Source organism: Bos taurus, chromosome 9 (genome assembly GCF_002263795.3).
Source record: "Bos taurus isolate L1 Dominette 01449 registration number 42190680 breed Hereford chromosome 9, ARS-UCD2.0, whole genome shotgun sequence".
NCBI lineage: Eukaryota > Metazoa > Chordata > Mammalia > Artiodactyla > Bovidae > Bos > Bos taurus.
This window is the reverse complement of record NC_037336.1, coordinates 6,000,439-6,144,617: the sequence shown is the minus strand read 5'-3', so window position 1 is coordinate 6,144,617 and position 144,179 is coordinate 6,000,439. Positions and strand designations below refer to the sequence as shown.

At 36.6% G+C, this 144,179-nt stretch overlaps 1 pseudogene; it reads right to left on the bottom strand.

Annotated features, from left to right (window-relative positions):
* Positions 1 to 85,415: 85,415 nt before the first annotated feature.
* On the bottom strand, positions 85,416 to 128,313 carry LOC787979 (heterogeneous nuclear ribonucleoprotein U-like protein 1; annotated as a pseudogene).
* Positions 128,314 to 144,179: the final 15,866 nt, after the last annotated feature.

Below are 144,179 nucleotides of genomic sequence, written 5' to 3'. Positions count from 1 at the left end.
CTTCTGTAATACAGTGTGTCCTAGCAAAGCCCTGCTGAGCGATCAAAAGGCCAACTTTGCTGTTTTGCTGAGGGTCATTGTGGTGGGTTCATGGTGCAAGCTTGACATGCCTACAGTGGCCTCATTCAAATCAGAGCTCAGTGTCACTTGTGAGACAGTTCAACACCAGCTATGCTTCCTCTCAGGCACGTACTTCCAGGGCTGCAGTGTAAACATCTAAAAACTCCCAGGTGACTCTTTCAAAATCTGCACCTGAGTTGTACTTTCTGGATGAGCACACGTTCATCTTCATGGAAGGACTCAGACTCCTTTGGGTTTCAGCTATGCTTGTTTGGTGGGAGAACCATGAATGAGAGGAGAAATTAAGATAACTCTCAGCACCTTTAATCTGAACAGATGCCAAAATCCCTTCAAATAGGGCAGAGCTAAAAGGCTCTGGTTTCTGACCTGAGAAGGGGCCACATTGCCAACTCTGTTCTCACATTTGTTTTGAGCATCTTTTATGTTTGAGGATTTGTTGGTGCTACTGCTATGTCACTTACTTCACATGTGAGAGTGAGTAGCAGGTAAATGGTTGGTGTGTCACCAGCTCTGCCTTTCAAACTGCAGTTTTGTTTTGTTTTTGTAGATACTGACATTTTTAAGGATTATTGCTACTATCTGCCAGCACACCTGTACACTTTTTATCCTGTCTGACTTTTTAATCTCTTTCTTTAGTAAGTACAAGCTTTCCAGAAAAGCTAGATATAAGGGACATCATATGTTCTCACTGGATCCTATTATATAATCAGAGGCATATTTGTAACAAATACAATGAAATGGTATCTTTTAGAAAGAGGCAATTAAGACCATGCCTGTAACTCTTGACCTGGGCATTACAATCTGCAGGCAGCATTATATGAATTGGAGTTTAAAATATAGATATTTTCTCTTTTTTTCCCATTTTTATTATTTTTGTTAGAACTTTCTAACTCTGAAATTTTATTTTGAAATTGGCTCTCTGCAACAGGGATTTCTATAGCCTGTGAAGTATAAGCTTTTTTAAATTTTTTTTAAACTTTAATATGGCTTATTTTAAACACAAAATTAAATTTTCTTCTCACAATTTTTGGAGTGCACAATTCTGCTTTATTTGAGTTGATATATCTTTTACCATATCTAGAGTTTATTGAACTCAAGATTTCTTGTTTTTCATATTTCACCATATTTAAAATAAATTTTCATGACATAGCTGTGTCTATAATGAGCCCTTATGGATTATATTTACCAGTTATTTCTCATGAGTTTCAAGTGTGATAAGATAAATAGTATACAAGCCCAAATTAAGATGTATCCACATATACATATTTTTGTTTGTTTGTTTGTTTGTTTGTTTTTTACTTATGCTGAAAACTTCCAAGTTGCTTGAGAGATAACATGTTTTGAAAAGTTGAGAAAGCAATACCATCCATTAATGACCCATGATATCAAGAACACTATTTTAATGAGTATCTCAACTTCATTTTCTGAAATCCCAAAGCTATTCCTCTTTTCACACTTACCTTGAAACTACTCAAAAAAAGCCATGTGTGAGGAAAGGCTCAGCCATGGGACTTTATCAGTAATTGACTAAATATACAGATTTGTGCAGAAAATTCTAGGAAAGTGGATATCTCACAGTTTTAGAAATAAAGGACGAACTCTCTGAAGTAAAATAACGAATAAGTGTGTTAGGAAATCAAAGTTTCTCTGAGTGGTAAAATAGTCCTAACCAAAGGACATGATCATTCCAATATAGACAGTTTGTGGATATGGAGCATAGCAGCATGCAGGCAAGAGTCAGAGAAGAGGGCACAACCAAACTGATGGAATTGGATGGTCTAGAAAAGTCCAATTTAGAGATTATTTTGAATCACTGAATTTATTAATGAACAGTGATTGTATCAGCATAAAGAATTTATCCACTTGGATGTTAACATATGCTCCATATTCAATTATATACTTGAAAAAGCATTATTACATAATACATTTTAAAAGCCTCTTTGATCATTCAAAAGTGTTAATTACAAGTTTTTTTCATAAATATTTAAACTGAATTGTCCAAAGAACAGAAAATATAAATCATTACAATTTTATAACATAACTGTTTAAACAAGACGTTGTTTGGTTCTGTATTTTACTTTACAAAAGCATCTGGTTACTATAATATAAAAATTAATTTAAGAAATTTACTTAAAAGGCCATCTGTATTACTCTTATTATAAATATAAGATATGATTGCAAATATATGTCATCCAAAATATATGACCGGTTCTACTGACATGTTCTGATAATTGATACTTGAACATAAGAACACTTTCCAGCATATGAAAATGTAATTGTTGTAGCATACATGGCAATATTAGAATTCAAATTTTATATGACAGAACAATTGAGCATAATTAGTTGTTAACTTATACCTAAGTATTATTTAACCCTTTTGTTAAATGAAAATTAAAATAATAGAGTTTTAACTCCCTAAACTCAGCCTTGAAAATAAAATGTTTTGTAAATATCCCACACAGTCAAATATTAAAAGGAAAACTGATATTCAGCTTTTAGAAGTGGAAAATTTATCAAGCAGAAAAGAATCTTTTTATCCAACCAAAGTATATGAATTATTCCAGAGTAAGGACACACCAAGCTCCTTGATTTGCAATGATAAACATGCCAAATGTTGCCATTTGTCTTGAGTAATTTATATTAAAGTTAATGGGAACCAAGCATGTGAAAACCAACATTTGTCATTTTATACAAATGTCTGGGAAATTTTCATTATACTTAATCTTCATGCTGTTCAGTTATAGGATTTTTTTTTTCATTCCAATTTACTAGTCAGATAAATGAGAGAGGATTACCTCTACTGGAAATTTAACTGAGAATGATTTGGCTCTCTGATATTACTGAATAACACTCTGCGAGAAGTTAATGTTCTTCTGAAACCCACAGTGGTGAGAAATTACACCTATGAATTCATTATAAAAAATCATAGAAAAGGAATGAGTCTGATTATGAAACTATGTGTATATATGCAATGTAATTCAAATTGAGGGGTAAAAAAAGAAGCACATCCATTTAAGAATAGTTTCTGCTCTATCACTATTCACTTATATGGTGCTTGCATGAGTGGTCAGTTGCTTCAGTCATGTCCAACTCTTTGCTACCCCGCAAACTGTAGTTCACAAGGATCCTCTGTCCATGGGGTTCTGAGGTAAGAATACTGGAGTGGGTTGCCATTTCCTTCACCAGAGGATCTTCCTGACCCAGGAATCAAACCTGGGTCTCTTGAATTGCAGGTGAATTATTTACCGAGCCACCTAGAAAGCCCCCATATACATGGTTTATGAACCTTAATTTTGAAAATAAGAAACCTGAAATACACTATTTCAATATGAATTGCCCCAGTATGATTATCACTACCGGGCTTTAATCTACATTAGCTTTTACCAAAAGGAGCAATTTAATTTTAGTGTTGAGACCATTCTATCAGGAGTTCATCACCACTGAAGCTATCACAGCTTGAGAAGGAAATCCAAAACGGTAGACTAGCCATTACTCTTTTTTTTTTTTTTCTAAAGTAAGTTAAATATCACCCTACCATACTCCATGAAAGGTTAGGATTAATTTCTATAGCATGATTATATAATGATTTTTCTCAACAACAACTACGAAGCTGTAGGTCTAGGTTCTAGTTCAGGTGTTTTGTGTTAGGGAATCAGGGAGTGTATCCCAGGGGTTTATATGTTAAAAGCACTGTTAGATTATGGAAGATTAGGTTGCCCTCAACAAGTCTACTTCTTTTCTTCGAGAGTTGCTGCTGCAGTTTAGCTGCAGCTAATGCAGCTTCCATTTCTTGCATGATCATAAGCCAAATGTTGGTCAAGGAACTACAGCCACCTGAGATCTTGGTGAAACAGACATCCAAGAGTCAGCAGAATTCTGACAGCCTTCAAAGTTGCTTGCTAATCTTCAGAGGTCTTATAGTCTCTGAGGCTTTTGTTACCCAGGTCCTTGGCTCTCAGTGGTCATCCTGGTGTCCTTAACTTTCTGTCACCTTCCACTCCATCAGGCCAATTCAACCTCATCCAGTATTACACTCACACAGAATGTGCATGAATTCAGCTCCGTATGCAGAGAGGACTGAGAACCCTGGGACTTTCTTACATTTGATGCACGTCTACATCCACTGGTATCTGTCTCCTTTCTCTTGTCTCTCCTGTAACTGCTACCCAAACCCCTGACATTCTTCTGTAGATTTGGTACATTTTAATACATATTCTGAAAAGAAAGGAGATAGTAAATTGTATCTTCTGAAACAACTTCCTTTCAAAATGTGGTTTCATGAAATATAATTCTTCCTGAGGACACTTGGTGCTAGATATTAAGATGATTTCATTTTCTTGTTGCTGTTAGCAAGTTAAACCACCATTACTAGACTTTTTGCCTAGAGTATGCTCATATTGCTAACAGAAATATCAAGGATTCCTTAACAATTACAACAGAAACATAATAGTTAAATCTTAATTATTTCAGTGTATATTATTACTACCGTGAATACAAACAATTTTAGTCTTTCTAGCTAGAAAGCCATTGTTTTCAAATGACTCCAGCCTCCACTAATTCACTGAACAAGGGTTTCAGAATACCTCATACATGCCTGATGTTGTTTTAGCCCTTGGAGATTTGGCAACAAAAATAAAGAGACACAAATGTGGGAGTGAAAAATGAAAAGCAATATAACAAACTATATGTTATGTTCATTGTAAAACATGGGAGAAAAATACACCTAGAAATACACAGATTGGAATAAAATTAGAGTAGGTTTGTAATTTTAAATAAGGTGGTCTTGAAATGTCTCAATCAACATTAGATGAGGATAGAGGAAAAATTTCCTCTTCCTACCACAGGTCTACTCAAGCAACACAAGCCTGCTACTGGAGGATGAGAAGATTGTGCAGACTCCCCCCACCCCATGATTCAGCAAGCAGAAATCACTGAAAGCTAAGGATGTAGGTCTAAGAAAGGCTAAGAAAAATCCTCTGATGCCTCAAAACCATCCTAATTAAAATGCAGCAGTTTTCCACTACTAGAAGAAATTGAAGACCGTGGTGTCCTAAAGGTAAAAAGATCAGCAATAAATAAATAAATAAAACCAGCTCAACTACTTACTGACACAAACCTGAATGATAAAAGAAACCTAGTTCTTTCTAGACATAAATTTCTTGATTTCAGTGTCTACTGTTCATCCTACAATGCTACTTTTAATTTTTAAAAGCCCATGCAAAAGACTACCTTAAATCAGACTCCGAGATATTTAGATTTGGAGCTAACAAAGAGAAAATGTAAAACACTACAAGGAATATACTCAATTATTTATAATAACTATAAGTGGAAGGGAACATTTAAAAATTATTGTTTAAAATATTATATGTTTAGAAATTTAATGCTAAGTGTAAAAAATATGCCTGAAGAATTGGAGGATTTTATTAAAAACGATGAAACTATAAAGAAGCACATGAAAATTCTAGAAGCAAAAATAAAATATAAAGTAATTAAAATTTCCTCAGTAAGTCCAACAGTAAAGGAATGAACAAAATGGTAAGCTAGGAGATAGGTCAATAGAAATTGCTGGAAACTGGAACATACATGATGGAAGAGTGAAAGTGCAACAAACAAATTATTGAAACAGTGATACCTGGCCAGAGCACTCCAAAATCCCATAACCTAACAGCAGGGAAAATTTGAAACTGTGTACAAAAGAGAAAGAGAATGGTAGACCTAATATTAGGACAGAAAATGGTGGAAATTTTGCAAAAATAATAAAAGATACCAAACTACAGATTCAAAAAACTGAAGGTTCATCTAGCCTGTGTTGTTAACACAGGCAAGATGAATATTCCCTTAAATTATAACTTGACATGTTACAAACTGCTAAAAATCAAAGTTTAAAAAAAAAAAAAAAACTTTAAAGGCAAGAGAAAAATAAAGAGAAGAGACATTCTACACACACAAAAATAAAGACAAGGATCATAACAGATTTCTCTTTAGAAAGTATATAAGACAAGATAATAGTGTGATATATTTAAAGTATCAAAAGCAGGGGAAAAGGGTCAATCCAGAAAAATGTATATTTTAAACACAATGACCAAATGAATGCAGTTTCAAACAATAAATTTAAGAGAATATATATCCAGGATTCTTGTGTCACACAAACTGTAAACCAGCTTCTTCAGAGAGAAGTGCTGTGATAAAGAAAATCATTTGTATCTACACAAAGACACAGGGAACACTGGAAATAAAAGAAAAATAGACTTTATCTCCTTTTTTTTTTTAAATTCACTCAATTATGATTAGCTATCTAAAACAAAAATGGTTGAAATAAACCATATGGGGTTTATAAAATGTGAAAATATAAGAAAGGGCAAAAATAACACAAGTGTAGGGAGGAAAGAATTGGAAATATGATTCTAATGAAACAATGTCATTTGCAACTACATGGATTGACCTAGAGATTTTCTTAAAAGTGCTGTCAGTAAGAGAAAAACATAATATATGATATAACTAAAATGTAGAATCTAAAATATGACACAAATGAGTGTGTTAGGCGTTCAGTTATATCTGATTCTTTGTAGCCCTTCAGGGATTACAGAGAGTTGCTGCTGCTGCTGCTAAGTCGCTTCAGTCGTGTCCGACTCTGTGTGACCCCATAGACGGCAGCCCACCAGGCTCCCCCGTCCCTGGGATTCTCCAGGCAAGAATACTGGAGTGGGTTGCCATTTCCTTTTCCAATTCATGAAAGTGAAAAGTGAAAGTGAAGTCGCTCAGTCGTGTCCGACTCTTAGCGACCTCATGGACTGCAGCCTACCAGGCTCCTCCGTCCATGGGATTTTCCAGGCAAGTGTACTGGAGTGGGGTGCCGACAGAGTTACAGCCCTCCAAACCATAGCCCTCTGGCTCTTCTGTCCATGGGATTCTCCAGGTAAAAATCCTGGAGTGGGTTGCCATTTCCTTCTTCAAGGGATCTTCTCAAACCAGGGATTGAACCAGGGTCTCCTACACTACAGGCAGATTCTTTATCAACTGAGCCACCAGGTAAGCCTGAAATGAACTTATCTACAAAAGAGAAGGGCAAAATGGTTTTCTGAGGAGGCCTTACAAATAGCTGAGAAAAGAAGAGAACGTAAAGGCAAAGAAGAGAAGGAAAGATATACCCATCTGAATTCAGAGTCCCAAGGAATAGCAAGGAGAGCTAAGAAAGCCTTCCTCAGAGATCAGTGCAAAGAAATAGAGGGAAACAATAGAATGGGAAAGACTAGAGATCTCTTCATGAAAATTAGAGATATCAAGGGAACATTTCATGCAAAGATGGGCACAATAAATGACAGAAATGGTATGAACCTAACAGAAGCAGAAGATATTAACAAGAGGTGGCAAGAATATACAAAAGAGCTATACAAAAACGATCTTCAAAAATGAGATAACCATGATGGTGTGATCACTCACCTAGAGCCAGACATCCTGGAAAGCTAAGTCAAATGAGCCTTAGGAAGCATCACTACAAACAAAGCTAGTGGAAGTGATGGAATTCTGGCTGACTCATTTCAAGTTCAAAAATGATGCTGTTAAATTTCTGCACTGAATACGCCAGCAAATTTGGAAACTCAGCAGTGGCCACAGGACTGGAAAAGGTCAGTTTTCATCCCAATCCCAAAGAAAGGCAATGCCAAAGAATGCTCAAACCACCACACAATTGCACTCAAATCACATGCTAGCAAAGAAATGCTCAAAATTCTCCAAGTCAGGCTTCAACAGTATGTGAACTGAGAACTTCAAGATGTTCAAGCTGGATTTAAAAAAGGCAGAGGAACCAGAGATCAAATTGCCAACATCTGTTGAATCATAGAAATAGCAAGAGAGTTCCAGATAAACATCTACTTTTGCTTTATTGACTATGCCAAAGCTTTTGACTGTGCAGATCACAACAAACCGTGATAAATTCTTCAAAAGATGGGAATATCAAACCACTTTTCCCGCCTCCTGAGAAATCTGTCTGCGGATCAAGAAGCAACAGTTGGAACCAGACATGGAACAACAGACTGATTCCAAACTGGGAAAGGAGTATGTCAAAGCTGTGTATTGTCACTCTGCTTATTTAACTTCTATGCAGAGTACATCATGTGAAATGCCAGGCTGGATGAAGCACAAACTGGAATTAGGCTTGCTGGGAGAAATATCAGTAAACTCACATATGTCAATGACACCATCCTTATATCAGAAAACAAAGAGAAACTGAAGAGCCTCTTCATGAAAGTGAAAGAGGTGAGTGAAAAAACCGGCTTAAAACTCAACATTTAAAAAATGAAGATTATGGCTTCCTGTCCCCTCACTTCATGGCAAATGGATTGTGAAACAATGGAAACCATGACAGACTTTATTTCCTTGGGCTCCAAAATCACTGCAGATGGTGACGACAGCCATGAAATTAAAAGACACTTGCTCCTTGGCAGAAAAACTATGACAAACCTAAATAGCATTAAGAAGAGACATTACTTTGCCTACAAAGTCCATCTAATAAAAGCTACGATTTTTCCAGTAGTTAAGTATGGATGTGGGAGGTGGATCATAAAGAAAGTTGAGAGTCAAAGAACTAATGCTTTAGAACTGTGGCATTGTAAAAGACTCTTGAGAGTCCCTTGGACTGTAAGGAGATCAAACCAGTCCATCCTAAAGGAAATCAGTCCTGAATATTCTATTGGAAGGACTGATGCTGGAGTGAAACTCCAACACTCTGGCCACCTGATGCCAATAACTGATTCATTGAAAAATACCCTGATGATGGGAAAGATTGAAGGCAGGAGGAGATGGGGACAACAGAGGACGAGATTAGTTGGATGGCCTCACCAACTCAATGCACATGAATTTTAGCAGGCTTCTGAAGTTATTCATAGACAGGGAAGCCTGGTATGCTGCAGTCCATGGGATCACAAAGAGTCAGACACAACTGAGTGACTGAACTTAACTGAACCTAAAAAAACAGAAACAGATTCACAGTCATAGAAAACAGACTTGTGGTTGACAAGAGGTGGTCGGGATGGATTGGAAGTTTGGCATTAGCAGATGCTAATTATTTTATATCAAATGGATAAATAATAAGCTCCTTCTGGATAGCACAGAGAACTATACTCAGTATCTTGTGATAAATCATAACTGAAAAGAATATGAAAATGAATTCATTTGTATGTGTGTGTGTGTTGGTGTGTGTTAGTTGCTCAGTCGTGTCCAACTCTTTGAAACCCCATGGACTGTTGCCCACCCAGCTCCTCTGCCCATGGAATTCTCCAGGCAAGAATACTGGAGTGGGTTGCCTTTTCCTTCGCCAGTGGATCTTTCCAAGCCAGGGACTGAACCCGGGTCTCCCACATTCCTGGCAGATTCTTTACTGTCTGAGCCACCAGGGAAATTCCCATATGTATATATTTATATGAATCATTTTGCTATATAGTAGAAATTTAAACAAATTATAAATGAAATATATTTCAATAAAATTAAGTAAAACATATGATTCCAGAATAAAATGTGCTTCATTATATTTTTACTCTACTTTTTTGGAACTACAGGTAAATTTATAGGGGAAAAAAATGACTCTACTATTTTAAATAAAGGGCTGTATTGAAGTAACTTAGAAACCCTTAAACTTTTATGAAATGGTAACACAGAGTTGTTTCTTTTCAGATGAAAATAGGAAAGTTCTTCAGGGCTGCTTACTTTTCATGCAGTGACTCAGTGACCTATAGGTTTCTTTTCATCTCATTGCATGGCCAGAAAAGCAATTTACTTTTCCTTCTCTTATGGGGTCACACAGAGTCAGACATGACTGAAGTGACTTAGCAGCAGCAGCAAAAATAAGTAAAGCTGTATGTAACATTAAGGACAAATATTTAGATATTTTTATCCTCTGCCTTTAGAAGACATTGCGTTTTTTATACTTATCCATCATAAACTAGGTCTGTCTCTTATGCTTTTTGTTCTTAGAACATAATTACTCTTCAATTATTTTTTTCCTATCCTACATATCACAGATGATTGTGGTTATGTGTGTGTAAGTGGATATTTATTATATTCCAAGGCCATACCCACAAGAATGAGATGTGGTCAACCTGTTCTTTTTATATCTTTATTTATTTATTGTTAATCAAAAGCTGAGCAGGATTTACTGAGGTTTACATAATGGAACATTTCTAAGAATTTTAATAACTGGGTTCACTACATTGGAGACTGCTTAATATATACTAACCATTAAGTTATTATGGAAAGTTAGTTTAGTTTTAAACTTTGCAGGTGCTTTTGAGGAAATATATTAAATTTAAACTTTTTTAAAAAATGAAAGACTTCCTTTTTGTCATGTAGTATTCAGAAAGAATGGAGGAAAATGTAAAAGAAAAGTTGCATTGCCAAAGTTAGAAGATCATGGCATCTGGTCCCATCACTTCATGGGAAATAGAAGGGGAAACAGTGGAAGCAGTGCCAGACTTTATTTTGGGGGGCTCCAAATTCACTGCAGATGGTGACTGCAGCCATGAAATTAAAAGACGCTTACTCCTTGGAAGGAAAGTTATGACCAACCTAGATAGCATATTCAAAAGCAGAGATATTATTTTGGCAACAAAGGTCCATCTAGTCAAGGCTATGGTTTTTCCAGTAGTCATGTACGGATGTGAGAGTTGGACTGTGAAGAAAGCTGAGCGCCGAAGAATTGATGCCTTTGAACTGTGGTGTTGGAGAAGACTCTTGAGAGTCCTTTGGACTGCAAGGAGATCCAACCAGTCGATTCTAAAGGAGATCAGCCCTGAGTGTTCTTTGGAAGGAATGATGCTAAAGCTGAAACTCCAATATTTTGGCAACCTCCTGTGAAGAGTTGACTCATTGGAAAAGACTCTGATACTGGGAGGGATTGGATACAGGAGGAAAAGGGGAAGACAGAGGATGAGATGGTTGGATGGCATCACCAACTCAATGGACATGGGTTTGGGTGAACTCCAGGAGTTGGTGATAGACAGGGAGGCCTGGCATGCTGCAATTCATGGGGTCGCAAAGAGTCAGACATGACTGAGTGACTGAACTGAACTGAGCATAGAATGTTTCAAAAGATGACTGAGGGAAGAATAATAAAAATGTGGTGACTTTAAGTATCATGGTATAGATTTAGTTTATATTTCTCTCATTAATTGTTTTTAACCAACTCAAATATTCCTAAAGATTTGCAATTCTTTTTATTACAGTAGAAAGTAATCCCCAGACTTTTAGATGATCTTGGAACATATTGACTGTTTTTTAATTTAAAGATCCCTTCTCATGAGGTTGTCATTTGCCACCATGTGGATATCTGGCAGAACAAGTAACTTTCATGAATTTATAATAACAGGGTAAAAGTCAGAAATCATTTCAATGGCAAAAATGGGTGTTTCACACTTAGAAATTCACCCTCTATCAAGTATACTATAATTTACAGTAATTTAGCAATCAGTATTACCTTTTGTTGACATAGATTTCTTCACTAATTGTGCAGTCATACTTTTTAAGTGTCAGAACCTAGCTCCACATTTTTCAGGCAAGCACTATGATATTCTTTCCTATTCCACGAATGAATCTGAAGGGGGAAAAATAATTTATATCAGGCTTCTCAAAAAATATAATAATAACAATTACTATAGGATATTTACTGATGGTCACATGAGTAAAGCAGTATAAGAACTGCCATTGCTTTAACTCTCACTATTTAAAGATTATTAACCATTCATATGCTCATGGATAAAGTAAGCGTCATATGGTGAAAGATCACTGTCTACAGTATGACGTTTTCCTTGATGGAAAATTGTATAAGTTAGAGTAAAATTTGGTTTATGAAATGAAATGAAAATATGAGAACAGTCATGTGCCTAGTACTTGAATTTTTAATATCACTTAAAATATTCCTATATTTTATTCCCTTCAATTTCCATGATTGGGGGAGCATCTCATGATTCCATTTTTACCAAGACAAAGGTTCAAACAGGTACCATGATCCAAGGGTGCTGGATAAGTAAATGAGAATTTCCACATTAAACCAGAGACAATTCCACATTTAGATTCAGAGCAACTTTTCCTTGATTATATCCCATATCCCCAATTTATGTTAGATAAATATATGACAGGTAAAATATACATCTAGTTAAATTTGGAATTCATATTAACAAGTCATTTTTTAGTATAAGTATGTTTTGAAGACTGCATGGAGTATGCGTGTGTGTATGTGTTTTCCTTTTCTGGAATGAAAATTTAATTGAGCATTCTGTTTTTTCCCTTTGCTTGGTTAATTTGGGCTACACCTGGTAACCTAACTAGGTGGAAATTAATACAAGATTGAATGTTAATAAGCTAAGAAAGGGGCAACATATTTTAAAGGTTAACTGTGGATGCAAAATAACAACGTTTCTAAGCGTGGTATAGACATACTATATACATCTTGTATACCCAAAGCACTCTAAACCTGATTAAGAACCAATAAAATTAATAACAAAGTAGATGAAGCCACCTCCATCAAACAATGAACCTTAAAATCAATGGTCCATTTTTACTTTATTGATTTCCACTTTTCTTCAAGTAACATTAGTTCATTAGTGTTTTTTGTTGTTTTGCTCTGCAGCAACTCAGCACTAGGCATATTAAGGTCATGTTGTGACTCTGCAGTGCTCTGGACATTGGAGACTCAAAGCTGGGCACAAAGGTAGGTGGCTTAATTGTCAGCAGTGAGGGCAAGGGCAAGGTGAAGATTTAGATTACATTTATGGTTACAAGTTTAAGAGACCAGACCTTGAAACTAGATGAATGAGTTTATATCATGATTTTGCCACTTATAACTGTGTTCCCTTAGATAAGTTATTAGTTTCCTTTTTAGGATTAGTTATTTGTCAATTTTGATTAATATTATAATAATCTTCACAAAATTTTTGTAAAGAAGAGTGACTTAAAGTATATAGTGCTTGTAATGGTAAGCATTATATATGCATTTGCTGTTGTTTTTTTAATTACTATAATTATTTATTTAGTATTTTAAGTGGCATTTTCTGTGGAGACAAAGCTGGCATTTAGTAAAATAATTTTATTATAAAACTAATATAACTGTAGCACTAGCCATAATGTGTACTCATGAAGATATCTACTCTTAATCAATGAAAATACATAGAAGGATTGTGTATGTATTAATTTTTAGAATTCAGTAATTTTTGTAATTTTCTATAAAAGAAGAGTTCCAAATAACTGCTTCAAAATAGAGACAAAGAAGAATGATATAACTAATATATGAACTGAATCAAATAACCCCATACTAAAATACTGTTGCTTTTTCCTATTCTGAGCATTTCACATGAAGGCTTCTACATGAGACCTACTAGCTACTTTTGTCTGATATATCACCCTCTGATTCAGCCTATTCCTTCTTAAAGTATGTTTTGATCTTGCAGAAGAAGAGAATTAATACATTGTTCAGGTGATGTAATTGCTGATCAATTACTGCTTTGATTGATTGATCAATTGATCAATCAATTGATTGATCAATCAATCAAATATTGCTGCTGTGACACAACACAAATAGTCCTCACTGGCCTAATTCAGATATGCATGGACTTATGTTACTATGGCTTAAGTTCAGTAAAAGTTCTCTAACAATTAAGTTCACATTTTACTAATCATTGTATACTAATTGTGAGGAATTGCATAAAGCACAAACTTGCCTGATTCAGTCCACTAAACACTAGGTCAATAACAGATGCATTCATGATCAGTGGCCATTTCTTGCTAAATATATCAGTGACTGGCCACTGATTATTAGTTTTTCAGTTCACAGATAGACAGAAAATATTGTGGTTGTGTTCCTTTTTTGTTGCCCATTGACAAAGTCACATAATATTTTACAAAAATAGATTATTGAAAGGTGGATTTGACCAAGAAAGATGAAAGTACAGCAGAGAAACAAAAAGTAATAACACTTGAAGTGAAATTCATATCAAACATAAATAAAGTTTTTATGAGAAAGAGAAAGAGCTGAGAATGGAAATGTTGACGCTGTCTCCATTTGTAGACACTCTGGATATGCAAGGAATAAACTTGGAGAAGGTGAATTTACAGACATAAGAAAGCAGTCATGATGAAAAAAGATGAAAATGTCCAGAAAAAGTGACACTGGCCAAAATATCACATAAAAGGACAACTTGGAGTAATTTCACAACATTGAAAGCTCAAAAGATAAATTCTTAGAAACTAATCTAAACAAGAAAAAACATGCATGACAACTTCCCAAGTCATAAAAGCAATGGTTTCTCCATATGGTATAATAAAAGAGGAAGGCAAGTGTAATGGCATTGGCTTCACTTTCATTAAATTACAGTAAACTAAATAAAGAGGATTTTCACTATTTTTTCAATCATCTACATACTTTTAATTAACAGTAAGCATTGTGAATATACTGACAAAACTTTTTTAAAGGTCATGGAACAATAATACATTTTTACATTGATTATTAAGAGTTTTGCAAGATCTTAGCATGTCTGGTCATTTTTGTAGTCTTACACTATACCTCGTATATGAATCCTGTACCCCTTCTGCTATATTAAATTATGATGAAAATCATAACTTAAATTTAAATTTGCCATGTTAAATTATGTCTTCTTGGGAAGACATCTCAACATCTATCAAGCTTTTAATCTAGAACTCTAACAAAAATAATCCCAGCAATGCTTATAAAAGCATGGCTATATTTTACAAGATATTACAAGTGATAATCCAGATATATTATAAGAAGTATATGGAAAAACTGAAGAATAATCAAATATTAACTGACTGGGTAAAAAGTGGTTCATGAGCCAAAGCAACTACCACACATTTCTTTTTCACAGAAGAAACATATATGTGTGTGTTTAATACAAGGCGGATGAAGTTTCTGTTGATCATATTATGTCCTTAGGCTTTATTTTGTTAAATAAAATTTTTTGACATATCCTTTTTATTAATAGTTTTTATTTGGTACTTATTTGCTTGTCTTTAGACTTCTTGAGAACTTCCCTGGTAGCTCAGAAGGTAAAGAATCTGTCTGCAATGCAGAGATTTGGGTTCAACCCCTGGGTCAGGAAGATACCTTGGAAAAGGGAATGGTAACCCACTCCAGTATTCTTGCCTGGAGAATTCCATGGACAAAGGAGCCTGGTGAGTTAAAGTCCATGGAGTCACAAAGAGTCCGACATGACTAAGCAACTAAAACACGCAGATTACTTGATGCAGGCTTCCCAGATGGCGCTAGTGGTAAAGAACCTGCCTGCCAATGCAGGTTATGTGTAAGAGACGTGTGGCCCGAAGGAAATGGCAACCCACTCCAGTGTTCTTGCCTGGAGAATCCCATGGACGGGGGAGCCTGGTGGGCTGCCGTCTATGGGGTCACACAGAGTCAGACACGACTGAAGCGACTTAGCAGCAGCAGCAGTGGTTAAGAAGCCTCCTTATTGTGCAGAGGAGGTGGGTTGACTCTCTGGTCAGGAAACTAATATCCCACATGATGTAGAGGAACTAAGCCCTTGTGCTCCAACTACTGAACCTGTGAACCACAACCAGAGAGTCTATGTACCATAAGAAAAGATCCCACATGATGCAGTGGAGATCTCAAATGTTGCTGTGAAGACCTGATACAGCCAAATAATTTTTTTTTTTTTCAAAAAGAGAGAAGAGATGCAATTGAAGAATAAACATAACAAAACTATAAAACAAACAATTTGGTTAAAAAAGTTCTTTAAACTTCTTCACCTTTAGAGTCTGACTCTTGATTCTCTTTTTGGCACAGAGTAGTTGAAATTCATGTTTTATGTAAAATATGTTTTTTTTTTTGATCCATTAAAAGCATTGGTGGTGCAATATTTCTTGGGAAAAAAAAGAATCTCTAAAAGAACTAAAACCCAACCTTGGAACTCTGTAGATCTAGCCCACCCCCGATTCCTGCTGGGGAAATGTTGGGAAGCACATTTAATTGACTGCCACCTCCACCTCCCATAGCATTTGACTCCTCAGAATTAAAATATTACTGTCTTCCTTTGGTTTTTCTTCCAAATTATCACTACTTTTGTTTTTACTTTTTTGATAATAATCATGTTCTTATCTTCTATCCTATTACATTTAATATAAACTTTTTTTTTTTTTTGAGTGCTTGGATAATTCATTTGAAAAATGCTACTACGAACTCAGACTTTGGATCATTTAGCCAATTTGATCTTTTGTGACAATGAAATATTCTTTGAACATTTATTTGAACATGTTTTCCAATCTCAGCTTTTAAGGAAAAGGTATAATTGCTATTATTATGAACATTTCACTAATATTTCTTTGGTTTTATTATTTTTGAAGTGAAAAAAATATGCCTAACAAACTACTAATTTTTAAAGCTTAGAGATTTAAAATTATTAAGTTCTACACAAAATAAAATACTATGGAAAAACATATTTAATTGCAAATTGTGTGACATTTGGGGCATAGATTTCTTTAAAGCAAATTTACAATCTGATATAAAATCCAGGCCTTCCATGGTAACTTTTATTTATTATTTAGGTAGAAAACTCATCCACAGAATTATGGTTTAAGCTCATGTTTGTCAGGTAGAATTTCACAATAGCCCCTACTTAGCACGAGTGGTTTCAGTGGTGCTAAGTAGGGGCTATTGTGAAATTCCTCTATTTCCAGTATTCTCTGAACCCCAGTAGTCAAACCCAATGAAACTGGCACCAGTCCCTCTGTAAAGTGACCTGGAAGGTTCTAATCTTATGAACCCTCTAGCAATCTTTCCAAATTGGGAAAACAATGCAAATAATGCTCAAGAGGAAAAAAAAATTATTGCAATTTGTTTAGAAATAATGCAATTGTTTTGGAGCAGAGAAAATTATTATTCTGATAATTTTCAGACTGCTGAATACAAAGGGATTTGTTTGTGCTTAAAAGTACTTTATCCACAGAAGAAAATTATAAAAAGAGTTATAGCAACACTCATGATAGAAAAAGAAATAAACAAGTGTATCAATGCGGAAAAAAAATATTGAAAAATGGATAAAAAAATGTAGGGCAGCATAGTCACAAAAGAGGAAATGAAAAGGAAGTGAAAATAATTTCACTAATGTATTTTATTTTATGTAGTATATGTCCAGTTCAGTTCAGTCACTCAGTCGTGTCTGATTCTTTGTGACCCCATGGACTGCAGCATGCAGGCCTCCCTGTCCATCACCAACTCCCAGAGTTTACTCAAAGTCATGCCCATTGAGTTGATGATGCCATCCAACCATCTCATCCTCTGTCACCCCCTTCTCTTCCAAACTTGAGTCTTTCCCAACATCAGGGTCTTTTCAAATGAGTCAGTTCTTCACATCAGATGGCCAAAGTATTGGCATTTCAGCTTCAAATCAGCCCTTCAAATGAATATCCTGGACTGATTTCCTTTATGATGAATTGGTTGGATCTCCTTTCAGTCCAAGACATTCTCAAGAGTCTTCTCCAGCATCACAGTTCAACAGCATCAGTTCTTCAGCACTCAGCTTTCTGTATAGCCCAACGTTCACATCCATACATGACTACTGGAAAAACCATAGCTTTGTCTAGACCGAACTTTGTTGGCAAAGTAATATCTATGCATTTTAATATGCTCTCGAGGTTGGTCATAACTTTTCATTCAAGGAGAAAGCTTTTAATTTCATGGCTGCGGTCATCATCTGCAGTGATTTTGGAGCCCCCCAAAATAAGGTCTGTCACTATTTCCACTGTTTCACAATCTATTTGCCCTGAAGTGTTGGGACCAGATGTCATGATCTTAAGTTTTCTGAATGTTGAGCTTTAAGCCAATTTTTTTATTCTCCTCTTCCACTTTCATCAAGAGGTCCTTTAGTTCTTCACATTCTGCCATAAGGGTGGTGTCATCTGCATATCAGAGGTCATCGATATCTTCCCCAACAATCTTGATTAAGCTTGTGCTTCATCCATTTGAGCATTTCTAATAATATACTCTGCATATAAGTTAAATAAGCAGGGTGACAATATACAGCTTTAACATACTCGTTTCCTAATTTGAAACCAGTCTGTTGTTCCATGTCCAGTTCTAACTGTTGCTTCCAGAACAGCATACAGATTTCTCAGGAGGCAGGTCAGGTAGCCTGGTATACCCACATCTTGAAGAATTTTCCTTAGTTTGTTATGATTCACATAGTCAAAGGCATTGGCATATTCAGTAAAGCAGTAGGTGTTTTTCTGGAACTCTCTTGCTATTTTGATGATCAAACAGATGTTGGCAATTTGATCTCTGATTCTTCTGCCTTTTCTAAATCCATCTGGAAGTTCACAGTTCATGTACTGTTGAAGCCTGGCTTGGACAATATTGAGCATTACTTTGCTAGCATGTAAGGTGAGTGCCATTGTGCAGTAGTTTGATCATTCTTTGGCATGGCCTTTCTTTGGGATTGGAATGAACAGTTATCTTTTCCAGTCCTGTGGCCACTGTGGAGTTTTCCAAATTTGCTGGCATATTGAGTGCAGTACTTTCACAGCATCATCTTTTAGGATTTGAAATAGCTCAACTGGATTCCATCACCTCCACTAGCTTTGTTTGTAATGATTTTTCCTAAGGCCCACTTGACTTCACATTCCAAAATGTCTGGCTCTAAGTGAGTGGACTCACCATCGTGATTATTTGGGTCGTGAAGATTTTTTTTGTATAGTTCTTCTGTGTATTCTTGCCAACTCTTCTTAATACCTTCTGCTTCTATTAAGTCCATACCATTTCTGTCCTTTACCATGCCCATCTCTGCACGAAATGTTCCCTTGATATCTCTAATTTTCTCGACGAGATCTCTAGCCTTTATCATTCTATTGTTTTCCTCTATTGCTTTACATTGATTGCTGAAGAAGGCTTTCTTATCTCTCCTTGCTATTCTTTGGAACTCTGCATTCAAATGGGTATATCTTTCTTTTTCTCCTTTGCCTTTGGATTGTCTTCTTTCACAGCTTTTTTAAGGCCTCCTCAGACAACCATTTTTCCTTTTTCGTTTCTTTTTCTTGGGGATGGTCTTGATTGCTGCCTCCTGTACAATGTCAGGAACCTCTGTCCATAGTTCTTCAGGCACTCTGTCTATCAGATCTAATCTCTTGAACTTATTTTTCACTTCTACTGTATAATCATAAGGGATTTGATTTAGGTCATACCTGAATGGTATACTGGTTTTCCCTACTTTCTTCAATTTCAGTCTTAATTTGGCAACAAGAATTCATGATGTAGGCCACAGTCAGATCCTGGTCTTGTTTTTGCTAACTGTGTAGAGCTTCTCCATCTTTGGCTACAAAGAATATAATCAATCTGATTTCAGGATTGATCATCTGGAGTTGTCCATGTGTATGGTCTTCTCTTGTGTTGTTGGAAGAGGGTGTTTGCTATGACCAGTGTGTTCTCTTGGCAAAACTCTATTAGCCTTTGCCATGCTTCATTGTGTACTTCAGGGTCAAATTTGCCTGTTATTCTAGGTATTTCTTGACTTCCTACTTTTAAATTCCAGTCCCCTATAATGAAAAGGACATCTTTTTGAGTGTTAGTTCTAGAAGGTCTTGTAGGTCTTCATAGAGCCATCTTCATAGAAGACCTTCTTGTAGGTCTTCATAGTTCAGCTTCTTCAACATATGGACACCTTATCTTTGACAAAGGAGGCAAGAATATGCAATGGATTAAAGACAATCTCTTTAACAAGTGGTGCTGGGAAATCTGGTCAACCACTTGTAAAAGAATGAAACTGGACCACTTTCTAACACCATACACAAAAATAAACTCAAAATGGATTAAAGATCTAAACGTAAGACCAGAAACTATAAAACTCCTAGAGGAGAACATAGGCAAAACACTCTCCGACATACATCACAGCAGGATCCTCTATGACCCACCTCCCAGAATATTGGGAATAAAAGCAAAAATAAACAAATGGGACCTAAGTAACCTTAAAAGTTTCTGCACATCAAAGGAAGCTATTAGCAAGGTGAAAAGACAGCCTTCAGAATGGGAGAAAATAATAGCAAATGAAGCAACCGACAAACAACTAATCTCAAAAATATACAAGCAACTCCTACAGCTCAACTCCAGAAAAATAAACGACCCAATCAAAAAATGGGCCAAAGAACTAAATAGACATTTTTCCAAAGAAGACATACAGATGGCTAACAAACACATGAAAAGATGCTCAACATCACTCATTATCAGAGAAATGCAAATCAAAACCACTATGAGGTACCATTTCACACCAGTCAGAATGGCTGCGATCCAAAAGTCTACAAATAATAAATGCTGGAGAGGGTGTGGAGAAAAGGGAACCCTCTTACACTGTTGGTGGGAATGCAAACTAGTACAGCCACTATGGAGAACAGTGTGGAGATTCCTTAAAAAACTGGAAATAGAACTGCCTTATGATCCAGCAATCCCACTGCTGGGCATACACACTGAGGAAACCAGAAGGGAAAGAGACACGTGTACCCCAATGTTCATCGCAGCACTGTTTATAATAGCCAGGACATGGAAGCAACCTAGATGTCCATCAGCAGATGAATGGATAAGAAAGCTATGGTATATATACACAATGGAGTATTACTCAGCCATTAAAAAGAATACATTTGAATCAGTTCTAATGAGGTGGATGAAACTGGAGCCTGTTATACAGAGTGAAGTAAGCCAGAAGGAAAAACATAAATACAGTATACTAACGCATATATATGGAATTTAGAAAGATGGTAACAATAACCCGGTGTACGAGACAGCAAAAGAGACACTGATGTACAGAACAGTCTTATGGACTCTGTGGGAGAGGGAGAGGGTGGGAAGATTTGGGAGAATGGCATTGAAACATGTAAAATATCATGTAAGAAATGAGTTGCCAGTCCAGGTTCGATGCACGATACTGGATGCTTGGGGCTAGTGCACTGGGAAGACCCAGAGGGATGGTATGGGGAGGGAGGAGGGAGGAGGGTTCAGGATGGGGAACACATGTATACCTGTGGCGGATTCATTTTGATATTTGGCAAAACTAATACAATTATGTAAAGTTTAAAAATAAAATAAAATTAGAAAAAAATAAAATAAAAAAATTAAAAAATAAATAAATAAATAAAAACATTACCGGTCAGGACATAGACTTGGATTTATCTGATATTGAATTGTTTGCCTTGGAAATGAACAGAGATCATTGTGTCATTTTTGAGATTGCATCCAAGTACTGCATTTCCAACTCTTTGACTGACTATGATGGTTATTCCATTTCCTCTAAGGGAGTCTTTCCCACAGTAGTACATAAAATGGTCCTCTGAGTTAAATTCACCCACTCCAGTCCATTTTAGTTTGCTGATTCCTAAAATGTCGACGTTCACTCTTGCCATCTACTGTTTGACCACTTCCAATTTGCCTTGATTCATGGACCTAAAATTCTAGGTTCCTATGCAATATTGTTGTTTATAGCATCGGACTTTACTTCTATCATCAGTTATATCCAAAGCAGGGTGTTGCTTTTGCTTTGGCTCCATCTCTCCATTCTTTCTGGAGTTATATCTCCACTGATCTCCAGTTAACATATTGTGCTTCTACCAACCTGGGGAGTTCATCATTCATTTCCTATCTTTTTGCCTTTTCATACTGTTCCTGAGGTTTCAAGGCAAGAATACTGAAGTCGTTTGCCATTCCCTTCTCCAGTGGATCACATTTTGTCAGAACTTTCCAACATGACCTGTCTGTCTTGGGTGGCCCTACATGGCATGGCTCATAATTTCATTGAGTTAGAAAAGGATGTGGTCCATTTGATCAGATTGGTTAGTTTTCTGTGATCGTTATTTTCTGTCTGTCTGCCCTCTGATGGAGAAGGATAAGAGGCTCATGGAAGCATCCCAATGGGAGAGACTGACTGAGGGGGAAACTGGGTCTTGCTCTGATGGGGAGGGCCATGTTCAGTAAATCTTTAATCCAATTTTGTGCTGATGGGTGGGGTTGTGTTCCCTCTCTGTTTTCTGACCTGACGTCAAACTATGTTGGAGGTAATGAAGATAATAGCAGCCTCCTTCAATACTATAATTTCTATACATAATCAACATTTTAAAAATATTAATCATTATATATATTATTTTCTTTTAAGTCTTTTAAATATGGTGTGTAAAATATTAATATGTTTCAATTCAGCTAATTGCTCAAGACTGCATGTGGCTAGGGGTTGCTGTATTCAAAAGCACAAACTTAAGGTTTTGTTCTCCTCTCAGTATAAATAAATATATATGGAGATAATTTCCTCTTTATATGGAAAAAAGCCATACTATTTTCTTATTTCTTTAATTCATTCATACATGTCCCTAACTGATAGGATGAATAATACTTCGTGCAATATCTGACCATGCATCTATCTTCACACTGCACCTCAAATAAATTTCTTTCCTTCTACATTTGTAACAATGGTAAAGCAATCCTATGTGTGAAACATTTCTGACCATGCATTTTTAGAAGTTTCTTTGATAAAAAATAATTTGTTTCTAAGAAATTTACACTAATTAAAATACAAATTATCACATTTAAATTCCATCTTACTTATTTAAAGGAAATAATATATTTGAAATGCTTCTGCCTGAGGCACAAACAGACATGTGTTTGAATCTCAGCAAGGAAAACTATGTGTCCATGACTGTGTCACTAAGTGTTTTTATCCTAGGTCTCAATCACCTAATTCTTAAAATTTTATATGACTCATAGAAAATCATATCAGTTCAGTTGCTCAGTCATGTCCGACTCTTTGTGACCCCATGAATTGCAGCACACCAGGCCTTCCTGTCCATCACCAACTCCCGGAGTACACCCAAACTCCAGCCCATCGAGTCGGTGATGCCATCGGCCATTTCGTCCTCTGCCGTCCCCTTCTCCTCCTGCCCCTAATCCCTCCCAGCATCAGAGTCTTTTCCAATGAGTTAACTCTTTGAATGAAGTGGCCAAAGTATTGGAGTTTCAGCTTTAGCATCAGTCCTTCTAAAGAACACCCAAGACTGATCTCCTTTAGAATGGACTGGTTGGATCTCCTTGCAGTACAAGGGACTCGCAAGAGTCTTCTCCAACACCACGGTTCAAAAGCATCAATTCTTCAGCGCTCAGCTTTTTTCACAGTCCAACTCTCACATCCATACATGACCACTGGAAAAACCATAGCCTTGACTAGATGGACCCTTGTTGGCAAAGTAATGTCTCTGCTTTTTCATATGCTATCTAGGTTGGTCAAAACTTTCCTTCCAAGGAGTGAGTGTCTTTTAATTTCATGGCTGCAGTCACCATCTGCAGTGATTTTGGAGCCCAGAAAAATGAAGTCTGACATTGTTTCCACTGTTTCCCCATCTATTTCCCATGAAGTGATGGGACCAGATGCCATGATCTTAGTTTTCTGAATGTTGAGCTTTAAGCCAACTTTTTAACTCTCCTCTTTCACTTTCATCAGGAGGCTTTTTAGTTCCTCTTCACTTTCTGCCTTAGTAATTGGTTAAATTTACCTTTGAATCTGTAAAAATAAGTTATACAAATGAATAGTTTAAGAATAAACCAACCAGTCATATAAACAAGCATTTCATTAGGTATCACCTGTCAGGATATGGTTGAGTAGCAAATGAGAACATAATGCTTTGTTTTCACAAGACAACAATGACAAGATTAACAGGAATATTCAGAAAGATATTATAGGAAAGGTCATATGTTTGCCTTGGAGAACAGCAGTGAAGATAGTGTGTTATCCAAATCATGAAAGGATTTGAATAAATGCATTCAGTTGGAAAATCACATGATTTCTTTAGGGAAAAAAAAAAATAACTAAACTTTTAGGCAGCAGTATTAACTCTTCTTTCTGGAAAGAAAATGAAGCCATATTGTGGACTCAAATAACAGATTACCTATTTTAAATTAGTGGCAAAACTACGAATCATGCAAGAGTTCCTTAGGGAATAGATTCTAGAAGGGATGTCTATTTAGTTTTAAAATACTTACTTTTGTGTGTGTCTTAATTTCCCATGTTGAACATGATTGTTGCTTAGCATATGAGAGAATATTGATTTTCTATCCCTGCTAGAATCAGAATCTAAAAATCATCACTAGAATCACTGAAACCAAAGGAGTGTATAGTAGTAGGTATAATTCTACCAATGATATTGTAGGTTAGTGTTATCTCATTAGGTATACCAGGAAAACAAGGCATGAATGGGTTTGCAAATTCTCACAAATTCACACACTTCATGTTTGATGAAGCTAGAAGGGGAACCTGATGGCAGAACAAGTGTCTGCTGTATTATCTTGCCAGATGTGTCTGTATATTTTGGGCACATATCATGATTAGCTTTTCTTGATAAAACTGATCTATTTCTACTCTTAATAACTGTAACACATCAACTAAAAAGAAAACAGCATGAATCAATGACTTATCCCATCTTACCCACTATTCCTCCAGGACAGGAATTCTTCCAAAAGGAGCCCCCTATCCATATACCCACTTCAGGTAAAATGTTCATGTTTTAATTATTTACTTGATACTAGCTTATTACCTTTAAAAAACAGTTATGTTAAAATAGAGGCTTTCAATTATGTAATCTTCAATTATTTCTTCCAGCGGTAATATTCTTATATTCATATTTGTAAAGCAGCATAATAGTCTATCTGAATTTTAAATAAAATGATAACAAGATGGTAAAATTGCACATATTGTGTAAAAGACAATTGCATACTGGTTCCTTTTATCAGGCCTCTTTGTGCAGACAGGTTGCCAAAAGATGAGTGGGATATGAGTAAAAAGTGAAAGATAGAGTATTCTCAGAAAATTATTGCAATTTTCTTTCCAGGTTCCAAAGGGAAAGATAAAGAAAGCTTTGGTTATTTATTTTGGCTAAATTGTTCACTGCATTTGCTGTTTTATAAGATGAAATAAAATGGTCTTCATTATAAATGCACATTTTCAGTTCAGTTCAGTCGCTCAGTCGTGTCCAACTCTTTGGGACGCCATGAATCGCAGCACGCCAGGCCTCCCTGTCCATCATCAACTCCCGGAGTTCACCGGAGTGCATCAAGTCCATGATGCCATCCAGCCATATCATCCTCTGTCGTCCCCTTCTCCTCCTGCCCCCAATCCCTCCCAGCATCAGGGTCTTTTCAAATGAGTCAACTCTTCGCATGAGGTGGCCAAAGTATTGGAGTTTCAGCCTTAACATCAGTCCTTCCAATGAACACCCAGGAATGGTCTCCTTTAGGATGGACTGGTTGGATCTCCTTGGAGTCCAAGGGACTCTCAAGAGTCTTCTCCAACACCACAGTTCAAAAGCATCAATTCTTCAGCACTCAGCTTTTTTCACAGTGTAACTCTCACATCCATACATTATCACTGGAAAAACCACAGCATTGACTAGATGGACCTTCGTTGGCAAAGTAATGTCTCTGCTTTTGAACATATTATCTAGGTTGGTCATAACTTTCCTTCCAAGGAGTAAGTGTCTTTTAATTTCATGGCTATAATCACCATCTGCAATGATTTTGGAGACCAACAAAATAAAGTCTGACACTGTTTCCACTGTTTCCCCATCTATTTCCCATGAAGTGATGGGACCGGATGCCATGATCTTAGTTTTCTGAATGTTGAACTTTAAGCCATTTTTTTTTTTCACTCTTTATCTTTTTCACTTTCATCAAAAGGCTTTTTAGTTCCTCTTCACTTTTTGCCATAAGGGTGTGTCATCTGCATATTTTAGGTTATTGATATTTCTCCTGGCAATCTTGATTCCAGCTTGTGCTTCTTCCAGCCCAGTGTTTCTCATGATGTACTCTGCATATAAGTTAAATAAGCAGGGTGACAATACACAGCCTTGATGTACTCCTTTTCCTATTTGGAACCAGTCTGTTGTTCCATGTCCAGTTCTAACTGTTGCTTCCTGACTTTCATATAGGTTTCTCAAGAGGCAGATCAGGTGGTCTGGTATACCCATCTCTTGAATAATTTTCCACAGTTTATTGTGATCCCCACAGTCAAAGGCTTTGCATAGTCAATAAAGCAGAAATAGATGGTTTTCTGGAACTCTCTTGGTTTTTCTATGTTCCAGAAGATGTTGACAATTTGATCTTTGGTTCCTCTATCTTTTCTAACACCAGCTTGAACATCTGGAAGTTCATGGTTAACATATTGCTGAGACCTGGCTTGGATAATTTTGAGCATTACTTTACTAGCATGTGAGATGAATGCAATTGTGTGGTAGTCTGAGCCTTCTTTGGCATTGCCTCTCTTTGGGACTGGAATGAAAACTGACATTTTTCCAGTCGTGTGGCCACTGTGGAGTTTTCCAAATTTACTGGCATATTGAGTGCAGCACTTTCACAGCATCATCTTTCAGGATTTGAAATAGCTCAACTGGAATTCCAACACCACCACTAGCTTTGTTCGTAATGATGCTTTCTAAGGCCCACTTGACTTCACATTCCAAGATGTCTGGCTCTAGGTGGGTGATCACATCATCATGATTATCTGGGTCATGAAGATCTTTTTTGTACAGTTCTGCTGTGTATTCTTGCCATCTCGTCTTAATATCTTCTGCTTCTGTTAGGTCCATACCATTTCTGTCCTTTATTGAGTGCATCTTTTCATGAAATGTTCCCTTGGTATCTCTAATTTTCTTGAAGAGATTTCTAGCCTTTATCGTTCTGTTGTTTTCCTCTATTTCTTTGCACTGATCGCTGAGGAAGGCTTTCTTATCTCTCCTTGCTATTCTTTGGAGCTCTGCATTCAAATGGGAATATCTTTCCTTTTCTCCTTTGCTTTTGGCTTCTTTTTTTTCACAGCTATTTGTAAGGCCTCCTCAAACAGCCATTTTGCTTTTTTGCATTTCTTTTCTATGGGAATGGTCTTGATCCCTGTCTCCTGTACAATGTCATGAACCTCATTCCATAGTTCATCAGGCACTGTATCTATCAGATCTAGGCCCTTAAATCTATTTCTCACTTCCACTGTATAATCATAAGCGACTACCTGAATGGTCTAGTGGTTTTCCCTGCTTTCTTCAATTTAAGTCTGAATTTGGCAATAAGGAGTTCATGATCTGACCCACAATCAGCTCCCGTTCTTGTTTTTGCTGACTGTATAGAGCTTCTCCATCTTTGGCTGCAAATAATATAATCAGTCTGATTTTTGTGTTGACCATCTGGTGATGTCCATGTGTAGAGTTGTCTCTTGTGTTGCTGGAAGAGGGTGTTTGCTATGACCAATGCCTTCTTTTGGCAAAATCTATGAGCCTCTGCCCTGCTTCATTCTGTATTCCAAGGCCAAATTAGCCTGTTACTCCAGGTGTTTCTTGACTTCCTACTTTTGCATTCCAGTCCCCTATAATGAAAAAGACATCTTTTTGGGTGTTAGTCCTAAAATATCTTATAGGTCTTCATAGAACCATTCAGCTTCATCTTCTTCAGCATTACTGGTTGAGGCATAGGCTTGGATCACCATGATATTGAATAATTTGCCTTGGAAATGAACCGAGATCATATGTCATTTTTAAGATTGTATCCAAGTACTGCATTTCGGAGTCTTTTTGTTGACCATTATGGCTACTCCATTTCTTCTAAGGGATTCCTGCCCACAGCCGTAGATATAATGGTCATCTGAGTTAATTTCACCCATTCCAGTCCATTTTAGTTCACTGATTCCTAGAATGTCAACGTTCACTCTTTCCATCTCCTATTTGACCACTTCCAATTTGCCTTGATTCATGGACCTACCATTCCAGATTCCTATGCAATATTGCTCTTTACAGCATTGGACCTTGCTACTATCACCAGTCACATCCACAACTGGATATTGTTTTGCTTTGGCTCCATCCCTTCATTCTTTCTGGAGTTATTTCTCCACTGATCTCCTGTAGCATATTAGGCACCTACTGATCTGGGGAGTTCCTCTTTCAGTGTCCTATCATTTTGCCTTTTCATACTGTTCATGGGGTTCTCAAGACAAGAATACTGAAATGGTTTGCCATTCCCTTCTCCAGTGGACCACATTCTGTCAGACCTCTCCACCATGACCTGTCCATCTTGTGTGGCTCCACACAGCATGGCTTGTCTGTTTGTGCATACAGGTTGCCAAACGATGAGTGGGATATGAGTAAAAAGTGAAAGATACAGTATTCTCAGCTAATGATTGCAATTTTCTTTCCAGGTTCCAAAGGGAAAGATAAAGAAAGCTTTGGTTATTTATTTTGGCTAAATTGTTCACTGCATTTGTTGTTTTGTAAGATAAAATAAAATGGTCTTTATCATAAATGCACATTTTATATACAGTCATATAGTCATGTGTATGTGCAAAAATTGACTGAGTCTGAAGAGAAAATACAGATCAGTACCATATTCAACATAATGGAAAATGTGTGTCATTCTTTTCCTCCCAGCTTTGCTTTCCTCCTTTGTCACCTATTTTAATTAACTGCAAGATCCTTGACCTAGACTTTCAACTTAGAAAATATAGAATTATCATATCATTATACTCCTATAGCCTTCAGACTGTATCTTACATGGTTTCATGACTTCATAGATTTTCATATTTTAGAGCTGTTTTTCTTTTTTGCTATTTTCTCAGTCACGATTTTTTTTTAAAATTTTCCTCAATTCAACATAACTGTGTTCTCTATCCTCTGCAAGGGATCAATCAGAAGATTCTTTCTCATACATCTTCCCTCCCAATCTGTAAGGCAATAACCTCTTCCTTCTTTGCATTTTGCAGATCTATATCTGTTTCTTTAAAGACATGTAATATTTTCTAGTCTGTTTTATGTAGTAAGTGAGTATGTTTCTCTTCTTCCTTTCTATAGTTTCAGATACTTCAGAAAGGAGAACATACAGCTTAACAACTCAGTAACTGTTCAGGGACTCATTGGCTATTTGAGTGTGTTCTTTCACAGTAGAAACAGGTGGAGTAAATTTGACAGATTTGGAGACTGCATTGACTTCTTTTAAAAATTGTTTCTTTGAAATAAAACTTACTATAACATCTTTAGCTTCTGCACCACACATGATAATAAATATTCAGTGAGATTAAAATAAAGGCATATTTCTCAGTATGCTTCTGTTATATTTAATATTGCATGCATGTGTGCTCATCATGTCTGACTTTTTGTGACTCCAGGAACTGTAGTCTGCCAGGCTTCTCTGTCCATGGAATTTTCAAGGCGAGAATACTGAAGTTGCCATTTTCTACTCCGGGGGATCTTCTGCACCCGGAGATTGAACCCACGTTTCCTGTGTCTTTTGCATTGGCATGCAGATTCCTTAACACTGAGCCACCTGGGAAATCCATATTTAATATTATGTACAAGGGAAATCAGTAATTTATAAGACTGTATTTTAAGCGATACTTGTGGAGTCTAACCAAAGTCATATTTTGTAGTATGTCTTTAATCTTTCATTTTTTTCCCCTAAAGTTAAGAACTCCAATTAGAGAATAATCAAGGAGTGGCTTAGTTGTTCTTATGCTCAAAATTTTTTCAAAAGAAGAAAATTTGACAGCCTAAAATGCCAATAACCCATAAAATGGAAAATAACTGACAATTTAAAGAAGTAGAAAAAAAAAGAAAAAAAATAAAGAAGTAGAATATAAAGCTGTAAAGTAAAATATAATTCATAGAAGAGAAGCATTAAATGACAAATATGAAAAAAACATTAGCTTTTACATACAAGTGGAAGTTGAAGAAAATCTTCTATTCTGTTAAAAAAAGAAAACTGAAATATAAATTTCACAATATCTAACATAAATTTGAGCCTTCAATTGCTAAAAATGCAAAAATTAGAAGAATGCAATAGTTTTACTGTTTTTCCTTCCTTGAATGTAGCCTCAGCTTCCCATTAGGTGTGCTGTTCTGGACAAGGCTCTAGGAGAGGATGCTTATCCTTGTTAGGCTTTTGTACTGTCACTTGGGAACAGTAACACAGCCCAAAGGCTGTGACCTCACAGTCCAGGTAGGTGTTATTTGCTGATATTCTTGAATTCTTTAAGGTGGCAATAAAATATGATAGAATAGTTTTCTTTTTTGTTTTACAAATATAGCTATTGAAAATGTTATATGTATAGCACAACAAAGTGAGTGGGGTATAATCCCTAAGATAATTTAAAAAAATAATTTTTTTAAAAGCCATGACTTTGAGCTATAAGACAAAAAAGACATGAGGACCTAGTGTATAATGGGTGATATCATCAATAACACTATCATATAAGTGACATATGATAAAATAATAAAGCTTCAATAATATAAAAAAATGATAAACATGTGAGATGAGAGATATGTTAATTAACAACACGATAATATTTTTAGGTGTTATATATATATCAAAACATTATCATGTACATTTCAAATATCTTACAATTTTATTTTGTAGTGATAATAAGAAGTGTCGTCTCCTAAAGCCTTCTCCAGAACAGCACACCTGCTGGGAAGCTGAGGCTATACTCAAGGAAGAAAAATAGTAGAGCCATAGCATTCTTCTATGGAGAAGGCAATAGCACCCCATTCCAGTACTCTTGCCTGGAAAATCCCATGGACGGAGGGGCCTGCTGAGCTGCAGTCCGTGGGGTCGCTAGGAGTCAGACACGACTGAGCGACTTCACTTGGACTTTTCGCTTTCATGCATTGGAGAAGGAAATGGCAACCCACTCCAGTGTTCTTGCCTGGAGAATCCCAAGGACAGGGAAGCCTGGTGGGCTGCCGTCTACCGGGTCGCACAGAGTCGGACACGACTGAAGCGACTTAGCAGCAGCAACAGCAGCAGCATTCTTCTATTTTTTTTTTTTTTTTTTGAAATTGGAAGCTCAAATTTGTGTTAGGCCTTGATGAGGGCTTCCCTGGTAGCACAGCTGGTAAAGAATCCGCCTGCAATGTGGGAGACCTGAGTTGGCTTCCTGGGTTGGGAAGATTCCCTGGAGAAGGGAAAGGCTACCCACTCCAGTATTCTTACCTAGAGAATTCCATGGACTAGTCCATGGGGTCGCAAAGAGTCAGACACAACTGAGCAACTTTCACTTTCATTTTCATACCTTGATGAAGCTGAAAAAAAAGCACTTTATTTCAGAAATAAAATTTTTTGAAGTTTTTTTTTTTGTTTTTGTTTTTAAATTTTAGTTACTGAATACACACAATTCTTTAAGTCATTTGAGTGTTTTCATATGAAACATTGCAGTAAGATGGGTTTGGCCAAAAAAGTTCATTTGAGTTTTTCCATAAGATGTTACTGAAAAACCTGAATGAAATTTTTGGCCATCTCAACACATGATCTGGCATTTGGAAAAATAAAAAATAGTGTTACAAAACACACACTCATCCTTGCAGAGTGAAAAGTATTGGGAAAAAAAGCTAAGTTCTGATAATTTGAAATATTTTTCTGCCACAGTAGTGTGCCTAATTTCTCCCAATTGGGCAAACATAGTATCAGTCCAGGATGTAGTATGTCCACTTTTGTGACTAAAAAGGGGGTCTGTGGACCAAGACCATTGACATCACTGTGGAACCTGTGAGAAATTCTGATTCTCAGATCTCTTTCCAGACCATGTGAATGAGTTTCTGCCTGTTTGGAAGATTCCACTGGTTCATATGTTCATTAAAATTTGAGGAATTCTGGACAAGTGAAAGTGGATATAAAGGACAAAAAAATTACAAAAATTCCTTGATGACCAATTGAAAGGAGTTAAAGTGCCCTGGGTCCTGTGGCAAACAAACAAAAAGATGAAGTAGGGGTAGAAATTTGCTGAACACAAAGAATCAGTTCAGTTCAGTTCAGTCACTCAGTCTTGTCCAACTCTTTGTGACCCCATGAATCGCAGCACGCCAGGCCTCCTTGTCCATCACCAACTCCCGAAGTTCACTCAGACTCAGGTCCATCGAGTTAGTGATGCCATACAGCCATCTCATCCTCTGTCTTACCCTTCTCCTCCTGTCCCCAGTCCCTCCCAGCATCAGAGTCTTTTCCAATGAGTCAACTCTTTGCATGAAGTGGCCAAAGTACTGGAGTTTCAGTTTTAGGATCATTCCTTCCGAAGAAATCCCAGGACTGATCTCCTTCAGAATGGACTGGCTGGATCTCCTTGCAGTCCAAAGAAATCTCAAGAGTCTTCCTCAACACCACAGTTCTAAATTATCAATTCTTCTCCATTCAGCTTTCTTCACAGTCCAACTCTCACATCCATACATGACCACTGGAAAAACCACAGCCTTGACTAGATGGACCTATGTTGGCAAAGTAATATCTCTGCTTTTCAATATGCTATCTAGGTTGGTCATAACTTTCCTTCCAAGGAGTAAGTGTCTTTTAATTTCATGGCTGCAGTCACCATCTGTAGTGATTTTGGAGCCCCAAAAAATAAAGTCTGACAGTTTCCCCATCTATTTCCCATGAAGTGATGGGACCAGATGCCATAATCTTCGTTTTCTGAATGTTGAGTTTTAAGCCAACTTTTTCACTCTTCTCTTTCACCTTCATCAAGAGGCTTTTTAATTCCTCTTCAATTTCTTCCATAAGGGTGGTGTCATCTGCATATCTGAGGTTATTGATATTTCTCCCAGCAATCTTGATTCCAGCTTGTGTTTCTTCCAGCCCAGCGTTTCTCATGATGTACTCTGCATAGAAGTTAAATAAGCAGGATGACAATATACAGCCTTGATGCACTCTTTTTCCTATTTGGAACCAGTCTCTTGTTCCACGGCCAGTTCTAACTATTGATTCCTGACCTGCATACTGGTTTCTTAAGAGGCAGGTCAGGTGGTCTGGTATTCCCATCTCTTTCAGAATTTTCCACAGTTTATTGTGATCCACAGAGTCAAAAGCTTTGGCATAGTCAATACAGCAGAAATAGATGTTTTTCTGGAACTCTTGCTTTTTTGATGATCCAGTGGATGTTGGCAATTTGGTCTCTGGTTCCTCTGCCTATTCTAAAACCAGCTTGAACAACTGGAATTTCACGGTTCACATATTACTGAAGCCTGGCTTGGATAATTTTGAGCATTACTTTACTAGCGTGTGAGATGAGTGCAATTTTGCCATAGTTTGAGCATTTTTTGGCATTGCCTTTCTTTGGGATTGGAATAAAAACTGACCTTTTCCAGTCCTGTGGCCACTGCTGAGTTTTCCAAATTTGCTGGCATATTGAGTGCAGCACTTTCATAGCATCATCTTTCAGGATTTGAAAGAGCTTAACTGGAATTCCATCACCTCCACTAGCTTTGTTTATAATCATGCTTTCCAAGGCCCACTTGACTTCACATTCCAGGATGTCTGGCTCTAGGTCAGTGATCACACCATTGTGATTATCTGGGTCATGAAGATCTCTTTTGTATAGTTCTTCTGTGTATTCTTGCCACCTCTTCTTAATATCTTCTGCTTCTGTTAGGTCCATACCATTTCTGTCCTTTATCAAGCCCATCTTTGCATGAAATGTTCCTTTGGTATCTCTAATTTTCTTGAGGAGATCTCTAGTCTTTTCCATTCTGTTGTCTTCCTCTATTTCTTTGCATTGATCGCTGAGGAAGGCTTTCTTATCTCGTCTTGGTATTCTTTGGATCTCTGCATTCAAATGGGAATATCTTTCCTTTTCTCCTTTGCTTTTCACTTGTCTTCTTTTCACAGCTATTTGTAAGGCCTCCCCAGACAGCCATTTTGCCTTTTTGCATTTCTTTTCCATGGGGATGGTCTTGATCCCTGTCTCCTGTACAATGTCACGAACCTCATTCCATAGTTTATCAGGCACTCTTAGAGACATCCTAAAGTGTATCAATAAAGCACACCAGAGGAACTAGCTATTGTTCCTTGCTATTAAATCTTTTCCAAAGGCAGTGATTGACCAGCTACTGCATTTTAAATTTTCCAACATTTTAGTCAAGAAGATAAACTGTTGGGCATTCTTATCATCTGAGAGACACCTCATTGGACCCCAAATTATACATTATGATTTCCTTTGCTCAGTGATCAACAACAACAAAAAAATAATAATAACAACTGGGTTTTGGGCTCAATTTAGAGGAGAAAACTTGGCATTTCATTTATTTATTTTACTTCAGAAAATATAAAAAGTTAGAATTTTTCTGTAATAATGACTCACTCTTTGAGCATTATATCCTAAAGAGATTGTCACAGTGTTCCTTGGCATCTGGCATTAGCTGAGTTAACATTCAATGAAAGAACAAATGAATTAAACAAAGGAAAACAGCAAAAAAAAAAAAAAAAAAAGCAAATTAGGGAAGTTTAATTCAAGAAATTTCTTGTAGGGAAAGTTATTAAATTTTGCAAGGAATTAGATAGAATCCATTTTTATATTTTTTGAAAAGCCAAAACTGTGAAAACCATGGTTCTGGGAAAAGTCTGGGGATGACAAAAGAAAGCCAAAGCCTCAGACACATCAGTTCTAGTGCACATGTCCTGGCATCTCTTTCACCAAACTCACACACATTTGAAATATGTGCTACCAGTCAAGGCCTGATTTACCTATACTTGCACTAGAAGGAACCATACGGCAGTTGTAGTCAGAAAACTTGGAATCAATATCCAGCTCTCAATGGACTACCAGACATAAGCAAACGATTGGGAACACTTCACTTTCTTTTATAAATGACAACATATTTCTAGTTTAAAAATATTTTATCTAGAAAATCATAGAATATATTTCCTTAATGATGGAATATAGAGAATGCTTTCATTAAGAAATTTTGTCAGAAATATTAATAACCATCTATTATAAACAAGCTTACTGGAACTTCCCTGATGGTCTAGTGGTTAAGACTTCACCTTTCAATGTAGAAGGTGTGAGTTTGATCCCTGATTGGGAGCCAAGATCCCACATGCCTCAAAGTCAAAAACCAAACATAAAACGGAAACAATATTGTAACACATTCAACAAAAGACTTTAAAAATTGTCCACATCTTAAAAAATGTAAAAAAGAAAGCAAGGTGTATATATATATATATATATATATATTCTTTATTTTGGAGAAGGAAATGGCAACCCACTTCAGTGTTCTTGCCTGGAGAATCCCAGGGATGGGGGAGCCTGGTGGGCTGCTGTCTATGGGGTCTCACAGAGACAGACACGACTGAAACGACTTAGCAGCATCCTTTATTTAGAACATACCTCAAATTGCACTTTTTTTATACATGGAAAACATAGACACTATTTGTATTCTTTGGTATTTAAGTGATACTTAAATTTTATCATTCCTATCATGCGCCAAGGATATCCATAATAATAATAACTTATCAGATTCCTTAACTGTGTTCTTCTAATGTTTTACCCCAGAACCTTTAACATTGACCTGTATGTTCAGCACCAAAGCCTCAACAAACACTTGAACAACATGTATGTGCATGTATGTGCACACACACACACACACACATATAGGCAAAAAGGTATATTTATTTATCAGTAGTTTGGTATGGTAAATCTTGATGCTCTGATTTTATCATCCTCATAATTATAGCATTTGATTCCTTCCTCCTAAACTGTCAATCTGCAATTTATTGCTTTTCTTCCTTGTTCTGTACCTTAGGTACTAAGTTTCTCCTTCCATGTACTTGGCTTTAAGTCCTTTTGGATCTCCTTCTGTAATTTTTTTTCTTTTTTTTTTTTACTAAGTCTTATATACCTTCACTAGATCTTCTTGATACAAAGGAGAAATAACAAAAACAATAAAAAATATATCAAAAATGTTTATATTTGTATATATATATGCTTACATAAATATATGTGCCATGCACACACACATATGTTTTATAGTATGTTTTTGTATAGTACACATAGCAACACAATGCTCTATATGTTGTTACTTCCATTTTATACACTGTGTAGTGAAGAATCTGTGTCTTAAAAGGCTGAGCTAAATTCTCCTTTACCAATTGATAAAGGAAGTTTCCAGCCACTTTTAAAATATAGCTCTGTTAAGTTCTAAGACTTGTGCCATCAACGTCATGTACACTAATTCTCAATTTCCCTGCCCTCCTCTGTTTGAGTTGTTTCTACTATGAGATTTGTAATAGCAAAGATGTTTCACCTTTCACACCATCTATAGTCAATTGGCAGAAAGTAACTAGAATTTGTGATCACAACTATTTTAATTTTTTGTATTTTTAAATCAATTTTTGAAAAAAAATATTGATTTACATATAGTTGTAAAAAAATACAGAGAAACTTAATGTACTCTTTACCTATTTTACTCCAATGGTGATATCTTATACAACTGAAGAGTAAAGTTTCCAGGTTTTTTCCTTTTACTTTTCCTTCTTTTTTCCTTATGCAACAGATGCAAATAAATAAGAAATTATAATTAGAATCAAAACTATTTCTGTTAAAATTAAATGTGCAGAAAGCATACATTAAATATTATTAAGAGCTATTCTTCTCATCAATATGCAGTGCATAGCACTTTGATTTTAAGTTATTTATTTCATTAATATTTAGATTTCATGGAAACTTTAAAAATAGTTTTCAATTAGACATTAAGGTAAAAGTTGAAAAAGATGGGCATGTATTACATATGTTTTGCAGACAATGAAAAGGACAAGTTGATGTGGAACATTTCCAAGAAGATTTAATCTATAGGTAATTCTTAAAATATATTTGCCTTTAAGGGTAGATTCATGTTAGAGGATTTAATCATCTCCAAGATAAATTATAAGACAAGAATATTACTCCTAAGAGATGTTTTATTCATTTTAAATTGAAGGAGAGGAAGTTAATGAAATTGTTATCTTTTGCTAGTTTACTAGCAGATTCCAGGCAAAATTATTCACTTTATAATGTTCAGAATAATAATTATCAATATAACTCATACACAGTATTTTTACAAATGCTTGATATAACTTCAGACACATTGCATAAAAGATATTTTAAATATGCTCTATATGACTAACAGTTAGATTTCCATCATTCTAAACACTCTGGAAGACAGTGAATCACACGGAAGCACATAAGCCATCTGAAAAATGCAGAAGGAACTGTAGAACTCCTGAAATTACGGCAGGCCTTTGAGTCTATTTGGCCTTAAAATCTTTAAAAGTAAGACTATGTATTTTTCTAGTTTAATGCAGATCAGAAGTTGCAGTGAGATTAGAAGCAGCAAACTAGATGTGGGAGTGTTGGTTAAAGGCATTTGACAGTAGTGAGGAGTTACAGCTGACAGTCTGACATTGAGGAATGCAGAGTCTCCCAGGCATATGCAGAAAAGTGCTGTGTGTTTAGTACAGAACAAGAATGGAGATACATAATGATGGTGATGAGTCATCAGGAACAAACTGCATTATGTACTGTGTCCTCTGCTGAGGAAGGAAGTGAAGTATATTCTGCCTTTTGGAAGAACTTCTACTGAAAAAAAAAAAAAAATTAAAATCTTTGGCACCTGATGGGACAGACTTTGTTCACTTACATAAAATATGGCTTCATCATAAAAATTCCACCCAGCCTTCTTGCTTTTCATAAGATTTTATTTGAAAACAAATTGTTGGGATTACAAAAATACAAAGGACCTGATGTACTATATGAATTCAAATTACATGACTTACAGTGACTGACTTTGGGCAACAGTGTCTCTTTGAGGTTATGTTCATGTCTGTAAACTCGAACTTTACTTCCATCTTTATGTTTTGGTACTGATCAAGAGTTAAGTGACAGTGAAGTCAGAGTGACTGATACTGTGATGCAGTTGTTACATCAAAACCAGTTGTCTTCCTTTGGTAATTAAAAAACATTAGAGATACTGGAGTAATATTTTTAAAAGACTGAAGTTCCAGAAGCTTACTGACTTTAAGGAGTCTTTTGGGACACTTGTTTGACTAACATGAATGTAAAGCATGGATTGGGTTTCAGGTCAGATATCTATTATCTCAAACCTTCTGGAAGATGGTAGAATATGTGAAAGAGCACAAAGCATCTGTGTAACTTAGAATCACAGAACCCTGCAATTAAGATAATTTTGCACTGTAAATCTTAAAATTCAATTTGTCTATTTTTCTACTTTATTGCAGATTAGAAGCAACAAACTCGATGTGAGAGGAGTTAGGGGAGGTGGCAGTTAAATGTATTCTGAACATTAAGAAGTTAAATCTGATAGCTTGACACTGAGCAGTACAGAAACTCCCCCAAAGTCATTCTTTATCATTTGGTGAAGATGAAGAAGGATTAGGACATGAAATAATTTCCAAGGATATCTCTGTTCTTCTTGATTTTTAGCGTGACTTCATAGGGATGTCTTCCAGTGTTTGACCTTGAGGCACTTTTATGGGGATAGGGCAGCGGGTGAGAAGTGGCTCTTCTCTCTCTCTACTTCATGCAGAAGCGAGCTGACACAAGTAGAAACAGAAACTATGTTTGCAGATCACGCGAGAAAATAACTCTGTGACTAACCCACAAAGGTGGGTCATGCAAGCTTTGGGTAAACAAGTTGCAAGACTGGCAAGATGTCTAAAATTACTCTGGAAGAATACACGCATTTAAACAAAGGTTTCGTAAGTAACGAGGAAAAGGCACTTCAATAAGTGATTTCCATGGCACCTGGGAGCTTGTTATTATTCTTACCATTTATTTTGCTTTTCCCATTTTAGGAAGGATATTTGACATACATACATATACATATATATATATGTGTGTGTGTGTGTGTGTATAATATATATATATATATATATATATATATACACACACACATACAATTTACTAAAAAGGATGGCAAATTCAGTCTGAGAATATCAGTGTATTAGGGGCTTCTCAGGTGATGCTAGTGGTAAAGAATCTGTCTGCCAAAGCAGGAGATGCAAGAGACGTGAGTTCGATCCTTGGGTCTGGAAGATCCCCTGGAGTAGGAAATGGCAACTCACTTCAGAATTCTTGCCTGGAAAATTTGATGGACAGAGAAGCCTGGAACACTACAGTTCATGGGCTGCAGAGAGTCGGACCTGACTGAGTGACTACACATAAGCATAAGCACAGTATCAGTGTACTGCGATGTCGAAAAGTGGGTGTTCCCTCCACATTCCCATTTAACCAGTATCTACTCTGTTCTACAGAACAGTGACGGAGATGCTTTGTAATCTGATGGCCCTACTGGTAGCTGTTAGCCTCATGTAGTTACTAAGCATTTCAGATGTGGTTAGTGTGATCTAGAAACCAGTCTTAAAATTTTATTTCATTTTCTTGGATTTAAATTTATGTTACCAAATGTCCCTTGTGTTTATGGCATTGGGCAATACAGACAACTGAGTGATTTTTTTTTTTTTAATATAAAAAATGTTGAAGTTAATGAAAAGGTTTTAACCCAAAATGTTTATTTATTTATTTTTACTTTACAATATTGTATTTGTTTTGCCATACATTGACATGAATCCACCATGGGTGTACATGTGTTCTCCATCCTGAACCCCCTCCCACCTCCCTCCCAATCCCATCCCTCTGGGTCATCCCAGTGCACCAGACCCGAGCACCCTATATCATTCATCAAACCTGGACTGGCGATTAGTCTCACATATGATAATTTATATGTTTCAATGTCTTTCTCCCAAATCATCCCACCATTGCCTTCTCCCACTGAGTCCAAAAGACTGTTCTATGTACATCTGTGTCTCTTTTTCTGTCTTGCATACAGGGTTATCGTTACCATCTTTCTAAATTCCATATATATGCATTAGTACACTGTATTGGTGTTTTTCTTTCTGGCTTACTTCACTCTGTATAATAGGCTCCAGTTTCATCCACCTCATAAGAACTGATTCAAATGTATTCTTCTTAATGTCTGAGTAATATTCCATTGTGTATATGTACCACAACTTTCTTATCCATTCATCTGCTGATGGACATTGAGGTTGCTTCCATGTCTTGGCTATTATAAACAGTGCTGTGATGAACATTGGGGTACAGGTGTCTTTTTCAATTCTGGTTTCCTTGGTGTGTATGGCCAGCAGTGGGATTGCTGGGTCATATGGCATTTCTATTTCCAGTTTTTTAAGGAATCTCCACACTGTTCTCCATAGTGGCTGTACTAGTTTGCATTCCCACCAACAGTGTAAGAGGATTCCCTTTTCTCCACACCCTCTCCAGCATTTATTGCTTGTAGACTTTTGGATAACAGCCATTATGACTGGTGTGAAATGGTACCTCATTGTGGTTTTGATTTGCATTTCACTGATAATGAGTGATGTTGAGCATCTTTTCATGTGTTTGTTAGCCATCTGTATGTCTTCTTTGGAGAAATGTCTGGATAAATTTTACAATTTGTTAAAATTGTAAATGTTTAGTTCTTTGGCCCATTTTTTTTTAATTGGGTCGTTTATTTTTCTGTAATTGAGCTGCAGAGTTGCTTGTATATTTTTGAGATTAATTCTTGGTCTGTTGCTTTGTTTGCTATTATTTTCTCCAATTCTGTAGGCTGTATTTTTACCTTGATTATAGTTTCCTTTGTAGTGCAGAATCTTTTAATTTTAATTAGGTCCCATTTGTTTGCTTTTGCTTTTATTTCCAATATTCTGGGAGATGGGTCATAGAGGATCCTGCTGTAGTTTATGTCGGAGAGTGTTCTGCTTATGTTTTCCTTTGGATTTTTATAGTTTCTGGTCTTATATTTAGATTTTTAATCCATTTTGAGTTTATTTTTGTGTATGGTGTAAGAAAGTGTTCTAGTTTCATTCTTTTACAAGTGGTTGACCAGTTTTCTCAGCACCACTTGTTAAAGAGATTGTCTTTTCTCCATTGTATATTCTTGCCTCCTTTGTCAAAGATAAGGTGTCCATAGGTGTGCGGATTTATCTCTGGCTTGCTATTTTATTCCATTGAATTATATTTCTGTCTTTGTGCCAGTACCATACTGTCTTGATGACTGTGGCTTTGTAGTAGAGCCTGAAGTCAGGCAGGTTGATTCTTCTAGTTCCATTCTTCTTTCTCAAGACTGCTTTGGCTATTCATGCTATTTTGTATTTCCATAAAAATTGCAAAATTATTTGTTCTAGCTCTGTGAAACATACCCTTGGTAGCTTGATAGGGATTGCATTGAATCTTTAGATTGCTTTGGGTAGTATACTCTTTTTCACTATATTGATTCTTCCAATCCATGAACATGGTATATTTCTCTGTCTATTAGTATCCTCTTTGATTTCTTTCACTAGTGTTTTATAGTTTTCTATATATAGGTCTTTTGTTTCTTTAGGTAGATATATTCCTAAATGTTTTATTCTTTTCATTGCAATGGTGAATGGAATTGTTTCTTTAATTTCTCTTTCTGTTTTCTCACTGTTAGTGTATAGGAATGCGAGGGATTTCATTGTGTTGGCTTTATATCCTGCAACTTTACTATATTCATTCATTAACTCTAGTAATTTTCTGGTGGAGTCTTTAGGGTTTTCTATGTAGAGTATCGGGTCATCTGCAAACAGTGAGAGTTTTACTTCATCTTTTCCAATCTGGATTCCTTTTATTTCTTTTTTCTGCTCTGATTGCTGTGGCCAAAACTATGTTGAATAGTAGTGGTGAGAGTGGTCACCCTTGTCTTATTTCTGACTTCAGGGGAAATGCTTTCAATTTTTCACCATTGAGGATAATGTTTGCTGTGGGTTTGTCATATATAGCTTTTATTATGCTGGGGTATGTTCCTTCTATTCCTGGTTTCATGGAAGGTTTTTATCATAAATGAATGTTGAATTTTCTTAAAGGTTTTCTCTGCATCTATTGAGATAATCATATGGTTTTTATTTTTTGATTTGTTAATGTGATATATTACATTGATTGATTTGTGGATATTGAAGAATCCTTGCATCCCTGGGATAAAGCCCACTTGGTCATGATATATGATCTTTTTAATATGTTGTTGGATTCTGTTTGCTAGAATTTTGTTAAGGATTTTTGCACCTATGTTCATCAGTGATATTGACCTGTAGTTTTCTTTTTTTTGTGGCATCTTTGTCAGGCTTTGGTATTAGGGTGATGGTGACCTCATAGGATGAGTTTGGAAGTTTACCTTCCTCTGCAATTTTCTGGAAGAGTTTGAATAGGATAGATGTTAATTCTTCTCTAAATTTGTGGTAGAATTCAGCTGTGAAGCCGTCTGGACCTGGGCTTTTGTTTGCTGGAAAATTTCTGATTACCATTTCAATTTTCATGCTTGTGATAGGTCTTTTAAGATTTTCTATTTCTTCTTGGTTCAGTTTTGGAAAGTTGTACTTTTGTATGAATTTGTCCATTTCTTCCAAGTTGTGCATTTTTTTTTTTTTGGCATATAATTGCTGATCGTAGTCTCTTATGTTCCTTTGTATTTTTGTGTTGTCTGTTGTGATCTCTCCATTTTCATTTCTAATTTTGTTGATTTGTCTTTTCTCACTTTTTTATTGATGAGTCTGGCTAAAGGTTTGTCAATTTTATTTATCTTCTCAAAGAACCAGCTTTTCGTTTTGTTGATGTTTGCTATGATCTCTTTTGTTTCTTTTGCATTTATTTTTGCTCTAATTTTTAAGATTTCTTTCCTTCTATTAACCCTGGGGCTCTTCATTATTTCCTTTTCTAGTTGCTTTAGGTGTAGAGTTAGTTTATGTATTTGACTTTTTTCTTGTTTCTTGAGGTAAGCCTGTATTGCTATGAACCTTCCCTTTAGCACTGCTTTTACAGTGTCCCATAGGTTTTGGGTTGTTGTGTTTTCATTTTCATTCATTTCTATGCATATTTTTTATTTCTTTTTTGATTTTTTCTATGATTTGTTGGATATTCAGCAGAGTGTTGTTCAGCCTCCATATTTTGGAATTTTTAATAGTTTTTCTCCTGTAATTGAGATCTAATTTTACTGCATTGTGGTCAGAAAAGATGCTTGGAATGATTTCAATTTTTTTGAATTTACCAAGGCTAGATTTATGGCCCAGGATGTGATCTATCCTGGAGAAGGTCCGTGTGCACTTGAGAAGAAGATGAAATTCATTGTTTTGGGGTGAAATGTCCTGTATATATCAATTAGGTCTAACTGGTCTATTGTATCATTTAAAGTTTGTGTTTCCTTGTTAATTTTCTGTTTAGTTTATCTATCCATAGGTGTGAATAGGGTATTAAAGTCTCCCACTATTATTGTGTTATTGTTAATTTCCCCTTTCATATTTGTTAGCATTTGTCTTACATATTGCAATGGTCCTATGTTGGGTGCATATATATATTTATAATTGTTATATCTTCTTCTTGTATTGATCCTTGATCATTATGTAGTGTCCATCTTTTTCTCTTTTCACAGGCTTTGTTTTAAAGTCTATTTTATTTGATATGAATGTTGCTACTCCTGCTTTCTTTTGGTCTCTATTTGCATAGAATACCTTTTTCCAGCCCTTCACTTTCAGTCTGTATGTGTCTATTGTTTCAAGGTGAATGTCTTGTAGACAACATATATAGGGGTCTTGTTTTTATATCCATTCAGCCAGTCTTTGTCTTTTGGTTGGGACATTCAACCCATTTACATTTAAGGTAATTATTGACAAGTATGATCCCATTGCCATTTACTTTATTTTTTGGGGTTCGAGTTTATACCTCTTTTCTGTGTTTCCTGTCTAGAGAAGATCCTTCAGCATTTGTTGCAGAGTTGTTTTGGTAGTGTTGAATTTGCTCAGCTTTTGCTTGTGTGTAAAGCTTTTGATTTCTCCTTCATATTTGAATGAGATCCTTACTGGGTACAGTAATCAGGACTGTAGGTTATTTTCTTTCAGCATTTTAAGTTTGTCCTGCCATTCCCTTCTGGCCTGCAGAGTATCTATTTAAAGATCAGCTGTTATCCTTATGGGAATCCCCTTGTGTGTTATTTGTTGTTTTTCCCTTGCTGCTTTTAATATTTGTTCTTTGTGTTTGATCTTTGTTAATTTGATTAATATGTGTCTTGGGGTAACCATGAACTTCCAGATATTCAAGCTGGTTTTAGAAAAGTCAGAGGAATCAGAGATCAAATTGTCAAAATCCGCTGGATCATCAAAAAAGCAAGAGAGTTCCAGAAAAACATTGATTTCTGCTTTATTGACTATGCCAAAGCCTTTGACTGTGTGGATCACAATAAACTGTGGAAAATTCTGACTAAGATGGGAATACCAGACCACCTGACCTGCCTCTTGAGAAACCTATATGCAGATCAGGAAGCAACAGTTAGAACTGGACTTGAAACAACAGACTGGTTCCAAATAGGAAAAGGATTGCATCAAGGCTGTATATTGTCACCCTGATTATTTAACTTCTATGCAGAGTACATCATAAGAAATGCTGGGCTAGAAGAAGCACAAGCTGGAATCAAGATTGCCAGGAGAATTATCAGTAACCTCAGATATGCAGATGACACCACCCTTATGGAAGAAATTGAAGAGGAACTAAAAAGCCTCTTGATTAAAGTGAAAGAGGAGAGTTAAAAAGTTGGCTTAAAGCTGAACATTCAGAAAACGAAGATTATGGCATCTGGTCCCATCACTTCATGAGAAATAGATGGGGAAACTGTCAGAATTTATTTTATTGGGCTCCAAAATCACTGCAGATGGTGATTGCAGCCATGAAATTAAAAGACACTTACTCCTTGGATGGAAAATGATGACCAACCTAGATAGTGTATTGAAAAGCAGAGACATTGCCAAAAAAGGTCCGTCTAGTCAAGGCTATGGTTTTTCCAGTGGTCATGTATGGATGTGAAAGTTGGACTGTGAAGAAAGCTGGGCACTGAAGAATTGATGCTTTTGAACTGTGATGTTGGAGAAGATTCTTGAGAGTCCCTTGGACTGCAAGGAGATCCAACCAGTCCATTCTAAAGGACATCAGTCCCATGTGTACTTTGGAAGGAATGATGCTAAAGCTGAAACTCCAATACTTTGGCCACCTCATGCAAAGAGTTGACTCATTGGAAAAGACTCTGATGCTGGGAGGGATTGGGGGCAGGAGGAGAAGGGGACGACAGAGGATGAGATGGCTGGATAGCATCACTGACTCGATGGACGTGAGTCTGAGTGAACTCCGGGAATTGGTAATGGACAGGGAGGCCTGGCATGCTGCAATTCATGGGGTCGCAAAGAGTCGGACACGACTGAGCAACTGAACTGAACTGAACTGAACTGAACTGAATATTTCATTGTGTATATGTACCACAACTTCTTTTTCCATTCATCTGTTAATGGACATTTAGGTTGCTTCCATGTTCTAGCTGTTGTAAATAGTGCTGCAGCGAACATTGGGGTACATGTGTCTTTTTCAATTTTGGTTTCCTAAGGGTATATGCCTAGGAGTGGGATTGCTGGGTTATATGGTGGTTTTATTCCTAGTTTTTAGCATAATACAAATTAATAGTTATAACATGAGCCCATTTTATATAATTACATATATGCATAGAAACCCTGAAGATTTTACAAAAAAATATAATGGTGACCTATGGTCAACAGGAATATGATGGATTAAATTATTTTTTTCTTTTTTTTTTTGGTGCCATGACTGAGATGATGGATTAAATTTTTTAAAATTTATCTGTATGTTCTATGCCTATACTACCAAATGTAATCTATGGATTCAATGTGATCCCTATCAAATTGTCAATGACATTTTTCACAGAACTAGAACAAAAAATTTCACAATTCATATGGAAACACAAGACTCCAAATAGCCAAAGCAGCCTTGAGAAAGAAGAATGGAGCTGGAGGAATCAGCCTTCCTGACTTCAGACTATACTACAAAGCTATAGTCATCAAGACAGTATGGAACTGGCACAAAACAGAAATATAGACTAATGGAACAAAATAGAGAACCCAGAGATAAACCCATGCACCTGTGGATACCTTATTTTTGACAAAAGAGGCACAAATATATCATGGGGCAAAGATAGCCTCTTCAATAAGTGGTGCTGGGAAAACTGGACAGCTATGTGCAAAAGAATGAAATTAGAACACTACCTAATGCCATACACAAAGATAAACTCAAAATGGATTAAAGACCTAAATGTAAGAAACTACAAAACTCTTAGAGGAAAACATAGGCAGAACACTCAATGACATAAATCAAAGCAAGATCTTCTATGACCCACCTCCTAGAGTAATGGAAATAAAAACAAAAATAAACAAGTGGGACCTAATTAAACTTAAAAGCTTTTGCACAGCAAAGGAAACTACAAATAAGGTGAAAAGACAACCGTCAGAATTGGAGAAAATACAGGTAAAGGAAACAACTGACAAATAATTTCCAAAATATACAAGCAGCATATACAACTCAATACCAGAAAAACAAACAACCCAATTAAAAAGTAGGAAAGGGACCTGAAGAGACATTCCTCCAAAGAAGACATACAGATGGCTAACAGGCACATGAAAAGATGCTCAGCATCACTCATTATTAGAGAAATGCAAATCAAAACTACAGTGAGATATGCCTCACACCAGTCAGAATGGCCATCATCAAAAAGTCTACAAATGATAAATGCTGGAGAGGGTGTGGAGAAAAGGGAACACTCTGGCATTGCTGGCAAACTGATGGGTGTAAACTGGTAAACTGGAACGTAAACTGATATAGCCACTATGGAAGACGGTATGGAGATTCCTTAAAAATCTAGGAATAAAACCACTGTTGTTCTTGTTACAAGAGTGATATGGTAAAAGCTCCAACACAGTCATGATTCCCGAGGTTGTGAATTGAGCAACCGATTAAATAGCTGCTTCCATTTACCGAGTTATGATACAATTACATGTGAGCTCATATGAGGACAGAAATAAATGCTTCTGTCTTGATAATGTAAATTTTGAAACACCTTTTATATATTCAAGTGGAGAGGATCAGTGAGCAATTTGACATATCAATCTTGTTCATTTTTAAATGTAACAATTGTGTCCAACATATCCCAGATTTCATTCTCATGGCAACATACAGTATTCCAGACAGATTTGATTTAAAGATATTAAAATATAACAAAAAACATTAAAATAGTTCCATGTCCTCCAAATAATAATGTTTTCAAAAAGTTTATATAACATATAATATAAATCTACTATATGGAAATTTTGTTACATTCTTATTGAAAATTAGTCATGAATATTTCTTTATTAAATATTGATTTACAGCTTCATAGAACTTTTTCATTTCTCTGAAATAGATGTACTAACACATAGATTCAATAGTGGTTTTTAATAAGTGGTTAAGCCATTTTGAAAATTTTCCATGAAAAAGTATTGCTATAACATCTGAGATCAGGATATATTTAGTTGTTCGGTTATACCTCCCTAGTATACCCTCTTTCACTCAACACAAAATATGGATCTGTAATGACATTTAGTTACCTTAGGCATGTATTTATTTTCTGACATGACATTAGTTCAGACTGTTTACATTCCATACATGTTAGAAAGTGAATCTATTAAATAAATTCACATGCTTTTATTTTTTATCATGTAGTTATATGTACTGGCTTCCCTGGGGACTCAGATGGTAAAGAATCTGCCTGCAGTGCTGGGCACCTCTGTTTTATCCCTGGGTTGGGAAGATCCCTGGAGGAGAGAATGGCAACCCACTCCAGTATTCTTTCCTGGAGAATTCCCTTGGGCATAGGTGCCTGGTGGGCTACAGTCCATGGGTTGGCAAAGAGTCAGACACTACTGAGTGACTAAGCACACAGCACAGTTACATATTCATTGTACTTTTTCTGTGGAGAACATCAGGGAGATTAAGTAAAAAGGGGAATTCCAAGTATTGCATTCTTATTTGCCTGCATTACCTCCTATAAAAATTCCAATTCTAAGGCAACTACTTTCGTATGTATATATTTGTGAAAAATTCACCTAAGTTAAAATGTTAACAAGTTATCAATTTTTACAAAATTTTAAGTGATATATTAAAGTTTTATAAGGGAAAAAAGACCACATTTAGATAGCTAAGACAAGGTATGACAAGTAGGGAGAATCAGAGTCTGACTGCCATTCTAAAAAACATTAAAAGTAATTGAAAGTGACACATATAATTTATATATAATTTTTAATAAGCCTAACTAGGGTTTTGTTATCCTATTTTCCATTAACTAGTCTTAAAGTTTAGAAAACAAATCTTTTAAGAAATATATATAATTTTTAAACATCTCAAAAATCCGTTATCTCTTTTTCATTCACACTTCTAAAGTTTCTCCCACACTAGTATAATAGCTGCCCATATGTATAATAAGTTTCTCTTCCAGTTGCTTTCTTAATTCATCACTCATATTAGATATTATGATACAACTATAAGTGGTCATATAAATTAGTTACTTATTATATTATACATTATATATATATATATGTGTGTGTGTGTGTGTGTATTATATGTAATATATGAAGCATGCATATAATACATGCAATAAAATACACATACACAAACGTTCTGAGTGCTAGCAAGGCCAACTGAAAGCATCAAAGAAGGATAAAAGCAGCAGCTGTCAGAAGTTAAACTATATAAGAATCTTATGAAGAATTTCTTTAATTACAAATTGATGGACCTTACATTTAGTTTTTTATTTAGTTCATCTGATGTGCTTCCCAAGAAGGTGTATTTCTAAAAACTTTTCAGGTGATTCTAGTGGTTTTGATCTATGGACTACACACAAAAAAACAATGCTCTTGAGTATGTGTAAAAATGTATTTATTTTAAACCTCTTAAGCATTCAGTTTTCCCTTGGCTAGCTTTTTATTTCAAAGAAGTTAGCGAGAATCTATTCTTGAATGTTATGCTATAATTTACAATGTTTTACTTGTTCACTTTAAAATAAAAACAACAGAATGATGAGATTACTTAAAAACTGAAAATATTCAGTTTAATATTTTAACACTTTCACATGAAGAAATGTGCTATTAATAGAATTTTTTTCTTCTAACTTTACTAGGAGAAGTAAAGACTGAGATAACAATAATGCACACTGAATATGGTGAACAATTTACTTTTCCTTTTTAAAAGGATTTATTGCTGAAACAATTTGAATTTTTGATGAAGCATTTTATTTCTTTCCCTTTGAAATGTCAAGGTAGCATAAACAATCTGAAGTTTGGGGGAGTTTGTTGAATGAAAGACAAATGTGTGTATATTATGTTAGGTTTATCATAAATATATGACCAATTCACCAAATCGGGTTGCCTCTGTATTTATTAGACATTATGGATAGAAAAAAAAATGCTCAATGTATTTTAACATTTTTTTATGGATGTGATCCCATACCTACTTCAAGGAAAAAGAGCTAATAATTTTAAAAAAGATAAAGTGCTTAAAAGGCATATCTATTTGCCAATCTTCTGAAAATTGTTTTTTAATTTATTTATTTTAATTGGAGGCTAATTACTTTACAGTACTCTAGTGGTTTTGCCATACATTGACATGAATCAGCCATGGGTGTACATGTGTTCCCCATCCTGAACCCCGCCTCCCACCTCCCTCTCCATCCCATCCCTCTGGATCATCCCAGTGTACCAGCCTTGAGCACCCTGTCTCATGCATGGAACATGTACTGGCGATCTATTTCACATATGATAATATACATTTTCAATGCTATTCTCTCAAATCATCCCACCCTTGCCTTCTTCCACTGAGTCCAAAAGACTGTTCTTTACATCTGTGTCTCTTTCACTGTCTCGCATATTGGGTCATTGTTACCATCTTTCTAAATTCCATATATATGCATCAATATACTGTATTTGTGTTTTTCTTTCTGACTTACTTCACTCTGTTTAATAGGCTCCAGTTTCATCCACCTCATTAGAACTCATTCAAATGTATTCTTTTTAATGGCTGAGTAATACTCCATTGTGTATATGTACCACTGCTTTCTTATCCATTCATCTGCCAGTGGACATCTAGGTTTACATGTCCTGGCTGTTTTAAACAGTGCTGTGATGAACATTGGGATACATGTGTCTCTTTCAATTCTGGTTTCCTCGGTGTGTATGCCCAGCAGTGGGATTGCTGGGTCATATGGCAGTTCTATTTCCAGTTTTTTAAGGAATCTCCACACTGTTCTCCATAGTGGCTGGATTACTTTGTATTCCCACCAACAGTGTAAGAGGGTTCCCTTTTCTCCACACCCTCTCCAGCATTTATTGTTTGTAGATTTTTGGATATAAAAACTTTAATATCACTATGATGAAATGTTACTATTAAAAAAAGATAACATAATGAAGACAAGAATATAAAGGAAAAAAATGAGCAAAGTTTATGGATAAGGTAGCCAAAAGAAGGAATACACATAAATGGTCAATAAACACGTGAATTTACATATTCCCACACATATTATTTTTGAAAGAGAAATAACTGACTTTCAATGTGTAAAGTACAATAGGAGAACATTTCCCTGTCTTTCGAGTGGTCAATAATTGGAAACAGACAAAAATCTTAATTATTTCAAGCTCTGATTATGATAGGAAAAATAATATGTTAAAAAAAATAATCTGGCAAGATTGATTCAAATTATATTTTAAATGCCTCTGTATCATTTTATGGAGAAGGCAATGGCACCCCACTCCAGTACTCTTGCCTGGAGAACCCCATGGATGGAGGAGCCTGGTAGGCTACAGTCCATGGGGTCGCTAAGAGTCGGACACGACTGAGCAACTTCACTTTCACTTTTCACTTTCATGCATTGGAGAAGGAAATGGAAACCCAGTCCAGTATTCTTGCCTGGAGAATCCCAGGGATAGAGGAGCCTGTTGGGCTGCCATCTATAGGGTCACAAAGAGTCGTACATGACTGACGCGATGCAGCAGCAGCAGCAGTGTCATTTTATTCCTAGTTTAAACGTTTACAAATTTATCTAACAGCAATGCAAACACCAGAAAAATCAATATTTTTGCAAGGACATTCAATAACAGATTAATCTACAAAGGCATAAACATAACAAAAAGAACTAGAAACAACCTGAATGCCCATCAAATTGGAAAGATTGACTGTATTAAACTATAGACACTATGTACCCACAGAAAATAACTCTGTATCCAACATATATAAATATATATATATATATATGATACAAATATATGCCTATGCTTGTGTGCACATCCATACATAAATCATGCTAGAGGGTGGGAGACAGAAAGAATGAAAGACTATTTTAGTTTTAATACTCCAAACTCCAATATTCTATTATTGGTTAGAATAGTATTGTATTTACTGTGTATGTTTTCTAAGACTCTACAAACTGAGAGCTGTTCTAGAGCTTGTATTCAAGACATCATTTTGTTGTAAGACTTATGTTCTTTCTCATATTTATCTTATTCTGTCAGCTCATTTCTGGGTGATTTATCTTATCATGTTATTACTTTACATAAAATGAATTTCTCCTTACATTACAGATATCAAATCTGGATCTTCCTTTACATTTTTCAGTTTCTTAAAAGGTCCAGTATTTCTTGGTTGTTTCTTCATAATACAAATAAAACATATCCCAATGGGTTTAAGTAGCTGCAGGAGACTTTTTTCCTCCATAGCATATGCCATGAGTGGGCCATGACTCAGTGAGATGTGGATAAAGAGGACCAGGCTTGCCAATGAGCCACTTCAACAGAGTGTAGATGGAACTCTGGAAAGTCTGTATTGTCAACAGAAATTTTCTCTAGAAATCATGAAATACAGTGTATTTGCTGCTGAACACAGTTGCATTATTTTGTCTTATTTTTTTAACTCCATTTTTTTTTTTTTTTTTGAGAATCATGTTGTCATCAGATTGAAAGTCAGTTCCATGATGAGTTAATGTGATGATTCCTTAATGTCCAATTTTGTCTTTATAGTAAATTATCCTTCATTTAGTACACCCCTGGTGCTCCCTTAAAAAAAAAAAAATCTTACTTATCTCTGGAAAACGTTCCCCCTTACCTATTTTTCTTTGTCAATGTGGTCTCTCAAGACCTTGATATATGAAATTTCTTAAAAGAGTGTGTGCACTTATGGCTGTCCTTCCAGTTTTTTCGCATTTTGACTGGATATTCTGTGTGTTTGTTTGAGGCTGCCAACGACACCCCAGGGCCACTTATCAGGCACTGTAGTTTGCTCTACAAGTCATGATCTTCATTCTGAAGAGCTCTTCTTTACCTGGTTATCAGATAGCACTTAGGCTAATTCTCACTATTCTAGCTCTGACTTTGCTCCTCTGCCTCGCTTCTATACTCCGATTTTATATTTTTATCACATTAACCTTAATTCTGTCTCTTTCTACAGTCTGCCTACGTCAGACGTACTGATTGTCATTGACCACAGGATCTTAGTGCCAACCCTTTATAGCTGATGCTTCGTTCAAGTTAATCCCTGCCCTGCAAGCTGGAATTGTTCAGTGGTGTTGACCACACACTCTGGGGAGATCTGTCCTGTATCAATACAATTAGTCTTTGTTTAGTAATGTCCTGAGATACGATATTTGCTAAAACAATATTTATCCAGGGGAACTTCATTTTAGTGACAAGATTGAGAAATATATTCTTCACACTATTTTCATAAGTGCTTATTTAGCTTTGTAAATCTTCAAGACATGATTTGATGTTTATTGGATTTTAGTTACCAGTACACAATTATAAACTTCGGTGGCAATGTTGAAAACCATTCCTGATCTTACATGGAAGTCAAAAGTCGTTGAGCACTTCAATTTCATTGGAGAAGGTAAAGATTTAGAAGAGCTTACTGGTGGGGAGATGGTATCAGAGAACCCTTCCAAAACATTTCAGGTATTGACAGCTTCTGGAACTCCTGAAGGAGAGTAGTATCTTAGAATGGGAAAGTTTGCTAAGGGAATTGACAAAATAAATATTTGATTTATGAAATGAAGAAAAATATTCCTACCAAAGGAAAATGTATATGAGTGGGAATAAAGAATTGAACAGTCTCTATAACTACCAAGTTACTCAATATATTATGAATGCAACTGACCTTATTGTATCCATGTACATTCAAAGACAGACTTAACCTAATTTTTCTATGATTTATATCTTGCAGTTTGAAATTTGTGCTACTTTTGAAGCATTTTTTTTAATAATCAAATTAGATAGTAACTGTCTATGAGTCTAGTCAACTGGACTTCAGTATGTACTACACTTAAGGATGACTAACTTTCACCCTATAATTTCATTTCTTAACATTTGCCAGTTAGTTCCCACACACTTACTAGAAACCAAGCCTATCTGATTTTAAATCCTCGTCCTTTAACTTTTTGCCTCCTTTTTGTAGTGTGCTTTCAGACACAAGGAGACAGGGGGTCATGCTCCATAAGAATTTGCAAATATCTTAGAGCTGGCCCTGAATCACAATGATCTACCCATGCAGGGAGTGGCAGAATGATCTTTCTGGTGGTGATAAAAGTGCAGTGGCTGTATATTCAACTGTATGCATAAGGTTTTAATCAATTCATAATGTATCTGAATTATCTTCCAAGATAAATGACTTTTTTTTCCTTCTGTAGAAAATGATGGCTTCAGGTAAAAAGCTTTAGTTTGGCAAAAAGTCACTTTGAAGTACTTTGGACTGCTTCCCAGATCTTCTGTGCTTTTTTTTTTTTTTTTTTGCAATATAATGACATCAGCATTTCACACTTCAATATTTATTCTAAGGAAAAAAGTAAGTTTCCAACTTAAACAATGATATCATTAAATTGGCAACATTGAGGAAATAACAAAACTTCTATATATACTTTATGTTCTTTTAAAATTATGGGATGTAGAAACAAAAGAAGATGGCTTTATTAATCAAAATTAGGTTATACAACTGATAACATAAAAAGCTTTTCTTAAGCTGGAAAATATGCACATTCTTGCCTCTCATGTTTCAAAAGTGACTTATCATTGAATATAATAAAATAAATCTACTTTATATTTAAAGGAAAATGCTTCACACTTAGTATTTGAAGAAATGTCTTCTGTTAATGGTTTATATAATAAATGTTGCTCAAGGGGACAAGAAATATCACACTGTTTAGTTCAAACATGTTAACGTAGAAAACTACCAAGCTTTTTCATATGAGATGTTAGATTCATTACAAGTGACTGGACTTTTAAGTTACTTTTTTATATGACTTAGCTATGTAAATAAAGCCCAGAAATACGAATGCATTTTTAAACTTTATATATTTTAAGTCCATTTCTCGGTGGTAAATCAAGCAAGTGAGAAAAATATTTATTGCATTCAATGTTGCTGTGGGCTATAATAATAAAACATAGAATTGATTCCTTAATAAGGAGTCAGTGATATTGATAGAAAAGAAAAAAATGTAAAAAGTAAATAACAGTTTATATGAATAATTCATGGGGGTTGTTACATGAGACGTACACATACAGGCCTTAAGACTCTGATCAGAAGCTGGGTTTCATCAATCACATTGACTCAAAGCCAACCATTTCTAATTAATAAGGTTTCAGCTTGAATAAGATCCCTTCAAATAGGTCTTCCCTGACCACAAATTATTGACAGTGGCGATCTTTTTCACTTCTGAATTCTTAAAGCACCTAGTTATCTAAGTATGTGTGTATACATATGTTCATTTGGCCAAAAGTTTGCTTGGATTTTTTCCATAATATCTTATAGGAAAATCCAAGCAAACTTTTTGGCCAGCCAAATATACACAAACACACATATATATGCGATTTAAATTTAATATTTTGTGCTATTATCTATGACTTTATGAGTACATTCAATTGGTCTTCCCAATTTCACTATAATCTCACACTAGAGATTTTTATATTTCACCCCTTGTTTACCCATCTCTCAGCAGAGTGTTATATGTAATAGGCACTCAGTACATGCTTTCTGATCAAACAAAACAAAATTGTAAGAGATGCAGTTTTTGGCATGTACTCTGCCCAAAGAAACTTTAAGAGGCAGTCCTAATATACTAAAGGAACACTCCAGACATAGATTATTAGATTTATGCACCTGCTAAATGCCCTTTAGATAGTCAAAAAATCAGTGACACATAATATGGTAATCATCAGATTTTGTCTATCGATTATCTAAAACAAGAGACACAGAGAGACTTGCCACCAATAGTGAGCTGTGTGTGGGCTAACTCATTCATAATGAAGAATCAGAGATGGGATGTAATTGGGCCCAGAAAGAACTGTTTAAGAGAAACTTGCTTTTTTAAAAGACAGATGTGAAAGAGCAAAAAGTCCCAGAGAAATGCCATGTTAGGTCCTGAAGGATTTCTAGAGAACAGTTTTACTTTGCAAAGATGAACCTCTGTTTCATTTTCTACCTAAGGGAAAAGATAGATCAGAATATTCTATGTATAATCTGAAGAAAAAAAAATCCTCAAATTATTTTGATGAGTGCATCTCAGATAAGTTCTCGTATTATTTGAGAATCACTGCTGAAATACATAAAAACTAATGTGATTTTCTAGATCTCATTACTTAATTCACCAGAGCAGATAAATAAGGTAAAATAGCGTCTTTCCTTATTGCAAACATAGTACAAAAATTAAGGATAGATATATTCAAATACTGTCTTTGCTTGTGTATTTAGGTTCATAAATGTTATTTTAAATCTTTATTTAAATATTTTAATATTTAAAAAATTTTAGAATTTCATTTGGCATAAAATTTATATATGCCAAATCAAATTCTAAAAAAATATATTTTTATAAATAAAAATAAAATAAATCTAAATGTACAGAATCACACATTGTAATGTTATTGCCATTGGCTAGATTCTATCTGAATAAGCAAATCATCCCATTTGCTTTATGTATCTCTTGAAGAGCAGTTTGAATTCTGAATATTTAAAATTAAAATAATAACATCCATTAACTTTCTAAGTGTTGGGAGTATGTCTGTTTGTTTTTTAAGAATGTGTTCATTTTATCTGGCTTTATAGCATTCTAGCAACTGCTCAATTATTCTATGAAAGAGTCTAATGCCAAACCAGGGTATGCTTGATTCAATAGCATTTAGAAAACGGATGTTAAAAGTCATTAAATGAATTACTTATAAAAAGTTAAAATTCTAAAGAGTATCTGAATATGTTGAACTCTGTTTGAAATGTCATTTCCAACATTTATGTTGCAAGTAATGTTCAGTTTATTAAACTTGCTCCTGGCCAGAATGTGTCAAAGAACTATTTGAAGTGATAAAATTTTCAATTTAATTCTGCAAATATTTATTGGGTAATTACAATGTGCAAACCATGGCACTAGACTAAGTTTAGAAGACAAGATGAAAAAGACAAACTCTCTGCCTTACATTCTGTCAAGAAAATGTAAGCAACTATACAAGCATGCAGTTGTTATCTATGGAATTAGCTATATACATCTTTCCTGAATTGCTATTACAGTTCTCAAAGTGTAAGCCACATTTTCCCAAGCTGTGATTATCTATTGCTTCTCCAAAAAGTATATCGTAGGAACTGATTCAATCAGCTCGTTTTATTTTTTTGTTAAAGGAAATGAATCTGTTAGAGAGTTGTAATAAAAAAGCCAACTCTTGAAGCCAGGGATTCTTATTAGAGTTTTTATATTGTCAACATCATATTTTCCTTTTCTCTAAATCACTAGTTTGAGGAATGAAAAGTCATTGTCTTAGAAGAATGGAGACAATGTAAAGAAGAATGACCACCTGAGAAGAGGATTCAAACTGGGGTGTAGGAAGATCCTATGGTCACCTCCTTCCTCAGACACAGCAAATAGAGAGCTACATATAGGACAAATCACTCTAAAAGAACCCTGAGAACTAGCTAAACATCTCCTCTATAAAAAAGGATAAAAGAATCACATCCAAATAGTAGAATAGAAACATACTCTTGGCAAAAATCTCATCGCTGATGTGGCAGCCCATAAGAAGAAAGAATCTCAAAATTAAATATATAACATGAAAATAACTGGAGTTTCTCCCTGAGAAGCAATGGGTTTGTACCCCACACTAGGTACTGCAGCCATCAGGTCTTGTACCATACAAACAATATCCAAATTGTCTAGCTTTGAAAATCAATGATGTTTGTGCTCAGGGAAAACACTGGCATGTAAGGAAAAAAGATTTTGCCCCTACAGGACTACTGAAGACCTACTTGGCCCAGGACTCAGTACAAAAAGGAGCAATTTGTAAAGAGCCTACAGTGTATATGAAGGAGATTCTGTGGCTAATATTAAAGCATCTGCCAGAGGGGCAGAAGTCTGCTGGGACTCTCTCCACGACTGTGATCCTACTAATTTTTACAGGTTTCTGCTACTTTGCTAGTGCTGATGGGCAGCATTGGTGGAATATTACTTTAACCTGATAACAGTGGTGATTTAGCAGACAGAGATTGAGTACCTCTACAAACCTGCAATATTAGCAGAGCTAGTCATCCCACTAGTGTTAATTACACACAGTCCACAAAGGGAAGTGCTAGGTTCAGATCAGGGCAAGAAAGAAAAAATGTAATGCTTTTATAAAATGTCAAATGTAAGTGATTATTAACTTAAATTAGACTGATGTAAATTGGTAACCAAAAGCCTATAATAGATACACCAGAAAAAAGGATAAAGGAGCAGAAATATACAACTGAAGTAGGCCATCAGATAATAAGAGAAGTGAATAAGTTAGACAGGAAGGAAAAAGCAGGGAAAAACAAACAAATAAAAACATGGAAAAGCTACCAAAGCAATCAGAAAGTAATTAGCAAATGGTGATAAGTCCATAACCATCAATAATTACTTTAAATGTAAATAGACAAAAATCTCCAATCAAAAGACAGGGTGACTTGAGGACTATGAAAAAAGACCCGTGTATATGCTGTCTGAAGTGAAGTGAAGTGAAAGTCACTCAGTCGTGTCTAACTCTTTGCAACCCCATGGACTATACAGTCCATGCAATTCTCCAGGCCAAAACAGTGGAGAGGGTAGCCTATCCCTTCTCCATAGGATCTTCCCAACCCAGGAATCAAACCAGGGTCTCCTGCATTGCAGGCAGATTTTTTTAACAACTGAGCTATCAGGGAAGTTACACATACTGTCTAGAAGAGACTGATTTCAGATCACACACAGGCTGAGAGTAAAAGAGAGGAAAAAATTTATTCTATGCCCACTCCCCCCAAAATGTTGGGTAGTGATACTTATATTAAACAAAGTAGACTTTAAAGCAAAAACTGTAACAAAAAACAAAGAAAGGCATTACATAATAACCAGGGGTCATTCCAACAAGAAGGTATAACATTGGTGGATATTTGTGCACCTAGTAGAGAAGCACCTTAAACATAAAGTGAATGCTAACTTTCATAAAATTAAAAAAAAAAAAATCTTTGCAGTAATACAATAATAGTAGGGACTCTTACACCCCAATTATATTAATAAAAAGACTATCCAAATGGAAAATCAGAGAACATCACCCTTAAATAATACACTAAATCAGATGGATTGCAGAATCTTTTATTCAAAAGTACCAGAATATACATTTTTTTCTGAAGTGGACATGGAGCATTCTCCAGGAGATATCATATTTTGGGCAATAAAACAAGTCCAGTAAACTTAAGAAAATTGAAATTATATCAATATTCTCTGACTTCAATGGTACAAAAGTAGAAATCAGTTATAAGAAATAATGAAAAAAAAAATAGACACACACAGAGACTAAACTACTAAACTACTAAAAAACAATGGGTCAATAAATAAATCAAAAGTACTTTTAAACAACGAAGATGGAAGCACACTACATAATCTATGAGATGAAGCAAGAGCACTTCCAGAGGTAATTTCATAGAGATACAAGCCATTCTCAGGAAAGAAGAAAAATCTCAAATAAAAAACCTAAACTTACATCTAAAAAAAGTAGAAAAGACGAATTTTTTAAAAAGCACAAAGCTGTAAGGAAGGAGATAATAAATGTCAGAGGAGGTATAAATAAAATAAATACTAAAAAGATGATAGAAAAGATTAATGAAACTAAAAACTGGCTCTTTGATGGAGTAGAGTAAATTAAGAAGCCTTTAACCAGGCACATCAAGAAAAAAAAAATATATATATATATATGTAGTGGCCACAATAAAGAAAATTAAATATGCAGGAGGATAAGGTTAAAACTGAAACCACAGAAATACAAGTAATCATAGGAGACTATAAACAATTCAGTTCAGATCAGTTCAGTCGCTCAGTAGTGTCCGACTTTGTGACCCCATGAATAGCAGCACACCAGGCCTCCCTGTCCGTTGCCAAATCCCGGAGTTTACCCAAACTCGTGTTCATTTAGTCAGTGATGCCATCCAATCATCTCATTCTCTGATGTCCCCTTCTCCTCCTGCCCTCAATCTTTCCCAGTGTCAGGATCTTTTCAAATGAGTCAGCTCTTCACATCAGGTAGCCAAAATATTGGAGTTTCAACTTCAGTATCAGTCCTTTCAGTGAACACCCAGGACTGATCTCCTTTGGGATGGACTGGTTGGATCTCCTTGAAGTCCAAGGGATTCTCAAGAGTATTCACTAGCACCACAGTTTAAAGCATCAATTCTTCAGCACTCAGCTGTCTTTATAGTCCAACTCTCACATCCATACATGACCACTGGAAAAAAACATAGCCTTGACTAGACGGACCTTTGTTGACAAAGTAATGTCTCTGTTTTTTAATATGCTGTCTAGGTTGGTCATAACTTTCCCTTCAAGGAGTAAGTGTCTTTTATTTATTTATTTTAGTGTCTTTTAATTTCATGGCTGCAGTCACCATCTGCAGTGATTTTAGAGCCCAGAAAAATAAAGTCAACCACTTTTTCTACTGTTTCCCCATCTATTTGCCATGAAGTGATGAGACCGGATGCCATGATCTTAGTTGTCTGAATGCTGAGCTTTAACCCAACTTTTCACTCTCCGCTTTCACTTTCACAAGAGACTCTTTAGTTCTTCCTCAGTTTCTGCCAAAAGGGTGCTGTCATCTGCAATGTGATATTATTGATATTTCTCCCAGCAATCTTGATTACAGCATTTCACCTGATGTACACTTCATATAAGTTAAAGAAGCAAGGTGACAATATATAGCCTTGACATACTCCTTTTCCAATTTGGAATCAGTCTGTCGTTCCATGTCTGGTTCTAACTATTGCTTCTTGACCTGCATATAGATTTCTCAAAACGCAGGTAAGGTGGAATGGTATTCCTGTCTCTTGAAGAATTTTCCATAGTCTGTTGTGATCCACAGTCAAAAGCTTTGGCGTGGTCAATAAAACCGAAGTAGATGTTTGGTCCTGGAATTCTCTTGCCTTTTTTATGATCCAATGAATGTTGGCAATTTGATCTCTGGTTCCTCTACTTTTTCCACAGGGTTATATTGCCTCTATAAGTAACTCTAAAGTGCCTAATATGAAGTGAAAATTCAGTGTCATGAATCTCTGTCCATAGTTCTTCAGGCTCTCTGTCTAACAGATCTGATCCCTTGAATCTATTTGTCAGTTCCAATGTACTATCGTAAGATCATAAGGGATTTAATTTAGGTCATAAATGAATGCTATGGTGCTTTTCCCTACTTTCTTCAATATAAGTCTGAATTTTGCAGTTAAGGAGTTCATGATCTGGGCCACAGTCAGCTCCCAGTTTTGTGTTTGTTGACTGCATAGAGCTTCCCCATCTTTGACTGCAAAGAATATAATCAATCTGATTTCAATATTGACCATCTTGTGATCATGTGTAGAGTCATCTCTTGGGTTGCTGGAAGAGGGTATTTGCTATGACCAGTGTTTTCTCTTGTAAAAACTCTGTTAACCTTTGTGCTGCTTCATTTTGTAATTTAAGGCCAAATTTGCCTGTTACTCTAGGTATCTCTTGACTTCTTACTTTTGCATTCCAGTCCCCTATAATGAAAAGGACATCTTTTTTGGGTGCTGGTGCTAGAAGATCTTGTAGGTCTTCATAGAACCATTCAATTCCAGTTTCTTCAACATTACTGGTTGAGGCATAGACGTGGATTACTGTGATAGTGAACTGTTTGCCTTGGAAACAAACAGAGATCATTCTGTCGTTTTTGAGACTGCATCCAAGTACTGCATTTCAGACTCTTCTGTTGAGTATCATGGCTACTCGATTTCTTCTAAGGGATTCTTCCTCACAGTAGTAGATATAATGGTCATCTAAATTAAATTCACCCATTTCAGTTCATTTTAGTTCACTGATTCCTAAAATGTCAGTATTCACTCTTGCCATCTGCTGTTTGACCACTTCCAATTTACCTGATTCATGGACCTAACATTCCATGTCCCTGTGCTTTATTGTTGTTCTTTACAGCATAGGACTTTACTTCCATCACCAGTCACAAACACAACTGGTCATTGTTTTCACTTTGGCTCTGTCTCTTCATTCTTTCTCATGTTATTTCTCCACTGATCTCTAGTAGCATATTGGACACCTACCAACATGGGGAATTCATCTTTCAGTGTCATATCTTTTTGCCTTTGCATACTGTTCATGTGATTCTCAATGTGGTTTGCCATTTCCTTCTCCAGTGAACCATATTTTATCAGAACTCTCCACCATGACCTACATGTCTTGGATGACCCTTTGAAGCATGGATTAGTTTCATTGAGTTAGACAAGGCTGTGATCTACATGATGAATTTGATTAGTTTTCTCTGATTGTGATTTTCATTCTGTCTGCTCTCTGAAGGATAAGGGTAAGAGGCTTATGGAAGCTTCCTGATGGGAGAGACTGACTGTGGGGGAAGCTGGGTATTGTTCTAATTGTGGGTGGGGTAGGGGGATGCTCAGTAAATCTTTAAACCAATTTTCTGTTGATGGGTGAGACTGTGTTCCCTCTCTGTTATTTGACCTGAGGCCAAACTATGGTGGAGGTAATGAAGATAGTGGTGACCTCCTTCAAAAGGTCCCATGCACACACTGCCAAACTCAGTGCCTTTGATCCTGCATCAGGCCACTTCTGATCCACACCTCCACTGGACACTCCTGGACACTCACAGGCAAGTCTGGCTCAGTCTCTTGTGGGGCCACTGCTCTTTTCTCCTGGGTCCTGGTGAGCACAAAGTTTTGTTTGTGCCTTCCAAGATTCTGTTTCCCCAGTCCTGTGTAAGTTCTATAATCAAATCCCACTGGCCTCCAAAGTAAAATTCCCTGGGGGTTCTCAGTCCCTTTACCAGATCCTCAGGTTTTGGGTCCTAGAACTTTTTTAATAATGTGAGAATTTCTTTGGTATAATTGCTCTGCAGTTTGTGGGTCGTCTGCTCGGTGGCTCTACAGATGGGTTAATAGCGACCTCCACCAAGAAGGCTTATGCCACATGCTGTGTGACCCAGGTAGCTATCCTTGATATCTGCTGCTATCCTTGCAGCAGACCACTGATGACCTGTACCTCCACAGGAGACACTTAAACACTCAAAGGCAGGTCTGGCTCAGTCTCAGTGGGGTCTCTGGGTCCTAGTGTGCATATGGTTTTGTTTGAGTCCGCCAATCATCTCTGGTGGGTATGGGGTATGATTCTAAATGTGATTTTGCTTCTCCTACCATCTTGCTGGGGCTTCTCCTTTACCCATGGACATGGAGTATTTTATTTTGGTGAAATCCAATATTCTCCTGTTGATTGGTGTTCAGCAGCAAGTTGTAATTTTGGAGTTCTCACAGTAGAAGATGACCACACGTCCTTCTGCTCCACCATTTTGTTACAGAGTACAGATAAACCTATAGCTAACATCATACCCAAGTGTGAAAAATCTGAAAACATCATTTCCTCTAAGATAAAGAAAAAGGCAAGATTGTTTACTGTCTCCATAGTTATTCAGCCTAGTATTGGAAGTGCTACCCATAGCAATCAGACAAGAAAAATAAATAAAATTCATCCCAACTGGAAAAGAAAAAAAAAAAGAAAAGATAATCACCATTTGCAGTTGAAATTATACTAAAATTTCCACCATAAAGACTGCAAGAACTAATAAATAAATGTTTCAGAATACAAATTTAATATGTTTCAGGATGCAAAATTAATACAAAGAAATCTGTTGTGTTTTTATAGAATAATGAACTATCAGAAAATAATTTTTTTTCAGAAAATAATTTAAAAAAGAATCTCGTTCATAATTGAATTGAAAAAAAAAAGGAAAAAAATATCTAGGAACGTATTTAAAATGAAGCAACTGAAAAATTTGTTATCTGAAAACTATAAGCCAACAATAAAAAAAAATTGAAGACTACACAAATAACTAAAAAGTGATAATGTGCTCATGGATTGGCATAATTTGTATTGTTAAAATGTCCATAATAACTAAAACTATACAGATTCAAGGCAATTAATCTCAATATACCCTTGGAAATTTGCATGGGATCAGAACAAATAGTCCACAATTTCTATGGAAGCACAAAGACCTTGAATAGCCAAAACAATCTTGAGAGAGAAGAATAAAGTCGAAGCTTTCACACTCTTTGATTTAAACCTACACTGCAAAGCTATAGTGATCAAAATGGCATAATACTGCCACAAAAACAGATACACCAATCAATGAGACAGAATAGAGAGCACAGACATACATGGACAACTAATCTACAGTAAAGGATTAAAGAATAAAGTGGAAATGAATCTATTTACATAACAGACTCACAGACATAGATGATAAATAGACAATAAATTTTATAGTTACAAAATAGGAGAGGGAGGAAAGGAGGAAAAGATTGAGTGTATGGAAATAAGAGATAGAAACCACTATACATAAAATAGATAAGTAATAAGAATTTACTGTATAACACAGAGGACAATATTCAATATCTTGTAGTAACCTGTAGTGAAAATAATCTGATATATATATATATAAAATGTTAATTTTGTACATTATTTTATTTTTATATTTACTTTATAAAATCAAAGACATGAGAAAAGCAAATTGTTGTACACTTTAAACTATACAAATCCTGTAATAAAACACAGACAGTAATATCCTTGACATCATTCTTAGTGGTATTTTTTTAATATATGGATTTGACTCCACAAGCAAGGAAAATAAAAGCAAAGATAAGCAGCATGATTATATCACACTAAAAATTCCTTCACACTGAAGGAAACTATCATCTGTTTTGATTCAGTCCACTGAATGAGAGAAAACATTTGCAAAACATATATCCAGTAACAGTATAATAGCATAAAATATATACCATATAGTTCAATATTTTTAAAAATCCAATTAGAAAGTAGGCAGATGACATGAATAGACATTCCACCTAAGAAGATATAAAAATGACAAATAGGCATATCACTATGAGCACTGAAAAACTGCTCATCACTAATCATTAGGTAGTTACAAATCAAAATCTCCGAGATATCACCTTACACATATCAGAATGGCTACTATTAAAAAGTTAAATACAAAAGCTGGCAAGGCTACAGAGAAAAGGTAACCTTCCTTCACTATTGAAGGAATTGTAAATTGGTGCAGTTATATGGAAAATAGTGTGGATGTTTTCCCCAAAATTAAAAATAGAACCATATAATGCAGCATCACTTTGTTTTTATCCAAGGAAAACACTTATTAAAATATATGCACCTCTGTGTTCATTTCTTCAAGGTTTTTCAATAGCCAAGAAATAAAGCAACCATCACTGACTCAATGGACATGAGTTTGGGTAAACTCCAGGAGTTGGTCATGGAGAGGGAGGTCTGGTGTGCTGCAGTCCATGGGGTTGCAGAGTCGGACATGACTGAGTGACTGAATTGAATTGAGATATATGGAAAAGAAATGGAGTGTTTCATATATATATATATATATATATATATGATATATATCAATTATTGACTATGCAAAGCCTTTGACTGTGTGGATCACAATAAACTGTGGAAAATTCTGAAAGAGATGGGAATACCAGACCACCTGACCCGCCTCTTGAGAAATTTGTATGCAGGTCAGGAAGCAACAATTAGAACTGGACAGGGAACCACAGACTGGTTCCAAATAGGAAAAGGAGTTCGTCAAGGCTGTATATTGTCACCCTGTTTATTTAACTTCTATGCAGAGTACATCATGAGAAATGCTGGACTGGAAGAAACACAAGCTGGAATCAAGATTGCTGGGAGAAATATCAATAACCTCAGATAAGCAGATGACACCACCCTTATGGCAGAAGGTGAAGAGGAACTCAAAAGCCTCTTGATGAAAGTGAAAGTGGAGAGTGAAAAAGTAGGCTTAAAGCTCAATATTCAGAAAACGAAGATCATGGCATCCGGTCACATCACTTCATGGGAAATAGATGGGGAAACAGTGGAAACAGTGTCAGACTTTATTTTTCTGGGCTCCAAAATCACTACAGATGGTGACTGTAGCCATGAAATTAAAAGACACTTACTCCTTGGAAGGAAAGTTATGACCAACCTAGATAGCATATTGAAAAGCAGAGACATTACTTTGCCAACAAAGATTCGTCTAGTCAAGGCTATGGTTTTTCCTGTGGTCATGTATGGATGTGAGAGTTGGACTGTAATGAAGGTTGAGTGCCGAAGAATTGATGCTTTTGAACTGTGGTGTTGGAGAAGACTCTTGAGAGTCCCTTGGACTGCAAGGAGATCCAACCAGCCCATTCTGAAGGAGATCAGCCCTGGGATTTCTTTGGAAGGAATGATGCTAAAGCTGAAACTCGAGTACTTTGGCCACCTCATGCGAAGAGTTGACTCATTGGAAAAGACTCTGATGCTGGGAAGGATTGAAGGCGAGAGGAGAAGGGGACGACAGAGGATGAGATGGCTGGATGGCATCACTGACTCGATGGACGTGAGTCTCAGTGAACTCTGGGAGTTGATGATGGACAGGGAGGCCTGGCGTGCTGCGATTCATGGGGTCACAAAGAGTTGGACATGACTGAGCGACTGATCTGATCTGATATGCCTATCATTACACGAGTGGATAAATCAGTTGTGTATGTGTATACAATGGGATACTTCTTAGCCATTAAAAAAAGAATGAAACTTTGCCATTTGTGACAACATGAGTGGACTCTGAGGTCATTTTGCTAAGTGAAATAAGTCTGAAGGAGAAAGACAAATATTTTGTTATTTCATTTATATGTGAAATCTAAAATATGAAACAAAAAATAAAATAAAACAACACCAGACAATAGATAGCAAACAGACTGGTGTTTGACAGGGAAGTGGGTTGGGTCAGTGGACAAAATTCATGGGGTAATTGAGAGATATAATTTACCGTCAATAAAGTGAACAAATCTTGGGGTAAAATGTACACCACAAGGATAAAATCAATAATATTGTCATAATTTTGTATGGTGATGGATGATAACTAGACTTACTATGGTGTTCATTTGGGAATATATGTAGACATTGAATCATTATTCTGTATGCCTGAAGCAAATAAGATATTATATTTCAATTACACTCCAGTAAAAAGACAAAAAGAATGGCTTCTTAAGAGATAATTGAAGAGTATCAGTTCAGCATGTAAAGTCCTTTTTGAGAGAGAAAAAAAGGTTGTTGTCGTTTTAAATGAAAAAGAGAAAAAGTGGTGGACGGTAGGAGAAATCCCCTAAAGAACAGAGACACCTTTTTGCTTTTTTGATCTTAAAAATTTGTGAGATAAAGACATTGAATTTATTTAGTGTATCTTCAGTCAGTTCAGTCATTCAGTCCTGTCTGACTCTTTGTGACCCCATGACTGCAGCATACCAGGCTTCCTGTCCATCAACAACTCCTGGAGCTTACTCACACCCATGTACATAGAGTCAGTGCTGCCATCCAACCATCTCACCCTCTGTCATTCCCTTCTCCTTCTGCCTTTAATCTTTCCCAACAACAGGGTATTTTCTTAGAGTCAATTTGTATGCGTCAAGTGGCCAAAGTATTGGAGTTTCAGGTTCTGCATCAGGCCTTCCAATGAATATTCAGGACTGATTTCCTTTAGGAAGGGTTGGTTGGATCCCCTTGCTGTAAAAGGGACTCTCAGTTTTTTCCAACACCAAGGTTCAAAAGCATCAATTCTTCACTGCACAGTTTACTTTACAGTCCAACTCTCACACTCATACATAACTACTGGAAAAAGCATAACTTTGACAAGACAGACATTTGCTGGAAAAGTAATGTCTCTGCTTTTTAATATTCTGTCGAGGTTGGTCATAACTTTTCTTCCAAGGAGCAAGTGTCTTTTAATTTCCTGGCTGCAGTCACCATTTTCAGTGATTTTGAAGTCCAAGAAGATACCTTCTGTCAATGTTTCCATTGTTTCCCCATCTATTTGTCATAAAGTGATGGGACCAGATACCATGATCTTAGTGTTCTGAAAGTTGAGTTTTAAGCAAAGTTTTTCACTCTCCTCTTTCACTTTCATCAAGAGGCTCTTTAGTTCTTCTTCACTTTTTCCCATAAGGGTGGTATCATCTGCATATCTGAGGTTACTGATATTTCTCCTGGCAATCTTGATTTCAGCTTGTGCTTCATCCCGCCCAACATTTCTCATGATGTACTCTGTATATAAGTTAAATAAGCAGGGTGACAGTATACAGCCTTGGCATACTCCTTTCCCTATTTGGAACAGGTCTGTTTTTCCATGCCCAGTTCTAACTGTTGTTTCTTGACCTGCATATAGATTCCTCTGGAGGTAGGTCAGATAGTCTGGTATCCCCATCTCTTTCAGAGTTTTCCACAGCTTATTGTGATCCACAGAGTCAAAGCCTTTAGTGTAGATAATAAAACAGAAGTAGATATTTTTCAGGAACTCTCTCACTTTTTCAGTGATCCAACTGATGTTAGCAATTTGATCTCTGGTTCCTTTGCCTTTTCTAAAACCTGCTTGAATATCTGGAAATTCACAGTTCACTTACTGTTGAAACTTGTCTTGGAGAATTTTGGGCATTACTTTGCTGGTGTGTGAGTAGAGTGCACATGTGTGGTAGTGTGAGCATTCTTTGGCTTTGCCTTTCTTTGGGATTGGAATGAAAACTGACCTTTTCTAGTCTTGTGGGCACTGATGAGCTTTCCAAATTTGCTGATATATTGAGTGAAACACTTTCACAGCATCGTCTTTTTAAGATTTGAAATAGCTCAACTGGAATTCATCACCTACATTAACTTTGTTCTTAGTGATGCTTTCTAAGGCCCACTTGATTTCACACTCCATGATGTCTTGTTCTAGGTGAGTGGTCACACCATCATGGTTATCTGGGTCATGAAGATATTTTTTGTATAGTTCTTCAATGTATTCTTGCTACCTCTTCTTAATAACTTCTGCTTCTCTTAGTTCCATACAATTTCTGTCCTTTATTGTGCCCATCTTTTGTGTGAAATGTTCCCTTGGTATCTCTAATTTTCTTGAAGAGATCTCTAGTCTTTCCCATTCTATTGTTTTCCTCTATTTCTTTGCATTGATCACTGAGGAAGACTTTATCTCTCCTTGCTATTCTTTGGAATTCTGCATCAAATGGATGTATCTTTCCTTTTCTCCTTTGTCTTTGGCTTCTCTTCTTTTCTCAGCTATTTTTAAGGCCTCCTCAGACAACGATTTTGCCTTTTTACATTTCTTTTTCTTGGGAATGGTGTTGATCACTGCCTCCTGTACAATGTTACAAACCTCCATCCATAGTTCTTCAAGTACTCTGTCTATCAGATATAATCCCTTGAATCTGTTTGTCACTTCCACTGTATGATTGTAAGGGATTTGATTTAGGTCACACCTGAATGGTCTAGTGGTTTTCCATACTTTCTTTGATTTAAGCCAGAGTTGGTAGTAAGGAGTTCATGATCTTAGCCCCAGTCAGCTCCAGGTCTTTGTTTTGCTGACTATATAGAGCTTCTCCATCTTTGGCTGTAAAGAATATAATCAATCTAATTTCGGGATTGACTATCTGGTGAAGTCAATGTGTAGTGTCTTCCCTTGTGTTGTTGGAAGAGGGTGTTTGCTATGACCAGTGCATTCTCTTGGAAAAACTCTTTTAGTCTTTGACCTGCTTTGTTTTGTACTCCAAGGTCAAATTTGCCTATTACTCCTGGTATCTCTTGACTTTCTTCTTTTACCTTCCAGTCCCCTATAATGAAAAGGATATATATTTTTAGGTGTTAGTTCTAGAAGGTCTTGTAAGTCCTCATAGAACCTTTCAAAGTCAGCTTCCTTAGCATTACTGGTAGGGGCATAGACTTGGGTTACTGTGCTATTTAATGGTTTGTCTTTGAAATGAACAGAGAGATACCATTATATTTATTTCAACCACTTGGTCTTCGCAAGTTGGAATTCAGTAAATTGCAGGTGAGATACATGGCCTATGTACTGGGTATGATTTTCAGCATGCCTTTGAGTAAATTGTTCAGATAAACAAGTCATAGCATAAAAATAGATGATTTTTCAAATTAATTGATTTATTTTAATTGGAGGATAAATACTTTAGAATATTGTGATGTTTTTCTACATACACCAACATGAATCAGCCACAGATATACTTGTGCCACCCATCCTGAACCCCTCACTCACCTTACTCCTTATCCTATCCCTTTGGGTTATCCCAGAGCATTGGCTTTGAGTACCATGCTTCATATATTGAACTTGCATTGGTCTTCAGTTTTACATATGGTAGCATTCATGTTTCAATTCTGTTCTCTCAAATCATCACACTCTCACCTTCTCAAACTGAGTACAAAAGTCTGCTCCTTACATCTCTGACTCCTTTGTTGAAAATTGGCAAATTCTTATAAAAATGAAGATTGCATATAGCTTCACTAAAATTTTATATGGTTCATAATTTGTATATAACCCTGATCTTTATTCTAATGTAAATTATTGTCTTCAAAAATGTTAAGTAAAAAATGTCTCAGAACTATCACAGGTTCAGTTCCAGTTCACTGCAATAAAGCAAATGCTGCAACAAACCAGGTCACACAATTTTTTTTTTCTGTTTCTCAGTGCACATAAAGCTTATGCTTATAATTTACTGTAGTCTATTACATATGTAATAGCATTAAGTCTAAAAAATGCAAACAATCTAATTTAAAATATTTTATTGCTAAAAAACCCTAACTGAATTTCAGCTTATCATAATCGTTTAGCTGGTGGAGAGTCTTGTCCCAGTGTTGATGAGATAGTCATGTTTATTTCTTTTTTAAAAAATTTTTTTATTCAAGGATAATTGTTCTACCGAATTTTAATGTTTCTTGTCAATCCTCAATATGAATCAGCCATAGGTATAAATATATCCCCTCCCTTTTGAAACTCCCTTCCATCTCTGTCCCCATCCAACCCCTCTAGGTTGATACAAAGACCCTGTTTGAGTTTTCTGAGCCATACAGCAAATCCCTGTTGTCTATCTATTTTACATATGATAATATAAGTTTCAATATTACTTTTCCCATACATCTCACCCTCTCCTCCCCTTTCCCCATGTCCATAAATCTATTCTCTATGTCTGTTTCTCCACTGTTGCCCTGTAGATAAATTTTTCAGTACCATCTTTCTAGATTCCATAGGTATGCTTTAGAATATGGTATTTATCTTTCTCTTTCTGTCTTACTTCACCCTGTATAATAGGTTCTAGGTTCATCCACCTCATTAGAATTGACTCAAATATGTTCCTTTTTATGGCTGAGTAACATTCCATTGTTTTTACATATCACAACTTCTTTATCCATTTGTCTGTTGATGGACATCTAGGTTGCTTCCATGTTCTAGCTATTGTAAATAGTCCTGCAATTAAATAGTGCTGTGATGAACAATGGGATACATGTGTCTTTTTCAATTTTGGTTTCCTCAGTGTTGATGCCTAGGAGTGGGATTGCTGTGTCATATGGTGGTCAAACCACCATATTCCTAGTTTTTTAAGGAATCTCCATATCATCTTCCATAGTGGTGGTATCAATTTACATTCCCACCAACAGTGCAAAAGCATTCCCTTTTCTCCACATTCTGGAGATAAAAGTATTCGCCATCAAAATTTGTGTTCATTTCTCTAATATTAAGCAATGTGAGCATCTTTGCATGTATTTGCTAGGCATCTGTATGTCTTCCTTGGATAAATGTCTGTTTAGGTCTTTTTCCTATTGTTTGGTTGGGTTGTTTGTTTTTCTGGTTTGAGTTGTATGAGCTGCTTGTATATTTTGGAAATTAATCCTTTGTCACGCATTTCATTTTCAATTCTTTTCTCCCATTCTTAGGGTTGTTTTTTCACCTTGCTTATATTTTCCTTTGCTGTGAAAAAGCTTTTAAGTTTAATCAGGTCCTACTTGTTTACTTTTGTTTTCATTTCCATTACTCTAGGAAGTGAGTCATAGAGGATCTGCTTTGATTTATGTCATCGAGTGTTCTGCCTATGTTTTCCTCTAAGAATTTTATAGTTTCTGGTCTTACATTTAGGTCTTTAATCCATTTTGACTTTATCTTTGGGTATGGTGTTAGGAAGTGTGCTAAATTTATTATTTTACATGCAGCTGTCCAGTTTTCCCAGTGTCATTTATTAAAGAGGCTGTCTTTGCTCCATTGTATAGTCTTGGTTCCTTTTTCAAAAATAAGGTACCCATAGCACATGGGTTTCTTTCTTGGCTTTCTATCTAATTCCATTTGTCTATATTTCTATTTTTGTGCCAGCACCATACTGTCTCGATGACTGTAGCTTTGTAGTATAACCTGAAGTCAGGAAGGTTGACTCCTCCAGCTCCATTCTTCTTTCTCAAGACTGCTTTGGCTATTCAGGGTCTTTTGTGTTTCTATATGAATTTGGAAATTTTTTGTTCTAATTCTGTGAAAAATGGTAATTTGATAGGGATTGCATTAAATCTGTAGATTGCATTAGGTAGTATAATCATTTTCACAGTATTATTTCTTCCTACCCAGGAAATTATAATATCTCTCCATCTGTTTATGTCATCTTTGATTTCTTTCATTAGTGTCTTATAATTTCCTGTGTACAGTTCTTTTGTCTTCTTTGGTAAGTTTATTCCTAGATATTTAGTTATTTTTGTTGCAATGGTGAATGGGACTGACTCCTTAATTTCTCTCTCTGATTTTTAATTTTTATTATATAGAAAGTGATTTCTGTGTATTGATTTTGTATCTTGCAATTTTGCTAAATTCACTGATTAGCTCTAGTAATTTCTGATGTTATCTTTATGGTTTTCTATGTACAGTATCTTGTCATCTGCAAACAATGAGAGCTTTACTTCATCTTTTCTGATCTGGATTCATTTTATTTATTTTTCTTTGTCTTCTCTGATTGCTATAGCTAGGACTTCTAGAACTATGTTGAAAAATAGTGATGAAAGTGGATACCTTTGTCTTGTTCCTGAATTCCCCTCAGGGGAAATTCTTTCAGTTTTTCACCAATGAGAATGATGTTTACTGTGGCTTATCATATATGGCTTTTACTATGTTGAGGTAGGTTCCTTCTATGTCTGCTTTTTGAATCAAGGCTGTAGTTTTTCCAGTGGTCATGTATGGATGTGAAAGTTGGACTGAGAAGGAAGCTGAGTGCCAAAGAATTGATGCTTTTGAACTGTGGTGTTGGAGAAGACTCTGGAGAGTCCCTTGCACTGCAAGGAGATCCAACCAGTCCATTCTAAAGGAGACCAGTCCTGGCTGTTCTTTGGAAAGGCTGATGCTAAAGCTGAAACTCCAGTACTTTGGACATCTAATGGGAAGAGTTGACTCATTGGAAAAGACTCTGATGCTGGGAAGGATTGGGGTCAGGAGGAGAAGGGGATAACAGAGGATGAGATGGCTGGATGGCATCACTGACTTGATGGACATGAGTTTGGGTGAACTCCAGTAATTGGTGACGGACAGGGAGGCCTAGCGTTCTGCAATTCATGGGGTTGCAAAGAGTTGAACACAACTGAAAGACTGATTTGAATTGAACTGAATCATAAATGGGTGTGGAATTTTGACAAAGGCTTTTTCTGCTTCTATTGAGATGATCATATGGTTTTTATCTTTCAATTTGTCAATATGGTGTATCACATTGATTGATTTCTGTATATTGAAGAATGCTTGCACCCCTAGAATAAACCCAACTTGATCATGGTGTAAGACCTTTTTGATGTGTTGCTGAATCCTGTTTGCTAAAATTTAGTTGAGAATTTTTGAATTTATGTTCAGCAGTGGCTTGTGGTTTTCTTTTTTGTGTGTTTTCTTTGTCTGGTTTTGATATCAGGGTAATGGTGGCGTCATAGAATGAATTTGAAAGTGTTCCTTCCTCTGCAATTTTTTTTTTTCATTCCAAAGGAATTTTATTTTCTCATCTTTTTTTTTTTTTTTTGCCTTCATGAAGCTTATTTTTTTCTTGTTTTTTTTTTTTTTGCTTTTTATTTTTTTTAAATTTTATTTTATTTTTAAACTTTACAATATTGTATTAGTTTTGCCAAATATCGAAATGAATCCGCCACAGGTATACCCGCGTTCCCCATCCTGAACCCTCCTCCCTCCTCCCTCCCCTACCCTCCCTCTGGGTCGTCCCAGTGCACCAGCCCCAAGCATCCAGTACCGTGCATCGAACCTGGACTGGCAACTCGTTTCATACATGATATTATACATGTTTCAATGCCATTCTCCCAAATCTCCCCACCCTCTCCCTCTCCCACAGAGTCCATAAGACTGATCTATACATGCGTGTCTCTTTTGCTGTCTCGTACACAGGGTTATTGTTACCATCTTTCTAAATTCCATATATATGCGTTAGTATACTGTATTGGTGTTTTTCTTTCTGGCTTACTTCACTCTGTATAATAGGTTCCAGTAGTGTTTGTCTTATGTGTTGAGGTGCTCCTATGTAGGGTACCTAGATAATTATAATTGTCTCTTCCTCTTGGATTGATCCCTTGATCATTATGTAGTGTCTTCCCTTATCTCTTGTAATCTTTATTCTTAAGGTCTATTTTGTCTGATATGAGGGTTGCTACTCCAGCTTTCTTTTGCTTCCCATCTGCATGGAATGTATCTTTCCACCCTCTAATTTTCAGTCTATGTGTTCTTGAGGTCTGAAGTGGGTTTCTTGTATACAGCATATGCATGGGTCTTGTTTTTGTATCCATTCAGCTTATCTGTATCTTTTGGTTGGAGCATTTAATCCATTTACTTTTAAAGCACTTATTGATAAATATGTCCCTATTGTCATTTTCTTAATTGTTTGGGGTTGATTTTGTAGATCATTTTTCTTCTGTTGTATTTTTTGACTGTATAAGTCCTTTTAACATTTGTTGTAAACTGGTTTAGTGGTACTGAATTCTCTTAACTTTTGCTTGTCTGAAAGTCTTTTTATTACTCCATCAGTTTTGAATGAGACCCTTGCTGGCTACAGTAATTTTGGTTGTAGATTTTTTCCCTTTCAGTACTTTAAATATATCTTGCCATTCCCTTCTGGCCTGCAAAGTTTCTGCTGAAATATCAGCTGTTAAGTGTATGGAGTTTCCCTTGTATGTTACTTGTTGCTTCTCCCTTACTGCTTTTAATATTCTTTCTTTGTGTTTAGTCTTTGTTAGTTTGAGTAATATGTGTCCTGGCATGTTTCTCTGTGGTTTATCCTGTATGGTACTCTTTTCCCTTCTTGGACTTGATTGACTATTTCCTTTTCCATGTTTGGGAAATTTTCAACATAATTTCCTCAAAAAGTTTCCCATATCCTTTCTTTTTCTTTTTCTCTTCTTCTGGGACCCTTATAATTAGAATTCTGGTGAATTTGATATTGTCCCAGAGGTCTCTGAGACTGTTTTAAGCTCTTTTCACTCTTTTTACTTCATTCTGCTCTTCAGCAGTTATTTCCATCATTTTATCTTCCAGCACACTGGCTCGTTCTTCTGCTTCAGATATTCAGCTATTGATTCCTTCTAGAGTATTTTAGAAGTATCTAGTGGAGAAGACAGTGGCAACACACTCCAGTACTCTTGCCTGAAAACCCCATGGACGGAGGAGCCTGGTGGGCTGCAGTCCATGGGGTCGCTAAAAGTCAGACACGACTGAGCGATTTCACTTTCACTTTCATGCATTGGAAAAGGAAATGGCAACCCACTCCAGTATTCTTGCCTGGAGAACCCCAGGGATGGGGGAGCCTGGTGGGCTATTGTGTATGGGGTCGCACAGAGTCGGACACGACTGAAGCGACTTAGCAGCAGCAGCAGAGTATTTTTAATTTCAGTAATTGTGTTGTTTTTCTCTGTATGTTTATTCTTTAATTTTTCTATGTCTTTATTAATTGATTCTTGCATTTTCTGCATTTTGTTTTCAAGGTTTTTGATCATCTTTACTATAATTATTCTGAATTCTTTTTCAGATAGTTTTCCTATTTCCTCTTCATTTATTTGGACTTCTGTGTTTGTAGTTTGTTCCTTCATTTGTGAAGTGTTTCTCTTCCTTTTCATTATTATTTTTTTAAGTTATTGTATTAGAGGTCTCCTTTTCAAAGGCTTCAAGGAAAGTTGAATTCTTTCCTTGAAGAAGGCTGAATTCTTTCTTCCTTTTGGTTTCTGCCCTCTTAAGGTTGATCCAGTGGTTTGTGTGAACTTCCTATAAGATGATATTTATGATGAATTTTTGTTTGTTTATTTGTTTTTCCTCTGATGGGCAAGGCTGAGTGAGGTGGTAATCCTGTCTGCTGATGATCCACTTAGTATTTTTGTTTGTTGTTTAGATGTGGCATCCTGCACAGGGTGTTACTAGTGGTTGGATGATGCCAAGTCTTGTATTCAGGTGGTTTCCTTTGTGTGAGTTCTCACTCTCTGATACTCCCTAGGGCTAGTTCTCTGGTAGTCTAGGGTCTTAGAGTCAGTGATCCCACTCCAAAGGCTCAGGGCTTGATCTCTGGTCAGGAACTAAGATTCTACAAGTGGTTTGTTATGACATTAAGTGAGGTTAAAGCAAATATCCAAAAATGAGAAAACAAAGATGAAACCAAGAAAATGGCATTTACAAAATCTGGCCGATAATAAATAAAATAATGAAATATGCACATATGTGTATACACTCAGAGCAAAGTGAAAACAATGTAACAAAAATAAAGTACAGTATACTGACCTGGCAAACAAAGGAAATCAGAAATTATATTTACCAGTTAAGAACAAAACTAACTTAAGCACAAACTGGAAAACAAAACTAAAGCAAGGTGCCAAGTGAGGAATAGAGCAATGAAAATAAAATGAACAAATATTTTGAGAGAAAAGGAACAAAAGAAAGGATAGATATGCAAAGTTAAATAGAAGTTGATGAAGATTTATATACATTAAAGATTAACTGTTAGAGGGAAAGTACAGTAGGCAAACAAAAGAATAAATGTAGAAAAAATATAATAGGTTTAAAAAAATCAAACTTAAAATTCTATAAAAGAGAGAAGAAAAAAAAATGGAAGAAGAAAAAAGGGGGGGAAAAAAAAAAGGAAAACTCCACAGAACTGCAAAAGCCCACATAGACGCAGAGATTTATAACAATAGAAAGTGTGAGGGAATATACACATACACATATACACCCAAAAGCTAAATTAAAACTGTGCAACAAAAATAAAGTACAGTAGATTGATCCAGTGAACAAAGGAAACCAAAAATTATGTCTTCCTGAACAAAACTAATTAAAGCACAAACTGGAAAACAAAACTAAAGCAAGGTGTCATTAGGGGATTAAAGCAGGGAAAATAAAACTAACAAATATGTTGAGAGGAAAGGAGAGAAAGTAAAGAAAGAAAGTATAGATATGCGAAGTCAAATAGAGGTAGATAAAGAAGATTTATATACATTAAAGATTAACTGCAAGGGGAAAAGAACAGTAGGAAAAGCAAACAAAGGAATGACTGTAGAAAAATAATAATAGGTTTAAGAAAAAAAGAAAAACAGGAAAACTCCACAGAACTGCAAAAGCCCAATATAGAGGCAGACATTTATGACAACAATAAAAAATGTGACTGAGGAAAAAAAAAAAAAGCTCAAAAGCTTAATTTGATTTCTTAGTTCCAATGCAAACAACAACTACATCACAGGAGGGAGAAAAAAAGAAAGAAAAAAATCCAAAAGAATTTACAGAACAAGTCAAAAAATAACACTAATAAATGCCTTTTTTTTTTTTTTTTTTTTTGAGTCACTGCTGTCAGAGTCCTTTCCCTTGCTGGAAGTCACAGTCCACCTTACATCACTAGGATGCCCTCCAACACTGTGCTGATCTCTGGACCTGTTGTGGGGGCAGCTCAGATTCTAATCTGGTCCTACTCCTCAGTGTTCTTGCCTTCAATGTCCACAGCTATCAGAGCTAGTGTGTTTTCTTTTGTGGGAGCTCTCAATGGCCTTTTATATATTCCATATACACAGAACCTGCTTAGTTGATTGTGTGGGTTTAATCTGCAGCTTGTACAGAAAGTGGGAAGGTTTTGCGTCTTCTTCCTTAGCCACACTGGCCCTGGGTTTCAATTGTGGTTTCATTGCCGCCTGTGTATGTCGATCGTCCACTGGGGCTTCCTCCTGAGGCTGCCCCGGAGGGCTTGGGTCTGCCCCAATAAGGGCTTGGGTCTGCCTCTGGCAGGTGTAGAGGTGGTGTAGCTGCTTGAGTTGTAGGGGTTCTGGCAGCACCAAGGACTCAAGGGGGTTGGCTGCTACAGCAGCAGGAAATACTGTGCTCTAGAAGGGTATGGCAAGCAGTATAGGCCAATACACTGCAGTATTCTTGCCTGGAGACCCCCTCTGACCGAGAAGCCTGGCAGGACACAGTCCACAGGGTCACAAAGAGTCAGAAACGACCAAAGCGACCCTTCACACATAGATGCAAGATGTTTTTTCCCTGTGGCAGCTCTGCCCCAGTGAGAGTTGAGTGTGAAGGTAGTGCAGCTGCTTGGCTTGCAGGGACCCTCGTGGTGCCAGTTGTCCAGGGACACTGACTTCCTCCTCTGCAGGAGTTATGGCTCTATCAGTCTTTTTTCAATTATCTTGTAGCTGGCAATCAGAAGGCCTCCTTGGCCAGTCTTTCTCTGTAGCTCCACCCATTCAGGCACTTAAAGGGCTCTCTTGCCTGGGGTCCTTTTCAGTTGTTAGGCACGTCAGGCACATACAGGAGCACCCTGGGTGGTGTCCTTCTCTGTAGTTCAGTGCATCAGGCATTTGATGGTCCAGCCTCTCTATTATTCAGCTTCTGATGCTGGCCAAGTTTGGGGTGGTTCTGTACATTCTTTTCTACTGGGATGGTACTCCTGTCCACTCTCAGCTGGTGTTCTGCATGCATGTCTGTGTCTGAAGGTGTATTCCTGATGTATCCTTGGAGAGAGATGTTCTCCATGTCCACCTACTCCTCTGCCATCTTGTTCTCTCTGCACCACCGTCTTGTTCTCCCTATTTCTTAAAGACAGTAGTAAATTTTCCATACTAATTGACTCTTCTTTTCATGAGTGATTTCCATGTAGCATGCAATTCTGTTTGATAGCATTTTGCTCACACCAGAACTTCCTTCAAAATTTAAGTTAATCTCCTCAATTTTTTCAGCTATGTTTTATGTTGTATTTTAAATCCTTTGTTGTCTTTTCAACAGTCTTCAAATCATCTTTATCAGGTGTAGATTCCATCTCAAGAAATCACTTTTTATGCTCATTCATAAAAAACAGTTGCTCATTTGTTTAAGCTTTACATGATACATTGCAGTTGTATCTTCATGCTCTATTCTTAATTCTAATTCTCCTGTTATTTGCACCATACCTGAAGTTACTTCTTCCACTGAAACATGAATCCCTTAAAGTCATCCATGAGAGTTGAAATCAAGTTTTTCCAAATTTCTGCAGATGTTGATAATGTGTCCTCAACCCATGAATTATGAATGTTTTTAATAGATTTAGAATGATGAATCCTTTCCAGAAGTTTTCAAATTGACCTTGCCCACATCCATGGGAGGAATCATATTTACAGTAGTTATAACCTCACAAAAATATATTTATTAAATCATAAGACTTGGAAATCAAACTTACTCCTTGATCTGCAGAATGGTTGCTGTGTTAGAAGGCATGAAACTAACATTACTTTCATTGTGCATCTCTATCAGAATTCTTAGGTAACCAGGTGTATTGTCTATGAATAGAAATATTTTAGAAGGAATCTTTTCTTTGTTTTTTTTTTTTTTTTTTTCCCCTGAGAAGTATTCAAGAACAGGCTAAAAATACTCAGTAAACTGTATTGTAAATATGTGTGCTGTGCTGTCATCTAGACTTTGTTTTTCCATATATAGAGCACAGTCAGAATAGAATTAGCATAATCTTTAAGGACCGTAGGTGTTTGGAACTGGTGAAAAATAATTGGCTTCAACTTAAAGTTCTCAGCTGCGTTAGTCCCTAACAATAGAGTCAGCTTATTTTTTGAAGCTTTACAGCCAGGCATTGACTTCTCCTTGCTAATTATGAAAGCTCTAGATGGCATCATTTTCTAATAGAAGGCTGTTTCTTCTATATGAAAATCTGTTGTTCAGTGTAGCCATCTTCATTAATTATCTTGGCTAGATCTTCTGGATAACTTGCTGAAGCTTCTCTGTTGGCCTTTACTGCTTCAATTTGTACTTTTATGTTATATAGAAGACTTCTTTCCTTATACATCATAAACAAAACTCTGCTGGCTTCAACCCTTTCTTTTGCAGCTTCCTCACCTCTCTCAGACTTCAAAGAATTAGAAAGCATTAGGACTCTGCTCTGGATTCACTTAAGGGAATGTAGTGCTTGATTTGATCTTCTATCTAGACAACTGAGGGTTTCCCTGGTGACTTAACAGTAAAGAACTGGCCTGCAAAGCAGGAGATGTGAGTTCAATCATTGGGTTGGGAAAATCTTCTTGAGGAGTAAATGAAAACCCACTCAAGTATTCCTGCTAGAAAAATCTCATGGACAGAGGGGCCAGGGAGGAGGGGTACAGCCAGTACAATTGCAAAGAATAGGGCATGACTGAGCACACATACATGCAACAGAACACTAAAAATTTCTATTTGTAATAATGTTCCTTTACTCTTATCATTTATATGTTACCTGGAGTAGCACTTTTAATTTTCTCTAAGAACAGTTCCTTGGCACTCACAACTTGGTCGACTGTTTGGTGAAAAAGGCAGAACTTTTGGCTTTTCTCTGCTTTGGACATGCCTTCTTTGCTAAGCTCAATCATTTCTATCTTTTGATTTAAAATGAGAGATGTGTAACTCTTCTTTCACTTGACACTTGCAGGTTATTGTAGGGTTATAAATTGGCCTAGTGTTAGTACTGTTGTGTTTCAGGGAATAAAGGGGCCCAAGGAGAGTGAGGCAGAGGGGGAATGGTCAGTTGGTATATCAGTCAGGACACACACAGTACTTATCTATTAATTTCCATCATCTTATATGGGCATAGTTCTTGGCACCATCACATCCCAAGTAATTACAATAACAAGGTCAAGTTCATTAATCACAGACCACTATAATAAATATAAGAATAATGAAAATATTAAATATTTTAAGAATTAACAAATAGTGTTGCAGAGACATGAAGTGAGCAAATGCTGCTGCAAAAGGGTGCCTACTAGTTGCTTGATGCATGGTTGTCACAAACCTTCAATTTGTAAGTAACACAGAATATGTGGTGTATAGTAAAGTGACACACAATAAAATGAGGTTTGCCTGCATATCTCATTAAAAATATATATTATAGTGGTATCAGCAAACTGATTCTAATATTTACAGAGAAAGACATAATACCTAACACAGTATTGAAGGAGAAAAACAAAGTTGTAGGACTGATGTTACCCAACCTCAAGACTTACTATAAAGTTACAGTAATTGAGACACTGTGGTACTGATGAAAGAACAGACAAATCATTACAGAGAAAGATCTACATAAATATAGTCAACTGAGTTTTGATGAAGAGGTAAACACAATAAATGGAGCCTTTCAACAGATGGTGCTGTAACAACTAGATATCCACATGTAAAATTAAATATATAAATATATATATACCCTTCTGAAATATTTGCTGAAACCAGATCATAGACTTAAGAGTTAAACACAAAACTATAAAACTTCTGGAATATAACATAGGAGAAAACCCAGACGACCCTTCGTTTTGTGGTGACATTTTCTCATGTAACATGAAAGGAATGATCCATGAAAGAAAACACTGATAAGCTGTACTTCATTAAAATAAAAATTTATGCTCTGTTAAAAACAATGTCAAGAGAATTAAGAAGATAAGCCACAGAATGGGAGAAAATATTTGCAAAATGTAAGTCTCTTAAAAGTCTGTTATCTAAAATATAAAAAGAACTCTTAAAGCTAAACAATAAAAAGAAAGGCAATCCATTAAAAAAATAGGCCAAAGACCTTAACAGATACTTTACCAAAGCAATAAATACAGATGGCAAATAAGGTAATAAAAATGTATTGTGTAATGTGTCATCATGAAATGCAAATTAAAACAATAAAAAGACATAACTACACACATCAGAATGGCCAATATCTAGAACATTAACAACACCAAGTGCTAGCGAGGATGAACTCTCTTTCAGAAACTCTCAACAGTAGAAAATCTAATTCATTGCTGGTGGGAATGCAAAATGGTATGGCCACTGTGGGAGATAGTTTGATGATTTCTTACAAAACTGAACATACTACTAACATATAATCCAGCTATCATGCTTTTTCTTATTTACTCAAAGGAGTTGGAGACTTGTGTTTACACACAAACCTGCACATGGATATTTATAATAGGGGTTCCCTGGCTGAGATGACAAAGAATCCACCTGCAATGTGGGAGGCCTGGGTTCAATCCCTGGGTTGGGAAGATGCCCTGGAGGAAGGCATGGCAAACCACTCCAGTATTATTTCCTGAAGAAACCCCATGGACAGAGGAGCCTGACGGGCTACAGTCCATGGGATCACAAAGAGTTGGACATGACTGAGTGACTAAGCACACAGCAAAAGCAGATGAATGGGTAAACAATTTTTCTTACATCCAGATGGTGGAATAGCATTCAGAGCTAAAAGCAAATGAGCTATCAGTGTGTGAAAAGTTAAATCCATTTACTAAGTGAAAGAAGTCAAACAGAAAAATATAAAACATTCTATAAAAGGTGAACTATGGAGTCAGTGAAAAGATCAGTGGTTGCTAGGAGTTGGGGTTGAAGACAATGATAAATAAGCAGAACACAGAAGATTTTTTAAATGATGAAAATGCTCTGAATGATACATAGTAATATATCATATATCTTCTTACACATTTGTCCAAACCTACAGAATGTAAAAAACTAGCAATGAACATTAATGTAAACTCTGAACATTGGGTGACTGTGATGTGCCAACCTAGTTTATCAATGGTAACAAATATACCATTTGGAGGGAAATGTTGATAATTAGGGAAACTATGCATGTTGAGGAGCTTCCCTCATGTCTCAACAGTAAAGAAACTGCCTGCAGTGCAGGATATGCAGGTTTGACCACTGTATTGGGAAGATCCCCTGGAGGAGGGCTTTGTGACCCACTGCAGTATTTTGTCTTTTGTCCCACGGACAGAGGAACCTGGCAGGTTACAGTCCATAGGATTACAAAGAATCAGACATGGCAAGCCACTGAGTATGCACACACACATGAATGTTGAGGGTGGAGAGGACATGGGAAATCTCCATGCCTTCCTCTTAATTTTGTTATGAACCTAAAGCTTTTCTTAAAAAGTTAATTCTGAATTAAAAAATAATATATATAAGGCATTGTAAAGGTTGAATGGATCAAAAATAATGCTTAATTAAAAATATATATGCTTTATATAAAAATATATATAGTACTAGTTTGCTAGGGCTGCTGTTTCTCATGATACTGGAGACTCAAAATCAGGGATAAAGTTATTATCAGGGATGCTTCCTCCTGATGTCTCATTTCTTGGTTTATATATTGCCTTTTGTTTCCCTCCAGTTCCTTCCTGTATAACGGTTTCTGGGTCCTAATCTTCTCGTCTTATAAGAGGATCATTCATATTGGATTGAGACCCACTCTAACAAACTCTGGGCTTTCCCAGGTGGTGCCTGTGGTAAACAAACAAACAAACAAAAAAAACCACCTGCCAATGCTTGAAACATAAGACATGTAAGAGATGCAAGTTTAACCCCTGGATCCCCTGGAGGAAGGCAAGGAAAGCCACTCCAGTATTCTTGCCTAGAGAATCTCATGGACTGAGGAGTCTGGCGAGTTACAGCCCACAGAGTCTCAAAGAAGTGGACATGACTGGAGAAAATTAGTATGCATGCACTAATAAATGCATTCTAACAATTATCATATTACTAACTTAACTACCATATTACTAACTTAACTCTACCTGAAGGTAGAGTTACATTCTGATACTGAGAGTTATTACATCAATGTGAGAATTTAGTAAGGGGAATATAAATAAGCCCATAATGCATGCATGTGTGTATATGTGTATTATATATATATATATATGTATGTACATATACACACATATGGAATATATACACATATACATATGGTCACATATAGTAACAAGCATCATTCTGGGAGATGGTGTATATATACATATACATATATGTGTGTATATATATGTATATATCAGTATATCAGTCAGTTCAGTCACTCAGTTGTGTCTGACTCGGCTACCCCATGGACTGTAGCACACCAGACTTCCCTGTCCATCACCAACTCCCAGAGCCTGATCAAACTCATGTCCTTCATGTCAGTGATGCCATCAAACCACCTCATCCTCTGTCATCCCCTTCTTCTCCCTCCTTCAGTCTTTCCCAGCATCAGGGTCTTTTCCAATGAGTCAGTTCTTCACATCAGGTAGTCAAAGTATCGGAGCTTCAGCTTCAGCATCAGTCCTTCCAATGAATATTCAGGACTGATTTCTTTAGGATGGACTGGTTGGATCTCCTTGCAGTCCAAGGGACTCTCAAGAGTCTTCTCCAACACCACAGTTCAAAAGCATCAATTCTTTGGTGCTCAGCTTTCTTTATAATCCAACCCTCACATCCATACATGACTACTGGGGGAAAAAAAAAAACAAAACATAGCTTTGACTAGTTGGACCTTTGTTGGTAAAGTAATGTCTCTGTGTTTTTTTGTTTTTTTTTTAATATGCTGTCTAGGTTGATCATTGAAGAAGGAAATGGCAACCCACTCCATTATTCTTGCTTGGAGAATCCCAGGGACCGGGGAGCCTGGTGGGCTGCTGTCTCTGGGGTTGAACAGAGTCGGACATGACTGAAGCAATTTAGCAGCAGCAGGTTGATCATAGTTTTTCTTCAAAGGAGCAAGCATCTTTTATTTTCACCATAGCTTTGACTAGATGGACCTTTGTTGGTAAAGTAACATCTCTCCTTTGTTTTTAAAGGTGTCAAGTTCAACAGTCACACTCTCTCCAAATACAAAAGCAGGTATAATTCAACTCAACACAGAAGCTTCTATGCAAGGAGAATCTGAGACACTGTATAGAAAGTTAAGTTAAAGAGGATACTGTGGTTTTCTTTTGTGTGTGTTTTGAAGGTGTGGCTCTTCCTTTGTCACCTGAATTTAGCAAAGAAATGGTTATCCTGATGAAATATCAACAGCTGACCCACAGAAAAACGGACAAATTCTAAAAATTGAAAAACAAGCATAATTACACACACAAAAAAAACCTGCCACTGCTTCTTTCCTCTACATTTTGCATTTAAAACTTGCATTTTTTTTTTTTTCTTAATCCTGAAAAGTAGACAGTAAAACAGCTCCTGGAAGAATTTACAACCAATTGCATGAGAGTCTGGGAAGTGGAATTGCCCTTGCAGGGATGGGAGGAGAAGACAGGAAGCCCCCCCCACCCCCACCCCTTAGTGCTGTAGCCTCACTGTAGGAACAAGGAGGGGGCATGGGTCTTTAGTCCAGAAAGAGAAAGGGGGGAGGAAGAGGGGAGGAGGGGACTCTGAAAAACAGAAAATAAAATGTCACCGTTGCCTGTTTGAATCCAGAAGAAATGCCCAGCCCCGTGTGGGGGAAGAGCCCCGCAGAGCGGAGGCAGCCCTGGGAGAGCCTGCCTCCAGTACCTCTGGACCCAGTGGGAGTGAACGAGGAGGGTCGGGATGGGCACTAATGGAGGAAGCCAGCAGGGGCCTCCAGAACACGCCAGCTGGTGTGTGCCTGTGCCCCCCATGTATTCTCCAGGATGGGCTGGCTGGTGTGTTCTCCAGGACAGGCCAGATGCTGTGTGTTTTCTGTGTTCTCCAGGAGCCCGGCTGCTGTGTGCCTGTGACCTCCCGTGTATTCTCCAGGATGCGCCGGCTAGTGTATGCCTATGACCCTGTGTGTTCTCCAGGACGCTTGACTTCTGTGTGCCTGTGCCCCTCGTGTGTTCTCCAGGATGTGCAGGCTGGTGTGAGCCTGTGACCCATGTGTTCTCCAGGACATGCCAGCTGATATGTGCCTATGACCCTGTGTTTTCTCCAGGAAGCTCAGCCGCTGTGTGCCTGTGGCCCCCGTGTGCCTGTGGCCCCCGTGTGTTCTCTAGGACGCCCGGCTGCTGTGTGTTCTCTGTGTTCTCTAGGATGCCTGGCTACTGTGTGCCTGTGCTCCCAGTGTGTTCTCCAGGACTCCTGGCCACTGTGTGCCTGTGACCCCGTGTGTTCTCCAGGACGTGCCGGCTGGTGTGTGCCTCTGCCTCCTCTGTGTTCTCCATGATGCGCCGGCGGCCTTGTGCCTCTGCCCCCCGTACATTCCCGGAGTAGCTCTGTAGTCATAGTTCCTCTGGCATGGTGGCTACTGGTCCTGGTTCTGATAGTCCTGGTCCCATTGCTTGGCCTACCGTTGATCTTGGTTGCAGTTGGGCTAGGGAAGGTCTGTGCCTTGGGGGGCAGTGGGGGGTGCAAGGGACTGGATTACAGCCCTGTAGCTGGCATAGTTCTAAGCAGGTGTTGGCGGAGGTGAGGTGGTGGGGCTGTGTAGCTCTGGCTGGACCCTCCCTGGTTGTAGGGAGGTGGTTGGGTGTGGAGGGCTGTAGCTGCTGACCGGAGGGGTGCTGGTTTTGGCCCCCAAGCTGGGGGATGTTGCAGCTGGCCCCTGGGGGATTCAGAGCAGGGCTGTAGGTGGGTGGTGGTGGAGGCTGCTGTGGGGGAGACTGTTGCTGGGGAACCGGGTTGTAGCTGCCTCACTTGTTGGAATTGTTGCCAGGTTGTTACCCCAATTGCTCTGGTTGTAGCCACCACCTCCACTATGGTTGAAATCTCCTGGGTAGTTGCCTCCTATATTGCTGCCTCCTCCTGAGTTGTGGCAGCCTCCTCAGTTGCCCCCTGGGGACCTTGGTTGTCACAGCGCTGGGAACTGCCACCACCCCCACGGCCCCAGGATCCACCCCGGACTAAGTGGTTAGCACTCCCTTCATCAGCGGTCCCCTCCCACAGCCTTCCTTGCTGGGCTGCCTCACCAGCTTGTCTGTGGCCTCTCGCTGCAGCTCAGTGAACATCACCTTGTCCAGGAGGTCCTCAGCATTGCGCAAGGAGAAGTTGGCTTTCATTTCTAAGACCACATAATCCGGGACATCCTTCCCTTCTTTGTCGGTCTGCTTTATTGTTCGATCTTTCAGAACCTGCTCAGTAGGACAAATTCCAAGAGCCTTGCACTGCAGGCCTTCACAAGGGTCTCATTTTTCATCTCTAGAGTGACTCATAAACATTCGTCTGGTTTAGGCTATAGTTGTGCTTCTTGCAGGCAGTGATCTGGACAAGACAGTTGGGCACTGGGTGGTGGCCGGGGACATCAGGATAGCCCAGCAGCCTGTGTGGTTCCACTGAGGCCTAAGCCCATTACCCACATCTCATCCACGATGAGCTGGTATCCAGGAGGTTATGCTTCTCGAAGGGGCTGCAGGATGCGCGTTTGATGGCCCATGTGGTTTTGCCGGCAGCTGGCAGGTCTGCCAGCATCAGAATCTCACACTCCGCCTTGCTCTTTGGTCCAAAGTTGCCCCCGTAGTAAATCACTTTTTACTAATATTGAAATTTACTAAAATGATAATCATAATCATAATTCATAAATGGTTTCTTGGAATTGGTAAAAAAAAAAGGATTCATAAATTTAAAATGAATATATTTCTGAGAATTTTCAATTGATTTTTGAAATATAAGCAATATTTAAAATAATGCCAGCATAATGAAATAAATTACCATTATAAAGTCATGTATTCCTAAACACATTTTATGTATGTAAATATGCATATCTTTGGATTTCTCCCCAGAACTTCATCAATTATGAATAAATCAATTAGCTATTATTTCCAACTGTTTTTTACAGTTGTGATTGCAATCAATTAGACAGATTCTTCCTATTTTTTTTGTTTGTTTAATCTTTTATTGTTTTAAAAATGAAACTGAAAATTTAAGAAGAATTTATATGACTGTTTTAGTGAAGGCCCAATAAACGAAGGCAAGAAATATAAAAGCCATAAAATAATATATAAATCAATTTTTTCTGTGTGGAAGAAGACCAAACCAAAATCAGTAGATAAATTATAGTACAGACTAAATTCTATGATATATACTTGAACAAAAGTAAGTATCCTTGTACAAAAAGATCTCCATGGAAAATATTTTGACTAAAAATGCAGGAAAAAGGTCAAGTGTTAGAAACAATGAACAATGGTAAAAAAACAAAAATGTAAATATTGTCTCATTTATATTTTGAAAAATATTTTGTTTCAAAATTATTTTATTTCAACCATATTTTATCTTTTATAACATGATGTAAAAAGGAAAACCTACAAATGATTTTTGTTACTATAAAAATATCTATACAATTTGGATATTGATAGGATTAATTTTTTAAAACTCAGTCATTGTTAGTAGGTTAATATACAAATTTGATAAATAATTTAATTTTCTCTGAATAGTTCAATACAAATATATATATAAGCCTATTGTAGTAATCATAATTTTCAGTGGAAGAATTGCTTTGCATATTGGATTACAATAACCCATTGCAATTAAGTCACAGGAGAATATTTGATAGTGATCTCAATTCTTGATGAAATATGAAATGCACATAGATAAAATTAAAATAGAAGTTTTACCCCACTTGGGTAATCTGATAGAGTGCCTGAAGAGCTACAAATGGAAGTTCATAACATTGTGTAGGAGGTGGTGATCAAAACCATCCCCAAGACAAAGAAATGCAAAAAGGCAAAATGGTTGTCTGAGGAGATCTTACAAATAGTTGAGAAAGGAAAAGAAGAAAAAGGCAAAAGGAAAAAGAAAGGATATATTATCTGAATGCAGAGATACAAAGTATAGCAAGGAGAGATAAGAAAGTCTTAAGTGAACAATGAAAAGAAATAGAGGAAAAGAGTAGAGTGGGAAAGACTAGAGATCTCTTCAAAAAAATTAGTGATACCAAGGGAACATTTCATGCAAAAATGGGCACAATAAAGGACAAACATGGTACAGACCTAACAGAAGCAGAAGGTATTAAAGAAGAGGTGACAAGAATATACAGAAGGACTATACAAAAAAGGTTTCAATGACCTGGACAGACATGATGGTGTGGTCACTTACCTAGAGCCAGACATCCTGGCACTAAAAAAAAACAAGTGGGACTTAGGAAACATTATGACAAACAAAGCTAGTGGATTTGATGCAATTCCACCTGAGACCGTTCAAATCCTAAAAGATGATGCTGTTAGAGTGCTACAGTCAATATGCCAGCAAAATTGGAAAACTGAGCAGTGGCCACAGGACTGGGAAAGGTCAGTTTTCATTCCAATCCTGAAGAAGGGCAATGCCAAAGAATGTCCAAACTACTGCACTTCACATACTAGCAAGTTAATGCTCAAAATCACTCAAGCTAGGATTCAACAATATGTGAGCTGAAAACTTCCATATGTACAAGCTAAATTTAGAAAAGGCAATGGAAAATGGAACCAGAGATCAAATTGCTGACAACTGTTGGATAATAGAAAAAGAAAAAAAAATCCAAAAATTATCTACTTCTGCTTTCTTGACTTTTCTAAAAACTTTCACTGTGTGGATCACAACAAACTATGGAAAATTCTGAAAGAGATGGAAATACCAAACCTTCTTACCTGCCTCTTGAGAAACCTGTATGTAGATCAAGAAGCAACAGCTAGAACTAGACATGGAACAACAGACTGGTTCCAAGTTGGGAAAGGAGTACTTCAAGGCTGTATATTGTCACCCTGTTTATTTAACTTATATGCAGAGTACATAAAGTGAAATGCTGGGCAAGATGTATCACAAGTTGGAATATCAAGAACCTCAAATATGCTGATGACACCACCCTAATGGCCGAAAGTGAAGAGGAACTAAAGAGCCTCTCAATGAAGGTGAAAGAGAAGAATGAAAAAGCTGGCTTAAAATTCAACATTCAAAAAACTAAGATCATAGCATCCAGTCTCATCAATTCATGGCAAGTAGATGGGGAAATAATGGAAACAGTGACAGACTTTATTTTCTTGGGCTCCAACATCACTGTGGATGGTGACTGAAGCCATGAAATTAAAAGACACTTGCTCCTTGGAAGAAAAGCTGTGATAAACCTAGACAGCATATTAAAAAGCAGAGACATCACTTTGATGACAAAGGCCAGCACAGTAAAAGCTATGGTTTTTCCAGTACTCATGTATGGATATATGAGAGTTGGACCATAAAGAAGGCTGAGCAATGAAGAATTGATGCTTTTGAACTGTGGTGATGGGGAAGACTCTTGAGAGTCCCTTGGACTGCAAGGAGATCAAACCTGTCAATCCTAAAGGAAATCAACCGTGAATATTCACTGGAAGTACTGATGCTGAAGCTAAAGCTCTAATAATTTGGCCATCTACTATGAAGAGCCAACACATTGGGAAGGACACTGACACTAGGAAAGACTGAGGGCAGGAGGAGAAAGGGGTAACAGAGGCTGAGATGGTTGAGCGGCATCATCGACTCAATGGACATGAGTTTGTCAAACTCGGTTGCAGAGAAACTTGGAGTGCTTCAGGCCGTGGTGTGGCAGAGTCGAACACCACTGAGTGACTGAATGAGGACAGCAACCCCATTTGGCTACTGTGATTATGCCACTGGTGCAGTGAATCTGTTTAAAATTTATCCAATGTAAGTTTTGATAAAGTCTTTACAGTAAAAATACCTCAGTAAAGTTTGATTATTACTCAAAGCTGCATATATTTTCAATCACATTTTCAGCCAAATATGAATTAATCTTTTTGGCACATATTTTTATATTCTCATGTTATAAATTTTCCCATAATTAACTATTCAAATATCTTAAAGTGAGTTAATATCTAATGTTGTGAGAACTTATATATACCATCACATTCATATTTTTGGGGAGTTTGGCATTTACTATAATATTTTGGGACTATTATTTACAATATTAAATATATTTTAAGAGTTATTATCTGTGATTGAAAAATTTCAATTTTGGTATTCTGTTGTATAAGCAAATGCATCAAAACATAAGATATATTTAATAATATTTACTTTATCAGTGTCTGCATTATTTAAACAAACCTAGGGAAATGTCTATTTTAGGAAACAGTTCCATCAATTATGAACTCTCCATGCTATGAAATACCACCAGCCACAATATTTTTAAAAGACAATTACTGATTAATTGACTTTATAGTCATTAAAAATACTTACTTTGAGATAAATATATATTGAAGAAACATAGTAAATACTCCTATGTAATGTTATATTTTTGAAAAAATATACAAAAATAAATTAAGAACCAGAATAAATATAATAAGCTTAAAAATTTCATGTCATAAGATCACAGAGAATACTAGAAATATTTACATATTTCTTTTAATAATAATCAGCTCCCATGATTATAATAGAGTAAATAAGTGGTAATTAAATGTGTCAATATACTTTCTATTGGTTACTTTATTAAAAAATTATATTATTTATGTGAAAATCCATGTAAGGTCAAATATGTAAAGAATTATTTTTTATAATTATATCTCAGTTATGAGGGGGAAATTATAGATTAAAATTTCAATAAACTTTATACACACAAAAGTTTATACACAAACTATTGGCTCTTCTTTTATAATTAATTGGATTTTCCATTAGCATTTGGTCTTTCAGTGTTGGCTCCTGTATGCTAATTTCAACAGTTGGAATGAAGAACAAAAGCTCATTTTTGCACAATATTTGCAATGAAATGAATTCTTTCAGGCATCTTTTTTTTTGTAGAATTTTCTATGGCACAAGCTTATGTTGACATTTATTTTTGAAATTCACTTATGATTTTCGAAGAATCTTGAACTGTTATTTCATTTTTTACCTAAGCTGAAAATGAAAGTTATGTAAACATAACTTCAACTTGGTGAACTGTCTGGTCAAAACCATGCACTATTTTGATGTATGCAACTATTTTAATTTGGTAAATTTCTGAATGTCTCCATACATGCATCTCTAGGCCTTTAGTCAAGAATGAATGCTACTTTTCAAGAAGCTTATAAAATTGTTTTCTGATTAAATACTCTACATATAATTTATTACTGTTTCATGTTTGTTTTCTATAAAATTCATCAAGATAGAAACCATATTTAAAAAACACATACCTCACATAAAGAGTATTTGAAAAAAAAACAAAATCAAGTTTTGTGTATGTATATATATACATACATATACTTATGAATGTATAGACACATATACATGTGTATATATGTATTAATTACATAAGATCTTTTGTGTGGTACCATTATTTTATATACTTCAATGCTATGCACCTTTCTTTTCTCAGAGGGAAATTTTTACCAACTATTTGATATGATCTTAATAGGCACCATGTCCTGATTTAACCCTCAGATCTGTCTTCCTTCAGAAATTTCTATAGTGTGCATAGGACATGACCATGAGGCTGTCACTTGTGTGTTGTTCTTTGGGTATCCCACAGGCATTTCAATCTCAATATATTTAAAAACCAATACAATATTGTAAAGTAATTAGCCTCTAATTAAAATAAATAAATTTAAATTAAAAAAAATCAAAACAATATCTTTTTTTTAACAACAGGGTTTCAGTTGCCAACTACATATGACTTTTCCCAAATACACAAGTCCAGAAGAACTATGTCCCTTATGTAGAACAATATTATAAATAATTTTAGATATTCGCTTTACATAAAAATGTGCATAATTTCTAATTCGAAACTAAAATATATACTTTACTCAGTGTTATATCATACTTCTGTTCCATACTACCTAATGTAGTTGCCTGTTCATTCGAGTACTTGCATGGTCATTATTGTTGTTCAGTCACTCAGGCATGTCCAACTCTTTGCGACCCCATGGACGCCATTAAAGTGCTTTTATTTTCCCAAAATAGAGAAATCATGGCTTACAAGTGAAGGAAAAATTATAACAATAACTCTATATGTTTTTAGCTAATATTTATTAGGAGCTAACATATTCAAGGAACTCTGCTAAGTATTTTAAAACATTTTTCTTTTAGTCAGTGCTAACTATATATTGGATAATAATTAATGACAATGATTGCTCATAACTGTTAAATACTTATGTCTTAGTCTTGTGCCATACAGAATACTTTTCATGCATTGTTGCATTTAATCATCAGAAATCCATTGTATTAAGTATTATTACCCTCATTTCAAAGATGAGAGAACTGAAGCTTAGCAAATATAAGTGATTTGCCCCAAATCTCCCAGCTGTTTAACTGACTGAATTAGACTTCAAACCAGAGCAATCTGACCACAGTGAATGTCAAACCACTGTTGAACTGGGTGCAACATACCACCAGTAAATTTGAATTTGCTATTAAAGCTCATCACTAATTTTAGAAGCTCAACTGATTTTAATAGTTTATACATAGGATATGAGGAAATTTAGGGGAGACAAAATAAAAGATATGCAACATTTAAAATCATTCCTGTCCTGCTGAGAAGACTAAAGCAATTCAGAATACAAAAATCATAAGAGAGGCTTTTGTTGTTTGCTCTTTCTTTCTTTTTTTTTTTAATTGAGGTAATTGACATATAACATCATGCAAGTTTAAGGTGTATAACATGTTAACTTGGTGCATTTATATATTACAATATGATAACCACCATAGCTCACTTAATACTTCTCATCACTTCACATCATTATCATTTTGCTTTTGCAGTGGGGACAATTAGGATCTAGTTTTTTGTTTCTTTGCTTGTTTTTTTTTTTGTTGTTGTTGTTGTTGTTTTTTTGTTTGTTTTATTTGCCACTTTCTGCATGGCATGAGGGATTGTAGTTCCCTGAGTAGGGAACAAACCTGTGACCTCTGCAGTGAAAGTGAGGAAACTTAATCACAGGAATTTCAAGATCTACTTTCTTAGCAGCTTTGAAGTTTATATTGCAATATTGCTGACTATAATCTTTATGCCTTGCATTGATCTCCATTAATTATATGTCTACCTGTTACAAATTTGTAGCCTTTAACAGTATCTCCTGGATTTCCCTGCCTCACAGCCCCTAATTTCATAAGTATGATTTTTTCAGATTCCATATATGAGTGATATCATACAGTTTTTGTCTTTCTCTGATGTATCTTACTAAGCACAATGTCCTCAAGGTTCATTTATGTTGTGAAAAGTGGTCAGATATCCTTCTTTCCTTTTATCTGAATGTTATTCAATTGTATATGTATCTATGTGTATCTGTGTATGACATATATGTACATGTGTACAGCTTTATCCATTTATCCCTTAAACCACACATTGTTTTTAAAATCTGGATAGGTTTTAGGCTTTTAGGCATAAACATGACAAAGTCAGTATCTAGTTTTAAATTCTTATTTTATGTGGAAGATTGGATTTTCATATACCATTCCATTTGAATTAAGCCATTCACATTCTTCTGTAAAAGTACTTTGTTTCACAGATTCCTTCCAGCAGATTTTATAAGAAAATAACAACTGGCTGATTTGCCAGTCACCCAGAGGAATGGAAATTATTTTTGATTTTCAACAGTTAACAGAGAACTTTTTAGAGAGGAGACAATAGACTGCTCTAGTAATTGGATTATTTGTGGATTATATAAAAAATGCTGAAAATATTGTACATATCTGCTGTTTTAATTTTCTGCCTCAAAGAAAAGCTAGGGTCAATAGTCAAACCCAGTATGTATGTAAATAAATGCTTATAAGCTCTAGAGAACACTGTCCAGATGCCTGAGGGGATTCAGCACAGTCTCATTTTTGGTGCTAAGAAACGGGGAAATTGAGACTTTTCAGATTTAAGGAGTTTCTCAGTCTGAAGCAATTCCAGTGCATTTAAAGTATAAATTCTATTCACCAGATTACTGTTTTACTCTTGCTTCAGTGCATACAGAGCTATTGCCATTAAAAAAAAAAAAAAAAGGAAAGAAAGAAAGAAAGGTAATCCCACAGACTATTTCAGTAGAAAGTTAATTTCATGCAGAACAAAATAAATAACTAAAAGATCCTCCCCTTTTATTTAAAAACACAGCAACAACAATAGCAACATTATTAATATCCTTCTCCACACTGCCTAGTTGTAACTTTTGTCATTATTTGGAACAAAGGACCAATAATGTTTTATTTCTTTTCTTTTTTTTTTTAGGAAGACATTATAATTTAATACTGTTTGTTAGATACAATTCTTACAACATTTTAACTGGAAATCCCAACTCGATTGAGTTTCAGAGCTGCTAAGGAATATTTCAGTTTATGATTTCTTAAGTTTAGACTTCTGAAGATTCTTTAAATGAATTGTACATTCTAAGGGTGGGTTGTTTTTTGCTTCAGCCTCTTTATTGCAATGGATCAATTCCAGACCAGATATATCTACTTGTTCTGTGTAGCACTTGGTGGGCATATTAAATTTGAGGACCCCTGTATTTCTTCTATTTTGGAAAAGTTTATGCCATTTCCTTAATGTTCTTTTTTTGGTTGTGCTGCATGACTTGTGGGATCTTAGTCCCCTAACCAGGGATTGAACCTGGGCCCTCTGCACTGAAAGCACTGAGTCCTAACCACTGGACCACCAGGGAATTCCTTCAATGCTGTACTTGTGACTCTCTCATTAGGTGTATGTTGGAGATGTCCAATTGATCCTACATATTTTTAAACTGCTTTATCATAATTATGATTTAGCCTTTTTATTTCACTGTGATAGGTTTTGGGGAAGTTCCTTGATATTCTTCCATTTTAGTAATTCCCTCACGATTATCTCACCTATTGAAATTTAAAAAGTTAACTTCTATTTTTCACTTTGTAGGATTTCTAATTTTTTTTCAAAATGCCTATTTTCATTTCATTTCTGCTTCTTTATTTCATAATTTCTTGATCCATAAGTGTATTATTCCTTTTTTAAAAATCTCTTTGAGCATTCTAAAATCATGTCAAGATTCCTTTTATTTATTTTCATTTTGTTGCTTCTTAGTTTTCTTCATGTGGTATAAAATTTTATTTATTTTATTTTTTTGTCATTTTCTTTTTTTTTTTAAATTTTATTTTGTTTTTAAACTTTACAATATTGTATTAGTTTTGCCAAATATAAAAATGAATCCGCCACAGGTATACCTGTGTTCCCCATCCTGAACCCTCCTCCCTCCCCATACCATCCCTCTGGGTTGCAGCCAGCCCCAAGAATCCAGTATGGTGCATCGAACCTGGACAGGCATCTCGTTTCATACATGATATTATACATGTTTCAGTGCCTTTCTCCCAAATCTTCCCACCCTCTCCCTCTCCCCAGAGTCCATAAGACTGAGCTATACATTGGTGTCTCTTTTGCAGTCTCCTACACAGGGTTATTGTTACCATCTTTCTAAATTCCATATATATGCGTTAGTATACTGTATTGGTGTTTTTCTTTCTGGCTTACTTTACTCTGTATAATAGGCTCCAGTTTCATCCACCTCATTAGAACTGATTCAAATGTATTCTTTTTAATGGCTGAGTAATACTCGATTGTGTATATGTACCACAACTTTCTTATCCATTCATCTGCTGATGGACAGCTAGGTTGCTTCCATGTCCTGGCTATTATAAACAGTGCTGTGATGAACATTGGGGTACACGTGTCTCTTTCCCTTCTGGTTTCCTCAGTGTGTATGCCCAGCAGTGGGATTGCTGGATCATAAGGCAGTTCTATTTCCAGTTTCTTAAGGAATCTCCACACTGTTCTCCATAGTGGCTGTACTAGTTTGCATTCCCACCAACAGTGTAAGAGGGTTCCCTTTTCTCCACACCCTCTCCAGCATTTATTGCTTGTAGACTTTTGGATCGCAGCCATTCTGACTGGCGTGAAATGATACCTCATAGTGGTTTTGATTTGCATTTCTCTGATAATGAGTGATGCTGAGCATCTTTTCATGTGTTTGTTAGCCATCTGTATGTCTTCTTTGGAGAAATGTCTATTTAGTTCTTTGGCCCATTTTTTGACTGGGTCATTTATTTTTCTGGAGTTGAGCTGTAGGAGTTGCTTGTATATTTTTGAGATTAGTTGTTTGTCAGTTGCTTCATTTTGTTTTATTTCTTAATTAAGGGCAATCAAATATATTATGAAGCACTTAGTGTAATTGTGATATTCAAGAATAACTTTAACATTACAACACATGTAATCCTTCTCAGATCCAATACAAAAGTCTATCAGAAAGAAGTAACGGAATTTGGAAATGTGAAATGAGAGTTAAAAGATTTAGAATTAAGTACTTTGGAAAGTGGCCACTGATATTTAAATCAAATGGACTGTACAGATGTAACATCTGCCCAGCAGGGAACTGCACTAATAAACTTATTTGTAGTTATTAAAGTTATGAGTAAACAGCTAAGCTATGTGTTTTTTTCTATTGCTATTATGGTGGAACAATCAAGTTTGGTGTAAAAATGTTCTAACTGTATGATTAAAAAGCTATTTTTCTTCAACCTATTATTAGGTGACAACCAAAAGTAGAGCTATTTTAATGTAATATTTTGATTATATAAAATTTAAAGAGTTGGAATAATGTTCTATTAGATCTAGAATTTATTTAAAATAAGGAAATGAAGTTAAAATTTTTTACCTCATTCATAAATTAAACTTTCAGAAATGTTTGAATCTAATTTGGACAGTTTTTACTACATTTCTAATTATTTGCTGGAACTCAAGAAGAAGAGGTTAAAATTTCTATAACACTCAGTTTTTTTTCTTATCTCTCTCTTTCATTCTTTTTGATTGGAGAAGTTATTGTGTCATATTACATTTAATTAGATATTTCATTTTAATCACTTACTTGAAGTCTTTCTTCTACTCTTGAATATAAGATGTATCTGGAGGAAAGGTCATATCTCTTAATTCACTGGCATTTTCTGGAATAGTGTCTGAGACAGGTTTGTTAAATAGAGAATGAAGAAACAAAATGTTGGATAATACCAGGTAGAAAAAATCAAAGATTCTCTTAAGAAAATTTCTGAGAGTAATTGTACCAAGATTTTAGGAGGAAATAGAAATAAGAAAAATACCCAACATGTATCAATGTAATACAATCAGATAGATGGAAATTTTGATTTTATGTTAAGATTTGTGAAATTTACAGTATTTGAAGAATTAAGTAAATAAAGAATATAAAATCAGTATTGAAAATCAAAATCCATATTGAAAATCAAAATCCATAATGAAGGAATATATTAATAAGTTGCATTGCTTAGTCCTTTTACATTTATGGAGACAGAGACTTTTCAGTCTAAACATTTGAAGCCAGAAAATTTTCATAAATCATCTAGAGACCCACTTAAACACACTATTATATTAAGTGACAGAAGAACGCAGAAAATACCTTGTCACACTGTGCATCCTCTGAAATAATTTTTTAAAGTGTATATCAATTATTTAAAGAAGGATCTTAGTCCATGGGTTGGCTAAGAGTCAGACATGACTGAGCGACTTCCCTTTCACTTTTCATTTTCACGCATTGGAGAAGGAAACGGCAACCCACTCCAGTATTCCTGCCTGGAGAATCCCAGGGACAGGGGAGACTGGTGGGCTGCCATCTATGGGGGCGCACAGAGTCAGACACGACTGAGGTGACTTAGCAGCAGCAGCAGTATTAGCATCATAAGTATTAAACAGTAAGCAGGAGAGGTCCAGCAAGAGTTCAGTTCTGACTCAGTTCAAATGGACATCAGCTAAATGGCCTGAAGTTTGCTTTTATTTTAATAATGTCTCATGTTTGAAAAAAAAAAAAGAAAAAAGTGTCCAGGTCATTAAGCCGACACGTTCTGAATGTGTGCTTGCTAGGTAGTTTCAGTGCTGTCCAACTCTGTGTACCCTATGGGCTGTAGCCCACCAGGCTCCTCTGTCCATGGATTCTCCAGGCAAAGATACTAGAAATGTGTTGCCATGCCCTCCTCCAGGTGATGTTCCCAATCCAGGGATAGAACCTACATCTCTTGCATTTCCTGCATTGGCAGGCAGGTCCCAACAAGTTCTGAAGCTGGCTTAAATGACCTGCTGAAATTATTAATGTTAATTAAACTTGCATAGAGTCTTTTGGAATACAATGGAAAGGTATTCTGTAAAGATACTAAATAATGGTTAAAATTTTCCTCTTCTGCTCTGGGCATTAGTTTTACAATAATGATTAATAGAAATCTTTGCTCTCATGGGACTCATATTCTCATCAGAAACATACTTAAATCCCCAAATTAATATTACATAATATAGAGAGAGCACACAATGCTCTCATAACACCTAAACTACGTGTTTCAAAGAATTTTTATAGGAGTTTTAATTAGTTTGTAAGAAAAATTCCTGTCAAAGTATTTCAAATAAACAGTATGTCATGTAAGAAGAATCCCAAGCAAATATGATCATGGCACACTAGAAAAACAAAAGGGAGCTTGTATATGCTTAAAGGTGAGTTGTCACAAATACCCAGAAATCTGCTCATTAATTGCCTCAAGAGCTCTGAAAAGGAGATTTGATTTTATCTCAAGATAAAAATCAGGAAGTCATTAAATAACTTATCTTTAAGCAGGTGAGTAAAGTGATTTGAATACTAATACATTTTTAAACTATCTGCCAAATAGTTTGAAGGAGACAAGAGGGTGGCATGAAGATAAGGCTTTCAAATATCCTGTGGAGGTTGGTGACTTGAATCAGAGTACTACCAGACACAATAAGGAAACTCAAGTATATTATGAACATAAAAATTTATAAGGTGCAGCAAAATAGTGCTTAAATGGAAATTTATTCTATTAAAGGTATGCATTAGCTAAATAAACATCTAAAATTAATAACCTAAAATTTCATTTTGGGAAACTAAGGAAGAAAAACAAGTAAAGCCTAAAGTAAGCAGAAGGAAAAAATAAATAGAGCAAAAATCAATAGAATTAAAAATAAGAAAAATGTGTTACTGTGAGTTTCTCAGTCATGTCTGACTCTTTGCTACCCCATGGACTGTAGCCGACCAGGCTCCTCTGTTGATGGAATTCTCCAGGCAAGAATACTGAGTTAGGTAGCCATTTGATGGGGAAAAGCAGCATAATTAAAAGCTGGTTCATTGAACAGATAAATAAGTTGGTAAATCTCTAGCTAAACTAACCAAGAAAAAAAGTTGTTCAGTTCAGTCACTCGGTCATGTCCGGCTCTTTGCGACTCCATGAATTGCAGCACGCCAGGCTTCCCTGCCCATCACCAACTTCAGGAGTTCACTCAAACTCACGTCTATCGAGTTGGTGATGCCATCCAGCCATCTCATCCTCTGTCGTCTCCTTCTCCTCCTGCCTTCAATCCCTCCCAGCGTCAGAGTCTTTTCCAATGAGTCAACTCTTCGCATGAGGTGGCCAAAGTACTGGAGTTTCAGCTTTAGCACCAGTCCTTCCAAAGAACACCCAGGGCTGATCTCCTTTATTTATTTATTTTTCTAAAGTTTGCATTTATTGAGCTTAATTGATATTTAAATATGTCATTCATAAATAATGAAAAGTGTTCCTTGCTTTGCCATAATCTCCTTTAGAATGGACTGGTTGGATATTGCAGTCCAAGGGACTTTCAAGAGTCTTCTCCAACACCTCAGTTCAAAAGCATCAATTCTTCGGTGCTCAGCTTCCTTCACAGTCCAATTCTCACATCCATACATGACTACTGGGAAAACCAGAGCCTTGACTAGACAGACCTTTGTTGACAAAGTAATGTTTCTGCTTTTGAATTGCTATCTAGGTTGGTCATCACTTTCCTTCCCAGGAGTAAGTGTCTTTTAATTTCATAGCTGCAATCACCATCTGCAGTGATTTTGGAGCCCAAAAATGAAGAAAAAAAGAAAGAAGATGCCAATTACCAGTATTAAAAGTGAAAGAAGATGAGCATCACAGATCACATAAGAATTGAAAATAAAATAAATTTTATAAACAACTCTAAAATTTAATAGCTTTTATAAAAATAGAGGAGTTGCTTGAAAGACACATGCTACCACAAGTCACACAATGAAAAATAACTAATCTGAATAAGCCATAGGTAATAAAGACACTGAATCAACCATCACGAACCTTTCAAAAAAGAAATAACCTGTAACTAATGGTTTCATTGATGAATTTTGCCAAACATTTAAGGAAAAAAGGACACCAGTTCTTTGCAATCTCTTGGAAAACAGAAAAATGATCCATATTCTATTTTATTCAATGTGGCCATAATAGCTATAAAAGGAAACCCATAAAAAGATATTACCAGGTAGGAAAACTGTAGTCTCTCTTGTATAGAGAGGTCACACTCTTAGCAAAATATTATTAAATCAATTCCAGTATGTACACAAAGAATTACACAATATGATCAAGGACGATTTATTTCAGATATGCAAGGCAGTTTTAACAATTGAAATCAATCAGTCTAAATCATATCAACAAACTACAGAAAGCAATTCATATGATTCTGTCACTTGTTGCATAAACAACTTCTGATAAAATCTGAAGTAAAGAAAACAGGAAATAGAGGGGAATTTCTTCAAATTGATAGAGAAATCCACATAACATCATTTATAACAGGAAGTTAGACATATTTCCTCTAAGAAGTAGGAAAAGGCAAAGATATCCCTGTTAGCAACACTGTTCAACATTATACTGAAAGGCCCATTTAGTATATAAAGAAAATAAAGGTATAGAGACAAAATAAGAAAAGTTAAAACTCTCATTCTTTACAGATGATATTATTGTCTATGTAGAAAATCCTAAAGATTGAAATATAAATTTCTATAGTGAAAAAACCACTACTCTAGGGTAAACGGGCTTCCCTGGTGGCTCAGATGGTAAAGTGCCTGCCTGCAGTGCGGTAGACCCAGGTTTGATCCCTGGATCCCCTGGAGAAGGAAATGGCAACCCACTCCAGTACTCTTGCCTGGAAAATTCCATGGACTGAGGAGCCTGGTGGGCTACAGTCCATGGGGTCACAAAAAGTCAGACACCAGACACGATTGAGTGACTTCACTTTCACTTTCACTAGGGTAAGAGGATACAAGTTTAGTATTCAAAATTAATTTCTTCCCAAAATACTAGACATGAACAATTAGAATTAAAAATTGTAACACAGTACAATTTATTTTGGCACCAAAAATGAGAAAATTGCTTGTATATAAATCTAACAAATATGCACAAGAATGGAATGAAGAAAACTATAAAACACCAATGAACAAAAATTTGATGAAGGTACAAATAGATGGAGATATATTTTATGTTTATAGATAGGAAGACTCATTGTTAAGATATTAATTCTTTCCAACCTGATCTATGCAATCTCAATCAAAATCCCAATGAGCTATTGTGCATATTAACAAAGTTATTCTAAAGATTAGGTAAAAATGCAGAAGACCAAGAATAGCCAAGACAATACCAAAGAAGGAGAACAAATTGAGAAAACTCATACTTCTTATCTTGCTGATCCTACCAGTTACATCAATTGTCTTGCTGTATCTCACAACAGACTTTAAGACTAACTTTCTTTATGCCTGGATCTAATGGGTACACAACAAAACTCATCTTGCTCAAGCAAGATGTTTTTCCTTAAGTTCTGTACTAATGATTATATAATAACAATGTATCTTGCTTGAGAACATGTTTCTGCTTATTAAAAAGGACATTCTGACTAACCTTGTTATCTTGTGGGAGTGGGTCTGGTAAGACCTTTCTATTGTTATGAAAAGGCAAAATGATAGGATACTGAAAGAGGAACTCCCCAGGTCAGTAGGTACCCAGTAGGCTACTGGAGATCAGTGGAGAAATAACTCCAGAAAGAATGAAGGGATGGAGCCAAAGCAAAAACAATACCCAGTTGTGGATGTGACTGGTGATAGAAGCAAGGTCCAAACTGTAATGAGCAACATTGCATAAATACCTGGAATGTTAGGTCCATGAATCAAGGCAAATTGGAAGTGGTCAAACAGGAGATGGCAAGAGTGGACGTCGACATTCTAGGAATCAGCAAACTAAAATGGACTGGAATGGGTGAATTTAACTCAGATGGCCATTATATCTACTACTGTGGGCAGGAATCCCTTAGAAGAAATGGAGTAGCCAACATGGTCAACAAAAGAGTTTGAAATGCCGTACTTGGATGCAATCTCAAAAACGATAGAATGATCTCTGTTCATTTCCAAGGCAAACCATTCAATATCACAGTAATCCAAGTCTATGCCACAACAAGTAATGCTGAAGAAGTTGAAGTTGAACAGTTCTAAGAAAACCTACAGGACCTTTTAGAACTAACACCCAAAAAAGATACCCTTTTCATTATAGGAAACTGGAATACAAAAGTAGAAAGTCAAGAAACACCTGGAGTAACAGGCTAATTTGGCCTTGGAATACAGAATGAAGCAGGGCAAAGGCTAACAGAATTTTGCTAAAAGAATGCACTGGTCATAACAAACACCCTCTTCCAACAACACAAGAGAAGACTCTACACGTGGACATCACCAGATGGTCATCACCGAAATCAGATTGATTCTATTCTTTGCAGCCAAAGATGGAGAAGCTCTATACAGTCAGCAAAAATAAGACTGGGAGCTGACTGTGGCTCAGATCATGAACACCTTATTGCCGAATTCAGACTTAAACTGAAGAAAGTAGGGAAAACAACTAGACCGTTCAGGTATGACCTAAATCAAATCCCTATGATTATACCGTGGAACTGAGAAATATATTTAAGGGACTATATCTGATAGATAGAATGACTGATGAACTATGGATGGAGGTTTGTGACATTGTAAAGGAGACAAGGATCAAGACCATCCCCATGGAAAAAAAATGCAAAAAAGTAAAATGGCTGTCTGAAGAGGCCTTATAAATAGTTGTGAAGAGAAGAGGAGTAAAGAACAATGGAGAAAAGGAAAGGTATAAGTATCTGAATGCAGAGTTCCGAAGAATAGCAAGACGAGATAAGAAAGCCTTCCTTAGCGATCAATGCAAAAAAATAGAGGGAAACAACAGAATAGGAAAGACTAGAGATCTCTTCAAGAAAATTAGAATTACCAAGGGAGCATTTCATGCAAGGATAGGCTCAATAAAGGACAGAAATGGTATGGACCTAACAGAATCAGAGGATATTAAGAAGAGGTGGCAAGAATACACAGAACTGTACAAAAAAGATCTTCATGACCAAGATAATCAGGATGGTATGATCACTCACCTAGAGCCAGACATCCTGGAATGTGAAGTCAAGTGGGCCTTAGCATCACTATGAACAAACTAGTGGAGGTGATGGATTTCCCGTGGAGCTATTTCAAATCCTGAAAGATGATGCTATGAAAGTGCTGCACTCAATATCCGAAAACAATTGGAAAACTCAGCAGTGGCCACAGGACTGGAAAAGGTCAGTTTTCATTCCAATCCCAAAGAAAGGCAATGGCAAAGAATGCTCAAACTACTGCACAATTGCACTCATCTCACATGCTAGTAAAGTAATGCTCAAAATTCTGCAAGCCAGGCTTCAGCAGTCATGAACCGTGAACTTCCAGATGTCCAAGCTGGTTTTAGAAAAGGCAGAGAAACCAGAGATCAAATTGTCAACATCCTCTGGATCATGGAAAAAGCAAGAGAGTTCCAGAAAAACATCTATTTCTGCTTTATTGACTATGCCAAAGCCTTTGACTGTGTGGATCACAATAAACTGTGGAAAATTCTGAAAGAGATGGGAATACCAGACCACCTGACCCGCCTCTTGAGAAACCTATATGCAGTTCAGGAAGCAACAGTTAGAACTGGACATGGAACAACAGACTGGTTCCAAATAGGAAAAGGAGTATGTCAAGGCTGTTTATTGTCACCCTGCTTATTTAACTTATATGCAGAGTACATCATGAGAAACATTGGGCTGGAAGAAGCACAAGCTGGAATCAAGATTGCTGGGAGAAATATCAATAACCTGAGATATGCAGATGACACCACCCTTATGTCATAACTGAAGAGGAACTAAAAAGCCTCTTTATGAAAATGAAAAAGAAGAGTGAAAAAGTTGGCTTAAAGCTCAACATTCAGAAAACGAAGATCATGGCATCTGGTCCCATCATTTCATGGGAAATAGATGGGGAAACAGTGGAAAGTGTCAGATTTTATTTTTGGGGGCTCCAAAATCACTGTAGATGGTGACTGCAGCCATGAAAATAAAAGATGCTTACTCCTTGGAAGGAAGGAAAGTTATGACCAACCTAGATAGCATATTGAAAAGCAGAGACATTACTTTGCCAACAAAGGTCCGTCTAGTCAAGGCTATGGTTTTTTCAGCGGTCATGTATGGATGTGAGAGTTGGACTGTGAAGAAAGCTGAGCGCCAATGAATTGATGCTTTTGAGCTGTGGTGTTGGAGAGGACTCTTGAGAGTTCCTTGGACTGTAAGGAGAGCCAACCTGTCCATTCCGAAGGAGATTAGCCCTGGGATTTCTTTGGAAGAAATGATGCTAAAGCTGAAACTCCAGTATTTTGGCCACCTCATGCAAAGAGCTGACTAATTGAAAAAGACTCTGATTCTGGGAGGGATTGGGGGCAGGAGGAGAAGGAGACGACAGAGGATGAGGTGGCTGGATGGCATGCCTGACTCGTTGGACGTGAGTCTGTGTGAACTCCGGGAGTTGGTGATGGACAGGGAAGCCTGGCATGGTGCGATTCATGGGGTTGCAAAGAGTCAGATATGACTCAACAACTGAACTGAACTAATCTTGTTAATGTAAGATGTATTTTGTTGGATTTGATATGGTTAAAGTATACATGGTCTTGATAAGACTGGCAAGTGGTGGATTCTCTGTCCCGTTTCTGATGTCTATGTCAGATGCTTTCTCTGTCCTTTTTACTGTAATAAAACTTCTGCCAAACAAAAGCTCTGAGTGATCAAGTCTGATTCCTTGTTTCAAAGTTAAATCTTCTTATTCAGAGATCAAGATTCAGACATTACTCAACATAAGCTATCAAGAGGAGCCTGATGTTAATTTTCAAAAAGAAGGAAAAAAGAAGGTATAAACATAAAGTTTACACCTTTCACAAAAATTAACTTAAAATGAAACAGAGTTATTTGTATAAATCACAAAACATAGTCTACAAAAAAATTAAAAGAATGTCTAGTTGATCTTTTATCTAGTGATATGTTTTTTAGATACAATACCATAACTGTAATCCATGAAAGAAGATAAGTTGAAGTGATGTGACCAGATGTCCCAATCTCAGTTTTCTGAATGCTGAGTTTTAAGCCAGGTTTTTCACTTTCCAGGAGAAGGCAACCCACTCCAGTACTCTTGCCTGGAAAATCCCATGTATGGAGGAGCCTGGTAGGCTTCAGTCCATGGGGTCGCGAAGAGTCAGACATGACTGAGCAACTTCACTTTTACTTTTTGCTTTCATGCACTGGAGAAGGAAATGGCAACCCACTCCAGTGTTCTTGCCTGGAGAATCCCAGGGACGGCAGAGCCTGGTGGGCTGCCATCTATGGGGTCACACAGAGTTGGACACGACTGAAGTGACTTAGCAGTTTCACTTTCCTCTTTCACCTTTTTCAAGAGACTCTTTAGTTTCTCTTCACTGTCTGCCATAAGGGTGGTGTCATCTGTATATCTGATGTATTGATATTTCTCCTGAAAATCTCAATGTCAACTTGTACTTCATCCAGCCAGCATTTCACATCATGTACTCTGCATATAAATTAAATAAGCAGGGTGACAATATACTGGACATACTCCTTTTCCAATTTTGAAACTGCCCATTTCCCTATGTCTGGTTCTAGCTCTTGCTTCTTCTTCTTCTTTTTAATCATTTTTATTGAAGGATAATTGCTTTACATAATTTTGCTTTTTAGCATGAATCAGCCATAGGTATACATATATCTCCTCCCTTTTGAGCCTTCCTCCCACCAGTTCCCTCTCTAGCTGTTTCTTCCTAACCTGCATTCAGATTTATCAGGAGGCATGCAAGGCAGTCTGGAATTCCCATCTCTTTAAGAATTTTCCACAATTTGTTCTGAACCACACAGCCAAAGGCTTTAACATAGTCAATGAAGCAGAAGTAGTTGTTTTTTTTTTTTTTTTTCTGGAATTATCTTGCTTTTCCTATGATTCAATGGGTGTTGGCAATTTGCTCTCTAGTTCCTCTGCCTTTTCTAAATGAAGCTTGAACATCTGCAAGTTCTCAGTTCACATACTAGTGAAGCCTAGCTTGGAGAATTTTGAGCATCACTTTATTAGTATGTACGATTATTGCAATTATGTGGTAGTTTGCACTTTCTTCGGTGTTGCCTTTCTTTGGGATTGGAATGAAAACTGACATTTTACAGTCTTCTGGCCACTGCTGAGTTTTCCAAATTTGCTGGGATATTGGGTGCAGCACTTTCACAGCATCATCTTTCAGGATTTGAAATAGCTGAACTGGAATTCCATCACCTCCACTAGCTTCGTTCATAGTGATGCTTCCTAAGCCCTCCTTGACTTTGCATTCCAGGAGGTCTGACTCCAAGAGGGTGATCACACCCATCATGGTTATCTGGGTCATGAAGATCTTTTTTTGTATAGTTCTTCTGTGCATTCTTGCCACCTCTTGTTAATATCCTCTGCTTCTTTTAGGCCCATACCATTTATGTCCTTTGTTGTGCCCATCTTTGCATTAAAGGGCTTCCCTTGTGGCTCAGCTGTTAAAGAATCCACTTGCTATGCAGGAGACCTGGGTTCTATCCCTGGGTTGGGAAGATCCCCTGCAGAAGGGAAAGGCTACCCTCTTCAGTATTCTGGCCTGGAGAATTCCAATGACTATACAGTCCATGAGGTTACAAAGAGTTGGACACAATTTAACGACTTTCACTTTCACTTGCCTGAAATATTCCCTTGGTATCTCTAATTTCCTTGAAGAGATCTCTAGTCTTTCCCATTCTATTGTTTTCCTCTTTCCCATTCTATTATTTTGCACTGATTTCACTGAGGAAGGCTTTCTTGTCTCTCCTTGCGATTTTTTGGAACTATGCATTCTAGTGGGTATGTATTTCCTTTCTTCCATTACCTTTCACTTCTCTTCCTTTCTCAGCTACTTCATTTTGGGGTGGATATTTTTGACCACTGCCTGCTGTACAGTGCTATGAACCTCTGCCCATAGCTCTTTAGCTCTTTAGGCACTCTGTCTATCAGAGCCAATCTCTTGAAACTATTTGTCATTTGCATTGTATAAACATAATGCATTTGATTTAGGTCATACCTGAACCCCTTGTGGCAGAAAGTGAAGAAGAACCCATTCAGGTATGACCTAAATCAAATGGTCTTTTGGGGGCTTTTCCTTTGCCTTGGACATGGGGTATCTTTTTTTGGTGGTATCCAACATTCTCCTGGTGGTGTTTATTCAGGAGCTAGTTGTAATTCTGTTGTTCCTGCAGGAGAAGATGAGTGCATGTCCTTCTACTCCACCATCTTAGGAGTCATGTGCAATAATCAATAAAGAATTCTTAAAATTCAGCAATATAATAATGGAGCCAAATTTTAAAAATGATTAAAGATAACTGACAAAGTATATACACAGATGACAAATAAGCATCCAATAAGATTTTGTATATAATTTGTCATTAGTAAAAACAATAATGAAGTACTACAACACACGTATTGGTTCCGTTCAATTCAGTTTAGTCACTCAGTTATGTCCAACTCTTTGTGACCCCATGGACTGCAGAATGCCAGGCCTCCCTGCCCATTGCCAACTCCCGTAGTTTACTCAAACTCATGTTCATTGAGTCGCTGATGCCATCCAATCACCTCATCCTCTGTCATCTCCTTCTCCTCCTTCCTTATATCTTTCCCAGCATCAGTGTCTTTTCCAATAAATAAGTTCTTCGCATCAGGTGGCCAAAGTATTGGAGTTTCAGCTTTACCATCAGTTATTCCAAAGAATACTCAGGACTAATTTTCTTTAGGATAGACTGGTTGGATCTCCTTGCAATCCAAAAGACTCTCAGCAGTCTTCTGCAACACCTCAGTTCAAAAGCATCAATTCTTCAGCACTCAGCTTCCTCTATAGTCCAACTCTCACCTCCATAATGGCTCCTGGAAAAACAATAGCCTTGACTAGATGGACCTTTGTTTGGAAAGCAGTGTCTCTGCTTTTTAATATGCTCTCTAGGTTAGTCATAACTTTTCTTTCAATGAGTAAGTGTCTTAATTTCATGGCTGCAAGCACCATCTGCAGTGATTTTGGAGCCCCCAAAATAAAATATCTCACTGTTTCCACTGTTTTCCCATCTATTTGCCATGAAGTGATGGGACTGAATGCCGTAATCTTAATTTTCTAAATGTTGAGCTTTAGGCCAACTTTTTCACTTTGCTCTTTCACCTTCATCAATAGGCTCTTTAGTTCTTCTTCACTTTCGGCCATAAGGGTGGTGTCATCTGCATATCTGAGGTTATTGATAGTTCTCCTGGGAATCTTAATTACAGCTAGTGCTTCATTCAGCCCAGTGTTTCTCATGATGTACTCTGCATGTAAGTTAAATAATAGGGTGACAATACACAGCCTTGATATACTCATTTCCTGATTTGGAACTAGCCTGTTGTTCCATGTCCAGTTCTACATGTTGTTTCCTGACCTGCATACAGATTCCTCAAGAGGCAGATCAAGTGGTTTGTATTCCCATCTCTTTCAAAATTTTCCACAGTTTTTGGTGATTCACAGAGTCAACTTCATGGGAAATAGATGGGCAAACAGTGGAAACAGTGTCAGACTTTATTTTTCTGGGCTCCAAAATCACTGCAGATGGTGATTGCAGCCATGAAATTAGAAGACGCTTACTCCTTGGAAGAAAAGTTATGACCAACCTAGATAGCATGTTCAAAAGCAGAGACATTACTTTGCCAACAAAGGTCCATCTGGTCAAGGCTATGGTTTTTCCAGTGGTCATGTATGGATGTGAGAGTTGGACTGTGAAGAAAGCTGAGTGCCGAAGAATTGATGCTTTTGAACTGTGGTGTTGGAGAAGACTCTTGAGAGTCCCTTGGACTGCAAGGAGATCCAACCAGTCCATTCTGAAGGAGATCAGTCCTGGGATTTCTTTGGAAGGAATGATGCTAAAGCTGAAACTCCAGTACTTTGGCCACCTCATGTGAAGAGTTGACTCATTGGAAAAGATTGATGCTGGGAGGGATTGGGGGCAGGAGGAGAAGGAGACAACAGAGGATGAGATGACTGGATGGCATCACTGACTCGATGGACGTGAGTTTGGGTGAACTCCGGGAGTTGGTAATGGACAGGGAGGCCTGGTGTGCTGCGATTCATGGAGTTGCAAAGAGTCGGACACGACTGACTGACTGAACTGAACTGAACAGAGTCAAAGACTTTAATATAGTCAATAATACAGAAATAGACATCTATTAGAATGTCTAAAATACAAAGAAATAATCATTCCAAGTGTTGGCACAGTTTTAGAAAATGTCATTCATATATAGAGGGAATGAAAAAATGGTAGAACTTTTTAGACATTAAAAATTAAACTTTGTATAAAGGTACACATAGCTTTATCATATGACTCAGTAATCATACTCTAATTTGTACTCAATTGACTTGAAAAAGACATTACACAAAACCCTGCATGTGAATGTTTTTTGAAGCTTTATTCATAATCAAAAAAATCTGGAGGTAACCAAGGCATCCTTCAACAGATAATTTGGTGAACAAATTGGGGTAAATCCATAAAAGAAACTATATTCAGCAATTTTACTAATTGAGAGCTCAAACCAAAGAAAAAATCGGTGTATAAATCTCACAGGAATACTGCTGATGGAAGACAGTGCTGATGGAAGAAGATGCATATAATAATTCCAATTATATGGTATTTTTGAGAAAGAAAATTATAGAGATAACAAAAACATAAAGATAATATAAAGATTAATGATTCTTGTAGATTCAGGGAATGGGGAGTAGATAGAATAGGTGAATATAGAGCTCTGAGCTAATTTCATATGATTCTGTAACGGATACCTAGCATAATGCACTTATCAAAACCCATAAAACCTGTATGCATGAAGAGCGAACCATAATATATGCAAATTACTATAAAATCATTTAGGAGGTTGGAGAATGCCAAGCTAGAATGCAGACTATGACAAAAAAAATCTAATTATAGTTATGCTCATGTTTGTTCACATATAAAGAACAGTTGCTAACCGAGTAATTATGAAACTGCATGGAGCCATTTTACTCAGGGCTTGGGTTAAAATTTTCAGTATCACTATTTGTGAATAATGGTATTGACTAATTAAGAAAATGGAAAGGAGGTATTTGGGGCTTGATTTCTCACTATTGGAGTCTGAATTTACAGATAAACAAGGATAAAATCTGGAATGATCTATGGTAATGGACTGGAGTTGGAGTGGCCAGCATGAACTCATGGTTACTGTAAAACAGATACATATATAAATGTTTATTTATATTCAAAATAATATAGATATACTTATTTCTCTGCTCTATGAGCGGGACCTGAAATACATGTTGAAACAAATATGGCCACTCCCCAAATCTTGGTTTCTGATGCCATTCCCTAGTAAAAGGAACTAAGGGTCTTCAGAAAAAGTCTTATTTTAGCTCTGTAGCAGAAAATAGATGCAGCCTTAACCCTGGAGTATCTTGTAATTACAGAAAGTAAGGAAGACAAGTAAAGAATGGAGGAGGGATGGAGAGAGACAAAGAGAAAGAGAGAGAGAAAGCCCATATTGAGGCAAGTATATAAAAAATAAAAAAGAACAAAGACAGGAGCCAACTGAAAGATTTCCCAGTGGTCAAAATGAAACAATTTGAGCTACACAATTTAAAGAAAAGGGAAGATTGGATTATATCCCAAATTATAAAATTAATATTCATTAATATATGCATTTTAAATGAATAAATAAATAAGGAAGGGAGGATAGAGTAATAAATTAATTCCAAATCATTTTTCTAGGCACTCTGCCCTAAAGTTAAGGGAAGGTAACTCCTCACTCCTTAAGTGTGTGTTGCACTTTTACATTTCTTTTCAAAAATTACACTAGGGAAAGGTGTCAAAGTGAAACTTGAAAGTGGAGAAACCTGACAAATACTTCTCATGTAGGTCAAGGTCAACATGAAGCACATTGACAGTATCTACCCTTGATATGGTGTGATGAAAATAGCACTTTACATCTATAGTACTTCTTCCAATGATCTGTAGGTTTAGTCTAATCATAAGAAAATCATCATACAAATCCCCAGTTGAAGAGCATTCTATAACTTACCTAACCAGTACTTCTCAAAATTCTGAAAGCCACCACAAATAAATAAAACATCTGAGAAACTAGGAGAGCCCAGAAAATGACTAACCATAAAGTATCATATTGGATGGAATATCGGAATTTGAAAAGACATTGGATTAAAGCTGAAAATTAAATTAATTTTCAATTTTTTTGATAATAAAGTGTTAATTTTCATTTATGGATTTATTATGACTAACATACCATACAGATATAAGATGTTTATAATAGAAGAAATTATGTTTAGAGTGTATGAGAACTCAACATACTCCTTTCTAAATTTTTCAATAGAATTAAAAAATGAAGTCTAAGAATAAAGAGAGAAATAATTCCCTGTGTATATGGAGAATCTGAATTGCAAGGTCCATTACCAGTTGTGCTGCTCGCAACAGCCAGACTATGAACCTCTAAAACTTATATATGAATTCTTAATTTTTCAAAAGTAAAATTATGACAATTAAGTTTACCTCTGATTAAAAAAATATGTTTTATATTTATTCTGGGATGAAAATGTAAGATATCCTAAAAATTTAATTAAAATATTCAAAAAACTTTAAACATACATCTGAGAGAAATGAACTATTGAAATAGAAGACAGGCATCAGGCTGTTTGCTGAAAACTTGTGCATTATGGTATAAAACTGGAATTAATGTAGCTGTTTATCAAAAAGCTTTATGAAAGATACATATCATGCTTATTAAGAAAGAGTAATTAAAACAAAAGTGAATTAGTATGTTTGAATAAAATAATTAAGAAATATTGAAACAGATAAAAGATAAAGTGAAAAATCTAAAGGACTATTTTATTTATTTATTTTTTATTTTATTTTATTTTTTTTTAAATTGCTCCTGCCTTCCAAGGCTCTTGACAGACTGATGTAGCAGAACAAGACAGTGGGTCCTCTCCCTTTCCTTCACTCCGTCTCCTGGCTTCTAAGAAACAGCTTCTCCCCCAGGCTGATGGGTAAGCCTGCGCCCACCTGTTCCTGCTTTCCTGCTCCCCGCCCAGGATACAAGGGGCCCGGGAGGAGCAGCAAGCAGGAAATGTCAGGACCACGGGGTGAACTGGCCAAGTGAAGCCATTTCTCCGCCCTGCGCCCGCCTCCTCATGCCAAACAAGCCCCGATCCGACCGCACAGCCTGCCAAGGGCTACTTTAAAAAAGAACAAAGAATAGAAAATAATTTTCTGCTTATTTTTTAAATTTTTTATTACATTATAGGTAATTTACAATGTTGTGTGAGTTCAGGTGTATGAATAATCAATTGTACATATACATATATCCACTCTTTTTTAGCTTCTTTGACCATATATGTCGTTATGGATTATTGAGTAAAATTCCCTGTGCGGTACTGTAGGTTATTATTATCTATTTTATATATAGTAGTGTGTATATGTCAATCCCAAACTCCCAATTTATCCCTCCTCCAGAATTTTGTCACAGTTATCATGCATTTCTTTTCTATATAAGTTCAATGCAGTTCAGTCAATTGTGTCTGACTCTTTGCGACCCCATGGACTGTAGCGTGCCAGGCCTCCCTGTCCATCAAAGTCCCGGAGTTTATTCAAACTTATGTCTATCGAATTGGTGATGCCATCCAACCATCTCATTCTCTGTCATCCCCTTCTCCTACCACCTTCAGTCTTTCCCAGCATCAGGGTCTTTTCAAATGAGTCAGCTCTTCACATCAGGTGGCCAAAGTACTGGAGTTTCAGCTTCAGCATCAGTCATTCCAGTGAACACCCAGGACTGATCTCCTTTAGGATGGACTTGTTGGATCTCCTTGCAGTCCAAGGGACTCTCAAGAGTCTTCTCCAACACCACAGTTCAAAAGCATCAATTCTTCAGCTCTCAGCTTTCTTTATAGTCCAACTCTCACATCCATACATGACTACTGGAAAAACCATACCCTTGACTAGACGGACCTTTTCTTGCAATGTTTCTGATTTATAATATGCTGTCTAGGTTGGTCACAGCTTTTCTTCCAAGGAGCAAGTGTCTTTTAATTTCATGGCTGCAGTCACCATCTGCAGTGATTTTGGAGTCCCAGAAAATATAGTCTGTCACTGTTTCCCCATTTATTTCCCATGAAGTGATGGGACCAGATGCCATGATTTTAGTTTTCTGAATGTTGAGTTTTAAGCCAACTTTTTCAGTCTCCTCTTTCACTTTCATCAATAGGCTCTTTAGTTATTCTTCACTTTCGGCCATAAGGGTGGTGTCATCTGCATATCTGAGGTCATTGATATTTCTCCATCAGTTTTGATTCCAGCTTGTGCTTCATCCAGCTCTGCATTTCACATGATGTACTCTACATATAAGTTAAATAAGAAGGTTGATAATATACAGCCTTGACGTACTCCTTTCCCAAGTTGGAACTCATCTGTTATTCCATGTCCGGTTCTAACTGTTTTCTTCTTGACCTGCAAAAAGAATTCTCAGGAGGCAGGCAAGGTGGTTTGATATTCCCATCCTTTGAAGAATTTTCCAGTTTGTTGTGATCTACACATTCAAAGGCCTTGGTGAGAAATAGATGTCTTTCTGGAATTCTCTTGCTTTTTCTATGATCCAATTTCTGTTTGGTAAATAACTTTATATGTACAGTTATTTTTTGGTTTCCACATACAGGTAATGTCTTTAGATATTTGTCTATCTCTGTCTGACTTACTTCACTCAGTATGATGATCTCTAGGTCCATCCATGATGCTTCAAATGGCATTATTTCATTCTCTTTATGGCTGAGTAGTATTCCATTGTGTAGATGTACCACATCTTACATATCGACTCCTCTGTCAATGAATATTGACAGGTTGCTTCCGTGTCTTGGCTATTGTAAACAGTGCTGCAGTTAACACAGAGGCACATGTATCTTTTTGAATTACAGATTTCTCAGGGCATATGCCCAGGAATGGAATTGCTGGGTCATATACTAACTCTACTTTTAGTTTCTTAATGAACTTTCATACTGTTCTCCATAGTGGCTGTACCAATTTATATTCCATCAACAGTGTAAGAGGATTGCCTTTTCTCCACACTCTTGTCAGCATTTATTGTGTGTACATTTTTTGATGATGGCCAATCGGACTGGTAAGAGCAGATACTTCATTGTAGTTGTGATTTCCATTTCTCATCATAAAACAAAAGAGTTTCAGAAAAACATCTTCTTCTGCATTATTGACTATACCAAAGCCAATGACTGTGTGGATCACAACAAACTGTGGAAAATTTTTCAATTGGGAATACCAGACCACCTGACCTGCCTCCTGAGAAGTCTGTATGCAGGTCAAGAAGCAACAGTTAGAACTGGACATGGAACAACAGACTGGTTCCAAATCAGGAAAGGAGAACATCAAGGCTGTATATTGTCACCTTGCTTATTTAACATATATGCAGAGTACATCATGAGAAATGCTTGACTTGATGAATCACAAGCTGGAATCAACATATCTGGGAGAAATATTAATAGCCTCAGATATACAGATGGCACCACCCTTATGGCAGAAAGCAAAGAAGAATTAAAGAACCTATCCAAGAAAGTGAAAAAGGAGAGTGAAAAAGTTGGCTTAAAACTCAACATTAAAAAAAACTAAGATCACAGCATCTGGTCCCATCACTTCCTGGCAAATAGTTGGGGAAACAATGGAAGCAGTGACAGATTTTATGTTTTTGTTCTCCAGAATCACTGCAGATGATGACTGCAGCCATAACATTAAAAAATGCTTGTTCATTGGAAGAAAAGCTATTATCAACCTAGACAGCATTTTAAAAAGCAGAGACATTACTTTGCCAACAAAAATCTGTCTAGTCAATGCTATGGTTTTTCCAGTAGTCATGTATGGATGTGAGAGATGGACTATAAAGTAAGCTGAGTGCAGAAGAATTTATGCTTTTGAACTGTGGTGTCAGAGAAGACTCTTGAGAGTCCCTTGGATGGCAAGGAGAGCAAACCAGTCCATTCTAAAGGAAATCAGTCCTGAGTGTTCATTGGAAGGATTGATGCTAAAGCTGAAACACCAATACTTTTGCCACTTGATTTGAAGAACTGACTCATAAGAAAAGCCCCTGATACTGGGAAAAATTGAAAAAGAGAGGACAAGGGGATGACAGAGCATGAGATGGTTCGATGGCATCACTGACTCCATGGACATGAGTTTGAGTAAGCTCAGAGATTTGGTGATGGGCAGGGAAGCCTGGCATGTTGCAGTCAATGGGGTCGCAAAGAGTCGGACATGACTGAGTGCCTGAACAGAACTGAACTGGATAATTAATGATGATGAGCACTTTTTATACTTTTTTGGAAAAAATATATTTAGATTTGCCCATTTCTTGATTCTTTTTTTTTCTTCTGACATTGAACTGCATGGGGTCTTTGTATATCGTAAAGATTTATCTCTTGTCAGTCCCATCATTGGCAAATATTTTCTACTGTTTGTGGGTTGTCCTAAGAAATATAGATCAGTTGAATAAGATAGAAAGTCCAGAGAAACCCACACACCTATGGTCAACTATTCTCTGACAAAGGAGGCAAAATTATACAATGGAGAAAAGTAAATCTCTTCAATAAATGTTGCTGGGAAATCTGGACTGCTACATGTAAAACAATGAAATTAGAACACAACCTAACACCATACACAAAGATAAACTCAAAATAGAGTTTTGAGTTTAAATGTAATTTTAGATAATATAAAAATTCTTAGAGGAAAACATTGGCAGGATATTCTCTGATGTAAGTTGAAGCAAGATCTTTTACAATCAACTTCCTAGAGTAATAAAAATAAAGATCAAAAATGGGGGGGGAGATCTAATTAAACTTAAAGTCTTCTACCAAACAAAGGAAACCTTAAACAATATGAAAAGACAGCCCGTAGAATGTCCATGTATATTTTATATTTTCTCTGTAAATGACCAAACACTACTGTTTATATTGTATTTATCTCTGAACAGGGAATGACTTGGAGTGATGATTGTCAGGGGGAATTGATTTATTTTTAAAAAGTATGCCTTCAATTATTTACATAATTTAAAAAACTAACTTTGCATTCCTATTAGCCTCTCTTTTTAATTTATCATTTTATAATTACTAAGGCATTATGTCCAGATGTTCTAAAATAGATTAATATTTTTGTTGAAATTAATTTAAATCTGTAAATAATATATTGCAATAATAGATTGTTATAGTCAAATGTATAGTTTACCTGTCCACTTTAAAATTTTATTTTAATTTTACCAATTGTGTAGATTTGTTTCAGTGCATCTAATTAATTTCTTTTAAACTCAATTCTTATGTAAACTTGTTGCAATAGATAAAATATAAATTTTCCTAAGTTTACTTTTTGACCATGCCCTTATGGAAAATCAGGAATTCTCTGTTGGTTCAGACAGTAAAGAATCTACCTGCAATGCAGGAGACCTGAGTTTGATCCATGGGTTGGGAAGATCCTCTGGAGAGGGGAATGGCAACCACTCCAGTATTCTTGCCTGGAGAATTCCATTGACAGAACTGTCTGGAGGGCTACCGTCCATGGGGTCACAAAGAGTCAGACTCAACTGAGTGACTAACACTTTCACTTTACTGAAAATCTCCTTATGCTTTGTTTTAGTAATTTATTGCTAACTTCTTTTAGCTATCCATAACAGAAACATGAAATTAAAAGATGCTTACTCCTTGGAAGGAAAGTTATGACCAACCTGGATAGCATATTCAAAAGCAGAGACATTACTTTGCCAACAAAGGTCCGTCTGGTCAAGGCTATGGTTTTTCCTGTGGTCATGTACGGATGTGAGAGTTGGACTGTGAAGAAGGCTGAGTGCCGAAGAATTGATGCTTTTGAACTATGGTGTTGGAGAAGACTCTTGAGAGTCCCTTGGCCTGCAAGGAGATCCGACCAGTCCATTCTGAAGGAGATGAGCCCAGGGATTTCTTTGAAGGGAATGATGCTAAAGCTGAAACTCCAGTACTTTGGCCACCTCATGCGAAGAGCTGACTCATTGGAAAAGACTCTGATTCTGGTAGGGATTGGGGGCAGGAGGAGAAGGGGATGACAGAGGATGAGATGGCTGGATGGCATCACTGACTCGACGGACGTGAGTCTCAGTGAATTCCGGGAGTTAGTGATGGACAGGCAGGCCTGGCGTGCTGCCATTCATGGGGTCGCGAAGAGTCAGACACGACTGAGCGACTAAACTGAACAGAAACATATACTACATTTAAAAACAATAATTTTTTATTTCATTATAACTTCTGAAAAAAAAAATTTTTAAATTTGACCAGTTTGAAAATTGAAATGTAGATAATTTATAATGTGTAGTTAGTTTCAGGTATAGAGCAAAACTCTCTCTCTCTCTCTCTCTCTATATATATATATATATAAAGATATTGAATGTATTTTCCTGTGCAAAAGGATCTTGTTACTTATTTTACATATAGTAGCAAATATATGTTAATCCTGAAATCCTAACTCATTTCTACCCCCATCCTCTCTGATAAGCATAAGCTTGTTTTAAATATCTGAAAAAGTATAAGTGTTAGTTGATCAGTCATGTCTGACTTTGTGACCCCAAGGGCTGGGGACCACCAGTCTCCTCTGTCCATGGAATTCTCCAGACAAGTATTCTGGAATGAGTAGCCATTACTTTTCTATGTCTGTTAATCTATTGATATCTCAGTTTGAGAAATGTTAATTTACATTATTTTTTTAGACTCCATATATAAATGATATCATATGATATTTGTTTTTCCTTGACTTCATTTAGCATGGTAATTTATAGGTCCATCCATGTTGCTACAAATGGTATTATTCTATTCTAACTTTATATGGTTGAGTAATATTCCATTGCATATATATACCACATTTTCTTTATTCATTCACTCGTCAATGGACACTTAGGTAGCTTCCATATCTTGGCTAATGTAAATAGTGCTACAATGAACATCGAGGTGCATGTATCTTTTCAAATTACAGTTTTCTATATATATGTGCTCAGGACTGGTGTTTTTGTATCATATGATAACTCCCTGGTGGCTCAGATATAAAGAACCTGCCTGCAATGCAGGAGACTTAGGTTCAGTCCCTGGGTGGGGAAGATCCCCTGGAGAAGGAAATGGCTTTGCAATGCAATATTCTTGCCTGGAGATTTCCATAGACAGAAGAGCCTGGCAGGGTAGAGTTCATGGGGTTGGAAATAGTTGCCGACTTTTCATGATGATTCTATTTTTAGTTTTTTAAGGAATCTCCATACTATTCTTCACAGTGGCTGTACTTACTTACATTTCTCAACATTGTAGGAGGGTTCCTTTTTCAGCACACCCTTTCCTGAATTTATTATTTATAGTTTTTTTAATGATGGTAATTCTCACTGGAGTGAGGTAAAACTTCACTATAGTTTTGATTTGTATTAATATTTCTCTATTAGTGATATTGAGCATTTTTGTTTGCTTGTTAGCCATCTGTATGACTTCTTTGGAGAAATGTCTATTTAGAAATTGTGCCCATTTTTTTGATTGGAGCAATATATATGTATATGTATATGCATATATATATGCATATATATATATATATATATATATATATATATATAACTCATATATATGAGTTGTTTGTATAGTTTGGAAATTAATCCCTTGTTGGTCACATCATTTGCAAATATTTTCTTCCAGTCTGTTGGTGGTGTCTGTATTTTGTTTATTGTTTCATTTGCTGTGTAAAAACTTTGGTGGTTAATTGAGTCCCAACCCTAGAAAGAGAAAACTCTGGATCCTGTGAATTATTACTCTTTCTTTCTTGTCTTGTTGGTAGGAAAAGTAAATGGACCTGTAAAATGGCTGTGTCTAGTGAGCACAACCATTAGTTACTCCAGTTACAAAGTAACATCTGTCTTTTAGTTCATTCTTTTATAGTTTTTTTTTTTTGACTAAAGTAGGTGGAGTATTATCACAGAGACATTTATTTGAATAAAATAAATTAATCATTAATGTTCTCTCCAGTGCTCATATTGAAGTAATTACTCTGATTTAAAAGCAATGCACACAATATAATTTGTCTTCAGAAATATTGAGAGAATATGGGAGAACACAGAAGTACATTTTATAGAAACTGTTTGATGCTATTTTGTGAATTTTTTAAAATTATCTGTTATCTTTTTTATGGATGGAAAGTCAATCAGTTTGATTAGATGGAACCAAAAGAGAAAATTGTAATTCATCAGTTGCTTATTATGGTTCACTAAATAATATGCAAAGCAGACTTAGGTTTGAGTCCCTGCCCATCTCTCAGCAGCTACTTCACTGTATATCAAGTCTTTACATTATTAAGTTGAATTTTCTAATATGCCTTCTCCAGGGGATCTTCCCAACCCAGGGATCAAACCCAGGTCTCCCGCATTGCAAGCAGATGCTTTAACCTCTGAGCCACCAAGGAAGCCCTATTGTAAATCAAGTCCTTACATTATTAAGTTGAATTTTCTAATATGTAGAATGAAAATAATTTTACCTTTATCACAAGTATTTTATACAAAATCTTAAAAAGAAATTATAGGCAAAAGGCATACATTTAATTTTATTATGATCAAGATGATGATTATACCAACTCTAATGTTCATGAAGGCAAACAGACGTTAAAGATTTACATTTGTCATTTAAAGCAAATCTTTATTTCTTTTAAATGGAAGGAACTGTGAAAGAGAAAAAAACAGAGTACATATAAAACCTCAGCATTAAGTTTACAACATAAATAAGTGGAAATTCAATCTTTGTTATTGAACTAACACTGAAGAAAGATATTTTTTATGAAATGGATAAAATAATTGGCATGAATATAAAACATTTTATAAGTATAAAACATATCAAAGGTATATGATTTTTAAAGTTAATCATATAAATTTACAGTAATTATACTTGAGATGATAGTACTTTGAAAACTGAATAAATGTTTCCTGTTTTTATTTACCAAAGAGGTTAAGGACAGATGCTCAGAACCTACTTATAATTCTTGAGAGCATAAGAACTGAAGGTTCAGAAAAAACAGGTGGTCAAGTAATTAAAATAGTTGAATCTCACAATTCTTTAGGGTCTAATAAATTCTCTGTGAGAATTCAGAAATCAAAGCACATTGCACTGGAGCAATATTTTCCTTAAGATTAAAGAATATCTTAAAAGTTGATAAATGTAAATGAAGTGTAAACATTTTCTTTTAGAAACAACAAAGCAAGCGAGAAATATGGAAGATATGTAAAGTCTTAGTATTATAACAATAGATATACTAGTTAATAATATAAATATTTTAAAAGATTATTATAATATTGCCTTGGTTTGCATTTGTGCTCTAAATAGCAATTGCTTCAGTGTCAGAATATGCTGTTGCTCTTTGAATTGCCATGCATTATCTGAACACTTTATACATTAAAGCAGATAAACCTGATTTATTTGGTATCACCTGTATTAGCTTTGGTAAACTTTCAAAAGTAAGTAAATCAAGGCTCAAGTGACTTAAAAAATGAACTTGAATCAAAAAGAACAAAAGAACAGTGTTGATTAATAGTTACAAAAAAAGAAAGCATATTTATAATTTACAAAGCTCAAGTCAAAAACTTTGATAGAAGATTAAACATGCATTCTAAGACTACAGAAGTGAATGAAATTGACCTCTATGCTGTTCAAATGTATTTGATAATGGGCTGGACAAAAACATCATATTGTTTCTATATAACAAGTAATATCTTATAGTACTGTCACTGTGTGAATTAAATATGTCAATGGAACAGAAACTGTAATTATAAATACATACAAAATATATGTGAATTTGTTAAATATTTTTTAGTATAATTGGATTCCTTTAAAACGTTACCAATAAATATTCTACATTTTAAAGATTTATATGTGTTCCTGAAGAGCAGACATTATGCATACACAGTTGACATTTGAACAACCCAAGGGATAGGGGTATTCACTCTTATTTTGCAGTAGAAAATCCATGTATAACTTTACAGTCAGCTGTTTACCACCATGGTTCTGCATTCATGAATTCAGCTACCCTCATATCAGGTAGTACTGCCATACTTATTTATTGATTTTTTTTTTCCTGCTTTAAAACATTATTTTGACCTAGAGCCTTCAGTCTGCCTTACATCTAGAGCCAGAAGCATGCCTCACCTATTTTAGACATGAAACCTGGACAAATTCAACAAGATTTCATTTCTTTATGAATGGAATCACCATCCCAACTGTTTCCCTGAGAGATCATTCCACTTTCTATAGCTTCTACTATTTTGGACTAAACTTTATCCCTCAAAATTCATGTGTTGAACCCCTAAACACCCAATGGGATTGTTTTTGGATATAGAATTCACAAGGAGGTAACTGGTTAAGTGAGGACATAGGATGGGACCCTGACCTATAGGATTGGCGTCGTTATTAAGAGGAGACAGCAGGCCTTGCTCTCCCTCCCCACAGCCCTATGAAGTCATGTGGCTAAAGATGGCAGCCACCTACAATCTGGCAAGAGAGATGTCACCAGGAAATGAACTGTCTGGCATCTTTACCTCTTACGGCTTAGAAAGAAATTTACAGTATAGTCTTTTGGACAATCAAAATGTATCTATTAATAAAAGATAAATATATTTATTTGAAATCAGCTATTAAACTCAGTTTGCTGAATATAAAACTGAGTTGGAGTGCAGGTTAAAAAAATAGACCTGGAAAGCACCCAGAAAGGCAGCCCATTCTTTTTGAAAGGAGGTAGGACAAAATATAAAAGACAAAAAGAGAGACAAAAGATTTAGGGATGGAGACTTGTCCTGGGGAGGGAGATGTGAAGGAGGAGAAGTTTCCAAATAGCAGGAAATCCTCTCACCGGCAGGTCTGTGGGGAGTATTGGAATCTCAGAGGGCAACATAACTGGGAAGAAAAACAAAACAAAACACACACACACACACACACAGAATAAATGCCTAACCACAACTGCCCACAGGGAAGTAGCCCAGATGCTCACATCTGCCACCAGCAAGTGGGCTCTTGGTAAGGAGGCATAGGCAGCATCATTATTCCATAGGGTAAGGACCAGGCCTGAATGCCCTGAGAACAATCTATGGGAGCTGACTGTGAGATAGCAACCCAAACTGTGGGATCGTCATAGGGGAAAAAAAGAAAAAAAGAACTATCCTGTGAAAGGCTCTAACACGTAGCCTGGCAGCTTAAAGAAAAAGGACTGAGGGAATACCAAAGGAGAGATAGTTGGCTGCATATAGGCCCTCTTCCCAGGCAGAGAGGCAGGCATGTAACAACAACCAGAGCTGGAAGGCAGGAGGCTGCTGCAATCGCAGCCTCAGAGGCAACATCTTCCACCAAACTGTGGGCAGGCTGCCAATTGCTAATCACATCTTCCTGGGATCCAGCAAAACAGGAACACAACCCTGAGCATTAAAAGACAGGCTGCCCAAAGCCATGCTAAACCCAGAGACACCCCAAAACTCAATACTGAACACTTAATTGACTACAGAGAGAAGAGATCCAGTTCCACCCACCAGAACATAGATGCAAGCTCCCTCAACCAGGAAACCTTGACAAGCCACTAGTCCAACCCCACGTACAGGGAGCAGCCTCCACAATAAAGAGGAACCATGAACTTCCAGCCTACAGAAAGGGCACCCCAAACACAGCAATCTAAACAAAATGAAAAGGCAGAGATATATTCAGCAGGTAAAGGAACATGAGAAATACCCACCAAATTAAACAAAAGAGAAGGAGATAGGGAATCCTCCTATGAAAAAATAATTCAGAATACTGATACTAAAGATGATCCAAAATACGAAAACAAAATGAATTTACAGATAAATAGACTAGAGACAAGGTTTGAGAAGATGCAAGAAATGTTCAACAAGGACATAGAAGAAATAAAGAAGAGTGAATAAATAATGAATAATGCAATAACAGGTCAAAAGCATTCTGGAAAGAATCAACTGTACAATAAATGAGGCAGAAGAGAAGACAAGTGAGGTGGAAGATAGAATGGTAGAAATAAATGAAGCAGAGAGGAAAAAGTAAAAAGAATTAAAAGAAATGAGAACAACCTCAGAGACTTCAGGGACAATGTTAAATGCCCCAACATTCGAATCATAGGAGTCCCAGAAGAAGAAGATAAAAAGAAAGGCCATGAGAATACTTGAGGAGGTAATAGTTGAAAAATTCCCTAAAATGGGGAAGAAAATTACCACCCAAATCCAAAAAAGTCAGAGAGGCCCAAAATGGATAAATACAAGGTGAAACACTCTAAGACACATATTAATCAAACTAACAAAGATCAAACACAAATAGCAAATATTAAAAGCAGCAAGAGAAAAGAAATAAATAACACACAAGAAGATCCCCATAAGAATAGCAGCTAATCTTTCATTAGAAACACTTCAGGCCAGAAGGAATGGCAGGACATAGTTGAAGTGATGAAAAAGAAGAACTTAAAGCCAAGATTACTATAATTAGCAAGGATATGATTCAGGTATGAAGGAGAAATCAAAAGCTTTACAGACAAGCAAAAGCTGAGAGAATTCAGCACCACCAAACCAGCTCTTCAATGAATGCTAAAGGATCTTCTCTAGAGAGGAAACACAGAAAAGGTCTATAAAATTGAATCCAAAACAATAAAGTAAATGGCAATGGGATTATACTTATCAATAATTACCTTAAATGTAAATAGGTTGAAGCCCTAACCAAAAGACAAAGACTGGGTGAATGGATATAAAGACAAGACCCCTATATGTGCTGTCTACAAGAGACCCACCTCAAACCAAGGGACACACACAGACTGAAAGTGAAAAGCTGGAAAAAGTTATTTCATGCAAATGGAGACCAAAATAAAACAGGAGTAGCCATACTCATATCACATAAAATAGACTTTGAAACGAAGACCATGAAAAGAGGCAAAGAAGGATATTGCATAATGATCAAAGGATCAATCCAAGAAGTAGATATAACAATTATAAATATATATGCCCAACATAGAAGCACCTCAATACGTAAGGCAAATGCTAACATGTGAAAGGGGAAATTAACAGTAACACAATAATAGTGGGAGATTTTAATACCCCACTCACAGTGATGAATAGATTAACTAAACAGAAAATTGGCAAGGAAACACAAGCTTTAATGATACAATGGACCAGTTAGACCTAATTGATATCTATAGGACATTTTACCCCCAAACAATGAATTTCACATTTTTTTTTTCAAGTGCACTTGGAACATTCTCCAGGATAGATCAAATCCTGGGCCATAAATCTAGCCTTGGTAAATTCAAAAAAAATTGAAATTATTTCAAGCATCTTTTCTGATCACAATGTGGTTAGATTAGAAGTCAACTACAGGAAAAAATATTAAAAATACAAATATATGGAGGCTAAGCAATACACATCTGAATAACCAACAGATCATGGAAGAAATCAAAAAGGAAATCAAAATATGCATAGAAGCAAATGAAAATGAAAGCATAACAAAACAAAACCTATGGAATTCAGTAAAATGGACAACTTGGAAGAACTGGACAAATTCTTAGAAAAGTATAATCTCCAAAAATGAACCAGGAAGAAATAGAAAACCTTAACATACACATCCCAGAAATAGAAACTATAATCAAAAATCTTCCAACAAACAAAAGCCCAGGATGGCTTCACAGGTGAATTCTACCAAAAATTTACACAATTAGCTAACACCAATCCTACTCAAACTCTTCCAGAACATTGCAGAGGAAGGTAAACTCCCAAATTCATTCTTTGAGGCCACCGTCACCCTAATATTGAAACCAGACAAATATGCCACACACATAAAAAAAGAAAACTGCAGGCCAATATCACTGATGAACATAGACAAAAAAAAAAAAAAAAAACTCAACAAAATTCTAAAAAATAGAATTCAACAACATATTAAAAAGATCATACATCATGATCAAGTGGGATTTATCCCAGGGATGCAAGGATTCTTTAATATTCGCAAATCAATCAATGTGATACACCACTTTAACAAATTGAAAGATAACAAACATAGGATTATCTCAATAGATGCAGAGAAACCCTTTGACAAAATTCAGCATCCATTTATGATAAAAATAAAGAAAACTCTCCAGAAAGCAGGCATAGAAGGAACATCAGATCAGATCAGTTTAGTCACTCAGTCATGTTCGACTCTTTGCAACCCCATGAATTGCAGCATGCTAGGCCTCCCTGTCCATCACCAACTCCCAGAGTTCACTTAAACTCACGTCCATTGGGTCGGTGATGCCATCCAGCCATCTCATCCTCTGTTGTCCCTTCTCCTGCCCCCAATCCCTTCCAGCATCAGAATCTTTTCCATTGAGTCAACTCTTCGCATGAGGTAGCCTAAGTATTGGAGTTTCAACTTTAGCATCATTCCTTCCAAAGAACAGCCAGGACTGATCTCCTTTAGAATGGATTGGTTGGATCTCCTTGCCATCCAAGGGACTCTCAAGAGTCTTCTCCAACACCACAGTTAAAAAACATCAATTCAGCTCAACTCCAGAAAAATAAATGACCCAATCAAAAAATGGGCCAAAAAACTAAATAGACATTTCTCCAAAGAAGACATACAGATGGCTAACAAACACATGAAAAGATGCTCAACATCACTCATTATCAGAGAAATGCAAATCAAAACCACTATGAGGTACCATTTCACGCCAGTCAGAATGGCTGCGATCCAAAAGTCTACAAGCAATAAATGCTGGAGAGGGTGTGGAGAAAAGGGAACTCTCTTACACTGTTGGTGGGAATGCAAACTAGTACAGCCACTATGGAGAACAGTGTGTAGATTCCTTAAAAAATTGGAAATAGAACTGCCTTATGATCCAGCAATCCCACTGCTGGGCATACACACTGAGGAAACCAGAAGGGAAAGAGACACGTGTACCCCAACGTTCATCGCAGCACTATTTATAATAGCCAGAACATGGAAGCAACCTAGATGTCCATCAGTAGATGAATGGATAAGAAAGCAGTGGTACATATACACAATGGAGTATTACTCAGCCATTAAAAAGAATACATTTGAATCAGTTCTAATGAGATGGATGAAACTGGAACCTATTATACACAGTGAAGTAAACCAGAAAGAAAAACACCAATACAGTATACTAATGCATATATAGGGAATTTAGAAAGATGGTAACAATAACCCTGTGTATGAGACAGCAAAAGAGACACTGATATATAGATAAGTCTTATGGACTCTGTGGGAGAGGGAGAGGGTGGGGAGATTTGGGAGAATGGCATTGAAACATGTATAATATCATGTATGAAACGAGTCGCCAGTCCAGGTTCGATCCATGATACTGGATGCTTGGGGCTGGTGTACTGGAACGACCCAGAGGGATGGTATGGGGAGGGAGGAGAGAGGAGGGTTCAGGATGGGGAACACAGGTATACCTGTGACGGATTCATTTCAATATTTGGCAAAACTAATACAATATTGTAAAGTTAAAAAAAAAAAAAAAAAGCATCAATTCTTTGGAGCTCAGCTTTCTTCACAGTCCAACCCTCACAGCCATACATGACCACTGGAAAAACCATAGCCTTGTCTAGATGGACTTTTGTTGCTAAAGTAATGTCTCTGTTTTTCAATATGCTATCTAGGTTGGTCATAACTTTCCTTCCTGGGAGTAGGCGTCTTTTAATTTCATGGCTGAAGTCACCATCTGCAGTGATTTTGGAGCCAAAACTATAAAGTCTGACACTGTTTCCACTGTTTCCCCATCTATTTGCCAGTAAGTGATGGGACCGGATGCCATGATCTTAGTTTTCTGAATGTTGAGCTTTAAGCCAACTTTTTCACTCTCCACTTTCACTTTCATCAAGAGGCTTTTTAGTTCCTCTTCACTTTCTGCCATAAGGGTGGTGTTATCTGAGGTTATTGATATTTCTCCCTGCAATCTTGATTCCAGCTTGTGCTTCTTCTAACCCAGCATTTCTCATGATGTACTCTGCATATAAATTAAGTAAGCAGGATGACAATATACAGCCTTGACATACTCCATTTCCTATTTGGAACCAGTCTGTTGTTCCATGTCCAGTTCTAACTGTTGCTTCCTGACCTGAACGTAGGTTTCTCAAGAGGCAGGTCAGGTGGTCTGGTATTCCCATCTCTTTCAGAATGTTCACAGTTTATTGTGATCCATGCAGTCAAAGGCTTTGGCATAGTCAATAAAGCCGAAATAGATGATTTTCTGGAACTCTCTTCGTTTTTCCATGATCCAGCGGTTGTTGGCAATTTGATCTCTCAGTCCTCTGCCTTTTCTAAAACCAGCTTGAATAACTGTATCTCCTTTAGCGGTTCATAAATATTCTGTACATATATACATCTGGTTATAACAAGCTGAATTATAGGAAGACATACACAGCATAGCCTGCTTTTATATAACTTGCAATTGTCAATCATCCTTGAGTGTATGCATATTTGCATCTTCTTTCTTGATTGATGGTGGATAAAAGTCTGATTTTGCACAAGGCACAACCAAAAGGAGGATAAGGAAGTATTAAAAGTGTGAAGCCAAAAGGGATTGTGAAGATGACTCGTTTGGGGTCAACCTATTCCAATGTCTTGGGAATGTCTGTTTCATAAAATATCTGTCTGCTTGAGCTGAACTGAGCTGTAACTTGTCCATTGCTTTAAACCCTTTAGTCAGTCATTCCATTTTTTGTTGCAGTGATACAAAACTGAGGAAGAGAAATAAACCAACCTGACATTTGGTGCCATGACTGAGATTGTTAGAATATGTGATTTGGATTGCTAACTGTCTCTGGATAAGGTAAGGGTCCTCGCCCCTATGGCTGGAAGGACCATGATTTCCTCTAAAGCCTCCTCTATGATTTCTCACTTCTAATCTCTTCAAACCTTCTGCAAATAGGTGAGTGGCTCTGGGTACGTCTGAGAGTCTCTGGCCAAAGCTACTCCCTTACATGCTCTAAAGACTCCACTGTCTGTGAGGCCCCAGTAGCTGCTGTCCAGGTGGGTGAGGGTTCTTTCCTTTTCTCTTCTTCCTTCTCTGACAGCCCTCTTCAGCCAGGTGGGTGGCTGTGGATGCCACTGAGCTGCTCTGACCAGTGCTATTCCCTGTTGTGCCCTGAAGGCTCCACTGTCCACTGAGCCCCAGTAGGTGTTGCCCAAGCTCATGAGGGCCCTTGATTCTCTATTTCCTTAGTGTTGAGGAACAGGCCAATTAAAAATATGTAGGCACAGGTAAGCACTTAAAAACCATTAGCATGCCTGCCACTTAAGGCTGCCCATGGAAGGATAAGGGGAAATCGTGAAAAGACTTATGTCTGACTCAGCAAGACAACTTCCATGCTCTGTCAGGTACATACTTGTTCAAGCAAAACTCTGTACTATTTCCCCTGGCTGCCGCTTTCCTGATACATTATAAAGGGATCAAACAATGGTAACCCACTCCAGTACTCTTGCCTGAAAAATCCCATGGACAGAGGAGCCTGGTAGGCTGCAGTCCATGGGGTCGTTAGGAGTCTGACACGACTGAATAACTTCACTTCCACTTTTCACTTTCATGCATTGGAGAAGGAAATGGCAACCCACTCCAGTGTTCTTGCCTGGAGAATCCCAGGGACGGGGGAGCCTGGTGGGCTGCCGTCTATGGGGTCTCACAGAGTCGGACAAGACTGAAGTGACTTAGCAGCAGCAGCACACGTTTGCACTGCTTTTCTCCCCACATCCTCCTTCTCCTCCTGTTATCAATGCTACTGGCTGCAAAGTAGTGGGAAGGTCATTGACTTGTCTTGGGAGAAAGATTTGCCATAGTCCCCAATCCCCCTAGAAATTCACGGCTTGTGTCTTTCCTCTGTTCTTACAATGTAACTACTCTCCCTGAGCCCCAAAACACCAATACAGTACACTAACGCATATATATGGAATTTAGAAAGATGGTAACAATAACCCTGTGTACGGGACAGCAAAAGAGACACTGATGTATAGAACAGTCTTATGGACTCTGTGGGAGAGGGAGAGGGTGGGAAGATTTGGGAGAATGGCATTGAAACATGTAAAATATCATGTATGAAACGAGATGCCAGTCCAGGTTCGATGCACAATACTGGATGCTTGGGCTAGTGCACTGGGACGACCCAGAGGGATGGTATGGGGAGGGAGGAGGGAGGAGGGTTCAGGATGGGGAACACATGTATACCTGTGGTGAAGTCATTTTGATATTTGGCAAAACTAATACAATTATGTAAAGTTTAAAAGTAAAATAAAATTTAAAAAAAATAAAAGAATTGCCTGTTTCATCTGCAGTTCCCCCTACTAAAGAAAAAGTTATTTTAAATCCAACCTGGAAATCTATGAGATCTCTGATAGCTCTGTAGTAATTGGTTTGTCTGGCTTAAGCTTGTGAGTTTAATACAGATCTGTACAATAATGAAAAACAATAATTAGAAATAAATAAATGTTTAATATAAAAATAGATAGTTACAAGTAGTATGCACAGTAAAATAGGTTAAAAACCTAAAGCAAAACTGCCTAGTCGAACCCTCTATAATGCTAAAAATATTCTATATTTGTTCTATAAAATATAGTATCCACTAGGTGACTCAGTGGTGAAAAAAATCTGCCTACCTGAGCCCCAGGAGACACAGGTTCTATTGCTGGATTGGGAAGACCCCCGGAGGAGGAAATTGCAAGCCATTCCAGTATTCTTACCTAAGAATTCCCATGGAGAGAAGGAGCCTGGTGGGCTACATTCCAGGGGGTCACAAAGATTTGGTCAGGACTGAGTGACTGAGCACATACACGTGCAAAGCTCTATTTGGTACTGAGCACTTGAAACGTTACTAGTGAGACAGAGAAATCAAATTTGTGATTCTTAAAATTAAATAGCTACTTAGTGATAGTGGTTACAATATTGTACAAACAGGTAGAACAGAAATAATATTTCTTTGGAATTAATATTTGAGCAGAACCTGAATGAACTGTGGGAATGAGTCTGCATTTACCTAGAAGAACATTCTATTTGGAGGAAAAAGTCAAGACATTAAGCCTGGGGCATGATCAATTCCTTTATAATAGTAAAAGGAATTTACTTGTTCTAATATATGCCCACTTCAGATCAACCTAACAAAGAAAATCTAAACTTTTGTTTAGCTCTTTTGTTTGGAGCTGGCCCTGCCTCTTGCAGTGGCTGTTGGCCTGCTAGAGGGTGGGACCCGGTCCTGACACTAACTGGCTAGAGGGACAACCTCCTCACAGTGGGTGTCGCAGCATCTCTGTCTCCAAAGGGACTGCCAGCTGCCTTCTGCGTCTCCAGGGAGCTCTTCAAAATCAAATGGGTCTGACCCAGACTCCTTTCAAATTGTTGCCTCTGTGCTAGAACTTACAACAGATGAGATTTTGTTTGTATCCTTTATGAATTTATGGACACAGGGGTCGGGGGAAGCAGGACAAATTGACAGAATAACATTGAAACACACACTACATAAAATTAGATACCCGATGGAAATTTACTGTGAGATCCAGGGAGCTCCCTGGGACTTCACTGGTGGCTCAGATAGTAAAGTGTCTGCCTACAATGCGGGAGACTTGGGTTCAATCCCTGGGTCGGGAAGATTCCCTGGAGAAGGAAATGGCAACCCACTCCAGTACTCTTGCCTAGAAAATCCCATGGATGGAGGAGCCTGGTGCAGGCTACTGCCCATGGGGTCACAAAGAGTAGGACACAACTGAGTGACTTCACTTTCACTTTCACTTTCCAGGGAGCTCAAATCCAGTGGTCTGTTATAACCTGGAGGGGTGGGGTAGGGTGGGAGAATGGAGGGAGGTTCAAGAGGGAGGGGCATACATATACCTATGGCTTATGCATACTGATATGTGGCAGAAACCAATACTGTAAACCAATATTGTAAAGCAATTATCCTCCAATTAAAAATAAATTAAAAAAAAAAAAGAGTGGAGTCTCTGTTTCTCATTATCCTCCAGCTCTCCAGCATACAATGTCCATTTGTCTTCAAAGCCAAATATTTTAGGCACTCTCCTTCTTGGTGCAGGACCCCTATCCTGAGGAGTTCGAGGTGGGGACCGAACCCCTTTTCTTTGGGGAGAGCCACTGCAGTTGTGATTATTTTCTCTTTTGTGGATTGCCTGACTAGGAGCGGGGGTCTTTCTTATCTCATGTCTCTGTTCCTTCTACTCATCTCATTGCTGCCACTTCTTTATATTTTTAACTGTGGCAAATATTCTGACAGATTTCAGGTTGTTTTCATAGGTAGAAGTGAAGTTACTCAGTTGTGTGCGATCTTTTGCGATTCTGTGGACTGTAGCCTACCAGGCTACTCCATCCATGAAATTTTCCAGGCAAGAGTATTGGAGTGGGTTGCCCTTTCCACCTCCAGTGGGTCTTTCCGACCCAGGGATTGAACTTGGGTCTCCCTCACTGCAGGTGGATGCTTTAACCTCTAAGCCACCAGGGAACCCCAAGGGCAAGAGGATTTCATAGGTGGGTGCCTTGTAAATAGTTGGTATTCTGTTGCGCCCATCTGGGAATGAGATCAGGATTCTTTCTATTTTGCCATCTTGGCTACCACCTGAAATTACCATCTTGGCTACCACCTGAAATTACCACCTGAAAGATAATTCATTTCAGGAAAAAAGAAATTTGATTGTAATAGATGTTTCAGAAATGGAGTCTTTTCATAGTAGTTAATTAAACCGGAGAGGCACTGCACCACTCAAATTTGTTTGAGTAATTTGCTCTGTTTTGTACTGACAGTGTAAATTATTTGTACCATTTAAAGTTGCATCAACTAATAATTTTTACCAAGTTTAACTATATTGTGTCCCATTTTCTTTTGGAATTTCCCAAGATTTCTTTATTGAGTTAATCCTTTTGGGATCTTCAGATGAATTCCCTCAGTTTAAGGCAATTAAGTACAATTTCTACTTGTGTTTATCACTTAGGAAAGTCATTTAACAAATGATATACATAAGCTTGATCCAAGTGAGATTCTAATTCTTATAGAAACAGCCAAATCTCTTTGAAATATGCTGACTTCTGTGATCTTTTTATGCTAAATAAATGGAGATCATTTCCTATGCCTTGAAGGAGATCCCATGTAGCAGAGAAAGCAGGTATATGCATTAGGACATATTATTTATTCAAAAATCTGTAAGCAAAAGTCCCTTTTTCCTTAATGGAAACTTTTATGATTGGCTTAAACTTAAACTCCCATGAAGATAATTTTAAATATTAGTTAAAATATTTTAGATGAATAAAAAGGGAAAATGATGATACCTGCATATTGTGAAGTACTTGAAATATTAAAGATAATCTGAGAACAAATTCATAATTGATGTAGATTAGAAACTAGAAATAACTCCAGAAAGAGAAAGGTATGGAGCAAAAGCAAAAACAACACCCGGTTGCGGATGTGACTGGTGATAGAAGCAAGGTCCGATGCTGTAATATTGCATAGGAACCTGGAATGTTAGCTCCATGAATCAAGGCAAATTGGAAGTGGTCAAACAGGAAATGGCAAGAGTGAACGTCGACATTCTAGGAATCAGTGAACGAAAATGGACTGGAATGGGTGAATTTAACTCAGTTGACTATTATATCTACTACTGTGGACAGGAATCCCTCAGAAGAAATGGAGTAGCTATCATGGTCAAAAAAAGAGTCCAAAATGCAGTACTTGGATGCAATCTCAAAAATGAAAGAATGATCTTTGTTCGTTTCCAAGGCAAACCATTCAATATCACAGTACCCAAGCCTATGCCCCAACCAGTAACACTGAAGAAGCTGAAGTATAACGGTTCTATGAAGACCTACAAGACCTTTTAGAACTAACACCCAAAAAAGATTTCCTTTCATTATAAGGGACTGGAATGAAAAAGTAGGAAGTCAAGAAACACCTGGAGTAACAGGCTAATTTGGCCTTGGAATACGGAATGCAAAGGCTGATAGAGTTTTGCCAAGAGAGTGCACTGGTCATAGCAAACACCCACTTCCAACAACACAAGTGAAGACTACACATGAACATCACCAGATGGTCAACACCAAAATCAGATTGATTATATTCTTTGCAGCCAAAGATGGAGAAGCTCTATACAGTCAGCAAAAACAAGACCAGGAGCTGACTGTGGCTCAGACCATGAACTTCTTATTGCCAAATTCAGACTGAAATTGAAGAAAGTAGGGGAAACCACTAGGCCATTCAGGTATGACCTAAATCAAATTCCTTATGATTATACAGTGGAAGTGAGAAATAGATTTAAGGGACTATATCTGATAGATAGAATGACTGATGAACTATGGATGGAGGTTCGTGACATTGTACAGGAGACGGGATCAAGACCTCCCCATGGAAAAGAAATGCAAAAAAGCAAAATGGCTGTCTGGGGAGGCCTTACAAATAGCTGTGAAAAGAAGAGAAGGGAAAAGCAAGGGAGAAAAGGAAAGGTATAAGCATCTGAATGCAGAGTTCCAAAGAATAGGAAGAAGAGATAAGAAAGCCTTCCTCAGTGATAACTGTGAAGAAATAGAGGAAAACAACAGAATGGGAAAGACAAGAGATCTCTTCAAGAAAATTAGAGATACCAAGGGAACATTTCATGCAAAGATGAGCTCGATAAAGGACAGAAATGGAATGGACCTAACAGAAGCAGAAGATATTAAGAAGAGGTAGCAAGAATACACAGAAGAACAGTACAAAAAAGATCTTCACGACCTAGATAATCACGATGGTGTGATCACTGACCTAGAGCCAGACATCCTGGAATGTGAAGTCAAGTGGGCCTTAGAAAGCATCACCATGAACAAAGCTAGTGGAGGTGATGGAATTCCACTTGAACTGTTTCAAATCCTGAACGATGATGTTGTGAAAGTGCTGCACTCAATATGCCAGCAAATTTGGAAAACTCAGCAGTGACCAGAGGACTGGAAAAGTCAGTTTTCATTCCAATCCCAAACAAAGGCAATGTCAAAGAATGCTCAAACTACCGCACAATTGCACTCATCTCATGTGCTATTAAAAGAATGCTCAAAATTCTCCAAGCCAGGCTTCAGCAATACGTGAACCGTGAACTTCCTGATGTTCAAGCTGGTTTTAGAAAAGGCAGAGGAACCAGTGATCAAATTGCCAACATCCACTGGATCATGGAAAAAGCAAGAGAGTTTCAGAAAAAACATCCATTTCTGCTTTATTGACTATGCCAAAGCCTTTGACTGTGTGGATCACAATAAACTGTGGAAAATTCTGAAAGAGATGGGAATACCAGACCACCAAACCTGCCTCTTGAGAAACCTGTATGCAGTTCAGGAAGTAACAGCTAGAACTGGACATGGAACAACAGACTGGTTCTAAATAGGAAAAGGAGTATGTCAAGGCTGTATATTGTCACCCTGCTTATTTAACTTATATGCAGAATACATCATGAGAAACGCTGGGCTGGAAGAAGCACAAGCGCGAATCAAGATTGCTGGGAGAAATATCAATAAACTCATATATGCATATGACACCACCCTCATGGAAGACAGTGAAGAAGAACTAAAAAGCCTCTTGATGAAAGTGAAAGTGGAGAATGAAAAAGTTGGCTTAAAACTCAACATTCAGAAAACTAGGATCGTGGCATCTGGTCCCATCACTTCACAGCAAATAGATGCAGAAACAGTGTCAGACTTCATTTTTCTGGGCTCCAAAATCACTGCAGATGGTGATAGTAGCCATGAAATTAAAAGACACTTATTCCTTGGAAGGAAAGTTATGACCAACCTATATAGCATATTGAAAAGCAGAGACATAACTTTGCCAACAAAGGACCGTCTAGTCAAGGCTATGGTTTTTCCAGTAGTCACGTAAGGATGTGAGAGTTGGACTGTGAAGAAAGCTGATCACTGAAGAATTGATGCTTTTGAACTGTGGTGTTGGAGAAGACTCTTGAGAGTTCCTTGGACTGCAAGGAGATCCAACCAATCCATTCTAAAGGAGATCAGTCCTGGCTGTTCTTTGGAAGGACTGATGCTAAAGCTGAAACTCCAATACTTTGGCTACCTCATGCAAAGAGTTGACTCATTGGAAAAGTCTCTGATGCTGGGAGGGATTGGGGGCAGGAGGAAATGGGGATGACAGAGGATGAGATGGCTGGATGGCATCACTGACTTGATGGATGTGAGTTTGAGTGAACTCCGGGAGTTGGTGATGGACAGGGAGGCCTTGTCTGCTGCAATTCACGGGGTTGCAAAGAGTCAGACATGACTCAGTGACTGAAGTGAAGTAAACTGAACTAAACTTAGAAACTAGAAAGTACAGCATATGGAATTTGACAGTATATCACAGGAATCATGTCCAAAGAGCAAGTAAGTCACAGACCTGAAATGCAAGGAATATTCATCATTAGGAAAATTATTACCTCAGTTAATTTTATTAAAAAATAGAAAGAAACATGACCTTATCAATAAGTGCAGGTAATTAATCTGATACATTTCAATACTCATTTACTAAAGATGAAGAAAATAATAAAAGTAATTTATAAATATGATTAAATTTTTCTAAATCAGGCAAATCAAGCTAAACCATGAACTTTGAAAATTGCATTGAGCATTATAAATAATTGAAAGACTCAAGCATATTTTTAATTAAAAAGAAATAATGACAGTTTTTGGAAAAAAGCTTGACTGATATAAGTGATTACATTAAAAACCTGAGTCATTGGATAATTTTTTCTTAAATCTTTTATGTTTGAAAATATGTGCTCTTTCTGTATCATTAAAACATTTGCATAATCAAATGGCAGCATTTTAAAATTATATTGGATTTTGCATGTACATTAAAAATACCCATCACAAAGAAATATCACATATCACTTAAGCATGTTTTTTTCATACATTTTTAGTTGTGAAGTCGGTGAGTTATTAATTAAAATAAAGAATATTATAATGTGCTCTCAACCTATTTGGTAAAAGTAAAACTTCGGAAACTGTTTTGATTAAAAGGATCCACAATACATTGTACCCACATACGTAATGATATTTCAAATGATCACCTCATTGTCTGCTTTGGAGATTTTAATCCCCAGCGATAATTCCATGTACTAAAGACAGGTTCAGTGTGAGTTACATTTTTCTTTTATCAAGTAGGTAAATGCAGTTGTGAAATACTGTTATAGCAGAGATCCTTCTCTATCTGAGTTATGTCCTAAGGTAGACTTGTTTTGTTTTGTTTTTAATTAATTTTTTTATTGAAGGATAATTGCTTTACATAATTCTCTTTTTTTCTGTCAAACCTCAAGATGAATCAGCCATAGGTATACATATATCCCTTCCCTGTTGAATCTCTGTCCCGGCTCCCTCCGCATCGGACCCCTCTAGGTTGATACAGAGCCCGTGTTTGAGTTTCTTGAGCCATACAGCAAATTCCTGTTGGCTATCTATTTTAAATATGGTAATGAAAGTTTTCATGTTTCTTTTTGATACATCTTACCGTCTCCTCCCTTCCTCCCATGTCCATAAGTCTATTCTCTATATTTGTTTCTCCACTGCTGCCCTGTAAATAAATTCTTCAGTACCATTTTTTAGATTCTGTATATGTGCATTAGAATACGATATTTATCTTTCTCTTTCTGACTCACTTCACTCTGTATAATAGTTTCTACTTTCATCCACCACATCAGAACTGACTCAAATGTGTTCCTTTTTATGGCTGAGTAATATTCCATTGTGTATAGGTACCACAACTTCATTATTCATTTATCTGTTGATGAACATCCAGGTTGCTTTCATGTTCTAGCTGTTGTAAATAGTGCTGCAATGAACAATGGGGATACATGTGTCTTACTGGCATAAAAGCAGAAATATAGACTGATGGAACAAGATAGAAAGCCCAGAGAGAAATCCATGCCCTTATGGGTACCTCGTTTTTGACAAAGGAGGCAAGAATATACAATGGGACAAAGACAGCCTCTTGAATAAATGGTGCTGGGATAACTGGACAGCTACATGTAAAATAATGAAATTAGAACAGTTCCTAACATTGTACACAAAGATAAAATCTAAATGGATTAAAGACCTAAATAAAAAGACCAGAAACTGTAAAACTCTTAGAGGAAAACATAGGCAGAACACTCGATGAAATAAATGAAAGCAAGATCCTCTGTGACCCACCTCCTAGAGTAATGGAAATAAAAACAAAAGTAAATAAGTGGGACCTGATTAAAATGAAAAACTTTTGCACAGCAAAGGAAACTATAACCAAGGTGAAAAGACAGCCCTCAGAATGGTAGGAAATAATAGCAAATGAAACAACTGACCTAGGATTAATTTCCAAATATACAAGCAGAACTGTTATCACAAAGAGTACCTGTGGAAACCGAAGATCCAGAAATTACCCCTTAAGGCTACCTTGGAAAAGTATCTACAAACCTGCACATACTGAGAGTACAATATCCCAGTTTGATAACCACCTACAAAAACATTTATTCCCTAACAGAGTAAAAGGCAAATGGTCATGAATCATCAAAATGACTGTTCTATCTGGTCTAGTCAAGAAATATAGTTTTTCTTCTTTGGGAACTTTGAAGTGGCAGGAAGGTGAGTATGAATTCAATCAAGGATTTTTGGTTTAAATTCCTCTTCAAGTTTGAAGGATGCAAGCTTATCTCTAAAATTAGAATCTCCTGAGTTTAAAATCCAGGGTGCCATATAACATTCTTTTAAAAATGGATAAAGGGTTTATGTGGATACTAGAACTCCTTGAGTCAAATAAATGCATGCTAATGGGCAAGTCATATAGAAATTGTGAAAAATTACAAGACATAATTGGATTTAAATATATGTAAATATATTTTATTTAAATATATAAATTAAATGACATATACATATTTTAAAATAAATATATTAAATAAAATATATATTTAAAGCTACAGTTAAATATTTTCCAAATAAGAGGGTATATGCACTAATGTAAATAACATTTCATCTTATTCTTTTAATAAAAAGGAAGCAAAATGTAAACTTTATGTATATTTTAGAAATATTTTCTTTATATAAAAAAGAGTGAATGGGTTTAATTATTTTTTTCATAGTTTCAGCATAAAAATCTAACATAATTTTACTCATAACTATATTTTAATGTAATATTATTTTGGAAATACAAAAGTATTCCCTAAAATTCATATTCATTTTATAGGTTCTCATTTCAATGATGAATTTTCCAGAGAAATAAAATGCTGTCTTTGTTCATATGCTTTATTCTTCTTTTTTAAATGAAATCTTAAGCAATATTTCTTCAGCATTCTAAGAAAAGACCTCTTAGAACTTGGGATTATCTAAGAAAAGGAATTCTATGCTTTAAGTTAAGGTTTATATTAAGAAAAATAAAGCTGAAGGTAATGATAACCAAAACATATCTGCATATTTTACAAGAACAGTTCAAACTTTTACTTTCAATCATAATTGAAAATCATGGTCTCTCAGCCACGTGATTACAAAGAAGCTACGGTAAATATCACATCTCATTAGACAGTCAAATGAAGTAACCTGAAAATAAAGGCACACTGAAGTAGACTTTAAAGTATTGATTAAAGCATTTAGATTCAGTTCAATTCAGTTCAGTCGCTCAGTCATTTCCGACTCTTTGTGACCCTATGAACTGCAGCACATCAGGTCTCATCTATCACCAACTCCCAGAGTCCACCCAAACCCATGTCTATCGAGTCGGTGATGCCATCCAACCATCTCATCCTCTGTCGTCCCCTTCTCTTCCTGCCCTCAAACTTTCCCAGCATCAAGGTCTTCTCAAATGAGTCAGCTATTCACATCAGGTGGCCAAAGTACTGGAGTTTCAGCTTCAAATTCAGTCCTTCCAGTGAACACACAGAACTTATCTTTAGGATGGACTGGGTGGATCTCTTTGCAGTTTAAGGGACTCTCAAGAGTCTTCTCCAACTCCACAGTTCAAAAGCATCAATTCTCCAGTGCTCAGCCTTCTTTATAGTCCAACTCTCACATCCATACCTGACCACTGGAAAAACCATAGCTTTAACTGGACAGACCTTTATTGGCAAAGTAATGTCTCTGCTTTTGAATATGCTATCTACGTTGGTCATAACTTTCCTTCCAAGGAGTAAACGTCTTTTAATTTTATGGCTGCAATCACCATTAACAGTGATTTTAAAGCCCCGCCCCCCCCACAAAAAAAAAAAAAAGTCAGCCAATGTTACCCATCTATTTGCAATGAAGTGATGGGACCAGATGCAGTGGTCTTAGTTTTCTCAAGGTTGAGCTTTAAGCCAACTTTTTCACTCTCCTCTTTCACTTTCATCAAGAGGTTCTTTAGTTCTTCTTCACTTTCTACCATAAGGGTGGTGTCATATGCATATCTGAGGTTATTGATATTTCTCCGGCAATCTTGATTCCAGCTTGTGCTTCTTCCAGCCCAGTGTTTCTTATGATGTACTCTGCATAGAAGTGAAATAAGCAGGGTGACAATATACAGCCTTGACGTACTCCTTTTCCTATTTGGAAACAGTCTGTTGTTCCATGTCCAGTTCTAACTGTTGCTTCCTGTCCTGCATACAGGTTTCTCAAGAGGCAGGTTTGGTGGTCTGGTATTCCCATCTCTTTCAGAATTTTCCACAGTTTATTGTGTTCCACACAGTCAAAGGCTTTGGCATAGTCAGTAAAGCAGAAATCAGTGATTTTCTTGAACTCTCTTGCTTTTTCGATGACCCAGTGGATGTTGGCAATTTGATCTCTAGTTCTTCTGCCTTTTCTAAAACCAGCTTGAACATCTGGAAGTTCATGGTTCACATATTGCTGAAGTCTGGCTTGGAGAATTTTGAGCATTCCTTTAATAGCATGTGAGGTGAGTGCAATTGTGCGGTAGTTTGAGCATTCTTTGACATTGCCTTTCTTTGGGATTGGAATGAAAACTGACCTTTTCCAGTCCTGTGGTCACTGCTGAGTTTTCCAAATTTGGTGGCATATTGAGTGTAGCACTTTCAGAGCATCATCTTTCAGTTTTTGAAACAGCTCAACTGGAAATCCATCTCCTCCACTAGCTTTGTTCATAGTGATGCTTCCTAAGGCCCACTTGATTTCACATTGTTAGGCCTCCTCAGACAGCCATTTTTCTTCTTTGCATTTCTTTTTCTTGGGGATGGTCTTGATTCCTGTCTCCTGTACAATGTCACGAAACTCTATCCATAGTTCATCAGACACTGGTCTATGAGATATAGTCTCGAATCTATTTCTCACTCTCACTGTATAGTCATAAGGGATTTGATTTAGGTCATACCTGAATGGTCTAGTGGTTTTCTCCACTTTCTTCAATTTTGGTCTTAATTTGGCAATAAGGAGTTCATGATCTGAGCCACAGTCAGCTCCTGGTCTTGTTTTTGCTGACTGTATAGAGCTTCTTCATCTTTGGCTGCAAAGAGTATAATCAATTTGATTTCGGTATTGACCATCTGGTGATGTCCATGTGTAGACTCTTCTCTTGTGTTGTTGGAAGACTGTGTTTGCTATGACTACTGCGTTCTCTTGTCAGAACTCTGTTATTCTTTGGCCTGCTTCATTCCGTACTCCAAAGCCAAATTAGCCTATAACTCCAGGTGTTTCTTGACTTCCTACTTTTGCATTCCAGTCCCCTATAATGAAAAGGACATCTTTTTGGAGTGTTAGTTCTAGAACATCTTTTAGGTCTTCATAGAACCATTCAACTTCAGCTTCTTCAGTGTTACTATTTGGGGCATATACTTGGATTACCGTGGTACTGAATGGTTTGCCTTGGAATCAAAAAGAGATCATTCTGTCGTTTTTGAGATCGCATCCAAGTACTGTATTTCAGACTGTTTTGTTGACTATGATGGCTACTTCATTTCTTCTAAGGGATTCTTGCCCAGAGTAGTAGATATAATGGTCATCTGAGTTCAATTCACCCATTTCATTCCATCTTAGTTCACTGATTCCTAGAATGTTGATGCTCACTCTTGTCATCTCCTGTTTGACCACTTCCAATTTACCTTGATTCATGGACCTAGCATTCCATGTTCCTATGGAATATTGTTCTTTACAGCATCGAACCCTGCTTCCATCACCAGTCTCATTCACTACTGTGTTCGTTTTTGCTTTGGCTCCATCCCTTCATTCTTTTTGGAGTTATTTCTCCACTGGTCTCCAGTAGCATATTGGGTACCTACCGACCTGGGGAGTTCATCTTTCAGTGTCCTATTTTTTTTTTTTTTTTTTTTTGCCTTTTAATACTGTTCATGAGGTTCTCCAGGCAAGAATACTGAAGTGGTTTGCTATTCCCTTCTCCAGTGGAGCACATTTAGATTACATTTCATAAACTATCTGGACCACCTAAGATTTAAGGGAAAAAGAAAAAAAATCATGTTGTTATTAAATCTTCATGTTTATAATGCTTTATAATATTAACTTGTTACAAAAAAATTTTTATTGCAACTAATGATTAGGGTATTACCTTAGGAAATGCATCAAGAAGAGCATCAGTATTCATAATGTTGTTGTTCTTGTTTAGTCACTAAGTCATGTCCAAATCGTGCAACACCATGGACTGTGTAGTTGGCCAGGCTCCTCTATCCATGTGGTTTCCCAGATGAGAATACTGGAATGGGTTGCCATTTCTTTCTCCAGGAGATCTTCCAGACTAACGAAGATAGAACTCACATTACCCACATTGGCAGGTGAATTTCTTTACTGCTGAGCTTCCAAGGAAGCCCAATTCAATATATTTGGATCATTAAAATATTTAAACCTTTTTTAAATGAAGAGATGGAACAAAAGGCAGAATATATAATTTAATAGTAAATTGCAGAGTTTAAGTTTATTTTTATAGTGTATAATTTCAAGATATCAATACTCTTGTGAGACATTAGAAATGTTTGAAAACTAAGTTCCTTAAAATTTAAAAGCAGTATGAAATGTTTTTAAAATATCACTATGCAATATTTAGCTTTAATAGGAAAAGTCCAGTGTAACCTATCTCTACTGTTGACTATAATTTAAAACCCTAGACTGTATACAGAAAAATACCTACCCAAGGATGCTTAAAATGAAATCAAAAGCAAACAAGTTACAAAAGTGCATTAAATGTTGGGGAAATGACCAGTAAGTCTGAGATTTAAGTATGATCTTCCTGTCTCTCTGTTTCTTGCACTTTGCTTGTAACAGTGCTCCAAGGGCAGATCTCTGTTGAGATCTGGGTAGTCAGTATTGGTGGCTATAGCAATTACTGTAGCAACTAAAACTCCAGTAAAAATTTTCTCTTTCTGGAAAGATAAACAGAGAAAAAGGGATTCCTGCTGTCTGAAGAATGAGAGGGAAATTCAAATTTTTCCTCTTTTCTCTCCTAAGGAGACTATAGTCACAGAGATGCAGATGGTACAGACATCTTAGCTATTTATCCCAGGAGTCTTGAGTCTATTTAGTGAAGAATTGTATTTAGAAACCAAAGTCTGAGCTCTAGTTTTGTTACTGTATGTACATGTGCATGAAGACATATACACATGCACAAATAAACTTAACTATCTATCTATAGACCTGCCCCAATATCATTTCAACATTACAGGGTTTACTCTAGCCATTCTCATTTCCTTACTAATAATACTATTCTCTGACAGTTAAAAACCTGGATTTTGTTATTTTCAATGTAATTATTTGATGCATTCTTTTTTTACTTAACTGAACACTTTGCTTCAGGAGCTAAAAGTTTGAACATATACATGCAAACTACTTCAAAACTGGGTCCCATCAACTGATGTGATTACAGACAAAAGTAAAGGGAACAAAAAGCAAATAAATGAGAATGAAGAAAAGAAGTGTGAGGATGAGATGGGAAAAGAATGGACTTAATGGGAAGAAATTGGAGAGATAAAAAAGGAAGTAAGAGAGAGGAAAGTCAAGTAACAAGTGTGTCCATGGATAAAATACTTCTTCCTACCTGGCACCCTTGCCCAACATTTGAGCCCAGACATGTCAGTGACTTCTGCTCAGCATTTCTTTTGGAAATACATTAACTCATTCATATTTTTAAAAGATATCTTTTTTAAAATTTTTTTTTTAAGGTTGGTTTGCTCATTTATTTGTTGACTAATTGCAAAGATTTGAAATGAACAGAAAAGGCTGATTTCAGACTCAGTCACCCTTTTGAGAATACACAAACATATGCACAGGCACATAGAGATGTACATAAATAAAGTCAAATACTTACCAGTATTTGCTGTTTAAACAAAGCATTCCTGATATTTTGTTCTCCAGTTTATTAGAATAATCATTCTAATAAATAGTCATTTTAATTAGCACACAGTTTATATAAATATAACTTTACAATTTTTAAAACTCTTTATGCTTTTATATGAAGTGAGTTCCTGGTTTGTAATTGTTCTAGTCCACCTTTCCCTCTGGACTAACTGTTGAATTAGCTGAAAATGTAATGAAGAGACACGGTCAAAACTACCTTTGTTGTAGCTGTTGAGCAACTACTTTTCCTCTGTGATATGCATGTGTTCTCTTACAGTTTATAATGTCTCACTGGGGTACAGGCTATTCATTTCCATGTGATATTGTTGACTATTCACAGTTGCCTACAGCACT